We start from the raw sequence: 144,179 nt of genomic DNA, 5'->3' as shown, positions 1-144,179 counted from the left end.
CGAAAAATCGTTCATCTGCGGAAATTTAGTGTAAATCCATGGAGCTTTTGGGTCTCCAACACTTAGAACCCCAAATGACATAGGGAGGCTATCAACGGTGGACATTACGAGCCCCGGGACGGTCGAAGCTCCAAACGAATAAGTATACGTACTGAACTTAACTGCTGTCTCAGTTCGTAATATAATATCTAATTGACCTATTATGTCGAAGAAGGCGGTTTGAGATATCACCTTCCCAGCCAGAGCATTGTCCGGTTGTTTTATCGCAGATTCTTCATTATTCCCAGTCTTTTCGGATGTTCCACTGTTCATGTTTTTTTTTTTTAACATTATCTTCGCTCTTTCCGCGAACTTCACGATCTTCTGAGACGACATCGCCAATAGGAGCGACCTGTGCCATACCGACTTACAGTTATCGTCTACCTTGAACACTGCGGACACTTATGGAAAAAATTACAAATTATTATGACTTTAGCCTTACGGCTTTTACACTCCTCTCCAGAGGAAAATTCACTTATCCCAGATATCTCAGATATCAAAAGGATTAAGCTCTGTTGGAGCCCTTTCCAGGTTTTCGGGCTCGTGGTGGTGGTCGGGTCCGGGTCGCTCCTCGCCTCCCTGCTGTAGGTTGGATTCCTGCTCACCAGCGATAGCTGGGGTGACCAGGTCATAGCTCATCCACGCGTAATATGGTAGATTATCGTACATTACTGATGCTAAATTATTAGAAGCGATTGGGTGGAACCTAGTCGCAACTGAGTTGTTAGGTAATACATACATAAGCTGAAACTTGTCCAACTGCACCAATATTAGACTGCTGTTGCAATGCGTTACGCAGAGCAGCCATATTGACGTGGCAATATGTAATAGCGAAGCCAGTACGGCGAAGTCAGTGGACATCGCTTCCGTGTAGAATGTTGTAGCCACCTCAGAGAGAAATCCCGCCCGGTTTGAGCTTCCTTGCGCCTGTATTAAAATGGGCGCATGTCCGATTGGTTCAAGTATGACGCATGGGGCTTGGGTGACCAGGTCATAGCTCATCCACGCGTAATATGGTAGATTATCATACATTACTGATGCTAAATTATTTGAAGCGATTGGGTGGAACCTAGTCGCAACTGAGTTGTTAGGTAATACATAAGCTGAAACTTGTCCAACTGGACCAATATTAAACTGCTGTTGCAATGCGTTACGCAGAGCAGCCATATTGACGTGGCAATATGTAATAGCGAAGCCAGTACGGCGAAGTCAGTGGACATCGCTTCCGTGTAGAATGTTGTAGCCACCTCAGCGAGAAATCCCGCCTGGTTTGAGCTTCCTTGCGCCTGTTTTAAAATGGGCGCATGTCCGATTGGTTCAAGTATGACGCATGGGGCTTGGGTGACCAGGTCATAGCTCATCCACGCGTAATATGGTAGATTATCGTACATTACTGATGCTGAATTATTTGAAGCGATTGGGTGGAACCTAGTCGCAACTGAGTTGTTAGGTAATACATACATAAGCTGAAACTTGTCCAACTGCACCAATATTAGACTGCTGTTGCAATGCGTTACGCAGAGCAGCCATATTGACGTCGCAATATGTAATTAGAGCCTCTGTTCTTTCAAGAATGGACCTGTCCCCGCAGACGGTGGCAGTAGCCCGCGTTTTCCCTGAATCTCGTATATCTATTCGCTCTACCAAATTTTGGTTGTAGGTGTAAAACTCTGAATTTGTGTTGAGAATTAAATCTGTTGGGTAACCAAGCCGATCAGGGCTAGGCGTGCGTACAGTCCAGACGGTACTTGGAGGAATCCTCAATACCGAACAAGCGGCGTTCAACCGGTTAATGAGCAGTGCCCACCCCGCATCGAAATACTCCTCAATAGTCGAAAAATCGTTCATCTGCGGAAATTTGGTGTAAATCCATGGAGCTTTTGGGTCTCCAACACTTAGAACCCCAAATGACATAGGGAGGCTATCAACGGTTGACATTACGAGCCCCGGGACGGTCGAAGCTCCAAACGAATAAGTATACGTACTGAACTTAACTGCTGTCTCAGTTCGTAATATAATATCTAATTGACCTATTATGTCGAAGAAGGCGGTTTGCGATATCACCTTCCCAGCCAGAGCATTGTCCGGTTGTTTTATCGCAGATTCTTCATTATTCCCAGTCTTTTCGGATGTTCCACTGTTCATGTTTTTTTTTCAACATTATCTTCGCTCTTTCCGCGAACTTCACGATCCTCTGAGACGACAACGCCAATAGGAGCGACCTGTGCCATACCGACTTACAGTTATCGTCTACCTTGAACACTGCGGACACTTATGGAAAAAATTACAAATTATTATGACTTTAGCCTTGCGGCTTTTACACTCCTCTCCAGAGGAAAATTCACTTATCCCAGATATCTCAGATATCAAAAGGATTAAGCTCTGTTGGAGCCCTTTCCAGGTTTTCGGGCTCGTGGTGGTGGTCGCTCCTCGCCTCCATGCTGTAGGTTGGATTCCTGCTCACCAGCGATAGCTGGGGTGACCAGGTCATAGCTCATCCACGCGTAATATGGTAGATTATCGTACATTACTGATGCTGAATTATTTGAAGCGATTGGGTGGAACCTAGTCGCAACTGAGTTGTTAGGTAATACATACATAAGCTGAAACTTGTCCAACTGCACCAATATTAGACTGCTGTTGCAATGCGTTACGCAGAGCAGCCATATTGACGTCGCAATATGTAATTAGAGCCTCTGTTCTTTCAAGAATGGACCTGTCCCCGCAGACGGTGGCAGTAGCCCGCGTTTTCCCTGAATCTCGTATATCTATTCGCTCTACCAAATTTTGTATGTAGGTGTAAAACTCTGAATTTGTGTTGAGAATTAAATCTGTTGGGTAACCAAGCCGATCAGGGCTAGGCGTGCGAACAGTCCAGACGGTACTTGGAGGAATCCTCAATACCGAACAAGCGGCGTTCAAACGGTTAATGAGCAGTGCCCACCCCGCATCGAAATACTCCTCAATAGTCGAAAAATCGTTCATCTGCGGAAATTTGGTGTAAATCCATGGAGCTTTTGGGTCTCCAACACTTAGAACCCCAAATGACATAGGGAGGCTATCAACGGTGGACATTACGAGCCCTGGGACGGTCGAAGCACGGCCTTCTAAACCCCCGGGCCCGGTCATTGCCAAGAGCGGCAACACTGGAGCGGGGTATACGTCTAGTCAGTTCTAGTGGTAAATAGTTCCCGCGTTTTGATATCACCGTCTTAGTTTAGTGTTGATTCTGGTACTAAATGTGAAAAATAAGTGGATTATTGCGATTGTTCGAGTGTTGTGAACAGTGAAAGTGTTTGTGATATTGGTGTTAGTGAATTTTCCTTGGAATAACAAACTACACTCGTCTTTGGTAAGTATCTAACCTATAAATTCAACTCAATTAGAGAATAGAGATCATCTGCTTCGGAAAATGGTCAAAACGTGTTGTATTCCATCGTGTAGAAGTAATTATCCGTCTACAAAAAATGAAGGATATTTCAGTTGTTTCAGTTTTCCGAAAGATGAACAGCGTAAGCAATTATGGATGAGGGCCATACCGCGAAATTTCATTCCAACAAATAATAGTTTTGTTTGCGAGAAACATTTCGATTCCGACGATATTATTAAATTCGATAAACATTTACAATCAGATGGAACCGTTAAACTACTTTCTTTGAAATACCCGAAATTGAAAGAAGGAGCTATCCCAAAAATTTTTCCAAATTTACCCTCATACCTTACAAAACCGAATCTAAAAAAAAGGACCGATCCTCAGAGTAGAAGGGAAGCAATTTTCACTAGAAATGATAATGAAGTAGAAGCTTTTTTGAGTTCCGATTTCATCACAGATTTTAAAGACTTCCTGGAAAATTATTCGGCTAAAATTGATACGTCTGGTTGGGAAATTAAAAAACGCGATAACGCAATTTATTTTTATATTTTAAATTATGAAAAATCATTATCGGTTGAATGTTCTATGCAGATTAATGATAGTCTTCAGATCAAAATATTTCATAAAAATGTTCTAATTTCCGCCAATGACCTGAAATGGATACTTCCTTCTGATCTGATTCTGAGCAGATGGTCTCAAGTAACTAATTTGCTCTCTCGTTATAAAAATGTGCCTAATGAGAATACGAGTAAATCTACCTCCGATTTATTGAGAGATTCCTTGACTTCATTAGAAGCATTTTTGTCGGATAAGAACAATGAAAATTTTGACCAACTCAGGCAGCTGGAAATTGTTACAGATCAATTGAGGCAGATAAGTCGAAATAAAATTAGGTACTCATCAAGTACCATAATAATGTCTTTCATTTTATATTCGCAGTCAGCCTCTTGTTATGAATTATTGAGGAAGTTCTTCATTCTTCCTAACAAGAGGTATTTAAGATCAATTTCATCATCTTTGGAAATTTCTGCAAATTCTGACAAGGGTAATAAAAACTATCTCTCAAATGTATCCCGCGAACTGCCCACTCTAGATCGTGTAGTAGTCCTTTTGATCGACGAAATTTATATAAATTCCCGTCTTGATTATCGATCGAAAAATATTATCGGTACCGCGGTTAATTCGTCGCAACCCAAAGATTTGGCTAAAACGGTTCTTTCCTACATGATCAGTTCGGCTTTTGGTCATACAAAAGAAATCGTAAAATTATTACCGGTCAATAACGTGAAAGGTACGGAAATGGTAGATATAACAAAAAATATCGTTTCTTTCATTCAAAATTGCGGTTTCGAAGTTTTGGCAATAATAACAGATAACCATTCCATCAATAGAGTAATGTTCAAAAATTTTTCAAATTCTTTCTCAATTCCGAATCCGAACGATGAGCAAAAAAAAATTTTTTTAACATTCGATCCCGTGCACATATTTAAAAACGTTTGGAAAAATTGGTTAAATTTAAAAAATTTAGATAAAACATTCGTATTTTGTGATTGGGATGATTTGGAAACAATTCGGTACGCGAAATTTCAAAATTTGACCGACCTATATGAAAAAGAAAAAAACCTTTTAATAAAACAAGCATTCAAACTCAATCACAAGTCTCTTTACCCTTCGGTATTCGAGAGACAGAAAGTTATATTGGCCGATAACATTTTTCACCACTCAACAATTTCTTCCCTGAAGGCCAATTCAATGAATGATACAGCGCAGTTCGTGGAAATAATTAGGAACTGGTGGGATATATTTAATACGAACTCATATTTTAAAGGTATAATGAAAAGAAACCATTATTCAACTCCTTTCGAGAAAAATAAATTAGAAAATGATGTGAAATTGAATTTTTTGAATAAATTTCTTATTTGGCTAGAAAAATGGCATAAACTTTCGGGATATAATGGAAAACTAACAAATGAAACTTATAGCGCCATACGACAATCGACAAAAGTTCTCATAGATATAATTGAGTATTCATTCTTAACTTATGAGGAATTAAAATTCATCTTACCGGCGAAATTTAGTACGGATAACTTGGAAAAAAGATTCGGTTTGTATAGATCTTTATCGGGATGTAATTATAATGTATCATTCGATGATATTTTAAGCGCAGAAAAAAAAATTAGAATAAAAAAAATTTTCAAAAGAGCAGATAAAAATTATTCCTTGAAGGAAATCAAAGATAAATTCAACTCCGCGGATTTCGATATGTTGGAAAATTATTCATTTACGGGTAGACATAGTGAAATTTCTGATTTTATGTTCATTCTAGAAACAGATTATCTCCAAACTTGCGAAATAGACAACTCCGCTAAAATTTATGTATCGGGTTATGCCGCGCATTCCATTTCCCGTAAACTTTCATGCGATGAATGCATTTCATTAGTAAGGGCCGAAAAGGGAACCAAAATAAATAATGAATACTTCGATGCTCTACAGAGAAACGGTTTGTCAATTGCCACTGACCCTGTAAGTTTTATTTTTGTTCACATGTGCGCTATTTTAGAATATATTTTGAACGACAGCGAAACTTTTTCCAAATTTTTGAAGAGTTCCGAACAGAAATCAATTTTATGTCAACTGACTATTCATAGCATTGAATTGGATTTCTATTATTCAGAATTCACAGAAACTTGTGGTTGTGGTTTGAATTCAAACTTCATTTTAAATTCGCTCTGTTCTATTTTTTCAAACATACTTCTCAATAATTACGTGAAGAATACGAATAATGAGAATCGCGCCGAAAAAGTGGAAAAAAAGCGGAAACATACGGGAGATAGTAGTCGTGGAAGTAATTTTAATGTGCTTCCAAAGAACCGAAAATTGGAAACTTTAAGTTGAGGGGTCAAAATTTTCATTCCTTATCCACTTGGTTTTGTTATGTAAATAGAAAATTTTATATTACGTTATTCTTTTGAGAATTCCAATTCATTTTTTTTATTTATGTGGAGAATTCCAGTTTTTTTTGTTATTTATATGGAGAATTTTAATTTGTTTTGTTATTTATATAGAGAATTTTATTTGAGTTATTTCATTTTGAGAATTATATTTGAGTTCACATTTATTGGCGAGAGATGGCCCTACACCTCCCCGTGGTTCTTGCTGGACAATAAATTGAATGAAACATCAACCAATTGGGTTTGATTTCAATTTTGTTTTTCATTTATATTCAATTTATTGACTGAGTAGGGCATACTTCCACCTTTTTTCCAGATTTCCATCGGAAAACCCATTTAATAACTTTAGGAAATTAAATGATACGTTCGAAATATCGTATCTCTCAACGCTAAGCATCGTAAGCACTATACCTCCCAACGATCGTCTTTTGCGGCGTTGCCGCTTGAGGCGCCCGGCCATGTCTTTAGAAGGCCGTGGTCGAAGCTCCAAACGAATAAGTATACGTACTGAACTTAACTGCTGTCTCAGTTCGTAATATAATATCTAATTGACCTATTATGTCGAAGAAGGCGGTTTGAGATATCACCTTCCCAGCCAGAGCATTGTCCGGTTGTTTTATCGCAGATTCTTCATTATTCCCAGTCTTTTCGGATGTTCCACTGTTCATGTTTTTTTTTTCAACATTATCTTCGCTCTTTCCGCGAACTTCACGATCCTCTGAGACGACAACGCCAATAGGAGCGACCTGTGCCATACCGACTTACAGTTATCGTCTACCTTGAACACTGCGGACACTTATGGAAAAAATTACAAATTATTATGACTTTAGCCTTGCGGCTTTTACACTCCTCTCCAGAGGAAAATTCACTTATCCCAGATATCTCAGATATCAAAAGGATTAAGCTCTGTTGGAGCCCTTTCCAGGTTTTCGGGCTCGTGGTGGTGGTCGGGTCCGGGTCGCTCCTCGCCTCCCTGCTGTAGGTTGGATTCCTGCTCACCAGCAATAGCTGGGGTGACCAGGTCATAGCTCATTCACGCGTAATATGGTAGATTATCGTACATTACTGATGCTAAATTATTAGAAGCGATTGGGTGGAACCTAGTCGCACCTGAGTTGTTAGGTAATACATAAGCTGAAACTTGTCCAACTGGACCAATATTAGACTGCTGTTGCAATGCGTTACGCAGAGCAGCCATATTGACGTCGCAATATGTAATTAGAGCCTCTGTTCTTTCAAGAATGGACCTGTCCCCGCAGACGGTGGCAGTAGCCCGCGTTTTCCCTGAATCTCGTATATCTATTCGCTCTACCAAATTTTGGTTGTAGGTGTAAAACTCTGAATTTGTGTTGAGAATTAAATCTGTTGGGTAACCAAGCCGATCAGGGCTAGGCGTGCGTACAGTCCAGACGGTACATGGAGGAATCCTCAATACCGAACAAGCGGCGTTCAAACGGTTAATGAGCAGTGCCCACCCCGCATCGAAATACTCCTCAATAGTCGAAAAATCGTTCATCTGCGGAAATTTAGTGTAAATCCATGGAGCTTTTGGGTCTCCAACACTTAGAACCCCAAATGACATAGGGAGGCTATCAACGGTGGACATTACGAGCCCCGGGACGGTCGAAGCTCCAAACGAATAAGTATACGTACTGAACTTAACTGCTGTCTCAGTTCGTAATATAATATCTAATTGACCTATTATGTCGAAGAAGGCGGTTTGAGATATCACCTTCCCAGCCAGAGCATTGTCCGGTTGTTTTATCGCAGATTCTTCATTATTCCCAGTCTTTTCGGATGTTCCACTGTTCATGTTTTTTTTTTTTAACATTATCTTCGCTCTTTCCGCGAACTTCACGATCCTCTGAGACGACATCGCCAATAGGAGCGACCTGTGCCATACCGACTTATAGTTATCGTCTACCTTGAACACTGCGGACACTTATGGAAAAAATTACAAATTATTATGACTTTAGCCTTACGGCTTTTACACTCCTCTCCAGAGGAAAATTCACTTATCCCAGATATCTCAGATATCAAAAGGATTAAGCTCTGTTGGAGCCCTTTCCAGGTTTTCGGGCTCGTGGTGGTGGTCGGGTCCGGGTCGCTCCTCGCCTCCCTGCTGTAGGTTGGATTCCTGCTCACCAGCGATAGCTGGGGTGACCAGGTCATAGCTCATCTACGCGTAATATGGTAGATTATCGTACATTACTGATGCTAAATTATTTGAAGCGATTGGGTGGAACCTAGTCGCAACTGAGTTGTTAGGTAATACATACATAAGCTGAAACTTGTCCAACTGCACCAATATTAGACTGCTGTTGCAATGCGTTACGCAGAGCAGCCATATTGACGTCGCAATATGTAATTAGAGCCTCTGTTCTTTCAAGAATGGACCTGTCCCCGCAGACGGTGGCAGTAGCCCGCGTTTTCCCTGAATCTCGTATATCTATTCGCTCTACCAAATTTTGTATGTAGGTGTAAAACTCTGAATTTGTGTTGAGAATTAAATCTGTTGGGTAACCAAGCCGATCAGGGCTAGGCGTGCGAACAGTCCAGACGGTACTTGGAGGAATCCTCAATACCGAACAAGCGGCGTTCAAACGGTTAATGAGCAGTGCCCACCCCGCATCGAAATACTCCTCAATAGTCGAAAAATCGTTCATCTGCGGAAATTTGGTGTAAATCCATGGAGCTTTTGGGTCTCCAACACTTAGAACCCCAAATGACATAGGGAGGCTATCAACGGTGGACATTACGAGCCCTGGGACGGTCGAAGCTCCAAACGAATAAGTATACGTACTGAACTTAACTGCTGTCTCAGTTCGTAATATAATATCTAATTGACCTATTATGTCGAAGAAGGCGGTTTGCGATATCACCTTCCCAGCCAGAGCATTGTCCGGTTGTTTTATCGCAGATTCTTCATTATTCCCAGTCTTTTCGGATGTTCCACTGTTCATGTTTTTTTTTCAACATTATCTTCGCTCTTTCCGCGAACTTCACGATCCTCTGAGACGACAACGCCAATAGGAGCGACCTGTGCCATACCGACTTACAGTTATCGTCTACCTTGAACACTGCGGACACTTATGGAAAAAATTACAAATTATTATGACTTTAGCCTTGCGGCTTTTACGCTCCTCTCCAGAGGAAAATTCACTTATCCCAGATATCTCAGATATCAAAAGGATTAAGCTCTGTTGGAGCCCTTTCCAGGTTTTCGGGCTCGTGGTGGTGGTCGCTCCTCGCCTCCCTGCTGTAGGTTGGATTCCTGCTCACCAGCGATAGCTGGGGTGACCAGGTCATAGCTCATCCACGCGTAATATGGTAGATTATCGTACATTACTGATGCTGAATTATTTGAAGCGATTGGGTGGAACCTAGTCGCAACTGAGTTGTTAGGTAATACATAAGCTGAAACTTGTCCAACTGGACCAATATTAAACTGCTGTTGCAATGCGTTACGCAGAGCAGCCATATTGACGTCGCAATATGTAATTAGAGCCTCTGTTCTTTCAAGAATGGACCTGTCCCCGCAGACGGTGGCAGTAGCCCGCGTTTTCCCTGAATCTCGTATATCTATTCGCTCTACCAAATTTTGTATGTAGGTGTAAAACTCTGAATTTGTGTTGAGATTTAAATCTGTTGGGTAACCAAGCCGATCAGGGCTAGGCGTGCGTACAGTCCAGACGGTACTTGGAGGAATCCTCAATACCGAACAAGCGGCGTTCAAACGGTTAATGAGCAGTGCCCACCCCGCATCGAAATACTCCTCAATAGTCGAAAAATCGTTCATCTGCGGAAATTTAGTGTAAATCCATGGAGCTTTTGGGTCTCCAACACTTAGAACCCCAAATGACATAGGGAGGCTATCAACGGTGGACATTACGAGCCCCGGGACGGTCGAAGCTCCAAACGAATAAGTATACGTACTGAACTTAACTGCTGTCTCAGTTCGTAATATAATATCTAATTGACCTATTATGTCGAAGAAGGCGGTTTGAGATATCACCTTCCCAGCCAGAGCATTGTCCGGTTGTTTTATCGCAGATTCTTCATTATTCCCAGTCTTTTCGGATGTTCCACTGTTCATGTTTTTTTTTCAACATTATCTTCGCTCTTTCCGCGAACTTCACGATCCTCTGAGACGACAACGCCAATAGGAGCGACCTGTGCCATACCGACTTACAGTTATCGTCTACCTTGAACACTGCGGACACTTATGGAAAAAATTACAAATTATTATGACTTTAGCCTTGCGGCTTTTACACTCCTCTCCAGAGGAAAATTCACTTATCCCAGATATCTCAGATATCAAAAGGATTAAGCTCTGTTGGAGCCCTTTCCAGGTTTTCGGGCTCGTGGTGGTGGTCGGGTCCGGGTCGCTCCTCGCCTCCCTGCTGTAGGTTGGATTCCTGCTCACCAGCGATAGCTGGGGTGACCAGGTCATAGCTCATCCACGCGTAATATGGTAGATTATCGTACATTACTGATGCTAAATTATTTGAAGCGATTGGGTGGAACCTAGTCGCAACTGAGTTGTTAGGTAATACATAAGCTGAAACTTGTCCAACTGGACCAATATTAAACTGCTGTTGCAATGCGTTACGCAGAGCAGCCATATTGACGTCGCAATATGTAATTAGAGCCTCTGTTCTTTCAAGAATGGACCTGTCCCCGCAGACGGTGGCAGTAGCCCGCGTTTTCCCTGAATCTCGTATATCTATTCGCTCTACCAAATTTTGTATGTAGGTGTAAAACTCTGAATTTGTGTTGAGAATTAAATCTGTTGGGTAACCAAGCCGATCAGGGCTAGGCGTGCGTACAGTCCAGACGGTACTTGGAGGAATCCTCAATACCGAACAAGCGGCGTTCAACCGGTTAATGAGCAGTGCCCACCCCGCATCGAAATACTCCTCAATAGTCGAAAAATCGTTCATCTGCGGAAATTTGGTGTAAATCCATGGAGCTTTTGGGTCTCCAACACTTAGAACCCCAAATGACATAGGGAGGCTATCAACGGTGACATTACGAGCCCCGGGACGGTCGAAGCTCCAAACGAATAAGTATACGTACTGAACTTAACTGCTGTCTCAGTTCGTAATATAATATCTAATTGACCTATTATGTCGAAGAAGGCGGTTTGAGATATCACCTTCCCAGCCAGAGCATTGTCCGGTTGTTTTATCGCAGATTCTTCATTATTCCCAGTCTTTTCGGATGTTCCACTGTTCATGTTTTTTTTTTCAACATTATCTTCGCTCTTTCCGCGAACTTCACGATCCTCTGAGACGACAACGCCAATAGGAGCGACCTGTGCCATACCGACTTACAGTTATCGTCTACCTTGAACACTGCGGACACTTATGGAAAAAATTACAAATTATTATGACTTTAGCCTTGCGGCTTTTACACTCCTCTCCAGAGGAAAATTCACTTATCCCAGATATCTCAGATATCAAAAGGATTAAGCTCTGTTGGAGCCCTTTCCAGGTTTTCGGGCTCGTGGTGGTGGTCGCTCCTTGCCTCCCTGCTGTAGGTTGGATTCCTGCTCACCAGCGATAGCTGGGGTGACCAGGTCATAGCTCATCCACGCGTAATATGGTAGATTATCGTACATTACTGATGCTGAATTATTTGAAGCGATTGGGTGGAACCTAGTCGCAACTGAGTTGTTAGGTAATACATACATAAGCTGAAACTTGTCCAACTGCACCAATATTAGACTGCTGTTGCAATGCGTTACGCAGAGCAGCCATATTGACGTCGCAATATGTAATTAGAGCCTCTGTTCTTTCAAGAATGGACCTGTCCCCGCAGACGGTGGCAGTAGCCCGCGTTTTCCCTGAATCTCGTATATCTATTCGCTCTACCAAATTTTGTATGTAGGTGTAAAACTCTGAATTTGTGTTGAGAATTAAATCTGTTGGGTAACCAAGCCGATCAGGGCTAGGCGTGCGAACAGTCCAGACGGTACTTGGAGGAATCCTCAATACCGAACAAGCGGCGTTCAAACGGTTAATGAGCAGTGCCCACCCCGCATCGAAATACTCCTCAATAGTCGAAAAATCGTTCATCTGCGGAAATTTGGTGTAAATCCATGGAGCTTTTGGGTCTCCAACACTTAGAACCCCAAATGACATAGGGAGGCTATCAACGGTGGACATTACGAGCCCTGGGACGGTCGAAGCTCCAAACGAATAAGTATACGTACTGAACTTAACTGCTGTCTCAGTTCGTAATATAATATCTAATTGACCTATTATGTCGAAGAAGGCGGTTTGAGATATCACCTTCCCAGCCAGAGCATTGTCCGGTTGTTTTATCGCAGATTCTTCATTATTCCCAGTCTTTTCGGATGTTCCACTGTTCATGTTTTTTTTTTCAACATTATCTTCGCTCTTTCCGCGAACTTCACGATCCTCTGAGACGACAACGCCAATAGGAGCGACCTGTGCCATACCGACTTACAGTTATCGTCTACCTTGAACACTGCGGACACTTATGGAAAAAATTACAAATTATTATGACTTTAGCCTTGCGGCTTTTACACTCCTCTCCAGAGGAAAATTCACTTATCCCAGATATCTCAGATATCAAAAGGATTAAGCTCTGTTGGAGCCCTTTCCAGGTTTTCGGGCTCGTGGTGGTGGTCGGGTCCGGGTCGCTCCTCGCCTCCCTGCTGTAGGTTGGATTCCTGCTCACCAGCAATAGCTGGGGTGACCAGGTCATAGCTCATCCACGCGTAATATGGTAGATTATCGTACATTACTGATGCTAAATTATTAGAAGCGATTGGGTGGAACCTAGTCGCACCTGAGTTGTTAGGTAATACATAAGCTGAAACTTGTCCAACTGGACCAATATTAGACTGCTGTTGCAATGCGTTACGCAGAGCAGCCATATTGACGTCGCAATATGTAATTAGAGCCTCTGTTCTTTCAAGAATGGACCTGTCCCCGCAGACGGTGGCAGTAGCCCGCGTTTTCCCTGAATCTCGTATATCTATTCGCTCTACCAAATTTTGTATGTAGGTGTAAAACTCTGAATTTGTGTTGAGAATTAAATCTGTTGGGTAACCAAGCCGATCAGGGCTAGGCGTGCGAACAGTCCAGACGGTACTTGGAGGAATCCTCAATACCGAACAAGCGGCGTTCAAACGGTTAATGAGCAGTGCCCACCCCGCATCGAAATACTCCTCAATAGTCGAAAAATCGTTCATCTGCGGAAATTTGGTGTAAATCCATGGAGCTTTTGGGTCTCCAACACTTAGAACCCCAAATGACATAGGGAGGCTATCAACGGTGGACATTACGAGCCCCGGGACGGTCGAAGCTCCAAACGAATAAGTATACGTACTGAACTTAACTGCTGTCTCAGTTCGTAATATAATATCTAATTGACCTATTATGTCGAAGAAGGCGGTTTGAGATATCACCTTCCCAGCCAGAGCATTGTCCGGTTGTTTTATCGCAGATTCTTCATTATTCCCAGTCTTTTCGGATGTTCCACTGTTCATGTTTTTTTTTTCAACATTATCTTCGCTCTTTCCGCGAACTTCACGATCCTCTGAGACGACAACGCCAATAGGAGCGACCTGTGCCATACCGACTTACAGTTATCGTCTACCTTGAACACTGCGGACACTTATGGAAAAAATTACAAATTATTATGACTTTAGCCTTGCGGCTTTTACACTCCTCTCCAGAGGAAAATTCACTTATCCCAGATATCTCAGATATCAAAAGGATTAAGCTCTGTTGGAGCCCTTTCCAGGTTTTCGGGCTCGTGGTGGTGGTCGGGTCCGGGTCGCTCCTCGCCTCCCTGCTGTAGGTTGGATTCCTGCTCACCAGCGATAGCTGGGGTGACCAGGTCATAGCTCATCCACGCGTAATATGGTAGATTATCGTACATTACTGATGCTAAATTATTAGAAGCGATTGGGTGGAACCTAGTCGCAACTGAGTTGTTAGGTAATACATACATAAGCTGAAACTTGTCCAACTGCACCAATATTAGACTGCTGTTGCAATGCGTTACGCAGAGCAGCCATATTGACGTGGCAATATGTAATAGCGAAGCCAGTACGGCGAAGTCAGTGGACATCGCTTCCGTGTAGAATGTTGTAGCCACCTCAGCGAGAAATCCCGCCCGGTTTGAGCTTCCTTGCGCCTGTTTTAAAATGGGCGCATGTCCGATTGGTTCAAGTATGACGCATGGGGCTTGGGTGACCAGGTCATAGCTCATCCACGCGTAATATGGTAGATTATCATACATTACTGATGCTAAATTATTTGAAGCGATTGGGTGGAACCTAGTCGCAACTGAGTTGTTAGGTAATACATAAGCTGAAACTTGTCCAACTGGACCAATATTAAACTGCTGTTGCAATGCGTTACGCAGAGCAGCCATATTGACGTGGCAATATGTAATAGCGAAGCCAGTACGGCGAAGTCAGTGGACATCGCTTCCGTGTAGAATGTTGTAGCCACCTCAGCGAGAAATCCCGCCTGGTTTGAGCTTCCTTGCGCCTGTTTTAAAATGGGCGCATGTCCGATTGGTTCAAGTATGACGCATGGGGCTTGGGTGACCAGGTCATAGCTCATCCACGCGTAATATGGTAGATTATCGTACATTACTGATGCTGAATTATTTGAAGCGATTGGGTGGAACCTAGTCGCAACTGAGTTGTTAGGTAATACATACATAAGCTGAAACTTGTCCAACTGCACCAATATTAGACTGCTGTTGCAATGCGTTACGCAGAGCAGCCATATTGACGTCGCAATATGTAATTAGAGCCTCTGTTCTTTCAAGAATGGACCTGTCCCCGCAGACGGTGGCAGTAGCCCGCGTTTTCCCTGAATCTCGTATATCTATTCGCTCTACCAAATTTTGGTTGTAGGTGTAAAACTCTGAATTTGTGTTGAGAATTAAATCTGTTGGGTAACCAAGCCGATCAGGGCTAGGCGTGCGTACAGTCCAGACGGTACTTGGAGGAATCCTCAATACCGAACAAGCGGCGTTCAACCGGTTAATGAGCAGTGCCCACCCCGCATCGAAATACTCCTCAATAGTCGAAAAATCGTTCATCTGCGGAAATTTAGTGTAAATCCATGGAGCTTTTGGGTCTCCAACACTTAGAACCCCAAATGACATAGGGAGGCTATCAACGGTGGACATTACGAGCCCCGGGACGGTCGAAGCTCCAAACGAATAAGTATACGTACTGAACTTAACTGCTGTCTCAGTTCGTAATATAATATCTAATTGACCTATTATGTCGAAGAAGGCGGTTTGAGATATCACCTTCCCAGCCAGAGCATTGTCCGGTTGTTTTATCGCAGATTCTTCATTATTCCCAGTCTTTTCGGATATTCCACTGTTCATGTTTTTTTTTCAACATTATCTTCGCTCTTTCCGCGAACTTCACGATCCTCTGAGACGACAACGCCAATAGGAGCGACCTGTGCCATACCGACTTACAGTTATCGTCTACCTTGAACACTGCGGACACTTATGGAAAAAATTACAAATTATTATGACTTTAGCCTTGCGGCTTTTACACTCCTCTCCAGAGGAAAATTCACTTATCCCAGATATCTCAGATATCAAAAGGATTAAGCTCTGTTGGAGCCCTTTCCAGGTTTTCGGGCTCGTGGTGGTGGTCGCTCCTCGCCTCCCTGCTGTAGGTTGGATTCCTGCTCACCAGCGATAGCTGGGGTGACCAGGTCATAGCTCATCCACGCGTAATATGGTAGATTATCGTACATTACTGATGCTGAATTATTTGAAGCGATTGGGTGGAACCTAGTCGCAACTGAGTTGTTAGGTAATACATACATAAGCTGAAACTTGTCCAACTGCACCAATATTAGACTGCTGTTGCAATGCGTTACGCAGAGCAGCCATATTGACGTCGCAATATGTAATTAGAGCCTCTGTTCTTTCAAGAATGGACCTGTCCCCGCAGACGGTGGCAGTAGCCCGCGTTTTCCCTGAATCTCGTATATCTATTCGCTCTACCAAATTTTGTATGTAGGTGTAAAACTCTGAATTTGTGTTGAGAATTAAATCTGTTGGGTAACCAAGCCGATCAGGGCTAGGCGTGCGAACAGTCCAGACGGTACTTGGAGGAATCCTCAATACCGAACAAGCGGCGTTCAAACGGTTAATGAGCAGTGCCCACCCCGCATCGAAATACTCCTCAATAGTCGAAAAATCGTTCATCTGCGGAAATTTAGTGTAAATCCATGGAGCTTTTGGGTCTCCAACACTTAGAACCCCAAATGACATAGGGAGGCTATCAACGGTGGACATTACGAGCCCCGGGACGGTCGAAGCTCCAAACGAATAAGTATACGTACTGAACTTAACTGCTGTCTCAGTTCGTAATATAATATCTAATTGACCTATTATGTCGAAGAAGGCGGTTTGAGATATCACCTTCCCAGCCAGAGCATTGTCCGGTTGTTTTATCGCAGATTCTTCATTATTCCCAGTCTTTTCGGATGTTCCACTGTTCATGTTTTTTTTTTCAACATTATCTTCGCTCTTTCCGCGAACTTCACGATCCTCTGAGACGACAACGCCAATAGGAGCGACCTGTGCCATACCGACTTACAGTTATCGTCTACCTTGAACACTGCGGACACTTATGGAAAAAATTACAAATTATTATGACTTTAGCCTTGCGGCTTTTACACTCCTCTCCAGAGGAAAATTCACTTATCCCAGATATCTCAGATATCAAAAGGATTAAGCTCTGTTGGAGCCCTTTCCAGGTTTTCGGGCTCGTGGTGGTGGTCGGGTCCGGGTCGCTCCTCGCCTCCCTGCTGTAGGTTGGATTCCTGCTCACCAGCAATAGCTGGGGTGACCAGGTCATAGCTCATCCACGCGTAATATGGTAGATTATCGTACATTACTGATGCTAAATTATTAGAAGCGATTGGGTGGAACCTAGTCGCACCTGAGTTGTTAGGTAATACATAAGCTGAAACTTGTCCAACTGGACCAATATTAGACTGCTGTTGCAATGCGTTACGCAGAGCAGCCATATTGACGTCGCAATATGTAATTAGAGCCTCTGTTCTTTCAAGAATGGACCTGTCCCCGCAGACGGTGGCAGTAGCCCGCGTTTTCCCTGAATCTCGTATATCTATTCGCTCTACCAAATTTTGTATGTAGGTGTAAAACTCTGAATTTGTGTTGAGAATTAAATCTGTTGGGTAACCAAGCCGATCAGGGCTAGGCGTGCGAACAGTCCAGACGGTACTTGGAGGAATCCTCAATACCGAACAAGCGGCGTTCAAACGGTTAATGAGCAGTGCCCACCCCGCATCGAAATACTCCTCAATAGTCGAAAAATCGTTCATCTGCGGAAATTTGGTGTAAATCCATGGAGCTTTTGGGTCTCCAACACTTAGAACCCCAAATGACATAGGGAGGCTATCAACGGTGGACATTACGAGCCCCGGGACGGTCGAAGCTCCAAACGAATAAGTATACGTACTGAACTTAACTGCTGTCTCAGTTCGTAATATAATATCTAATTGACCTATTATGTCGAAGAAGGCGGTTTGAGATATCACCTTCCCAGCCAGAGCATTGTCCGGTTGTTTTATCGCAGATTCTTCATTATTCCCAGTCTTTTCGGATGTTCCACTGTTCATGTTTTTTTTTTCAACATTATCTTCGCTCTTTCCGCGAACTTCACGATCCTCTGAGACGACAACGCCAATAGGAGCGACCTGTGCCATACCGACTTACAGTTATCGTCTACCTTGAACACTGCGGACACTTATGGAAAAAATTACAAATTATTATGACTTTAGCCTTGCGGCTTTTACACTCCTCTCCAGAGGAAAATTCACTTATCCCAGATATCTCAGATATCAAAAGGATTAAGCTCTGTTGGAGCCCTTTCCAGGTTTTCGGGCTCGTGGTGGTGGTCGGGTCCGGGTCGCTCCTCGCCTCCCTGCTGTAGGTTGGATTCCTGCTCACCAGCAATAGCTGGGGTGACCAGGTCATAGCTCATCCACGCGTAATATGGTAGATTATCGTACATTACTGATGCTAAATTATTAGAAGCGATTGGGTGGAACCTAGTCGCACCTGAGTTGTTAGGTAATACATAAGCTGAAACTTGTCCAACTGGACCAATATTAGACTGCTGTTGCAATGCGTTACGCAGAGCAGCCATATTGACGTCGCAATATGTAATTAGAGCCTCTGTTCTTTCAAGAATGGACCTGTCCCCGCAGACGGTGGCAGTAGCCCGCGTTTTCCCTGAATCTCGTATATCTATTCGCTCTACCAAATTTTGGTTGTAGGTGTAAAACTCTGAATTTGTGTTGAGAATTAAATCTGTTGGGTAACCAAGCCGATCAGGGCTAGGCGTGCGTACAGTCCAGACGGTACATGGAGGAATCCTCAATACCGAACAAGCGGCGTTCAAACGGTTAATGAGCAGTGCCCACCCCGCATCGAAATACTCCTCAATAGTCGAAAAATCGTTCATCTGCGGAAATTTAGTGTAAATCCATGGAGCTTTTGGGTCTCCAACACTTAGAACCCCAAATGACATAGGGAGGCTTTCAACGGTGGACATTACGAGCCCCGGGACGGTCGAAGCTCCAAACGAATAAGTATACGTACTGAACTTAACTGCTGTCTCAGTTCGTAATATAATATCTAATTGACCTATTATGTCGAAGAAGGCGGTTTGAGATATCACCTTCCCAGCCAGAGCATTGTCCGGTTGTTTTATCGCAGATTCTTCATTATTCCCAGTTTTTTCGGATGTTCCACTGTTCATGTTTTTTTTTTTTAACATTATCTTCGCTCTTTCCGCGAACTTCACGATCCTCTGAGACGACATCGCCAATAGGAGCGACCTGTGCCATACCGACTTACAGTTATCGTCTACCTTGAACACTGCGGACACTTATGGAAAAAATTACAAATTATTATGACTTTAGCCTTACGGCTTTTACACTCCTCTCCAGAGGAAAATTCACTTATCCCAGATATCTCAGATATCAAAAGGATTAAGCTCTGTTGGAGCCCTTTCCAGGTTTTCGGGCTCGTGGTGGTGGTCGGGTCCGGGTCGCTCCTCGCCTCCCTGCTGTAGGTTGGATTCCTGCTCACCAGCAATAGCTGGGGTGACCAGGTCATAGCTCATCCACGCGTAATATGGTAGATTATCATACATTACTGATGCTAAATTATTTGAAGCGATTGGGTGGAACCTAGTCGCAACTGAGTTGTTAGGTAATACATAAGCTGAAACTTGTCCAACTGGACCAATATTAAACTGCTGTTGCAATGCGTTACGCAGAGCAGCCATATTGACGTGGCAATATGTAATAGCGAAGCCAGTACGGCGAAGTCAGTGGACATCGCTTCCGTGTAGAATGTTGTAGCCACCTCAGCGAGAAATCCCGCCTGGTTTGAGCTTCCTTGCGCCTGTTTTAAAATGGGCGCATGTCCGATTGGTTCAAGTATGACGCATGGGGCTTGGGTGACCAGGTCATAGCTCATCCACGCGTAATATGGTAGATTATCGTACATTACTGATGCTGAATTATTTGAAGCGATTGGGTGGAACCTAGTCGCAACTGAGTTGTTAGGTAATACATACATAAGCTGAAACTTGTCCAACTGCACCAATATTAGACTGCTGTTGCAATGCGTTACGCAGAGCAGCCATATTGACGTCGCAATATGTAATTAGAGCCTCTGTTCTTTCAAGAATGGACCTGTCCCCGCAGACGGTGGCAGTAGCCCGCGTTTTCCCTGAATCTCGTATATCTATTCGCTCTACCAAATTTTGGTTGTAGGTGTAAAACTCTGAATTTGTGTTGAGAATTAAATCTGTTGGGTAACCAAGCCGATCAGGGCTAGGCGTGCGTACAGTCCAGACGGTACTTGGAGGAATCCTCAATACCGAACAAGCGGCGTTCAACCGGTTAATGAGCAGTGCCCACCCCGCATCGAAATACTCCTCAATAGTCGAAAAATCGTTCATCTGCGGAAATTTGGTGTAAATCCATGGAGCTTTTGGGTCTCCAACACTTAGAACCCCAAATGACATAGGGAGGCTATCAACGGTGGACATTACGAGCCCCGGGACGGTCGAAGCTCCAAACGAATAAGTATACGTACTGAACTTAACTGCTGTCTCAGTTCGTAATATAATATCTAATTGACCTATTATGTCGAAGAAGGCGGTTTGCGATATCACCTTCCCAGCCAGAGCATTGTCCGGTTGTTTTATCGCAGATTCTTCATTATTCCCAGTCTTTTCGGATGTTCCACTGTTCATGTTTTTTTTTCAACATTATCTTCGCTCTTTCCGCGAACTTCACGATCCTCTGAGACGACAACGCCAATAGGAGCGACCTGTGCCATACCGACTTACAGTTATCGTCTACCTTGAACACTGCGGACACTTATGGAAAAAATTACAAATTATTATGACTTTAGCCTTGCGGCTTTTACACTCCTCTCCAGAGGAAAATTCACTTATCCCAGATATCTCAGATATCAAAAGGATTAAGCTCTGTTGGAGCCCTTTCCAGGTTTTCGGGCTCGTGGTGGTGGTCGCTCCTCGCCTCCCTGCTGTAGGTTGGATTCCTGCTCACCAGCGATAGCTGGGGTGACCAGGTCATAGTTCATCCACGCGTAATATGGTAGATTATCGTACATTACTGATGCTGAATTATTTGAAGCGATTGGGTGGAACCTAGTCGCAACTGAGTTGTTAGGTAATACATACATAAGCTGAAACTTGTCCAACTGCACCAATATTAGACTGCTGTTGCAATGCGTTACGCAGAGCAGCCATATTGACGTCGCAATATGTAATTAGAGCCTCTGTTCTTTCAAGAATGGACCTGTCCCCGCAGACGGTGGCAGTAGCCCGCGTTTTCCCTGAATCTCGTATATCTATTCGCTCTACCAAATTTTGTATGTAGGTGTAAAACTCTGAATTTGTGTTGAGAATTAAATCTGTTGGGTAACCAAGCCGATCAGGGCTAGGCGTGCGAACAGTCCAGACGGTACTTGGAGGAATCCTCAATACCGAACAAGCGGCGTTCAAACGGTTAATGAGCAGTGCCCACCCCGCATCGAAATACTCCTCAATAGTCGAAAAATCGTTCATCTGCGGAAATTTGGTGTAAATCCATGGAGCTTTTGGGTCTCCAACACTTAGAACCCCAAATGACATAGGGAGGCTATCAACGGTGGACATTACGAGCCCCGGGACGGTCGAAGCTCCAAACGAATAAGTATACGTACTGAACTTAACTGCTGTCTCAGTTCGTAATATAATATCTAATTGACCTATTATGTCGAAGAAGGCGGTTTGAGATATCACCTTCCCAGCCAGAGCATTGTCCGGTTGTTTTATCGCAGATTCTTCATTATTCCCAGTCTTTTCGGATGTTCCACTGTTCATGTTTTTTTTTTCAACATTATCTTCGCTCTTTCCGCGAACTTCACGATCCTCTGAGACGACAACGCCAATAGGAGCGACCTGTGCCATACCGACTTACAGTTATCGTCTACCTTGAACACTGCGGACACTTATGGAAAAAATTACAAATTATTATGACTTTAGCCTTGCGGCTTTTACACTCCTCTCCAGAGGAAAATTCACTTATCCCAGATATCTCAGATATCAAAAGGATTAAGCTCTGTTGGAGCCCTTTCCAGGTTTTCGGGCTCGTGGTGGTGGTCGGGTCCGGGTCGCTCCTCGCCTCCCTGCTGTAGGTTGGATTCCTGCTCACCAGCAATAGCTGGGGTGACCAGGTCATAGCTCATCCACGCGTAATATGGTAGATTATCGTACATTACTGATGCTAAATTATTAGAAGCGATTGGGTGGAACCTAGTCGCACCTGAGTTGTTAGGTAATACATAAGCTGAAACTTGTCCAACTGGACCAATATTAGACTGCTGTTGCAATGCGTTACGCAGAGCAGCCATATTGACGTCGCAATATGTAATTAGAGCCTCTGTTCTTTCAAGAATGGACCTGTCCCCGCAGACGGTGGCAGTAGCCCGCGTTTTCCCTGAATCTCGTATATCTATTCGCTCTACCAAATTTTGGTTGTAGGTGTAAAACTCTGAATTTGTGTTGAGAATTAAATCTGTTGGGTAACCAAGCCGATCAGGGCTAGGCGTGCGTACAGTCCAGACGGTACATGGAGGAATCCTCAATACCGAACAAGCGGCGTTCAAACGGTTAATGAGCAGTGCCCACCCCGCATCGAAATACTCCTCAATAGTCGAAAAATCGTTCATCTGCGGAAATTTAGTGTAAATCCATGGAGCTTTTGGGTCTCCAACACTTAGAACCCCAAATGACATAGGGAGGCTATCAACGGTGGACATTACGAGCCCCGGGACGGTCGAAGCTCCAAACGAATAAGTATACGTACTGAACTTAACTGCTGTCTCAGTTCGTAATATAATATCTAATTGACCTATTATGTCGAAGAAGGCGGTTTGAGATATCACCTTCCCAGCCAGAGCATTGTCCGGTTGTTTTATCGCAGATTCTTCATTATTCCCAGTTTTTTCGGATGTTCCACTGTTCATGTTTTTTTTTTTTAACATTATCTTCGCTCTTTCCGCGAACTTCACGATCCTCTGAGACGACATCGCCAATAGGAGCGACCTGTGCCATACCGACTTACAGTTATCGTCTACCTTGAACACTGCGGACACTTATGGAAAAAATTACAAATTATTATGACTTTAGCCTTACGGCTTTTACACTCCTCTCCAGAGGAAAATTCACTTATCCCAGATATCTCAGATATCAAAAGGATTAAGCTCTGTTGGAGCCCTTTCCAGGTTTTCGGGCTCGTGGTGGTGGTCGGGTCCGGGTCGCTCCTCGCCTCCCTGCTGTAGGTTGGATTCCTGCTCACCAGCGATAGCTGGGGTGACCAGGTCATAGCTCATCCACGCGTAATATGGTAGATTATCGTACATTACTGATGCTGAATTATTTGAAGCGATTGGGTGGAACCTAGTCGCAACTGAGTTGTTAGGTAATACATACATAAGCTGAAACTTGTCCAACTGCACCAATATTAGACTGCTGTTGCAATGCGTTACGCAGAGCAGCCATATTGACGTCGCAATATGTAATTAGAGCCTCTGTTCTTTCAAGAATGGACCTGTCCCCGCAGACGGTGGCAGTAGCCCGCGTTTTCCCTGAATCTCGTATATCTATTCGCTCTACCAAATTTTGGTTGTAGGTGTAAAACTCTGAATTTGTGTTGAGAATTAAATCTGTTGGGTAACCAAGCCGATCAGGGCTAGGCGTGCGTACAGTCCAGACGGTACTTGGAGGAATCCTCAATACCGAACAAGCGGCGTTCAAACGGTTAATGAGCAGTGCCCACCCCGCATCGAAATACTCCTCAATAGTCGAAAAATCGTTCATCTGCGGAAATTTAGTGTAAATCCATGGAGCTTTTGGGTCTCCAACACTTAGAACCCCAAATGACATAGGGAGGCTATCAACGGTGGACATTACGAGCCCCGGGACGGTCGAAGCTCCAAACGAATAAGTATACGTACTGAACTTAACTGCTGTCTCAGTTCGTAATATAATATCTAATTGACCTATTATGTCGAAGAAGGCGGTTTGAGATATCACCTTCCCAGCCAGAGCATTGTCCGGTTGTTTTATCGCAGATTCTTCATTATTCCCAGTCTTTTCGGATGTTCCACTGTTCATGTTTTTTTTTTCAACATTATCTTCGCTCTTTCCGCGAACTTCACGATCCTCTGAGACGACAACGCCAATAGGAGCGACCTGTGCCATACCGACTTACAGTTATCGTCTACCTTGAACACTGCGGACACTTATGGAAAAAATTACAAATTATTATGACTTTAGCCTTGCGGCTTTTACACTCCTCTCCAGAGGAAAATTCACTTATCCCAGATATCTCAGATATCAAAAGGATTAAGCTCTGTTGGAGCCCTTTCCAGGTTTTCGGGCTCGTGGTGGTGGTCGGGTCCGGGTCGCTCCTCGCCTCCCTGCTGTAGGTTGGATTCCTGCTCACCAGCAATAGCTGGGGTGACCAGGTCATAGCTCATCCACGCGTAATATGGTAGATTATCGTACATTACTGATGCTAAATTATTAGAAGCGATTGGGTGGAACCTAGTCGCACCTGAGTTGTTAGGTAATACATAAGCTGAAACTTGTCCAACTGGACCAATATTAGACTGCTGTTGCAATGCGTTACGCAGAGCAGCCATATTGACGTCGCAATATGTAATTAGAGCCTCTGTTCTTTCAAGAATGGACCTGTCCCCGCAGACGGTGGCAGTAGCCCGCGTTTTCCCTGAATCTCGTATATCTATTCGCTCTACCAAATTTTGGTTGTAGGTGTAAAACTCTGAATTTGTGTTGAGAATTAAATCTGTTGGGTAACCAAGCCGATCAGGGCTAGGCGTGCGTACAGTCCAGACGGTACATGGAGGAATCCTCAATACCGAACAAGCGGCGTTCAAACGGTTAATGAGCAGTGCCCACCCCGCATCGAAATACTCCTCAATAGTCGAAAAATCGTTCATCTGCGGAAATTTAGTGTAAATCCATGGAGCTTTTGGGTCTCCAACACTTAGAACCCCAAATGACATAGGGAGGCTATCAACGGTGGACATTACGAGCCCCGGGACGGTCGAAGCTCCAAACGAATAAGTATACGTACTGAACTTAACTGCTGTCTCAGTTCGTAATATAATATCTAATTGACCTATTATGTCGAAGAAGGCGGTTTGAGATATCACCTTCCCAGCCAGAGCATTGTCCGGTTGTTTTATCGCAGATTCTTCATTATTCCCAGTTTTTTCGGATGTTCCACTGTTCATGTTTTTTTTTTTTAACATTATCTTCGCTCTTTCCGCGAACTTCACGATCCTCTGAGACGACATCGCCAATAGGAGCGACCTGTGCCATACCGACTTACAGTTATCGTCTACCTTGAACACTGCGGACACTTATGGAAAAAATTACAAATTATTATGACTTTAGCCTTACGGCTTTTACACTCCTCTCCAGAGGAAAATTCACTTATCCCAGATATCTCAGATATCAAAAGGATTAAGCTCTGTTGGAGCCCTTTCCAGGTTTTCGGGCTCGTGGTGGTGGTCGGGTCCGGGTCGCTCCTCGCCTCCCTGCTGTAGGTTGGATTCCTGCTCACCAGCGATAGCTGGGGTGACCAGGTCATAGCTCATCCACGCGTAATATGGTAGATTATCGTACATTACTGATGCTGAATTATTAGAAGCGATTGGGTGGAACCTAGTCGCAACTGAGTTGTTAGGTAATACATACATAAGCTGAAACTTGTCCAACTGCACCAATAGTAGACTGCTGTTGCAATGCGTTACGCAGAGCAGCCATATTGACGTGGCAATATGTAATAGCGAAGCCAGTACGGCGAAGTCAGTGGACATCGCTTCCGTGTAGAATGTTGTAGCCACCTCAGCGAGAAATCCCGCCCGGTTTGAGCTTCCTTGCGCCTGTTTTAAAATGGGCGCATGTCCGATTGGTTCAAGTATGACGCATGGGGCTTGGGTGACCAGGTCATAGCTCATCCACGCGTAATATGGTAGATTATCGTACATTACTGATGCTGAATTATTTGAAGCGATTGGGTGGAACCTAGTCGCAACTGAGTTGTTAGGTAATACATAAGCTGAAACTTGTCCAACTGGACCAATATTAGACTGCTGTTGCAATGCGTTACGCAGAGCAGCCATATTGACGTCGCAATATGTAATTAGAGCCTCTGTTCTTTCAAGAATGGACCTGTCCCCGCAGACGGTGGCAGTAGCCCGCGTTTTCCCTGAATCTCGTATATCTATTCGCTCTACCAAATTTTGTATGTAGGTGTAAAACTCTGAATTTGTGTTGAGATTTAAATCTGTTGGGTAACCAAGCCGATCAGGGCTAGGCGTGCGTACAGTCCAGACGGTACTTGGAGGAATCCTCAATACCGAACAAGCGGCGTTCAAACGGTTAATGAGCAGTGCCCACCCCGCATCGAAATACTCCTCAATAGTCGAAAAATCGTTCATCTGCGGAAATTTAGTGTAAATCCATGGAGCTTTTGGGTCTCCAACACTTAGAACCCCAAATGACATAGGGAGGCTATCAACGGTGGACATTACGAGCCCCGGGACGGTCGAAGCTCCAAACGAATAAGTATACGTACTGAACTTAACTGCTGTCTCAGTTCGTAATATAATATCTAATTGACCTATTATGTCGAAGAAGGCGGTTTGCGATATCACCTTCCCAGCCAGAGCATTGTCCGGTTGTTTTATCGCAGATTCTTCATTATTCCCAGTCTTTTCGGATGTTCCACTGTTCATGTTTTTTTTTCAACATTATCTTCGCTCTTTCCGCGAACTTCACGATCCTCTGAGACGACAACGCCAATAGGAGCGACCTGTGCCATACCGACTTACAGTTATCGTCTACCTTGAACACTGCGGACACTTATGGAAAAAATTACAAATTATTATGACTTTAGCCTTGCGGCTTTTACACTCCTCTCCAGAGGAAAATTCACTTATCCCAGATATCTCAGATATCAAAAGGATTAAGCTCTGTTGGAGCCCTTTCCAGGTTTTCGGGCTCGTGGTGGTGGTCGGGTCCGGGTCGCTCCTCGCCTCCCTGCTGTAGGTTGGATTCCTGCTCACCAGCGATAGCTGGGGTGACCAGGTCATAGCTCATCCACGCGTAATATGGTAGATTATCGTACATTACTGATGCTGAATTATTTGAAGCGATTGGGTGGAACCTAGTCGCAACTGAGTTGTTAGGTAATACATAAGCTGAAACTTGTCCAACTGGACCAATATTAAACTGCTGTTGCAATGCGTTACGCAGAGCAGCCATATTGACGTCGCAATATGTAATTAGAGCCTCTGTTCTTTCAAGAATGGACCTGTCCCCGCAGACGGTGGCAGTAGCCCGCGTTTTCCCTGAATCTCGTATATCTATTCGCTCTACCAAATTTTGTATGTAGGTGTAAAACTCTGAATTTGTGTTGAGAATTAAATCTGTTGGGTAACCAAGCCGATCAGGGCTAGGCGTGCGTACAGTCCAGACGGTACTTGGAGGAATCCTCAATACCGAACAAGCGGCGTTCAAACGGTTAATGAGCAGTGCCCACCCCGCATCGAAATACTCCTCAATAGTCGAAAAATCGTTCATCTGCGGAAATTTAGTGTAAATCCATGGAGCTTTTGGGTCTCCAACACTTAGAACCCCAAATGACATAGGGAGGCTATCAACGGTGGACATTACGAGCCCCGGGACGGTCGAAGCTCCAAACGAATAAGTATACGTACTTAACTTAACTGCTGTCTCAGTTCGTAATATAATATCTAATTGACCTATTATGTCGAAGAAGGCGGTTTGCGATATCACCTTCCCAGCCAGAGCATTGTCCGGTTGTTTTATCGCAGATTCTTCATTATTCCCAGTCTTTTCGGATGTTCCACAGTTCATGTTTTTTTTTAACATTATCTTCGCTCTTTCCGCGAACTTCACGATCCTCTGAGACGACAACGCCAATAGGAGCGACCTGTGCCATACCGACTTACAGTTATCGTCTACCTTGAACACTGCGGACACTTATGGAAAAAATTACAAATTATTATGACTTTAGCCTTGCGGCTTTTACACTCCTCTCCAGAGGAAAATTCACTTATCCCAGATATCTCAGATATCAAAAGGATTAAGCTCTGTTGGAACCCTTTCCAGGTTTTCGGGCTCGTGGTGGTGGTCGCTCCTCGCCTCCCTGCTGTAGGTTGGATTCCTGCTCACCAGCGATAGCTGGGGTGACCAGGTCATAGCTCATCCACGCGTAATATGGTAGATTATCGTACATTACTGATGCTAAATTATTTGAAGCGATTGGGTGGAACCTAGTCGCAACTGAGTTGTTAGGTAATACATACATAAGCTGAAACTTGTCCAACTGCACCAATATTAGACTGCTGTTGCAATGCGTTACGCAGAGCAGCCATATTGACGTCGCAATATGTAATTAGAGCCTCTGTTCTTTCAAGAATGGACCTGTCCCCGCAGACGGTGGCAGTAGCCCGCGTTTTCCCTGAATCTCGTATATCTATTCGCTCTACCAAATTTTGGTTGTAGGTGTAAAACTCTGAATTTGTGTTGAGAATTAAATCTGTTGGGTAACCAAGCCGATCAGGGCTAGGCGTGCGTACAGTCCAGACGGTACTTGGAGGAATCCTCAATACCGAACAAGCGGCGTTCAAACGGTTAATGAGCAGTGCCCACCCCGCATCGAAATACTCCTCAATAGTCGAAAAATCGTTCATCTGCGGAAATTTGGTGTAAATCCATGGAGCTTTTGGGTCTCCAACACTTAGAACCCCAAATGACATAGGGAGGCTATCAACGGTGGACATTACGAGCCCTGGGACGGTCGAAGCTCCAAACGAATAAGTATACGTACTGAACTTAACTGCTGTCTCAGTTCGTAATATAATATCTAATTGACCTATTATGTCGAAGAAGGCGGTTTGAGATATCACCTTCCCAGCCAGAGCATTGTCCGGTTGTTTTATCGCAGATTCTTCATTATTCCCAGTCTTTTCGGATGTTCCACTGTTCATGTTTTTTTTTTCAACATTATCTTCGCTCTTTCCGCGAACTTCACGATCCTCTGAGACGACAACGCCAATAGGAGCGACCTGTGCCATACCGACTTACAGTTATCGTCTACCTTGAACACTGCGGACACTTATGGAAAAAATTACAAATTATTATGACTTTAGCCTTGCGGCTTTTACACTCCTCTCCAGAGGAAAATTCACTTATCCCAGATATCTCAGATATCAAAAGGATTAAGCTCTGTTGGAGCCCTTTCCAGGTTTTCGGGCTCGTGGTGGTGGTCGGGTCCGGGTCGCTCCTCGCCTCCCTGCTGTAGGTTGGATTCCTGCTCACCAGCAATAGCTGGGGTGACCAGGTCATAGCTCATCCACGCGTAATATGGTAGATTATCGTACATTACTGATGCTAAATTATTAGAAGCGATTGGGTGGAACCTAGTCGCACCTGAGTTGTTAGGTAATACATAAGCTGAAACTTGTCCAACTGGACCAATATTAGACTGCTGTTGCAATGCGTTACGCAGAGCAGCCATATTGACGTCGCAATATGTAATTAGAGCCTCTGTTCTTTCAAGAATGGACCTGTCCCCGCAGACGGTGGCAGTAGCCCGCGTTTTCCCTGAATCTCGTATATCTATTCGCTCTACCAAATTTTGTATGTAGGTGTAAAACTCTGAATTTGTGTTGAGAATTAAATCTGTTGGGTAACCAAGCCGATCAGGGCTAGGCGTGCGAACAGTCCAGACGGTACTTGGAGGAATCCTCAATACCGAACAAGCGGCGTTCAAACGGTTAATGAGCAGTGCCCACCCCGCATCGAAATACTCCTCAATAGTCGAAAAATCGTTCATCTGCGGAAATTTGGTGTAAATCCATGGAGCTTTTGGGTCTCCAACACTTAGAACCCCAAATGACATAGGGAGGCTATCAACGGTGGACATTACGAGCCCCGGGACGGTCGAAGCTCCAAACGAATAAGTATACGTACTGAACTTAACTGCTGTCTCAGTTCGTAATATAATATCTAATTGACCTATTATGTCGAAGAAGGCGGTTTGAGATATCACCTTCCCAGCCAGAGCATTGTCCGGTTGTTTTATCGCAGATTCTTCATTATTCCCAGTCTTTTCGGATATTCCACTGTTCATGTTTTTTTTTCAACATTATCTTCGCTCTTTCCGCGAACTTCACGATCCTCTGAGACGACAACGCCAATAGGAGCGACCTGTGCCATACCGACTTACAGTTATCGTCTACCTTGAACACTGCGGACACTTATGGAAAAAATTACAAATTATTATGACTTTAGCCTTGCGGCTTTTACACTCCTCTCCAGAGGAAAATTCACTTATCCCAGATATCTCAGATATCAAAAGGATTAAGCTCTGTTGGAGCCCTTTCCAGGTTTTCGGGCTCGTGGTGGTGGTCGGGTCCGGGTCGCTCCTCGCCTCCCTGCTGTAGGTTGGATTCCTGCTCACCAGCGATAGCTGGGGTGACCAGGTCATAGCTCATCCACGCGTAATATGGTAGATTATCGTACATTACTGATGCTAAATTATTAGAAGCGATTGGGTGGAACCTAGTCGCAACTGAGTTGTTAGGTAATACATACATAAGCTGAAACTTGTCCAACTGCACCAATATTAGACTGCTGTTGCAATGCGTTACGCAGAGCAGCCATATTGACGTGGCAATATGTAATAGCGAAGCCAGTACGGCGAAGTCAGTGGACATCGCTTCCGTGTAGAATGTTGTAGCCACCTCAGCGAGAAATCCCGCCTGGTTTGAGCTTCCTTGCGCCTGTTTTAAAATGGGCGCATGTCCGATTGGTTCAAGTATGACGCATGGGGCTTGGGTGACCAGGTCATAGCTCATCCACGCGTAATATGGTAGATTATCGTACATTACTGATGCTGAATTATTTGAAGCGATTGGGTGGAACCTAGTCGCAACTGAGTTGTTAGGTAATACATACATAAGCTGAAACTTGTCCAACTGCACCAATATTAGACTGCTGTTGCAATGCGTTACGCAGAGCAGCCATATTGACGTCGCAATATGTAATTAGAGCCTCTGTTCTTTCAAGAATGGACCTGTCCCCGCAGACGGTGGCAGTAGCCCGCGTTTTCCCTGAATCTCGTATATCTATTCGCTCTACCAAATTTTGGTTGTAGGTGTAAAACTCTGAATTTGTGTTGAGAATTAAATCTGTTGGGTAACCAAGCCGATCAGGGCTAGGCGTGCGTACAGTCCAGACGGTACTTGGAGGAATCCTCAATACCGAACAAGCGGCGTTCAACCGGTTAATGAGCAGTGCCCACCCCGCATCGAAATACTCCTCAATAGTCGAAAAATCGTTCATCTGCGGAAATTTAGTGTAAATCCATGGAGCTTTTGGGTCTCCAACACTTAGAACCCCAAATGACATAGGGAGGCTATCAACGGTGGACATTACGAGCCCCGGGACGGTCGAAGCTCCAAACGAATAAGTATACGTACTGAACTTAACTGCTGTCTCAGTTCGTAATATAATATCTAATTGACCTATTATGTCGAAGAAGGCGGTTTGAGATATCACCTTCCCAGCCAGAGCATTGTCCGGTTGTTTTATCGCAGATTCTTCATTATTCCCAGTCTTTTCGGATATTCCACTGTTCATGTTTTTTTTTCAACATTATCTTCGCTCTTTCCGCGAACTTCACGATCCTCTGAGACGACAACGCCAATAGGAGCGACCTGTGCCATACCGACTTACAGTTATCGTCTACCTTGAACACTGCGGACACTTATGGAAAAAATTACAAATTATTATGACTTTAGCCTTGCGGCTTTTACACTCCTCTCCAGAGGAAAATTCACTTATCCCAGATATCTCAGATATCAAAAGGATTAAGCTCTGTTGGAGCCCTTTCCAGGTTTTCGGGCTCGTGGTGGTGGTCGCTCCTCGCCTCCCTGCTGTAGGTTGGATTCCTGCTCACCAGCGATAGCTGGGGTGACCAGGTCATAGCTCATCCACGCGTAATATGGTAGATTATCGTACATTACTGATGCTGAATTATTTGAAGCGATTGGGTGGAACCTAGTCGCAACTGAGTTGTTAGGTAATACATACATAAGCTGAAACTTGTCCAACTGCACCAATATTAGACTGCTGTTGCAATGCGTTACGCAGAGCAGCCATATTGACGTCGCAATATGTAATTAGAGCCTCTGTTCTTTCAAGAATGGACCTGTCCCCGCAGACGGTGGCAGTAGCCCGCGTTTTCCCTGAATCTCGTATATCTATTCGCTCTACCAAATTTTGTATGTAGGTGTAAAACTCTGAATTTGTGTTGAGAATTAAATCTGTTGGGTAACCAAGCCGATCAGGGCTAGGCGTGCGAACAGTCCAGACGGTACTTGGAGGAATCCTCAATACCGAACAAGCGGCGTTCAAACGGTTAATGAGCAGTGCCCACCCCGCATCGAAATACTCCTCAATAGTCGAAAAATCGTTCATCTGCGGAAATTTGGTGTAAATCCATGGAGCTTTTGGGTCTCCAACACTTAGAACCCCAAATGACATAGGGAGGCTATCAACGGTGGACATTACGAGCCCCGGGACGGTCGAAGCTCCAAACGAATAAGTATACGTACTGAACTTAACTGCTGTCTCAGTTCGTAATATAATATCTAATTGACCTATTATGTCGAAGAAGGCGGTTTGAGATATCACCTTCCCAGCCAGAGCATTGTCCGGTTGTTTTATCGCAGATTCTTCATTATTCCCAGTCTTTTCGGATGTTCCACTGTTCATGTTTTTTTTTTCAACATTATCTTCGCTCTTTCCGCGAACTTCACGATCCTCTGAGACGACAACGCCAATAGGAGCGACCTGTGCCATACCGACTTACAGTTATCGTCTACCTTGAACACTGCGGACACTTATGGAAAAAATTACAAATTATTATGACTTTAGCCTTGCGGCTTTTACACTCCTCTCCAGAGGAAAATTCACTTATCCCAGATATCTCAGATATCAAAAGGATTAAGCTCTGTTGGAGCCCTTTCCAGGTTTTCGGGCTCGTGGTGGTGGTCGGGTCCGGGTCGCTCCTCGCCTCCCTGCTGTAGGTTGGATTCCTGCTCACCAGCAATAGCTGGGGTGACCAGGTCATAGCTCATCCACGCGTAATATGGTAGATTATCGTACATTACTGATGCTAAATTATTAGAAGCGATTGGGTGGAACCTAGTCGCACCTGAGTTGTTAGGTAATACATAAGCTGAAACTTGTCCAACTGGACCAATATTAGACTGCTGTTGCAATGCGTTACGCAGAGCAGCCATATTGACGTCGCAATATGTAATTAGAGCCTCTGTTCTTTCAAGAATGGACCTGTCCCCGCAGACGGTGGCAGTAGCCCGCGTTTTCCCTGAATCTCGTATATCTATTCGCTCTACCAAATTTTGTATGTAGGTGTAAAACTCTGAATTTGTGTTGAGAATTAAATCTGTTGGGTAACCAAGCCGATCAGGGCTAGGCGTGCGAACAGTCCAGACGGTACTTGGAGGAATCCTCAATACCGAACAAGCGGCGTTCAAACGGTTAATGAGCAGTGCCCACCCCGAATCGAAATACTCCTCAATAGTCGAAAAATCGTTCATCTGCGGAAATTTGGTGTAAATCCATGGAGCTTTTGGGTCTCCAACACTTAGAACCCCAAATGACATAGGGAGGCTATCAACGGTGGACATTACGAGCCCCGGGACGGTCGAAGCTCCAAACGAATAAGTATACGTACTGAACTTAACTGCTGTCTCAGTTCGTAATATAATATCTAATTGACCTATTATGTCGAAGAAGGCGGTTTGAGATATCACCTTCCCAGCCAGAGCATTGTCCGGTTGTTTTATCGCAGATTCTTCATTATTCCCAGTTTTTTCGGATGTTCCACTGTTCATGTTTTTTTTTTTTTAACATTATCTTCGCTCTTTCCGCGAACTTCACGATCCTCTGAGACGACATCGCCAATAGGAGCGACCTGTGCCATACCGACTTACAGTTATCGTCTACCTTGAACACTGCGGACACTTATGGAAAAAATTACAAATTATTATGACTTTAGCCTTACGGCTTTTACACTCCTCTCCAGAGGAAAATTCACTTATCCCAGATATCTCAGATATCAAAAGGATTAAGCTCTGTTGGAGCCCTTTCCAGGTTTTCGGGCTCGTGGTGGTGGTCGGGTCCGGGTCGCTCCTCGCCTCCCTGCTGTAGGTTGGATTCCTGCTCACCAGCAATAGCTGGGGTGACCAGGTCATAGCTCATCCACGCGTAATATGGTAGATTATCATACATTACTGATGCTAAATTATTTGAAGCGATTGGGTGGAACCTAGTCGCAACTGAGTTGTTAGGTAATACATAAGCTGAAACTTGTCCAACTGGACCAATATTAAACTGCTGTTGCAATGCGTTACGCAGAGCAGCCATATTGACGTGGCAATATGTAATAGCGAAGCCAGTACGGCGAAGTCAGTGGACATCGCTTCCGTGTAGAATGTTGTAGCCACCTCAGCGAGAAATCCCGCCTGGTTTGAGCTTCCTTGCGCCTGTTTTAAAATGGGCGCATGTCCGATTGGTTCAAGTATGACGCATGGGGCTTGGGTGACCAGGTCATAGCTCATCCACGCGTAATATGGTAGATTATCGTACATTACTGATGCTGAATTATTTGAAGCGATTGGGTGGAACCTAGTCGCAACTGAGTTGTTAGGTAATACATACATAAGCTGAAACTTGTCCAACTGCACCAATATTAGACTGCTGTTGCAATGCGTTACGCAGAGCAGCCATATTGACGTCGCAATATGTAATTAGAGCCTCTGTTCTTTCAAGAATGGACCTGTCCCCGCAGACGGTGGCAGTAGCCCGCGTTTTCCCTGAATCTCGTATATCTATTCGCTCTACCAAATTTTGGTTGTAGGTGTAAAACTCTGAATTTGTGTTGAGAATTAAATCTGTTGGGTAACCAAGCCGATCAGGGCTAGGCGTGCGTACAGTCCAGACGGTACTTGGAGGAATCCTCAATACCGAACAAGCGGCGTTCAACCGGTTAATGAGCAGTGCCCACCCCGCATCGAAATACTCCTCAATAGTCGAAAAATCGTTCATCTGCGGAAATTTGGTGTAAATCCATGGAGCTTTTGGGTCTCCAACACTTAGAACCCCAAATGACATAGGGAGGCTATCAACGGTGGACATTACGAGCCCCGGGACGGTCGAAGCTCCAAACGAATAAGTATACGTACTGAACTTAACTGCTGTCTCAGTTCGTAATATAATATCTAATTGACCTATTATGTCGAAGAAGGCGGTTTGCGATATCACCTTCCCAGCCAGAGCATTGTCCGGTTGTTTTATCGCAGATTCTTCATTATTCCCAGTCTTTTCGGATGTTCCACTGTTCATGTTTTTTTTTCAACATTATCTTCGCTCTTTCCGCGAACTTCACGATCCTCTGAGACGACAACGCCAATAGGAGCGACCTGTGCCATACCGACTTACAGTTATCGTCTACCTTGAACACTGCGGACACTTATGGAAAAAATTACAAATTATTATGACTTTAGCCTTGCGGCTTTTACACTCCTCTCCAGAGGAAAATTCACTTATCCCAGATATCTCAGATATCAAAAGGATTAAGCTCTGTTGGAGCCCTTTCCAGGTTTTCGGGCTCGTGGTGGTGGTCGCTCCTCGCCTCCCTGCTGTAGGTTGGATTCCTGCTCACCAGCGATAGCTGGGGTGACCAGGTCATAGCTCATCCACGCGTAATATGGTAGATTATCGTACATTACTGATGCTGAATTATTTGAAGCGATTGGGTGGAACCTAGTCGCAACTGAGTTGTTAGGTAATACATACATAAGCTGAAACTTGTCCAACTGCACCAATATTAGACTGCTGTTGCAATGCGTTACGCAGAGCAGCCATATTGACGTCGCAATATGTAATTAGAGCCTCTGTTCTTTCAAGAATGGACCTGTCCCCGCAGACGGTGGCAGTAGCCCGCGTTTTCCCTGAATCTCGTATATCTATTCGCTCTACCAAATTTTGTATGTAGGTGTAAAACTCTGAATTTGTGTTGAGAATTAAATCTGTTGGGTAACCAAGCCGATCAGGGCTAGGCGTGCGAACAGTCCAGACGGTACTTGGAGGAATCCTCAATACCGAACAAGCGGCGTTCAAACGGTTAATGAGCAGTGCCCACCCCGCATCGAAATACTCCTCAATAGTCGAAAAATCGTTCATCTGCGGAAATTTGGTGTAAATCCATGGAGCTTTTGGGTCTCCAACACTTAGAACCCCAAATGACATAGGGAGGCTATCAACGGTGGACATTACGAGCCCCGGGACGGTCGAAGCTCCAAACGAATAAGTATACGTACTGAACTTAACTGCTGTCTCAGTTCGTAATATAATATCTAATTGACCTATTATGTCGAAGAAGGCGGTTTGAGATATCACCTTCCCAGCCAGAGCATTGTCCGGTTGTTTTATCGCAGATTCTTCATTATTCCCAGTCTTTTCGGATGTTCCACTGTTCATGTTTTTTTTTTCAACATTATCTTCGCTCTTTCCGCGAACTTCACGATCCTCTGAGACGACAACGCCAATAGGAGCGACCTGTGCCATACCGACTTACAGTTATCGTCTACCTTGAACACTGCGGACACTTATGGAAAAAATTACAAATTATTATGACTTTAGCCTTGCGGCTTTTACACTCCTCTCCAGAGGAAAATTCACTTATCCCAGATATCTCAGATATCAAAAGGATTAAGCTCTGTTGGAGCCCTTTCCAGGTTTTCGGGCTCGTGGTGGTGGTCGGGTCCGGGTCGCTCCTCGCCTCCCTGCTGTAGGTTGGATTCCTGCTCACCAGCAATAGCTGGGGTGACCAGGTCATAGCTCATCCACGCGTAATATGGTAGATTATCGTACATTACTGATGCTAAATTATTAGAAGCGATTGGGTGGAACCTAGTCGCACCTGAGTTGTTAGGTAATACATAAGCTGAAACTTGTCCAACTGGACCAATATTAGACTGCTGTTGCAATGCGTTACGCAGAGCAGCCATATTGACGTCGCAATATGTAATTAGAGCCTCTGTTCTTTCAAGAATGGACCTGTCCCCGCAGACGGTGGCAGTAGCCCGCGTTTTCCCTGAATCTCGTATATCTATTCGCTCTACCAAATTTTGTATGTAGGTGTAAAACTCTGAATTTGTGTTGAGAATTAAATCTGTTGGGTAACCAAGCCGATCAGGGCTAGGCGTGCGAACAGTCCAGACGGTACTTGGAGGAATCCTCAATACCGAACAAGCGGCGTTCAAACGGTTAATGAGCAGTGCCCACCCCGCATCGAAATACTCCTCAATAGTCGAAAAATCGTTCATCTGCGGAAATTTGGTGTAAATCCATGGAGCTTTTGGGTCTCCAACACTTAGAACCCCAAATGACATAGGGAGGCTATCAACGGTGGACATTACGAGCCCCGGGACGGTCGAAGCTCCAAACGAATAAGTATACGTACTGAACTTAACTGCTGTCTCAGTTCGTAATATAATATCTAATTGACCTATTATGTCGAAGAAGGCGGTTTGAGATATCACCTTCCCAGCCAGAGCATTGTCCGGTTGTTTTATCGCAGATTCTTCATTATTCCCAGTCTTTTCGGATGTTCCACTGTTCATGTTTTTTTTTTCAACATTATCTTCGCTCTTTCCGCGAACTTCACGATCCTCTGAGACGACAACGCCAATAGGAGCGACCTGTGCCATACCGACTTACAGTTATCGTCTACCTTGAACACTGCGGACACTTATGGAAAAAATTACAAATTATTATGACTTTAGCCTTGCGGCTTTTACACTCCTCTCCAGAGGAAAATTCACTTATCCCAGATATCTCAGATATCAAAAGGATTAAGCTCTGTTGGAGCCCTTTCCAGGTTTTCGGGCTCGTGGTGGTGGTCGGGTCCGGGTCGCTCCTCGCCTCCCTGCTGTAGGTTGGATTCCTGCTCACCAGCAATAGCTGGGGTGACCAGGTCATAGCTCATCCACGCGTAATATGGTAGATTATCGTACATTACTGATGCTAAATTATTAGAAGCGATTGGGTGGAACCTAGTCGCACCTGAGTTGTTAGGTAATACATAAGCTGAAACTTGTCCAACTGGACCAATATTAGACTGCTGTTGCAATGCGTTACGCAGAGCAGCCATATTGACGTCGCAATATGTAATTAGAGCCTCTGTTCTTTCAAGAATGGACCTGTCCCCGCAGACGGTGGCAGTAGCCCGCGTTTTCCCTGAATCTCGTATATCTATTCGCTCTACCAAATTTTGTATGTAGGTGTAAAACTCTGAATTTGTGTTGAGAATTAAATCTGTTGGGTAACCAAGCCGATCAGGGCTAGGCGTGCGAACAGTCCAGACGGTACTTGGAGGAATCCTCAATACCGAACAAGCGGCGTTCAAACGGTTAATGAGCAGTGCCCACCCCGCATCGAAATACTCCTCAATAGTCGAAAAATCGTTCATCTGCGGAAATTTGGTGTAAATCCATGGAGCTTTTGGGTCTCCAACACTTAGAACCCCAAATGACATAGGGAGGCTATCAACGGTGGACATTACGAGCCCCGGGACGGTCGAAGCTCCAAACGAATAAGTATACGTACTGAACTTAACTGCTGTCTCAGTTCGTAATATAATATCTAATTGACCTATTATGTCGAAGAAGGCGGTTTGAGATATCACCTTCCCAGCCAGAGCATTGTCCGGTTGTTTTATCGCAGATTCTTCATTATTCCCAGTCTTTTCGGATGTTCCACTGTTCATGTTTTTTTTTTCAACATTATCTTCGCTCTTTCCGCGAACTTCACGATCCTCTGAGACGACAACGCCAATAGGAGCGACCTGTGCCATACCGACTTACAGTTATCGTCTACCTTGAACACTGCGGACACTTATGGAAAAAATTACAAATTATTATGACTTTAGCCTTGCGGCTTTTACACTCCTCTCCAGAGGAAAATTCACTTATCCCAGATATCTCAGATATCAAAAGGATTAAGCTCTGTTGGAGCCCTTTCCAGGTTTTCGGGCTCGTGGTGGTGGTCGGGTCCGGGTCGCTCCTCGCCTCCCTGCTGTAGGTTGGATTCCTGCTCACCAGCGATAGCTGGGGTGACCAGGTCATAGCTCATCCACGCGTAATATGGTAGATTATCGTACATTACTGATGCTAAATTATTAGAAGCGATTGGGTGGAACCTAGTCGCAACTGAGTTGTTAGGTAATACATACATAAGCTGAAACTTGTCCAACTGCACCAATATTAGACTGCTGTTGCAATGCGTTACGCAGAGCAGCCATATTGACGTGGCAATATGTAATAGCGAAGCCAGTACGGCGAAGTCAGTGGACATCGCTTCCGTGTAGAATGTTGTAGCCACCTCAGCGAGAAATCCCGCCCGGTTTGAGCTTCCTTGCGCCTGTTTTAAAATGGGCGCATGTCCGATTGGTTCAAGTATGACGCATGGGGCTTGGGTGACCAGGTCATAGCTCATCCACGCGTAATATGGTAGATTATCATACATTACTGATGCTAAATTATTTGAAGCGATTGGGTGGAACCTAGTCGCAACTGAGTTGTTAGGTAATACATAAGCTGAAACTTGTCCAACTGGACCAGTATTAAACTGCTGTTGCAATGCGTTACGCAGAGCAGCCATATTGACGTGGCAATATGTAATAGCGAAGCCAGTACGGCGAAGTCAGTGGACATCGCTTCCGTGTAGAATGTTGTAGCCACCTCAGCGAGAAATCCCGCCTGGTTTGAGCTTCCTTGCGCCTGTTTTAAAATGGGCGCATGTCCGATTGGTTCAAGTATGACGCATGGGGCTTGGGTGACCAGGTCATAGCTCATCCACGCGTAATATGGTAGATTATCGTACATTACTGATGCTGAATTATTAGAAGCGATTGGGTGGAACCTAGTCGCAACTGAGTTGTTAGGTAATACATACATAAGCTGAAACTTGTCCAACTGCACCAATATTAGACTGCTGTTGCAATGCGTTACGCAGAGCAGCCATATTGACGTCGCAATATGTAATTAGAGCCTCTGTTCTTTCAAGAATGGACCTGTCCCCGCAGACGGTGGCAGTAGCCCGCGTTTTCCCTGAATCTCGTATATCTATTCGCTCTACCAAATTTTGGTTGTAGGTGTAAAACTCTGAATTTGTGTTGAGAATTAAATCTGTTGGGTAACCAAGCCGATCAGGGCTAGGCGTGCGTACAGTCCAGACGGTACTTGGAGGAATCCTCAATACCGAACAAGCGGCGTTCAACCGGTTAATGAGCAGTGCCCACCCCGCATCGAAATACTCCTCAATAGTCGAAAAATCGTTCATCTGCGGAAATTTAGTGTAAATCCATGGAGCTTTTGGGTCTCCAACACTTAGAACCCCAAATGACATAGGGAGGCTATCAACGGTGGACATTACGAGCCCCGGGACGGTCGAAGCTCCAAACGAATAAGTATACGTACTGAACTTAACTGCTGTCTCAGTTCGTAATATAATATCTAATTGACCTATTATGTCGAAGAAGGCGGTTTGAGATATCACCTTCCCAGCCAGAGCATTGTCCGGTTGTTTTATCGCAGATTCTTCATTATTCCCAGTCTTTTCGGATATTCCACTGTTCATGTTTTTTTTTTCAACATTATCTTCGCTCTTTCCGCGAACTTCACGATCCTCTGAGACGACAACGCCAATAGGAGCGACCTGTGCCATACCGACTTACAGTTATCGTCTACCTTGAACACTGCGGACACTTATGGAAAAAATTACAAATTATTATGACTTTAGCCTTGCGGCTTTTACACTCCTCTCCAGAGGAAAATTCACTTATCCCAGATATCTCAGATATCAAAAGGATTAAGCTCTGTTGGAGCCCTTTCCAGGTTTTCGGGCTCGTGGTGGTGGTCGGGTCCGGGTCGCTCCTCGCCTCCCTGCTGTAGGTTGGATTCCTGCTCACCAGCAATAGCTGGGGTGACCAGGTCATAGCTCATCCACGCGTAATATGGTAGATTATCGTACATTACTGATGCTAAATTATTAGAAGCGATTGGGTGGAACCTAGTCGCACCTGAGTTGTTAGGTAATACATAAGCTGAAACTTGTCCAACTGGACCAATATTAGACTGCTGTTGCAATGCGTTACGCAGAGCAGCCATATTGACGTCGCAATATGTAATTAGAGCCTCTGTTCTTTCAAGAATGGACCTGTCCCCGCAGACGGTGGCAGTAGCCCGCGTTTTCCCTGAATCTCGTATATCTATTCGCTCTACCAAATTTTGTATGTAGGTGTAAAACTCTGAATTTGTGTTGAGAATTAAATCTGTTGGGTAACCAAGCCGATCAGGGCTAGGCGTGCGAACAGTCCAGACGGTACTTGGAGGAATCCTCAATACCGAACAAGCGGCGTTCAAACGGTTAATGAGCAGTGCCCACCCCGCATCGAAATACTCCTCAATAGTCGAAAAATCGTTCATCTGCGGAAATTTGGTGTAAATCCATGGAGCTTTTGGGTCTCCAACACTTAGAACCCCAAATGACATAGGGAGGCTATCAACGGTGGACATTACGAGCCCCGGGACGGTCGAAGCTCCAAACGAATAAGTATACGTACTGAACTTAACTGCTGTCTCAGTTCGTAATATAATATCTAATTGACCTATTATGTCGAAGAAGGCGGTTTGAGATATCACCTTCCCAGCCAGAGCATTGTCCGGTTGTTTTATCGCAGATTCTTCATTATTCCCAGTCTTTTCGGATGTTCCACTGTTCATGTTTTTTTTTTCAACATTATCTTCGCTCTTTCCGCGAACTTCACGATCCTCTGAGACGACAACGCCAATAGGAGCGACCTGTGCCATACCGACTTACAGTTATCGTCTACCTTGAACACTGCGGACACTTATGGAAAAAATTACAAATTATTATGACTTTAGCCTTGCGGCTTTTACACTCCTCTCCAGAGGAAAATTCACTTATCCCAGATATCTCAGATATCAAAAGGATTAAGCTCTGTTGGAGCCCTTTCCAGGTTTTCGGGCTCGTGGTGGTGGTCGGGTCCGGGTCGCTCCTCGCCTCCCTGCTGTAGGTTGGATTCCTGCTCACCAGCAATAGCTGGGGTGACCAGGTCATAGCTCATCCACGCGTAATATGGTAGATTATCGTACATTACTGATGCTAAATTATTAGAAGCGATTGGGTGGAACCTAGTCGCACCTGAGTTGTTAGGTAATACATAAGCTGAAACTTGTCCAACTGGACCAATATTAGACTGCTGTTGCAATGCGTTACGCAGAGCAGCCATATTGACGTCGCAATATGTAATTAGAGCCTCTGTTCTTTCAAGAATGGACCTGTCCCCGCAGACGGTGGCAGTAGCCCGCGTTTTCCCTGAATCTCGTATATCTATTCGCTCTACCAAATTTTGGTTGTAGGTGTAAAACTCTGAATTTGTGTTGAGAATTAAATCTGTTGGGTAACCAAGCCGATCAGGGCTAGGCGTGCGTACAGTCCAGACGGTACATGGAGGAATCCTCAATACCGAACAAGCGGCGTTCAAACGGTTAATGAGCAGTGCCCACCCCGCATCGAAATACTCCTCAATAGTCGAAAAATCGTTCATCTGCGGAAATTTAGTGTAAATCCATGGAGCTTTTGGGTCTCCAACACTTAGAACCCCAAATGACATAGGGAGGCTATCAACGGTGGACATTACGAGCCCCGGGACGGTCGAAGCTCCAAACGAATAAGTATACGTACTGAACTTAACTGCTGTCTCAGTTCGTAATATAATATCTAATTGACCTATTATGTCGAAGAAGGCGGTTTGAGATATCACCTTCCCAGCCAGAGCATTGTCCGGTTGTTTTATCGCAGATTCTTCATTATTCCCAGTTTTTTCGGATGTTCCACTGTTCATGTTTTTTTTTTTTAACATTATCTTCGCTCTTTCCGCGAACTTCACGATCCTCTGAGACGACATCGCCAATAGGAGCGACCTGTGCCATACCGACTTACAGTTATCGTCTACCTTGAACACTGCGGACACTTATGGAAAAAATTACAAATTATTATGACTTTAGCCTTACGGCTTTTACACTCCTCTCCAGAGGAAAATTCACTTATCCCAGATATCTCAGATATCAAAAGGATTAAGCTCTGTTGGAGCCCTTTCCAGGTTTTCGGGCTCGTGGTGGTGGTCGGGTCCGGGTCGCTCCTCGCCTCCCTGCTGTAGGTTGGATTCCTGCTCACCAGCAATAGCTGGGGTGACCAGGTCATAGCTCATCCACGCGTAATATGGTAGATTATCATACATTACTGATGCTAAATTATTTGAAGCGATTGGGTGGAACCTAGTCGCAACTGAGTTGTTAGGTAATACATAAGCTGAAACTTGTCCAACTGGACCAATATTAAACTGCTGTTGCAATGCGTTACGCAGAGCAGCCATATTGACGTGGCAATATGTAATAGCGAAGCCAGTACGGCGAAGTCAGTGGACATCGCTTCCGTGTAGAATGTTGTAGCCACCTCAGCGAGAAATCCCGCCTGGTTTGAGCTTCCTTGCGCCTGTTTTAAAATGGGCGCATGTCCGATTGGTTCAAGTATGACGCATGGGGCTTGGGTGACCAGGTCATAGCTCATCCACGCGTAATATGGTAGATTATCGTACATTACTGATGCTGAATTATTTGAAGCGATTGGGTGGAACCTAGTCGCAACTGAGTTGTTAGGTAATACATACATAAGCTGAAACTTGTCCAACTGCACCAATATTAGACTGCTGTTGCAATGCGTTACGCAGAGCAGCCATATTGACGTCGCAATATGTAATTAGAGCCTCTGTTCTTTCAAGAATGGACCTGTCCCCGCAGACGGTGGCAGTAGCCCGCGTTTTCCCTGAATCTCGTATATCTATTCGCTCTACCAAATTTTGGTTGTAGGTGTAAAACTCTGAATTTGTGTTGAGAATTAAATCTGTTGGGTAACCAAGCCGATCAGGGCTAGGCGTGCGAACAGTCCAGACGGTACTTGGAGGAATCCTCAATACCGAACAAGCGGCGTTCAAACGGTTAATGAGCAGTGCCCACCCCGCATCGAAATACTCCTCAATAGTCGAAAAATCGTTCATCTGCGGAAATTTGGTGTAAATCCATGGAGCTTTTGGGTCTCCAACACTTAGAACCCCAAATGACATAGGGAGGCTATCAACGGTGGACATTACGAGCCCCGGGACGGTCGAAGCTCCAAACGAATAAGTATACGTACTGAACTTAACTGCTGTCTCAGTTCGTAATATAATATCTAATTGACCTATTATGTCGAAGAAGGCGGTTTGAGATATCACCTTCCCAGCCAGAGCATTGTCCGGTTGTTTTATCGCAGATTCTTCATTATTCCCAGTCTTTTCGGATGTTCCACTGTTCATGTTTTTTTTTTCAACATTATCTTCGCTCTTTCCGCGAACTTCACGATCCTCTGAGACGACAACGCCAATAGGAGCGACCTGTGCCATACCGACTTACAGTTATCGTCTACCTTGAACACTGCGGACACTTATGGAAAAAATTACAAATTATTATGACTTTAGCCTTGCGGCTTTTACACTCCTCTCCAGAGGAAAATTCACTTATCCCAGATATCTCAGATATCAAAAGGATTAAGCTCTGTTGGAGCCCTTTCCAGGTTTTCGGGCTCGTGGTGGTGGTCGGGTCCGGGTCGCTCCTCGCCTCCCTGCTGTAGGTTGGATTCCTGCTCACCAGCAATAGCTGGGGTGACCAGGTCATAGCTCATCCACGCGTAATATGGTAGATTATCGTACATTACTGATGCTAAATTATTAGAAGCGATTGGGTGGAACCTAGTCGCACCTGAGTTGTTAGGTAATACATAAGCTGAAACTTGTCCAACTGGACCAATATTAGACTGCTGTTGCAATGCGTTACGCAGAGCAGCCATATTGACGTCGCAATATGTAATTAGAGCCTCTGTTCTTTCAAGAATGGACCTGTCCCCGCAGACGGTGGCAGTAGCCCGCGTTTTCCCTGAATCTCGTATATCTATTCGCTCTACCAAATTTTGTATGTAGGTGTAAAACTCTGAATTTGTGTTGAGAATTAAATCTGTTGGGTAACCAAGCCGATCAGGGCTAGGCGTGCGAACAGTCCAGACGGTACTTGGAGGAATCCTCAATACCGAACAAGCGGCGTTCAAACGGTTAATGAGCAGTGCCCACCCCGCATCGAAATACTCCTCAATAGTCGAAAAATCGTTCATCTGCGGAAATTTGGTGTAAATCCATGGAGCTTTTGGGTCTCCAACACTTAGAACCCCAAATGACATAGGGAGGCTATCAACGGTGGACATTACGAGCCCCGGGACGGTCGAAGCTCCAAACGAATAAGTATACGTACTGAACTTAACTGCTGTCTCAGTTCGTAATATAATATCTAATTGACCTATTATGTCGAAGAAGGCGGTTTGCGATATCACCTTCCCAGCCAGAGCATTGTCCGGTTGTTTTATCGCAGATTCTTCATTATTCCCAGTCTTTTCGGATGTTCCACTGTTCATGTTTTTTTTTCAACATTATCTTCGCTCTTTCCGCGAACTTCACGATCCTCTGAGACGACAACGCCAATAGGAGCGACCTGTGCCATACCGACTTACAGTTATCGTCTACCTTGAACACTGCGGACACTTATGGAAAAAATTACAAATTATTATGACTTTAGCCTTGCGGCTTTTACACTCCTCTCCAGAGGAAAATTCACTTATCCCAGATATCTCAGATATCAAAAGGATTAAGCTCTGTTGGAGCCCTTTCCAGGTTTTCGGGCTCGTGGTGGTGGTCGGGTCCGGGTCGCTCCTCGCCTCCCTGCTGTAGGTTGGATTCCTGCTCACCAGCGATAGCTGGGGTGACCAGGTCATAGCTCATCCACGCGTAATATGGTAGATTATCGTACATTACTGATGCTGAATTATTTGAAGCGATTGGGTGGAACCTAGTCGCACCTGAGTTGTTAGGTAATACATAAGCTGAAACTTGTCCAACTGCACCAATATTAGACTGCTGTTGCAATGCGTTACGCAGAGCAGCCATATTGACGTCGCAATATGTAATTAGAGCCTCTGTTCTTTCAAGAATGGACCTGTCCCCGCAGACGGTGGCAGTAGCCCGCGTTTTCCCTGAATCTCGTATATCTATTCGCTCTACCAAATTTTGTATGTAGGTGTAAAACTCTGAATTTGTGTTGAGATTTAAATCTGTTGGGTAACCAAGCCGATCAGGGCTAGGCGTGCGTACAGTCCAGACGGTACTTGGAGGAATCCTCAATACCGAACAAGCGGCGTTCAAACGGTTAATGAGCAGTGCCCACCCCGCATCGAAATACTCCTCAATAGTCGAAAAATCGTTCATCTGCGGAAATTTAGTGTAAATCCATGGAGCTTTTGGGTCTCCAACACTTAGAACCCCAAATGACATAGGGAGGCTATCAACGGTGGACATTACGAGCCCCGGGACGGTCGAAGCTCCAAACGAATAAGTATACGTACTGAACTTAACTGCTGTCTCAGTTCGTAATATAATATCTAATTGACCTATTATGTCGAAGAAGGCGGTTTGCAATATCACCTTCCCAGCCAGAGCATTGTCCGGTTGTTTTATCGCAGATTCTTCATTATTCCCAGTCTTTTCGGATGTTCCACTGTTCATGTTTTTTTTTCAACATTATCTTCGCTCTTTCCGCGAACTTCACGATCCTCTGAGACGACAACGCCAATAGGAGCGACCTGTGCCATACCGACTTACAGTTATCGTCTACCTTGAACACTGCGGACACTTATGAAAAAATTACAAATTATTATGACTTTAGCCTTGCGGCTTTTACACTCCTCTCCAGAGGAAAATTCACTTATCCCAGATATCTCAGATATCAAAAGGATTAAGCTCTGTTGGAACCCTTTCCAGGTTTTCGGGCTCGTGGTGGTGGTCGGGTCCGGGTCGCTCCTCGCCTCCCTGCTGTAGGTTGGATTCCTGCTCACCAGCAATAGCTGGGGTGACCAGGTCATAGCTCATCCACGCGTAATATGGTAGATTATCGTACATTACTGATGCTGAATTATTTGAAGCGATTGGGTGGAACCTAGTCGCAACTGAGTTGTTAGGTAATACATACATAAGCTGAAACTTGTCCAACTGCACCAATATTAGACTGCTGTTGCAATGCGTTACGCAGAGCAGCCATATTGACGTCGCAATATGTAATTAGAGCCTCTGTTCTTTCAAGAATGGACCTGTCCCCGCAGACGGTGGCAGTAGCCCGCGTTTTCCCTGAATCTCGTATATCTATTCGCTCTACCAAATTTTGGTTGTAGGTGTAAAACTCTGAATTTGTGTTGAGAATTAAATCTGTTGGGTAACCAAGCCGATCAGGGCTAGGCGTGCGTACAGTCCAGACGGTACTTGGAGGAATCCTCAATACCGAACAAGCGGCGTTCAACCGGTTAATGAGCAGTGCCCACCCCGCATCGAAATACTCCTCAATAGTCGAAAAATCGTTCATCTGCGGAAATTTGGTGTAAATCCATGGAGCTTTTGGGTCTCCAACACTTAGAACCCCAAATGACATAGGGAGGCTATCAACGGTGACATTACGAGCCCCGGGACGGTCGAAGCTCCAAACGAATAAGTATACGTACTGAACTTAACTGCTGTCTCAGTTCGTAATATAATATCTAATTGACCTATTATGTCGAAGAAGGCGGTTTGAGATATCACCTTCCCAGCCAGAGCATTGTCCGGTTGTTTTATCGCAGATTCTTCATTATTCCCAGTCTTTTCGGATGTTCCACTGTTCATGTTTTTTTTTTCAACATTATCTTCGCTCTTTCCGCGAACTTCACGATCCTCTGAGACGACAACGCCAATAGGAGCGACCTGTGCCATACCGACTTACAGTTATCGTCTACCTTGAACACTGCGGACACTTATGAAAAAATTACAAATTATTATGACTTTAGCCTTGCGGCTTTTACGCTCCTCTCCAGAGGAAAATTCACTTATCCCAGATATCTCAGATATCAAAAGGATTAAGCTCTGTTGGAGCCCTTTCCAGGTTTTCGGGCTCGTGGTGGTGGTCGCTCCTCGCCTCCCTGCTGTAGGTTGGATTCCTGCTCACCAGCGATAGCTGGGGTGACCAGGTCATAGCTCATCCACGCGTAATATGGTAGATTATCGTACATTACTGATGCTGAATTATTTGAAGCGATTGGGTGGAACCTAGTCGCACCTGAGTTGTTAGGTAATACATAAGCTGAAACTTGTCCAACTGGACCAATATTAGACTGCTGTTGCAATGCGTTACGCAGAGCAGCCATATTGACGTCGCAATATGTAATTAGAGCCTCTGTTCTTTCAAGAATGGACCTGTCCCCGCAGACGGTGGCAGTAGCCCGCGTTTTCCCTGAATCTCGTATATCTATTCGCTCTACCAAATTTTGTATGTAGGTGTAAAACTCTGAATTTGTGTTGAGATTTAAATCTGTTGGGTAACCAAGCCGATCAGGGCTAGGCGTGCGTACAGTCCAGACGGTACTTGGAGGAATCCTCAATACCGAACAAGCGGCGTTCAAACGGTTAATGAGCAGTGCCCACCCCGCATCGAAATACTCCTCAATAGTCGAAAAATCGTTCATCTGCGGAAATTTAGTGTAAATCCATGGAGCTTTTGGGTCTCCAACACTTAGAACCCCAAATGACATAGGGAGGCTATCAACGGTGGACATTACGAGCCCCGGGACGGTCGAAGCTCCAAACGAATAAGTATACGTACTGAACTTAACTGCTGTCTCAGTTCGTAATATAATATCTAATTGACCTATTATGTCGAAGAAGGCGGTTTGCGATATCACCTTCCCAGCCAGAGCATTGTCCGGTTGTTTTATCGCAGATTCTTCATTATTCCCAGTCTTTTCGGATGTTCCACTGTTCATGTTTTTTTTTCAACATTATCTTCGCTCTTTCCGCGAACTTCACGATCCTCTGAGACGACAACGCCAATAGGAGCGACCTGTGCCATACCGACTTACAGTTATCGTCTACCTTGAACACTGCGGACACTTATGGAAAAAATTACAAATTATTATGACTTTAGCCTTGCGGCTTTTACACTCCTCTCCAGAGGAAAATTCACTTATCCCAGATATCTCAGATATCAAAAGGATTAAGCTCTGTTGGAACCCTTTCCAGGTTTTCGGGCTCGTGGTGGTGGTCGGGTCCGGGTCGCTCCTCGCCTCCCTGCTGTAGGTTGGATTCCTGCTCACCAGCAATAGCTGGGGTGACCAGGTCATAGCTCATCCACGCGTAATATGGTAGATTATCGTACATTACTGATGCTGAATTATTTGAAGCGATTGGGTGGAACCTAGTCGCAACTGAGTTGTTAGGTAATACATACATAAGCTGAAACTTGTCCAACTGCACCAATATTAGACTGCTGTTGCAATGCGTTACGCAGAGCAGCCATATTGACGTCGCAATATGTAATTAGAGCCTCTGTTCTTTCAAGAATGGACCTGTCCCCGCAGACGGTGGCAGTAGCCCGCGTTTTCCCTGAATCTCGTATATCTATTCGCTCTACCAAATTTTGGTTGTAGGTGTAAAACTCTGAATTTGTGTTGAGAATTAAATCTGTTGGGTAACCAAGCCGATCAGGGCTAGGCGTGCGTACAGTCCAGACGGTACTTGGAGGAATCCTCAATACCGAACAAGCGGCGTTCAACCGGTTAATGAGCAGTGCCCACCCCGCATCGAAATACTCCTCAATAGTCGAAAAATCGTTCATCTGCGGAAATTTGGTGTAAATCCATGGAGCTTTTGGGTCTCCAACACTTAGAACCCCAAATGACATAGGGAGGCTATCAACGGTGACATTACGAGCCCCGGGACGGTCGAAGCTCCAAACGAATAAGTATACGTACTGAACTTAACTGCTGTCTCAGTTCGTAATATAATATCTAATTGACCTATTATGTCGAAGAAGGCGGTTTGAGATATCACCTTCCCAGCCAGAGCATTGTCCGGTTGTTTTATCGCAGATTCTTCATTATTCCCAGTCTTTTCGGATGTTCCACTGTTCATGTTTTTTTTTTCAACATTATCTTCGCTCTTTCCGCGAACTTCACGATCCTCTGAGACGACAACGCCAATAGGAGCGACCTGTGCCATACCGACTTACAGTTATCGTCTACCTTGAACACTGCGGACACTTATGAAAAAATTACAAATTATTATGACTTTAGCCTTGCGGCTTTTACGCTCCTCTCCAGAGGAAAATTCACTTATCCCAGATATCTCAGATATCAAAAGGATTAAGCTCTGTTGGAGCCCTTTCCAGGTTTTCGGGCTCGTGGTGGTGGTCGCTCCTCGCCTCCCTGCTGTAGGTTGGATTCCTGCTCACCAGCGATAGCTGGGGTGACCAGGTCATAGCTCATCCACGCGTAATATGGTAGATTATCGTACATTACTGATGCTGAATTATTTGAAGCGATTGGGTGGAACCTAGTCGCACCTGAGTTGTTAGGTAATACATAAGCTGAAACTTGTCCAACTGGACCAATATTAGACTGCTGTTGCAATGCGTTACGCAGAGCAGCCATATTGACGTCGCAATATGTAATTAGAGCCTCTGTTCTTTCAAGAATGGACCTGTCCCCGCAGACGGTGGCAGTAGCCCGCGTTTTCCCTGAATCTCGTATATCTATTCGCTCTACCAAATTTTGTATGTAGGTGTAAAACTCTGAATTTGTGTTGAGATTTAAATATGTTGGGTAACCAAGCCGATCAGGGCTAGGCGTGCGTACAGTCCAGACGGTACTTGGAGGAATCCTCAATACCGAACAAGCGGCGTTCAAACGGTTAATGAGCAGTGCCCACCCCGCATCGAAATACTCCTCAATAGTCGAAAAATCGTTCATCTGCGGGAATTTAGTGTAAATCCATGGAGCTTTTGGGTCTCCAACACTTAGAACCCCAAATGACATAGGGAGGCTATCAACGGTGGACATTACGAGCCCCGGGACGGTCGAAGCTCCAAACGAATAAGTATACGTACTGAACTTAACTGCTGTCTCAGTTCGTAATATAATATCTAATTGACCTATTATGTCGAAGAAGGCGGTTTGCGATATCACCTTCCCAGCCAGAGCATTGTCCGGTTGTTTTATCGCAGATTCTTCATTATTCCCAGTCTTTTCGGATGTTCCACTGTTCATGTTTTTTTTTCAACATTATCTTCGCTCTTTCCGCGAACTTCACGATCCTCTGAGACGACAACGCCAATAGGAGCGACCTGTGCCATACCGACTTACAGTTATCGTCTACCTTGAACACTGCGGACACTTATGGAAAAAATTACAAATTATTATGACTTTAGCCTTGCGGCTTTTACACTCCTCTCCAGAGGAAAATTCACTTATCCCAGATATCTCAGATATCAAAAGGATTAAGCTCTGTTGGAGCCCTTTCCAGGTTTTCGGGCTCGTGGTGGTGGTCGGGTCCGGGTCGCTCCTCGCCTCCCTGCTGTAGGTTGGATTCCTGCTCACCAGCGATAGCTGGGGTGACCAGGTCATAGCTCATCCACGCGTAATATGGTAGATTATCGTACATTACTGATGCTGAATTATTTGAAGCGATTGGGTGGAACCTAGTCGCAACTGAGTTGTTAGGTAATACATAAGCTGAAACTTGTCCAACTGGACCAATATTAAACTGCTGTTGCAATGCGTTACGCAGAGCAGCCATATTGACGTCGCAATATGTAATTAGAGCCTCTGTTCTTTCAAGAATGGACCTGTCCCCGCAGACGGTGGCAGTAGCCCGCGTTTTCCCTGAATCTCGTATATCTATTCGCTCTACCAAATTTTGTATGTAGGTGTAAAACTCTGAATTTGTGTTGAGATTTAAATCTGTTGGGTAACCAAGCCGATCAGGGCTAGGCGTGCGTACAGTCCAGACGGTACTTGGAGGAATCCTCAATACCGAACAAGCGGCGTTCAAACGGTTAATGAGCAGTGCCCACCCCGCATCGAAATACTCCTCAATAGTCGAAAAATCGTTCATCTGCGGAAATTTAGTGTAAATCCATGGAGCTTTTGGGTCTCCAACACTTAGAACCCCAAATGACATAGGGAGGCTATCAACGGTGGACATTACGAGCCCCGGGACGGTCGAAGCTCCAAACGAATAAGTATACGTACTGAACTTAACTGCTGTCTCAGTTCGTAATATAATATCTAATTGACCTATTATGTCGAAGAAGGCGGTTTGCGATATCACCTTCCCAGCCAGAGCATTGTCCGGTTGTTTTATCGCAGATTCTTCATTATTCCCAGTCTTTTCGGATGTTCCACTGTTCATGTTTTTTTTTCAACATTATCTTCGCTCTTTCCGCGAACTTCACGATCCTCTGAGACGACAACGCCAATAGGAGCGACCTGTGCCATACCGACTTACAGTTATCGTCTACCTTGAACACTGCGGACACTTATGGAAAAAATTACAAATTATTATGACTTTAGCCTTGCGGCTTTTACACTCCTCTCCAGAGGAAAATTCACTTATCCCAGATATCTCAGATATCAAAAGGATTAAGCTCTGTTGGAGCCCTTTCCAGGTTTTCGGGCTCGTGGTGGTGGTCGGGTCCGGGTCGCTCCTCGCCTCCCTGCTGTAGGTTGGATTCCTGCTCACCAGCGATAGCTGGGGTGACCAGGTCATAGCTCATCCACGCGTAATATGGTAGATTATCGTACATTACTGATGCTGAATTATTTGAAGCGATTGGGTGGAACCTAGTCGCAACTGAGTTGTTAGGTAATACATAAGCTGAAACTTGTCCAACTGGACCAATATTAAACTGCTGTTGCAATGCGTTACGCAGAGCAGCCATATTGACGTCGCAATATGTAATTAGAGCCTCTGTTCTTTCAAGAATGGACCTGTCCCCGCAGACGGTGGCAGTAGCCCGCGTTTTCCCTGAATCTCGTATATCTATTCGCTCTACCAAATTTTGTATGTAGGTGTAAAACTCTGAATTTGTGTTGAGAATTAAATCTGTTGGGTAACCAAGCCGATCAGGGCTAGGCGTGCGTACAGTCCAGACGGTACTTGGAGGAATCCTCAATACCGAACAAGCGGCGTTCAAACGGTTAATGAGCAGTGCCCACCCCGCATCGAAATACTCCTCAATAGTCGAAAAATCGTTCATCTGCGGAAATTTAGTGTAAATCCATGGAGCTTTTGGGTCTCCAACACTTAGAACCCCAAATGACATAGGGAGGCTATCAACGGTGGACATTACGAGCCCCGGGACGGTCGAAGCTCCAAACGAATAAGTATACGTACTTAACTTAACTGCTGTCTCAGTTCGTAATATAATATCTAATTGACCTATTATGTCGAAGAAGGCGGTTTGCGATATCACCTTCCCAGCCAGAGCATTGTCCGGTTGTTTTATCGCAGATTCTTCATTATTCCCAGTCTTTTCGGATGTTCCACAGTTCATGTTTTTTTTTCAACATTATCTTCGCTCTTTCCGCGAACTTCACGATCCTCTGAGACGACAACGCCAATAGGAGCGACCTGTGCCATACCGACTTACAGTTATCGTCTACCTTGAACACTGCGGACACTTATGGAAAAAATTACAAATTATTATGACTTTAGCCTTGCGGCTTTTACACTCCTCTCCAGAGGAAAATTCACTTATCCCAGATATCTCAGATATCAAAAGGATTAAGCTCTGTTGGAGCCCTTTCCAGGTTTTCGGGCTCGTGGTGGTGGTCGGGTCCGGGTCGCTCCTCGCCTCCCTGCTGTAGGTTGGATTCCTGCTCACCAGCGATAGCTGGGGTGACCAGGTCATAGCTCATCCACGCGTAATATGGTAGATTATCGTACATTACTGATGCTGAATTATTTGAAGCGATTGGGTGGAACCTAGTCGCAACTGAGTTGTTAGGTAATACATAAGCTGAAACTTGTCCAACTGGACCAATATTAAACTGCTGTTGCAATGCGTTACGCAGAGCAGCCATATTGACGTCGCAATATGTAATTAGAGCCTCTGTTCTTTCAAGAATGGACCTGTCCCCGCAGACGGTGGCAGTAGCCCGCGTTTTCCCTGAATCTCGTATATCTATTCGCTCTACCAAATTTTGTATGTAGGTGTAAAACTCTGAATTTGTGTTGAGAATTAAATCTGTTGGGTAACCAAGCCGATCAGGGCTAGGCGTGCGTACAGTCCAGACGGTACTTGGAGGAATCCTCAATACCGAACAAGCGGCGTTCAAACGGTTAATGAGCAGTGCCCACCCCGCATCGAAATACTCCTCAATAGTCGAAAAATCGTTCATCTGCGGAAATTTAGTGTAAATCCATGGAGCTTTTGGGTCTCCAACACTTAGAACCCCAAATGACATAGGGAGGCTATCAACGGTGGACATTACGAGCCCCGGGACGGTCGAAGCTCCAAACGAATAAGTATACGTACTTAACTTAACTGCTGTCTCAGTTCGTAATATAATATCTAATTGACCTATTATGTCGAAGAAGGCGGTTTGCGATATCACCTTCCCAGCCAGAGCATTGTCCGGTTGTTTTATCGCAGATTCTTCATTATTCCCAGTCTTTTCGGATGTTCCACAGTTCATGTTTTTTTTTCAACATTATCTTCGCTCTTTCCGCGAACTTCACGATCCTCTGAGACGACAACGCCAATAGGAGCGACCTGTGCCATACCGACTTACAGTTATCGTCTACCTTGAACACTGCGGACACTTATGGAAAAAATTACAAATTATTATGACTTTAGCCTTGCGGCTTTTACACTCCTCTCCAGAGGAAAATTCACTTATCCCAGATATCTCAGATATCAAAAGGATTAAGCTCTGTTGGAACCCTTTCCAGGTTTTCGGGCTCGTGGTGGTGGTCGCTCCTCGCCTCCCTGCTGTAGGTTGGATTCCTGCTCACCAGCGATAGCTGGGGTGACCAGGTCATAGCTCATCCACGCGTAATATGGTAGATTATCGTACATTACTGATGCTAAATTATTTGAAGCGATTGGGTGGAACCTAGTCGCAACTGAGTTGTTAGGTAATACATACATAAGCTGAAACTTGTCCACCTGCACCAATATTAGACTGCTGTTGCAATGCGTTACGCAGAGCAGCCATATTGACGTCGCAATATGTAATTAGAGCCTCTGTTCTTTCAAGAATGGACCTGTCCCCGCAGACGGTGGCAGTAGCCCGCGTTTTCCCTGAATCTCGTATATCTATTCGCTCTACCAAATTTTGGTTGTAGGTGTAAAACTCTGAATTTGTGTTGAGAATTAAATCTGTTGGGTAACCAAGCCGATCAGGGCTAGGCGTGCGTACAGTCCAGACGGTACTTGGAGGAATCCTCAATACCGAACAAGCGGCGTTCAACCGGTTAATGAGCAGTGCCCACCCCGCATCGAAATACTCCTCAATAGTCGAAAAATCGTTCATCTGCGGAAATTTGGTGTAAATCCATGGAGCTTTTGGGTCTCCAACACTTAGAACCCCACATGACATAGGGAGGCTATCAACGGTGGACATTACGAGCCCCGGGACGGTCGAAGCTCCAAACGAATAAGTATACGTACTGAACTTAACTGCTGTCTCAGTTCGTAATATAATATCTAATTGACCTATTATGTCGAAGAAGGCGGTTTGCAATATCACCTTCCCAGCCAGAGCATTGTCCGGTTGTTTTATCGCAGATTCTTCATTATTCCCAGTCTTTTCGGATGTTCCACTGTTCATGTTTTTTTTTCAACATTATCTTCGCTCTTTCCGCGAACTTCACGATCCTCTGAGACGACAACGCCAATAGGAGCGACCTGTGCCATACCGACTTACAGTTATCGTCTACCTTGAACACTGCGGACACTTATGAAAAAATTACAAATTATTATGACTTTAGCCTTGCGGCTTTTACACTCCTCTCCAGAGGAAAACTCACTTATCCCAGATATCTCAGATATCAAAAGGATTAAGCTCTGTTGGAACCCTTTCCAGGTTTTCGGGCTCGTGGTGGTGGTCGGGTCCGGGTCGCTCCTCGCCTCCCTGCTGTAGGTTGGATTCCTGCTCACCAGCAATAGCTGGGGTGACCAGGTCATAGCTCATCCACGCGTAATATGGTAGATTATCGTACATTACTGATGCTGAATTATTTGAAGCGATTGGGTGGAACCTAGTCGCAACTGAGTTGTTAGGTAATACATACATAAGCTGAAACTTGTCCAACTGCACCAATATTAGACTGCTGTTGCAATGCGTTACGCAGAGCAGCCATATTGACGTCGCAATATGTAATTAGAGCCTCTGTTCTTTCAAGAATGGACCTGTCCCCGCAGACGGTGGCAGTAGCCCGCGTTTTCCCTGAATCTCGTATATCTATTCGCTCTACCAAATTTTGGTTGTAGGTGTAAAACTCTGAATTTGTGTTGAGAATTAAATCTGTTGGGTAACCAAGCCGATCAGGGCTAGGCGTGCGTACAGTCCAGACGGTACTTGGAGGAATCCTCAATACCGAACAAGCGGCGTTCAACCGGTTAATGAGCAGTGCCCACCCCGCATCGAAATACTCCTCAATAGTCGAAAAATCGTTCATCTGCGGAAATTTGGTGTAAATCCATGGAGCTTTTGGGTCTCCAACACTTAGAACCCCAAATGACATAGGGAGGCTATCAACGGTGACATTACGAGCCCCGGGACGGTCGAAGCTCCAAACGAATAAGTATACGTACTGAACTTAACTGCTGTCTCAGTTCGTAATATAATATCTAATTGACCTATTATGTCGAAGAAGGCGGTTTGAGATATCACCTTCCCAGCCAGAGCATTGTCCGGTTGTTTTATCGCAGATTCTTCATTATTCCCAGTCTTTTCGGATGTTCCACTGTTCATGTTTTTTTTTTCAACATTATCTTCGCTCTTTCCGCGAACTTCACGATCCTCTGAGACGACAACGCCAATAGGAGCGACCTGTGCCATACCGACTTACAGTTATCGTCTACCTTGAACACTGCGGACACTTATGAAAAAATTACAAATTATTATGACTTTAGCCTTGCGGCTTTTACGCTCCTCTCCAGAGGAAAATTCACTTATCCCAGATATCTCAGATATCAAAAGGATTAAGCTCTGTTGGAGCCCTTTCCAGGTTTTCGGGCTCGTGGTGGTGGTCGCTCCTCGCCTCCCTGCTGTAGGTTGGATTCCTGCTCACCAGCGATAGCTGGGGTGACCAGGTCATAGCTCATCCACGCGTAATATGGTAGATTATCGTACATTACTGATGCTGAATTATTTGAAGCGATTGGGTGGAACCTAGTCGCACCTGAGTTGTTAGGTAATACATAAGCTGAAACTTGTCCAACTGGACCAATATTAGACTGCTGTTGCAATGCGTTACGCAGAGCAGCCATATTGACGTCGCAATATGTAATTAGAGCCTCTGTTCTTTCAAGAATGGACCTGTCCCCGCAGACGGTGGCAGTAGCCCGCGTTTTCCCTGAATCTCGTATATCTATTCGCTCTACCAAATTTTGTATGTAGGTGTAAAACTCTGAATTTGTGTTGAGATTTAAATCTGTTGGGTAACCAAGCCGATCAGGGCTAGGCGTGCGTACAGTCCAGACGGTACTTGGAGGAATCCTCAATACCGAACAAGCGGCGTTCAAACGGTTAATGAGCAGTGCCCACCCCGCATCGAAATACTCCTCAATAGTCGAAAAATCGTTCATCTGCGGAAATTTAGTGTAAATCCATGGAGCTTTTGGGTCTCCAACACTTAGAACCCCAAATGACATAGGGAGGCTATCAACGGTGGACATTACGAGCCCCGGGACGGTCGAAGCTCCAAACGAATAAGTATACGTACTGAACTTAACTGCTGTCTCAGTTCGTAATATAATATCTAATTGACCTATTATGTCGAAGAAGGCGGTTTGCGATATCACCTTCCCAGCCAGAGCATTGTCCGGTTGTTTTATCGCAGATTCTTCATTATTCCCAGTCTTTTCGGATGTTCCACTGTTCATGTTTTTTTTTCAACATTATCTTCGCTCTTTCCGCGAACTTCACGATCCTCTGAGACGACAACGCCAATAGGAGCGACCTGTGCCATACCGACTTACAGTTATCGTCTACCTTGAACACTGCGGACACTTATGGAAAAAATTACAAATTATTATGACTTTAGCCTTGCGGCTTTTACACTCCTCTCCAGAGGAAAATTCACTTATCCCAGATATCTCAGATATCAAAAGGATTAAGCTCTGTTGGAGCCCTTTCCAGGTTTTCGGGCTCGTGGTGGTGGTCGGGTCCGGGTCGCTCCTCGCCTCCCTGCTGTAGGTTGGATTCCTGCTCACCAGCGATAGCTGGGGTGACCAGGTCATAGCTCATCCACGCGTAATATGGTAGATTATCGTACATTACTGATGCTGAATTATTTGAAGCGATTGGGTGGAACCTAGTCGCAACTGAGTTGTTAGGTAATACATAAGCTGAAACTTGTCCAACTGGACCAATATTAAACTGCTGTTGCAATGCGTTACGCAGAGCAGCCATATTGACGTCGCAATATGTAATTAGAGCCTCTGTTCTTTCAAGAATGGACCTGTCCCCGCAGACGGTGGCAGTAGCCCGCGTTTTCCCTGAATCTCGTATATCTATTCGCTCTACCAAATTTTGTATGTAGGTGTAAAACTCTGAATTTGTGTTGAGATTTAAATCTGTTGGGTAACCAAGCCGATCAGGGCTAGGCGTGCGTACAGTCCAGACGGTACTTGGAGGAATCCTCAATACCGAACAAGCGGCGTTCAAACGGTTAATGAGCAGTGCCCACCCCGCATCGAAATACTCCTCAATAGTCGAAAAATCGTTCATCTGCGGAAATTTAGTGTAAATCCATGGAGCTTTTGGGTCTCCAACACTTAGAACCCCAAATGACATAGGGAGGCTATCAACGGTGGACATTACGAGCCCCGGGACGGTCGAAGCTCCAAACGAATAAGTATACGTACTGAACTTAACTGCTGTCTCAGTTCGTAATATAATATCTAATTGACCTATTATGTCGAAGAGGGCGGTTTGCGATATCACCTTCCCAGCCAGAGCATTGTCCGGTTGTTTTATCGCAGATTCTTCATTATTCCCAGTCTTTTCGGATGTTCCACTGTTCATGTTTTTTTTTCAACATTATCTTGGCTCTTTCCGCGAACTTCGCGATCCTCTGAGACGACAACGCCAATAGGAGCGACCTGTGCCATACCGACTTACAGTTATCGTCTACCTTGAACACTGCGGACACTTATGGAAAAAATTACAAATTATTATGACTTTAGCCTTGCGGCTTTTACACTCCTCTCCAGAGGAAAATTCACTTATCCCAGATATCTCAGATATCAAAAGGATTAAGCTCTGTTGGAGCCCTTTCCAGGTTTTCGGGCTCGTGGTGGTGGTCGGGTCCGGGTCGCTCCTCGCCTCCCTGCTGTAGGTTGGATTCCTGCTCACCAGCGATAGCTGGGGTGACCAGGTCATAGCTCATCCACGCGTAATATGGTAGATTATCGTACATTACTGATGCTGAATTATTTGAAGCGATTGGGTGGAACCTAGTCGCAACTGAGTTGTTAGGTAATACATAAGCTGAAACTTGTCCAACTGGACCAATATTAAACTGCTGTTGCAATGCGTTACGCAGAGCAGCCATATTGACGTCGCAATATGTAATTAGAGCCTCTGTTCTTTCAAGAATGGACCTGTCCCCGCAGACGGTGGCAGTAGCCCGCGTTTTCCCTGAATCTCGTATATCTATTCGCTCTACCAAATTTTGTATGTAGGTGTAAAACTCTGAATTTGTGTTGAGAATTAAATCTGTTGGGTAACCAAGCCGATCAGGGCTAGGCGTGCGTACAGTCCAGACGGTACTTGGAGGAATCCTCAATACCGAACAAGCGGCGTTCAAACGGTTAATGAGCAGTGCCCACCCCGCATCGAAATACTCCTCAATAGTCGAAAAATCGTTCATCTGCGGAAATTTAGTGTAAATCCATGGAGCTTTTGGGTCTCCAACACTTAGAACCCCAAATGACATAGGGAGGCTATCAACGGTGGACATTACGAGCCCCGGGACGGTCGAAGCTCCAAACGAATAAGTATACGTACTGAACTTAACTGCTGTCTCAGTTCGTAATATAATATCTAATTGACCTATTATGTCGAAGAAGGCGGTTTGCGATATCACCTTCCCAGCCAGAGCATTGTCCGGTTGTTTTATCGCAGATTCTTCATTATTCCCAGTCTTTTCGGATGTTCCACTGTTCATGTTTTTTTTTCAACATTATCTTCGCTCTTTCCGCGAACTTCACGATCCTCTGAGACGACAACGCCAATAGGAGCGACCTGTGCCATACCGACTTACAGTTATCGTCTACCTTGAACACTGCGGACACTTATGGAAAAAATTACAAATTATTATGACTTTAGCCTTGCGGCTTTTACACTCCTCTCCAGAGGAAAATTCACTTATCCCAGATATCTCAGATATCAAAAGGATTAAGCTCTGTTGGAGCCCTTTCCAGGTTTTCGGGCTCGTGGTGGTGGTCGGGTCCGGGTCGCTCCTCGCCTCCCTGCTGTAGGTTGGATTCCTGCTCACCAGCGATAGCTGGGGTGACCAGGTCATAGCTCATCCACGCGTAATATGGTAGATTATCGTACATTACTGATGCTGAATTATTTGAAGCGATTGGGTGGAACCTAGTCGCAACTGAGTTGTTAGGTAATACATAAGCTGAAACTTGTCCAACTGGACCAATATTAAACTGCTGTTGCAATGCGTTACGCAGAGCAGCCATATTGACGTCGCAATATGTAATTAGAGCCTCTGTTCTTTCAAGAATGGACCTGTCCCCGCAGACGGTGGCAGTAGCCCGCGTTTTCCCTGAATCTCGTATATCTATTCGCTCTACCAAATTTTGTATGTAGGTGTAAAACTCTGAATTTGTGTTGAGAATTAAATCTGTTGGGTAACCAAGCCGATCAGGGCTAGGCGTGCGTACAGTCCAGACGGTACTTGGAGGAATCCTCAATACCGAACAAGCGGCGTTCAAACGGTTAATGAGCAGTGCCCACCCCGCATCGAAATACTCCTCAATAGTCGAAAAATCGTTCATCTGCGGAAATTTAGTGTAAATCCATGGAGCTTTTGGGTCTCCAACACTTAGAACCCCAAATGACATAGGGAGGCTATCAACGGTGGACATTACGAGCCCCGGGACGGTCGAAGCTCCAAACGAATAAGTATACGTACTTAACTTAACTGCTGTCTCAGTTCGTAATATAATATCTAATTGACCTATTATGTCGAAGAAGGCGGTTTGCGATATCACCTTCCCAGCCAGAGCATTGTCCGGTTGTTTTATCGCAGATTCTTCATTATTCCCAGTCTTTTCGGATGTTCCACAGTTCATGTTTTTTTTTCAACATTATCTTCGCTCTTTCCGCGAACTTCACGATCCTCTGAGACGACAACGCCAATAGGAGCGACCTGTGCCATACCGACTTACAGTTATCGTCTACCTTGAACACTGCGGACACTTATGGAAAAAATTACAAATTATTATGACTTTAGCCTTGCGGCTTTTACACTCCTCTCCAGAGGAAAATTCACTTATCCCAGATATCTCAGATATCAAAAGGATTAAGCTCTGTTGGAGCCCTTTCCAGGTTTTCGGGCTCGTGGTGGTGGTCGGGTCCGGGTCGCTCCTCGCCTCCCTGCTGTAGGTTGGATTCCTGCTCACCAGCGATAGCTGGGGTGACCAGGTCATAGCTCATCCACGCGTAATATGGTAGATTATCGTACATTACTGATGCTGAATTATTTGAAGCGATTGGGTGGAACCTAGTCGCAACTGAGTTGTTAGGTAATACATAAGCTGAAACTTGTCCAACTGGACCAATATTAAACTGCTGTTGCAATGCGTTACGCAGAGCAGCCATATTGACGTCGCAATATGTAATTAGAGCCTCTGTTCTTTCAAGAATGGACCTGTCCCCGCAGACGGTGGCAGTAGCCCGCGTTTTCCCTGAATCTCGTATATCTATTCGCTCTACCAAATTTTGTATGTAGGTGTAAAACTCTGAATTTGTGTTGAGAATTAAATCTGTTGGGTAACCAAGCCGATCAGGGCTAGGCGTGCGTACAGTCCAGACGGTACTTGGAGGAATCCTCAATACCGAACAAGCGGCGTTCAAACGGTTAATGAGCAGTGCCCACCCCGCATCGAAATACTCCTCAATAGTCGAAAAATCGTTCATCTGCGGAAATTTAGTGTAAATCCATGGAGCTTTTGGGTCTCCAACACTTAGAACCCCAAATGACATAGGGAGGCTATCAACGGTGGACATTACGAGCCCCGGGACGGTCGAAGCTCCAAACGAATAAGTATACGTACTGAACTTAACTGCTGTCTCAGTTCGTAATATAATATCTAATTGACCTATTATGTCGAAGAAGGCGGTTTGCGATATCACCTTCCCAGCCAGAGCATTGTCCGGTTGTTTTATCGCAGATTCTTCATTATTCCCAGTCTTTTCGGATGTTCCACTGTTCATGTTTTTTTTTCAACATTATCTTCGCTCTTTCCGCGAACTTCACGATCCTCTGAGACGACAACGCCAATAGGAGCGACCTGTGCCATACCGACTTACAGTTATCGTCTACCTTGAACACTGCGGACACTTATGGAAAAAATTACAAATTATTATGACTTTAGCCTTGCGGCTTTTACGCTCCTCTCCAGAGGAAAATTCACTTATCCCAGATATCTCAGATATCAAAAGGATTAAGCTCTGTTGGAGCCCTTTCCAGGTTTTCGGGCTCGTGGTGGTGGTCGCTCCTCGCCTCCCTGCTGTAGGTTGGATTCCTGCTCACCAGCGATAGCTGGGGTGACCAGGTCATAGCTCATCCACGCGTAATATGGTAGATTATCGTACATTACTGATGCTGAATTATTTGAAGCGATTGGGTGGAACCTAGTCGCAACTGAGTTGTTAGGTAATACATAAGCTGAAACTTGTCCAACTGGACCAATATTAAACTGCTGTTGCAATGCGTTACGCAGAGCAGCCATATTGACGTCGCAATATGTAATTAGAGCCTCTGTTCTTTCAAGAATGGACCTGTCCCCGCAGACGGTGGCAGTAGCCCGCGTTTTCCCTGAATCTCGTATATCTATTCGCTCTACCAAATTTTGTATGTAGGTGTAAAACTCTGAATTTGTGTTGAGAATTAAATCTGTTGGGTAACCAAGCCGATCAGGGCTAGGCGTGCGTACAGTCCAGACGGTACTTGGAGGAATCCTCAATACCGAACAAGCGGCGTTCAAACGGTTAATGAGCAGTGCCCACCCCGCATCGAAATACTCCTCAATAGTCGAAAAATCGTTCATCTGCGGAAATTTAGTGTAAATCCATGGAGCTTTTGGGTCTCCAACACTTAGAACCCCAAATGACATAGGGAGGCTATCAACGGTGGACATTACGAGCCCCGGGACGGTCGAAGCTCCAAACGAATAAGTATACGTACTTAACTTAACTGCTGTCTCAGTTCGTAATATAATATCTAATTGACCTATTATGTCGAAGAAGGCGGTTTGCGATATCACCTTCCCAGCCAGAGCATTGTCCGGTTGTTTTATCGCAGATTCTTCATTATTCCCAGTCTTTTCGGATGTTCCACAGTTCATGTTTTTTTTTCAACATTATCTTCGCTCTTTCCGCGAACTTCACGATCCTCTGAGACGACAACGCCAATAGGAGCGACCTGTGCCATACCGACTTACAGTTATCGTCTACCTTGAACACTGCGGACACTTATGGAAAAAATTACAAATTATTATGACTTTAGCCTTGCGGCTTTTACACTCCTCTCCAGAGGAAAATTCACTTATCCCAGATATCTCAGATATCAAAAGGATTAAGCTCTGTTGGAGCCCTTTCCAGGTTTTCGGGCTCGTGGTGGTGGTCGCTCCTCGCCTCCCTGCTGTAGGTTGGATTCCTGCTCACCAGCGATAGCTGGGGTGACCAGGTCATAGCTCATCCACGCGTAATATGGTAGATTATCGTACATTACTGATGCTAAATTATTTGAAGCGATTGGGTGGAACCTAGTCGCAACTGAGTTGTTAGGTAATACATACATAAGCTGAAACTTGTCCAACTGCACCAATATTAGACTGCTGTTGCAATGCGTTACGCAGAGCAGCCATATTGACGTCGCAATATGTAATTAGAGCCTCTGTTCTTTCAAGAATGGACCTGTCCCCGCAGACGGTGGCAGTAGCCCGCGTTTTCCCTGAATCTCGTATATCTATTCGCTCTACCAAATTTTGGTTGTAGGTGTAAAACTCTGAATTTGTGTTGAGAATTAAATCTGTTGGGTAACCAAGCCGATCAGGGCTAGGCGTGCGTACAGTCCAGACGGTACTTGGAGGAATCCTCAATACCGAACAAGCGGCGTTCAACCGGTTAATGAGCAGTGCCCACCCCGCATCGAAATACTCCTCAATAGTCGAAAAATCGTTCATCTGCGGAAATTTGGTGTAAATCCATGGAGCTTTTGGGTCTCCAACACTTAGAACCCCACATGACATAGGGAGGCTATCAACGGTGGACATTACGAGCCCCGGGACGGTCGAAGCTCCAAACGAATAAGTATACGTACTGAACTTAACTGCTGTCTCAGTTCGTAATATAATATCTAATTGACCTATTATGTCGAAGAAGGCGGTTTGCAATATCACCTTCCCAGCCAGAGCATTGTCCGGTTGTTTTATCGCAGATTCTTCATTATTCCCAGTCTTTTCGGATGTTCCACTGTTCATGTTTTTTTTTTCAACATTATCTTCGCTCTTTCCGCGAACTTCACGATCCTCTGAGACGACAACGCCAATAGGAGCGACCTGTGCCATACCGACTTACAGTTATCGTCTACCTTGAACACTGCGGACACTTATGAAAAAATTACAAATTATTATGACTTTAGCCTTGCGGCTTTTACACTCCTCTCCAGAGGAAAATTCACTTATCCCAGATATCTCAGATATCAAAAGGATTAAGCTCTGTTGGAACCCTTTCCAGGTTTTCGGGCTCGTGGTGGTGGTCGGGTCCGGGTCGCTCCTCGCCTCCCTGCTGTAGGTTGGATTCCTGCTCACCAGCGATAGCTGGGGTGACCAGGTCATAGCTCATCCACGCGTAATATGGTAGATTATCGTACATTACTGATGCTAAATTATTTGAAGCGATTGGGTGGAACCTAGTCGCAACTGAGTTGTTAGGTAATACATACATAAGCTGAAACTTGTCCAACTGCACCAATATTAGACTGCTGTTGCAATGCGTTACGCAGAGCAGCCATATTGACGTCGCAATATGTAATTAGAGCCTCTGTTCTTTCAAGAATGGACCTGTCCCCGCAGACGGTGGCAGTAGCCCGCGTTTTCCCTGAATCTCGTATATCTATTCGCTCTACCAAATTTTGGTTGTAGGTGTAAAACTCTGAATTTGTGTTGAGAATTAAATCTGTTGGGTAACCAAGCCGATCAGGGCTAGGCGTGCGTACAGTCCAGACGGTACTTGGAGGAATCCTCAATACCGAACAAGCGGCGTTCAACCGGTTAATGAGCAGTGCCCACCCCGCATCGAAATACTCCTCAATAGTCGAAAAATCGTTCATCTGCGGAAATTTGGTGTAAATCCATGGAGCTTTTGGGTCTCCAACACTTAGAACCCCAAATGACATAGGGAGGCTATCAACGGTGGACATTACGAGCCCCGGGACGGTCGAAGCTCCAAACGAATAAGTATACGTACTGAACTTAACTGCTGTCTCAGTTCGTAATATAATATCTAATTGACCTATTATGTCGAAGAAGGCGGTTTGCGATATCACCTTCCCAGCCAGAGCATTGTCCGGTTGTTTTATCGCAGATTCTTCATTATTCCCAGTCTTTTCGGATGTTCCACTGTTCATATTTTTTTTTAACATTATCTTCGCTCTTTCCGCGAACTTCACGATCCTCTGAGACGACATCGCCAATAGGAGCGACATGTGCCATACCGACTTACAGTTATCGTCTACCTTGAACACTGCGGACACTTATGGAAAAAATTACAAATTATTATGACTTTAGCCTTGCGGCTTTTACGCTCCTCTCCAGAGGAAAATTCACTTATCCCAGATATCAAAAGGATTAAGCTCTGTTGGAGCCCTTTTTTTATTTTCCCTAATGTGTTTGTACCATTCGGAGCTTTCAATTTTCATGAGGATGCAGGAATACGCCCAATCAAGGTTATAACGTGTACTCCATTCTTTTTACAGCGACTTCAATTGTAACAGCCTCTAACCATGTTCTTTTGAGCAGCAGGTAGATCGTTCTTAAAGAAGTTCAATTTTTCAGTTTCTTGTTTTTCCTTTGTGATCTTCTGATAACAGAAACTAGCTTTTTATTTCTATTTCCGAAGTAAATGTCTTGTTTATTTATTATTCTAGAAACCATGCTTTCTTTCTCCTGCATCCTTAATCTATATTTGAAACTAGTGCAAGCAGTATATTCGTTTGAATTATCATTGAGGCGGTTTTTGCTTTGAACTATACTTATTCTCCAATTTCATTTTCAATGTAATTTTCCGAATCCTCAACGGTTGTTACATATTCCATTACATCTATCTCTCTGTTCATAACTTGAGCCGAAATTGTTTTTTTCTGTAAGAACAACAGCCGTTCTCTCCAAATAAGGCATATTGTCCCTGTATAGTCCGATTTGGGATAATATAATGTGAGCATGTAATTTCTGTATACTTCAGTCGGGGATGAGATGGATCGTCATATGACGATATAATTCTTGATTAAAACAAAAAGGTTTGTAATGATATCGAATTATGTGGTATTAGGAATCTTTTTTTTTTTCGGAGATGGAGGATTTGAGAAATTGGTATTGGGACTTTGTATATATTTATAAATGGCAGTAAATGCTTTTTCAAACCTGTCGTTCTTTCTCGATGTCTCTTGACAGTTTCTTCAATTTCGGCAGTGAACCTGATATGAGTTATGAAGCTCCTAGATGGCCTCCATGAGTCACTTTTCTTCCCTTTCTGCTTGTGGTTTAGATTCAGCAATAATGTAATTCCCATAAAGGGAATTATTTTCTTTGGCCAGCCAGAAAAAAGAATATACATAATATGGTGATGATCAAAAGCCATTTAAGAGTAAAAATGCTCAACAAATTAATTGGTCCATTTTGTTAACATTCAGTTAATGTCAACAACTTTTGCGGTGAAAGTTTCAAATTTTACACAGTAATGGTAGGTATTGGCTTCGTTCTTCATCACTTCTAACCAACTTTTAACGCATACGAGGAGTTTTATTCGAATAATAGATTTTTGAAATGCTTGCTTTCCGAGTATCCTAGTTTTGAAATCATCCTAGTAAACCAGCACTAAAATTAATTCACAGGCGAAACCATCTCAAGTTACCAGCGTCCCTGAAGTTTTGGTTCCTGCAAACCCCACATTTCTTCCTGTTCACTCGACATACCCCAGTTTAGCAGGACTCAAAATGTTAGGTCGACAGTATGTTTCCAGTTCTCTAACAAAAGTGTAGCGCAAAAGCAGAACGCTTTGTTATTCATTCAGTTTCTGTAATGATCACATTTTAATCTAGCTTCATCAACAAAATAATGTTTCCCTATAACAGGAATTCATTATAGAGAATACCAAAGTTTTGGTTTTTGCAAACGCCAAACTTTTTTTACGGAATCGAAATATTGGGTCGACAGTATCTTTCAAGTTTCTGTTAGTCTATGATCATATCTTATGAAGAAGGACGGAACTGCTAAGGATGAAGGACGTCAAAAACTATTTTTCATTACAAGTGAAGGAAAAGTGGTTACTTCTTCTTTTAAATTGCCGTAAGATTATCAGAAACAGTTTACTCTAGCATCTAGTCTGTATCTCGACCACTAGATGCTTGCGGTTCAATTATAGAATTTTGAGATAAGACATCTAACGCATTCGTTTGTTCTAGAAGATATTACAGAGTTCTAGTGCTGATCCGAAGAAAACTTCCGGGCATGTTATATATATATTTGTGAGTTGTCCCAATAGAGGGTGCCACTCAATACACTTACCTCAAAAGAATTGTTTCGGATGGCATATATACGCTCCTAAAGCTGCACATCGCATACTTACCTGGCGTAGGGGTTACCGTGATCAATAAGTGACTTTTCGTGACCGTGAGAAAGTGACTAGTGACATAAAAGGGACCTTCAACACCTCCAAAATGGGGACACCGTAGTCTCCAGGTGAAGTTACCAAGCGGAAAAAAATACGATTAATGGATACAGAGAATCCAATCTACACCCACCCAGGAACCATTAACAAAACGTCGCCCATGGACACTGAATCAACAACCATAAAACTGAAAAACAGATTTGAAAACTTACATGAAGTGCGAGAAGAACAGGAACAAACAATAACGACAACTAAAAAAACAAAAATACCACCAATTGTGGTCCACGGTGTTTTTGATTCGCACATTGGAACAGTGAAGGTGATCCGAAGGGTACTGGAAGACGCAAAAGTCCTTATAAAATATACTAAAGATACATCGACCGTATTAGTTGAATCAGAAGAAGACTTCAACAAAGTGAAAAAATACTTCACCCTTGAGGGAGTTAAGTTTCATACCTATACGAAGAAAACGGAAAAAACACATGCGTTTGTTTTGCACGGATTGAGCTCTGATGTAGACATTGACGAGCTCAAACAGGAGATTGCTGAGCTGAACATAAATGTTAAAAACATCTACAAAATGAAGGGCACAAGATATCCATCATACCTGGTAATAACAGATAACAAGGTCACATTGAGAAACCTCCAGAAAGACGTGAAGACATTATACTTCACTGTAATTTCCTGGTCAAGGCACTATTCCTCAAGGAGAATGATCCAGTGCAGGAGGTGTCAAAAATGGGGGCACGCCACCTCCAACTGCTATGGATCAACAAATTGTCTGAAATGCGCCGGAGAGCATCTAACTATGGACTGCAAAAAAGATAAAACGCAAGCGCCAAAATGCGTAAATTGCGAAGGGAGCCATCCGGCGAATAGTACCGAATGTCAGGAATACATCCGGATCATAGAAAAAAAAAATAATAAAAATAATAACCGGCGGAACCAAGAGCCACCTAAAAAGCATACTGCTGCCCCGATTCCAGAAAAAAACTACTGGGAGGAGAGGAAGAAGACAAGAGAGGCAGAGGAAACTCAACAAAAACACCAAATCCCCGAACAACAGGTTGGTTTAGGCATATTTAACGATATTAAAAAAGAATTTGACACACTAAAACAACATATCGATGTCAGACTTTTTTTCAAAAAACTGAAAGCCTTCAATCAGCAACTAGCAACCTGCAAAAACGAAGCGGAAAAATTCTACGCTTTTTTCAACTATATCGATGAGTCATAATGATTCCCTACCCAACAAAAATTAATCTAGCTACCTGGAACGCTGACGGTATTCGAAACAAAAAACTTGAAATTTCCTATTTCCTGAAAAAACATTCCATCCAAATATTTCTCATTAACGAAACAAAATTAAAACCTTCCGACAATTTTCAAATAGAGGGCTTCCACGTAGTTAGAAAGGATCGCTTATATAACAAAGGTGGGGGCGTAGCAATTCTTGTGAGTCATGCAGTGCCATTTAAAATTTTACCTGAAACGCAATGCTCCATAGAAAACGTCGGGATAGAAATTGCAAACGGTCCAAAAATTATGTCGATCTATAATAAACCTTCCAATAAATTCAGAGAAAGTTGCCTAGAGAACCTACTCTCAACTAACAACACCCTAATTGCTGGGGACTTCAACGCCCGCTTTAATAGTCATGCTAACAATGCCAACGGCCGAACCCTCCTGAAATTTTTGGAAAAGAATGACGAATGTGCCCTTCACCAGTCGTCTAGTCCTACTCACTTTCCCTACTATAACACCACCCCTACAACAATAGATCTCTTGCTAGCTAAATCCTACCCCAACATTAGTGACCTTCAGTCTTTACCCGAACTTCCCTCAAACCACAATGTAGTAATATTCAACATACGAGGAAACTTCAGAGACAAAACGACGAAGAAAATCTACGATTATTCGACCACAGATTGGAAAGAATATCGTAGAATTCTGAACAATAAAATCGTCATTAATAACCACATAGATTCAGTTGAAGTCTTAGAGCAGGAATTATCAAAATTCTCGGAAACTCTCATTTACGCAAGGAACAGAACGACTAAAATCAAATCAATACATCCCTATACAGAATCACTACCTGCTGAAATAATAAATTTGATTAAATCTAGAAACAGAATACGTAAGCACTGGCAAAATTTTCGTGATCCTCAAGATAAAATAAATTCCGACATTCTTAATGCAAAAATCAAAAATGAAATAAAAATTTTTAAAAATCAAAAATGGGAGAATACTTTGAAAAACTTGAAACCAGCAGACGGTTCCTTGTGGAAAATGACGAAGCTCCTGAGAAAAACCCCTAATGACATTCCTACTCTTACCCATAATTCAACTGACTATGTTACAGACGAACAAAAAGCTGAATTACTGGCCAGCACCTTTGAAAAAATTCATGACATAGGTCAGACGGACAGTGATTCAGATCGTACAATCATGTCAACAGTCTCTGAATTCCTGAGTCTAACATCTGATAGAAATGAAACCAATAAATACCTCACTAACCCCACGGAAATAAAAAATCTGATCAGAACACTCCGTCCCAACAAAGCCCCGGGACTAGACGAAATCGACAACAAATTGATCAAGAACTTATCAAAAAAATCCATCGTGCAGTTGACATATATCATTAACTCTATGATCCAACTTAACCATTGGCCTAATTCTTGGAAAACAGCACTAATCATACCAATTGCTAAAAACGGCAAGGAAAAACACCTTTCAACCAACTATAGACCGATCAGTTTGTTGTCGACCGTGAGCAAATTAACAGAGAAGGTTGTATTAAGAATCCTAACCCAAACTTTGAAAAAATCATCATTTGATGACCCATTTCAATTCGGATTCAAAGAGAAACACAGCTCTACCCACCAACTTACTAGAATAATAACAGATACAATCAAAGCTTTCAATAAAAATCAAACAACTGCAATGCTACTGCTCGACATTGAAAAAGCATTCGACAGAGTTTGGATACAAGGCTTGCTTTATAAAATGATTAAATTGAAACTACCATCTTTTATAATAAAATTAATCAGTTCATACCTTACAAACAGAAAATTCATGGTAAAACTTAATAGCTCCTTCTCTGAACAAAAAACAATTAAAGCGGGCGTACCACAAGGATCGGTACTCGGACCTAAACTTTTCAATATTTATATTCATGATATTCCTAACTTTCCCAACACAAAAAAAGCCTTATTTGCGGACGATACTGCGATATATGCTCATTCTTTTAGCGCCACTGTAGCAACTAAACTACTCCAATATTACGTGAACATCCTCATGAATTATTACAAAACCTGGAAAATTCATGTAAATGAAAAAAAAACGGAAATGATAATATTCAGCCGAAAAATAAATGACACGAAAATACCATTCCCACTCAAAATAAACAACGAACCAGTCATCCAAAAGCACTCAGTAAAATACCTGGGAATGGAGCTAGACTCTAGGCTGAATTTCAAAAAACATATAGAAAAAAGAATGGGAAAAGCATATGCCGCAAAAAAAATCCTTCATCCCCTGTTGCGTAAAAACAGTAATTTAAATTTTCAAAACAAAAAACTTATATATACAACCCTTATCCGACCATTAATAACATACGCCGCACCAGCGTGGTGCCACTTGAAACCTCGACCCATGAGCCCGCTACAAACATTTCAAAACAAAATACTCAGACAAATTTTGAATAAAAATATTCTCACAAGAATCTCTGAGCTGCATGACTCATCAGAAATCGAAATGGTTAAAGATCATATCAATAATATATCTTCGAAGTTCTATGAAAAATCTCGTTATGTAAGCGATCCTGTCAATAAAATCACCTCAACACGGTATAATAATAAGAACCCAAACGACAAGCATGTGCTCCCTTATGAGCATCTTGTCATATACAATGAGGTATTTGTACCTTACAATCAGGATCGATCTTAAATGTCCTAAGATGAATCAAACTATCTGAATTCCTTCAGATACTGAATAAGGATATCCTTATTAACCCAATCGAACATATAAGAGTTTTTCGCATACAAAAACTTCCTAACAGATTTCATGCCATAGCATGAAATGTATTAGGAAAGGATTGCCTCATGGCAATTCTAACTATTGATTCACTAAAGCAGGTTTTTTTTTTTTTTATTTTCCTGCCAACTTCAATTCAAATGATTTAAAAATATGACTAACTAGAAAGCAATCCTGTGTAATATCTTTTTACAAGGCTACCAGCCACAATTCTCAGAAAAATAGGTGAACATTTATTTGTAGGAACTATACATTGTATATTATAATAGAGAACTGCATTGTAAATAATTTTTTCTGTAAATATGTTAATAAAGATTTTGTGTATGTATGTATGTATGTGATCAATAAGGCGGTTCCCCCGGAGTGAGGCCCTTTCATTGCACTACGATCGGGCTGACCTCTGCGATTATCCCTAATGCGGATAACTCGGGCGCGTAATTTTTGGTAGTCGGGACTGCGTACGCGCTGTCCCGGATAAATCAATCAACTTAACTGTAACTTTGATTTGGTTCGCTCTCACAACTGTTCAAGATTGGATCCAAGTAGATCTCTACATGAGTAGTTTTAGTAGAGTTTAATGTGACGGAATGCCATACAATCTGGCGTATGGTAAAAGAGCTCACGAAAAAAACCTCTGTAAAAAACCCAACAGTTTGCTTTACTCATTGCTTGATGTTGAACATTGTCGTGGGCAAACAACCAAAACCCACTAAATCCCATTTTTTTGGTGAAATGACATTTTATCACCCGTCCATGAAGGTGTAGCTCAACTTTTCTAAGACCTTTAACTTCAACTCCAAAACCATCTTTCCGAGCAATCTATAACCTTCATAATTTACATCAAGTACACAATAGTCAACAGTAAAAATCTATCAAGTCCACTTAGGGGAATTCTCAGAAATCAAATGAATTTTACAATTTACATTCTATTCAGTTATATATTTTTTAGGTAATGTTAGATGATCGAAATACTCAAAAATCTGTTGCATTCTCGAATAACAAAATAAAAATTTTAAATGATGATCAAATGTGATTTAAACCAATACATATTATTGACGAGTAGAATACGTATCAGTTCTTGAAGTGGTCAGTGAGAGTCGGCAATCTCAAGTTCCCGATACTTATCACATCCAATGCCTCAAGAAAATGCTGAATTTTCTTGAATTGAATAAATTATGTGGATTACAAGATTACAAATGGTAGTAGGATTCATAAAAAAAGGCAAAAAAATATTTTAATATCACTCGCAAATACAATCTGAAATGTAAGAATGAATATTTATCAGTCAATGCGAATTCTCAATTGTTACACATCTTCGTAGTATGTATTTGCAGTACTGAAATGACTTCAAACTTTGGTACAAGGCTCTAAGCCTTGGAAAGCAGGATAACAGTGTTTTTTTAGATATTAATCTTGGTTATGTTAGAATGATAGTGCATATGCCTATATAAGTAGGTGTTGAATTGTTCATGAGATTTTATCAATTTCCTATAGACACAAAAAATAAGGAAAAAATGGAACTGGTTGTTCACTTCCGAAGAATGTCTTATCTTGGAGAGGATGGAACTCTGGTAAGATGGTTTCAGGTTTAGACTCAAATCTTCATTGGGGCATTTGAAACTTTTCAATTCACTTCCAAAAAATGTCTTATCTTGCAGTGCAAAGGATTAATTGAGGAATTCACGGTGCGAAAAGTGGCAGAAATTGCTGCACATCACCTCGACATTGGGGACATCGAGAAATATCTCCTACTTCTCTGGCCGTTGCAAGATAGCCATTGCAATATACAATGTGTCCACATGGAACAACTGCTTGTGTTGCACGCTCTGAGTAACACCTACCTGTAAGACAAAATTTCCAATCAATAAAATATGTCAAAGTTCATAGAAAAACACACCAAGTCATATCTGAAAGAAATAATAAATTTGTAATAAAATTTTATATATAACTGATTAATTTGAAAGGATTGTTTGTGATGTTTTCAACATTTTTGAACAACTTGACGAAAACACATGATAGTACTTCAAATCTGTAACTTAACAAATGAAAATGACCATTCATCATAATATTATTTCAAGAAATAATCAGAATATAGAAGCACTACGAAAAATCGTGATATGCTGAACGATCCACATATGATTAAAATGTTATATAGTTTTTGGTGAAATTGATCTCAACATAAGATTGCCAAAAATATACTCATTTCATACAAAATTTTATACTTCACTTGCAAACGGATGAGCTTGAAGCTTATTTTGGTCACTGTGTTCTTATTAAGAAAAATCATTAGTACGCATTATTTTCGACATCAACAAAGGTTTTCTCACTTTGAAAAACCAAAGTAAAGTATTTATAGATTCAACTAGAATATATAAATGAATATCTGAATTAACTTTTATGATGCTTGTGAGAATATGTTTCATGAATCAAATTCTGTAATGATTTTTTATGTTAATATTTTATATTGAAAAATAGTAATGTTGTAGAACTTTAGGTATATTACATTTCTGCTATTTATATGAGATGCCGATATATGTTTTTAGATAGATAGAAGTCATAATTTACCTACTCCTCAACATAGTTACAATCGAATCAATATTTAGCAAAGTCCACATTTTTATCTTAATAGATAGGAATATATAATTACCCAGCATTTCTACCAGTAGCACTAGGGCTGCATTCGCTTCATCCATGGCTGGAATATTGGGTACCTCAGAGCTCTGGATCATTCCCTCACAGTCAGGAACTTCCTCAACTGAAATGAAGCAAATTAAAGTCTAGTTCAAGTCTTTTTGAGATGAACTTTTTTTTTGTTGACCTCCATCTTGACACACTTGGCAGATTTGGGTCAAACAATCGATTCATGCCAATGACTGTGTGGGTGGTTACACTCAGAAACTGACGCAAATTGCCGTCCTGCCCAAAACGATGCTGAGCATCATCTGAAAAGTAATTTGAGTTGTGTTTAGCATTAATTTAAATTGGTTGGATAATTTCTATCAAGTAGGTAACTGTACTGATCACATGTTACACTTCAATTTACTTTTTACGTTCATTGAGCTCCAAATAACGGCGCCTCTGTCGTCTTCTCAGCTGGTGACCACTTAGTACCCTCAGTAAATCAGAGCACTTGTAATGCTCGAATTTCTGGAGGAATTGGACGAACACCCAGAATTCGGGTGTGCGCGACCAATTATTTTTAATAATTGTCCGTGCAGCTCAATGGCGTTGTTAGTTCTATTACTAAAACCAAACACAGAGATGTTTGTGTTCCGCCACTGTCTATGCATGTACCTTGATAACCCATCATTATTAATTATCTCACAAACGAGGTCTATTCCTTCAGAAATTCTTTCTGAGGGCAAGAGTGGGAGGGACATGACCATTCTGACGGCAACTGCGTCAGCAATATGCATTTGGCGTGCTGAAAAATAATTATAAAAAAAAAGCCCATATTGTTTCATACAAATTTGACATTTAATTACCTTTCATGAAAACATTTTTGGCGAAGTGAAACCAGCATCCACGCAATGAAATTCCACTAAAAACTTCCAAACCTGCTTGTCTCAGGGCCATCTCGTAGTCACATAGGACAGAGGAGACAACGGAGGTACCAAATAGTTGCCTATTGAACTGCAGTACCCCTATGTAGGTCTGCCTGGTCCGGTTGGGCATGAGGCAAAACACCACTGGATATGCCTCCAAGGAAAAAAAATAAGAAATGCCAAACGTAACAAGAATAGAGGGATTATACTCACTGTGTGATCCATCATCCAGTGCACTATGAATAGATGATGTGCTCCACCTGCTCTAGGGACGATTTTGAAAGTGCCGTCCATGTGCAGGTGTAAATTATCCCGATCAGTTGCCTCATTCAAGATGCCACTGGAAACGTAGAAGAGGCACCCATCTCTAAACCCAGCAAAGAATGTTCTCTGTTGAGGCCCCAATTCAACAGAGTACTTGCGATAACTAAAAAATAATCGAGAATGAAATATGCACTTTTTTTTTAGAAAGCAGATCAAGTGAATAAAAAAATGTGTAAAGAATATTGACTTACGGTGGATTTTCTAAATGTATAGCTGCATCTTCCAACGATGCTGGGATAGGCGGTTGAAACTTTCTTCGTTACCGTTGCATCATAGCTTTCACTGAGCTGAACCCATTGGGTAGTCTCAATGAAGCCTCATTATGCCTCACCTCCTCCTCCATATATATTTGCAGCAGAGTAAGACTTCCACTCCTACTCCGGAATGCCAAAATTTGCTTTAATTTATTTAATCTTGTAGCATAACAAGATCCGGAACATGGTTATGCTCTGCTCCAAAACCATATATTGTTGTTGAAGTATTGAAATTGTTAGCAATAGATTTGAAACATTCGAAGATACTTGGATTCAATCAAAATGTAGGTGAACATGTTCAATGACCAAATACTCTTTAATATATAGAAGGTAGGTATATATAGGAATTTATTAGTAGAACGATAGTAAAAATACATATCAGCATCTATGTACACATTAGGTATCCAGTACTAACTTCAGAACTTCTACTCCTTCTTGATCCTCAACTTTGTACATGACTTCATTCAATAGGATGAATTTTTCAGAAATTGTTATTATCGAATTATAAGTAATATAATACAATTACCCAGGAAAAGTTACCTCAAAATTAAAGGCTAACCCTCCTGCATAATTATTCTGGCAGAGAACAATGAATCTTCGCATCCTAAATAGGTTTTTTCCCCTGCCTGCTTGTCTTTCAGGAAAATAAAATTGCCTGGACAAACGTTGTAAACGTAGTAAATATCTTTGGGTATTAGATTTGTTCCATCTGGAAATATTCATTATATATGTAGTTGGAATTTGATATGAATATTTGGAAAAGGCAGAAAATTTTCATTGCGGACCCGTACATTTCAAAATGGAGTATATGTACCATTTTCTTGTTATGAGCATCATAACAACAACTTAAAAACACAACGATAACAAACGCACGAAAATTCAACGTAGAAAAATTTCTAAACGAGAGTTTCGAATAGACTGGAGCGGAAAGCCTAGCGCTAAAATGTTTAAAAATGGATAACATTTAAAAGAAGGATTCCTATTCGTTGCTGATTCAGCTCCACAATTGGGTGATCAGAGTGGCTATCCGTTGCAATGCAGCTACGTTGGGACTACTTGAAATGAAATTCATGATTCGTAATCGTACTTTGTTCAGTGAAAAACCTTGCTTTCCTTTTACAAGTTCTTTGTACAACATGAGAATCCATCAAGAACAGCAGTGTTCGGAAGTCTATTTTTGATCGGGATGTACGATGGTTGACGATGTACTTTCTTTTTTGTGGGCCCGTTCATTCATTTGGCAACGTCACATTTATTTATTTAATAAGCTAGCGTGCAAATATACGTCAGTTGAAGTAAATCGTATTTGAATCGACCAATAAGAATGTCTCTTTTTAAATGTTCCACCGACAAACGGGAATCAAGCACAGAACTCTAATGCAAACCGCTCTCAGGAATATCGAAAAGTGGTGCGAGGAGAAGGGGCTGAATGTCAATCCCTCGAAGACGTCACTGATTCCGTTCACAAGAAAAAGGAATATCGACTTCAGAAGGCTGGTCCTGAATGGCCAGTCTCTGAAGTTTTCCAATGAGTTCAATTATCTACATAGGTGTCATCCAGGACAGCCAACTCAACTGGAGAAAACACATAGGATAAGACACATTTGCAACATGCTCAAAAAAATTGAATCCATTTCGTAGGTACTTAAAAATAAAAAAACTGATAATAAATCTTTATTCATCTGTTGATACATACATTGATGTATAGGATAAGTCGAGAAAGAATAATCGATGTATATTCCTTATCTATAGATTCAAACAAAATAAAATCATAAGCTAACAATAAAAGTAATTCTGAAAACAATTTCATGCTACAACACAAACTCCATAACTGCACAAAACATAAAGTTTGTGCACAATCCAGTATATGCAAACAGCACAACTTCAAAGGTATGCATAAATTGATAAGGTGTCCGATTTACTCAATTGCCTCCCTGTTGTCAAATTTCACCAAAAAAAATTTCTAGACAATCTTGATCAAAACGCCTAGTTCTAATTTGATTTATGCCTTCGTCCTTCAGAATATCCTATAAGATCTTTATTCCCTTGATGGTAATCTGAAAGCAATCTATCATTTTGAATGTGCCTGTTACGTTTTATCTTTGTGTATTTTTGGTCGGGAACGCTTTCATCGTCTTCAGGCTGTTCACCATATAAGAACTGTTCTTGTTCTATAGAGCCTATTTATGGTCGTCTACTCCAAGAAGTGAGCATTTCCTGCTGCTGCTGCATCCAACTGCCCATTGGCACTATTTGTTGACAAAGCTTCAAATATTAATATGCAACTATTAATTCTGAATGCATGAACCAATTTTTCTAATGACACTCTACTCTACCTGAAACTACTCAGACCTTGGACAGAATATTTTTTAACTTTCATTCTCTGGAAAGTTGTTGGATATATATGGGCATCTGTTAGTTTTACAAACATTTTTAGATCCTGTTCTTTGTCCTTATGGTATAATTTTCAATATATTTCCAATTTGCTACCTCACCATCTAATTTTACTTCATAATTCAAAAGCACTAATGCATTTGATTAGATGAGGTGTGGAGTATCGAAAATATACATACAATTTATGTTAGGCACCTGAAACATACAAAATTATTCAGATTAATTCCCAATTGCTTTGAAAACAAAAGAAAGTTAGAGCCCATATCTGAAATGACAGCTCTCTGCTTTCAACATTTTTCCCATGCAGTCAAACACAATGATTTTTTAATCTGCTGCATTGCATTATGAAGTTATGAAGAAAACCGAGTGGTTGGTTTCAATTATCTTGGATTCCTCTTGCCATTAACATCAATGCATTTTTGGCTGAAACTTATGTATGTTTTTTATCATCCTTAAATATATTTTGATGAAACAACTGATTTAATCTTTTGTAGAAACACGCAATAAATTTTTTTTGAAATTTACCTAAATCGTGAAATATTGTATCATCTTTTTGATCATATTGATAATTGCCCTTCAGGGATACCTTGTCCATTTTGAGTATACAAATCCTGTCTTCTATACTCTGCAGTCTCAATTTCAGGCTTCTAAAAATAAAATAATTCAAGCCCGGAGTTTTCTCTCATCTTCCTGACACTTTTTTTTATTGTATTAATATTACAAGCAATCAGAATATTCTATTATTTAAGTTCATTTGTTGGCGTTAGAGCAGGCTGCTCTCAATTATCGTGATGAGGACCTGTCGAAAATTTCTGTCCTCTGCTGCCGCGAAATTGCTCCTTGTGATGAAAGTCGTTGAAATTTTCGTTCGAAATGAGAAAAGGCTGCTCGTAACAATGAAAAGAAAAATCGTTTTCTTACATTTTTTCTGAAGTTGCACGTCTTTTTTGGTAAATTGACCAGTCTTTTATTTCCCCTACAATTTTTCAAACTTATCACACACCAACCAATTACGGTTGCAAAATAATGATATTATCACCTCGTGACTAGGTATCACACTCAAAACAAACGGAGAATTGATGCGCCCATGCGGAACCCTAACCTGTGCAGCTCTCACTTCAACACGTTTTTCCTAAGATTCACATATTTTTCCATATAAAGAACAAATGATAATTGAGCACTAATGCTGTTCCCAGCAATTCGCCAAGCAATTTGCTGTATTGCGATTTACTGTTTGTCATCCTTCAAGAGATCCGTCAATGTTAAAATGCTAGAGGTGTCTACCTGTACGTTGAAATCACGGGTTTGTTGGGGTACAATGTACAATCACTTCCTCCACCAGGTCTTCACTCATTTCAGTTCCTGAGTTCACAAGATGCAACAATGCCGTGGCAGCTTGTATATCCTCTTCAGATCGAACTTCTGCACAACAGGAATCACTAACAGTCTTTTTTTTCTACCCTAGAATTGTATCTCTATTCCGACTGGACAAACCGGCTTCAGGATAAACAGTTTCATGAGAAGATGAGCAAGAAGCTGATAAATCATAAACTACTGAAGTGCTTGGTTAAGTTCTTTGGAAGAAACTGAAGTGGTTGGTAGGTTCCTTGAAGGAACTGCAGTTTGATTCAATTTTGACCTTTTCTTTTCATCTAAAAGTATAGAAGTATATATTCTCTAATGAATTATCCACTGTTATTTACCCATATGAAAAAATCATCTTCTGGAAAATGTAGAGAACAGATTTTCATGTATCCCGTGACTCGTTTACCAATCTTCAATTATAAAATCCAGGCCTTCCTACTATCAACGAGTTCCCTACCAAATACTGTTTCCAAGTAAACTTTGCTTTTATTTTCCTTCGGAAACAGGTGAAAACTCATGGCAGTATTTCTTCCTTGACCATGAGTTACATTGAGGGACACAACAATAGTCATTATACGTGAGGACGCCATTTGATAACAGAAAAGATTATCATCTTCGAATAAAGTTAAATATAATTCGAAATGAGCCGAAGGAGTGTTCAATTTCTGACAAAAGACAGCACAAAACTCCGCAAATAAGCTAAAGGTGAGTATATTTACTTTCACAGTCCACGTTTATAACGGGAAAATACTAGACTACTTCTACTAGTTCACATTTCAATCACCAGAGGGAGCATCGCTTATCAGAAGTTCCGAATGAAAAGAATCACGAAATTCAGACATAAATTGCCTCGTTCCAGAATCGCATTTTTTCCATCTTTTCCATGTGTTACGTCAATACCGTCCAATCAGAGCGTAGATCTACGTCTATCTACGAATCAGAGCAAAGTCTGCTCGCTCTCTTTCCTCCGAGATGTAATTCTGGAACTCTACTATTATTGGCGATTCAAGTTCATCTTCAGGCCACCTGGTGGCGAAAATTCAAAACTCCAGAAGTAGGTTGAAGAAGTTGTTAAGCTTGGTTTTCAGATCGTCCATTTATAAAACAAACAGTAAACATTTGATTTGGGGAATTCAGTGATTTATATTGTTTTGGTTTATATATTTGTATATTAAGATGGATGATAAATTAGTCAAAATGTCGAAATCTAAAGTGTTTTGTTGCGTTTGTGTCCTTCCATTTCTTTCCCAAACATAATAATTCACATTATTGAATTGAATTGTATTGCTTTCAAATCACTACCTGTACTACCACACTCCTAATCTTTTCAAAGAATTAATTCAAATCTCCAGGATAGGTACAAATATGTATAAACACATATACATACATAATTCTTTAATTAATGAAAAAACATAACATATACATACTTAATTTTTTAATTTAAAATGTCACAGAAACTTAACTATTCGAACAAATGTAATGTTTTCCAAGGTTCGCTTCTGCATATTATTAGGCCCATCTTCAGTACTGACAACCCCGTCTTCTTTTCGAAAATTTCTGGAGCCAATGGTTCATATTTTATACCATGTCTGGTATAAACATTCAAAAATTTCTTGGGATAGAAATATGTGGATAGAAATATGTTCCACATTTCTCTTCCCAATAATTTTTTCGAATAGGTATACAGATCATAGCATAGAGAACCAGTGACTTGAAATTTTGTTTCTTGCTTCCAGAGAGCCTTATTGGATTCAGTTGTCATACATACATTTAAAGAATTGAACATAGCCAATTCATTGTATGTGATAATACACTGAGGGCATTTGAAATTCATTTGTGGGCCAAATTTATAGAAATTCTTCAGAAGATCAGAATTTTCTGCATTTCTAATTCTTCATTCTGAAAATACATCATAGTTTCAAAGGTTCAAATGAGATTATAGTTATATTCTTGTGAGATGCAATGCTGGATGAAGGCATCTTATTTATAACAAATTTCCATATATCTTCTTCATCCTGTGATGATAGTTGATGTGCATGGGACGCTTTGTCTTTTAAGTGATTCGTTTCCAGTGGAAGAGCTTGATATTTGGATTTCGTCTCTTTTTTTCTTTTTCCACCAGCATTTTAGGTCGGTGCTTGAAATTTTCTCAAAATTGAGAAGGTCAGTCCTGAAACAAAAAACACAAGGAACAGCAGAAAAACTAGCAATTATATTGTGTATATATGATTGTCAAATTGCAAGTCCTGATTCAGACATCAAATACTTTGAATTTATACAACTTGGTGCACTATAATAGAATTGCTGAAATATGTTTGCACCTCCCTCCTAAACCGGCCTTACAAGAACAGGTAAATGCTGATATTATGGCCGATTCTTCATTGATTACAATTTTCCCCTTAATCTCGTGAGGATCAAACCAAAAATTCCAATGACTCTGCTGCTCTTTCCCGAATTTCCACACATCATAATATGCCCGGCATTCAGGACTGCTTCTCCTAAAATGTTTATTGTTTGGTCGATGAATATTTCATTCATAAATTTGCATTTACTCACTTTCTAATAAATTTCTGCTACTACGAATGGATCCTAAATATCTAAAATACTCCTTGAGGCTTACGAATACACCATTTTCATTATTAGCCATCATTCTTGCGTACAAAAATAACGAAACTACACAAATTTCCTTCTGTTTACACTGATTCGACCTACTTGTGTAGATGTCACAAAACGAATGTCACAGATTACAGAGTAGAATAGATCTGACACTCACGTTCTACGATGCAAAATACAGTTTATCCCGCCCTCAGCGCCCCCATGCGGCTGCCACCCAACTAACCGGGAGAAATGTCGGTATAACTGGAAACTGCAATCGCATGGCGCGAAATTTAAATTAGCCCATTCACTGGTATTTTAGACGTCGATAGTATAATATGGATTATTAGGGCGAATTTTAAGGAGAAATAAAACTTGTCATGAAAAATATACATATATTGATATACCCAGCACAGGAAAAAAAAATATGGAAATACATAAGCTATAATTATGGCAATGAATATATGAGCAGAGGTAAAATGTCAATAGGGTCACATATCTTCGTAAGACAATAATTATAATAAACAGTAATAATATTGTTCATAGGAAATGAGGTTGAAATTATTATATGTTCAGAAATCTTCAACATTATCCAAAAAGGACACAATGTTTGTTGGGAGTCACAATAGAAATCAAAAACAGCATGCCAAAGCTTAGAATGCATGAATAATTTGGAAAAGAAAAAATTAGTTGCCCAAAGACCTATGTGGATTTTATATTTTCCTGCAGGAAAGATTTCAAAGTCTCTAAACAACGACTCCCTGTTTTATCTTCCTCACAGTTAGATCACCAGGAATGCACCAACATGAAATCATTAATAACTAAAGTTTTGAATGATGAAATAAAGTGTTCAACATTTGGGTTAGTATTCCTTACTCCATATGCTCTAATGTACCCAAAAAAGTTTACTAAACAATCTTGATTGAAAGCCCCAGTGAGAATATATTTAAAGTGATAATCATTGAACAGTTTTTGAGTAAGGTAAAGGAATGCGTTCAATGTTGTCACTATATTCTTCAAAGTGGGTACCACAATGGATCTTTTCTTTCGAGGGCAATAAAATGAAATACTGTTGAAAATTTGTATCGCCTGCTCCCAACAAACATTGTGTTCTGTTGAATACTAACCGTCTTCTTTAAGAGTTTCGCAGTGGATGTCCAAGCTCTGGATACATTCAACGAATCAAATAACTCATCCAAGAATAGTATAAAGTCAGCAGTGTCGATAGCCTCTCTGTGAAGCTGAACCGGATGCTTGATTTCTAAAAAGGAAAATAGTAAATTTTTGTATTATTATGTTTGAAAAAAATACTTACCCCATTGAGAAATGAGCTCATCATTGACCCCACGGAGTGGCTTAATAACCGACTACACAGTTTGATTTTCATTTCCATTAACGCAATTTTTAAAGGGTTTGGTTGGATTGGTTTAAGTATAAACGATTAATGTCATAATTACGTGGTTCTTTGAATCAAATATTTCTTTGATTTGATTTCCTGATAAAACTGTCGAGTTCAATAAATGAGTATTTTTAATTTACTCTCGTATAAGATCTCGTTTGTAAACAAGAATTTGCATTAAAACATATTGACATTGACAGTGTTGGCGTTCACAAATCCAATATGTCAGAATACTGTAATCTGTGGAGAATATTTTCGTATGCAGTGCCACATAGCGACTGATTGCAGAACTAAAAACCGTATTTGGGGTGGGGGTAAGGAAGTGTCAAGCCCCTGACGAATGTTTATAGAGGGCGCAACCTACCATTGAATCGCCAATTGTCAAAAACAAAACAAAAACTGAAACGACAAATACAGATACTTGACTCAAAAATATCACCGTGATTTTAAAATCACATCGAGCAGTCTGAAACTGTGTGTAGCATGAAATGAAAAAAAAAAAAAAAGACTCTTGGTCTGATTCATTTTGTAGATCACTTTTTCCTCAAGGATTTCAATTTTCCCTCTCTTAATTGCGTTTTTCTCTCATAAGAATCGATTCTGCATCATATTGCAATTGAATTAGTTTACAGCAAGGAATGGTGTGTAAAGTCACTATATTTTCAGAAAACGAGCTCATTTTCATTGCCCTAGGAAAAAGAGAATTATATTCTATGGTTAAATGTCAACATCACAAATGTCATATGTCACAGGATTTATTTTGATTAGTTTGACGTTTGACCCATCTTGAAATTTTGGCTCATTGCTCATTATTATAATCATACCAATTTAATATGCCAGGAATGAACAACATCGGCCAAGAAGAAATTAATCCAACCATAGGGAGATTGCCACTTATCGATGAGAAGGGTTTAATACAACCAGAACGTCAAAGAGAGATCACCCAAACTGATCACTTGAACAAAAAGCTTCTCACTGCTTTTCTTGGTCGAATTAATGAAACTCCTTCTCTGAATGATCCTAAAGATATGAACTGCAACAATGATAGTAATGAATTTGAACTCTAATTCTTATAGTGATTACATTTCCTAACATCTGTTTGTGACAAATATAACCTCAAAATAAATTATTGGCGGGATAAGTTCCCTTTGAGTATCGATAGCTTGTCCTCATTAAAAGGATTTATCACACTTTTAAAACGAATCAGCTCACTTTCACAACTTGAAGAAATCATGGATTTATTCGATAATTCGGATGAAAATGAAATATTTGATGATGGAGAAAAATTGGAGCTATCAAATGATGCAGTAGAAAAAAACCAAGAAGAAAATGATAATGATGATGCACAGGAAGAAGAAAAGAAAGTAGTTAAACCTAAAAGGGTTACTAAAAATCCCAGAGTAGTACTTAATGCAGAACTTTTGAAAGGTCCCAAGGGATTAGGAAATCTTGAAAGATGTTTTGAACGAGTACAATTTAAAGGAAAAGGCTATGAAGAGCAAGATTTGAATGTGTTGTTGAAAACATACGAATATTGGTGCCATCGACTCTTTCCTAAGTTTCCTTTCAAAGATTGTATTGATAAAATTGAGAAATTAGGTTCCAAAGGACCAATACAGGTATACTTGCTGATCTTTATATATTAGCTTTCTCCAGAAAACGAAGACCTGGTTGTATGGTCCATTATTAAGCCGATTTCAATGTTGATCCCAGTTCAACCTTACAAAATTGAGTGGAACTGTCAAAATTAATCTGGGATCGACTTAATACGCAACTTAAAGCTGAACCGTGCAACCAGGCCTAAGTGTACCCTTCAAAATATGCAGCATACAATATTAAATTATTTAACTCATCCTATTTTTTATCAGTGTCTAGTTTGATTATGGATTTCCATCATGTATCAGCCATATGAATTCATACCCTTTGTTACCCCCTTATATTTTTAGAGTAAGGCATGGAAAGTTCCCTATGCGTTGATTTAGTGGAGAGAATTCAAACTACTTCTGCACCATATACTTATTACACCAAGTAAAACATTGAAACAAATATGTTGTCTCAAATAATTGAATCCTTTTCAAAATAGTTTTTTTCACTAGACCCCATGGCAGGCACAGTATCTTAAGGTAGCAGTGCAACGCAACCTCTCTTGAAACTTACAATCTAGAAACAATTGTATACTTTCACACTTTGGAATATAATAATGTGCTTTCATTATATTTTGGCCCATTTATTGTACTTCCTCCATTTTTGTACCTTGTTAGTCATTGTTTCCATTGTATTTTTAATGGCTGCATTAATTAGCTCATTTGCTTGAGGGAAATTCTATACTACTATATGACATGGCAGCAAAAATTTTTGTTGTGGCTCCATAACAGCTATTTTGGTTTATTCATTTGATTGGTTTATTCCTACCGTCTTGTTTTGTTCTATTGTAAATAGAATATGATATTTTGGAATCAATAATCCTGAAAAATAGAAAACAGCCTACAAATTTTGAATTTATTATTTTAATGTTGCATAAGATCATAAGCAGACGAATTCTGAAAAGTTCATAATTTTTTTTCAGACTTATTTGAAAAAGGCAAGGTCTGGATTGGAAGATGAAGAGTTCGAAACACCTGATGTATTGCCAGATTTCAAATCGGATGAAGAGAATGAACCTGGGTCATCAAATGCCTTTCAGTTTTCCAGTCAAACTTCTATAGCTGATATACCGATTGAGCTCACTGAAGAGCAACTAGAGACTATCAGAAGAAATAGGGAAAAAGCAGAAAAATTAAGACAAGAAAGACTTCGACGAATACAGGAAAAAGCATCAGTAAATTTACCCGAGAAGCATCAGATAAATCAAGCCTCCACATCTGCTACCACAATATCAAGTATTGAAGTTAATGGGGAAAATTGTCTTAGCAATGATCAATTTGGAAGCAACGCTAACGATGATAAATTTGATGCAGAAGACTGTCATAACATTAAATTACAGGGTGGTCAAGTGGCAGATAATCCTGAAGAGAAAAATGTGGACAGTGATAGTGATGGTGAAATACAATGTTTGAAAAAACAGTCTAAAAAGATTTTTGATGAGGATGAGGAAGAAGAAATAATAACTGATACTGAACGAGTAAATGAAGGGGACCAATCATCAAATTTAGCCAAAAGTGATGATGAAATGGAAGTAGATCAGTAAATATTTTCATCATCAAACATTCCGAACAAATTGATTATCATCTATGGGTACGGTGAAGTTTTATTTTTTTCAGTGGTACAAAGTTGTAATATGTTTGTCATAAAAAGAGATATTCTGAATAAATATTTATTGTTTTTTATATTTCATTAATCTTCAAATGTTTAATATTCTCCAAACATAATGTCTCAGTATGGATTCAATTTTATCTTATGGTTCCCCTTGTACATCTAGTGAAGTTCAATAACGCCTAGAAAAATATGGGTCTGTTCTCCAAATCCTTCTATGTTTTTTTTCATCTTTTTACCCAAATTTGATTCTGCTTATCAGTTAGTACTTCAAGTATCAAGGGTGAACTTTTTTATCAAGGAAGATCACTTCCGAAAGAAATGTATCTGAATTCAAAATGAATTAATCATTCATTCATCTTCAAATGTTTAATAGTTTCCAAACATAATGTCTCAGTATGGATTCAATTTTATCTCATGGTTCCTCTTGTACCTCCAGTCAAGTTGCCTAGAAATATATGGGTCTGTTCTTGAAAGCACGAGCTTTCTCAGCCTTTTGCAACAAATCGCCTGAAATCACAATTCTCTCCAAGCTTTCAATCATTTTCAGGAATTAATAAATTTGAGACATATCCGACAAATCTGTTACCCTCTGTAATTAATATCCCTTAATGCATAATTAACTAAGATATAAAATGCAAAACACACATGAACAGATACATTTCAAATAAAAGATAAAACATTTTATTATAACAACCTACATCTATCTTATCAAGATATGTTCACTCAAATTCACACTGGACTTCAATATATTTGTATAGGCATCGCATTTCAATTCAAGATTTTCGTACTCTCCCATATATCCAGCAACGTAAGCTGTAGCAAAATCCAACTTTCCGTCAAATACATTTGCCCCCATTGCCAGATATATAGTAATATAGTAAGAATGGTATCACGAATTATTTTATCAGTCATGCTGCCTGAGGTGATGAACTCTGAGGTTTTCAAGGGCGCCACAAGATTCATCTCCTTTGCAGTTAGCATTAGGGGAATGGGAGGACACGAAATTATTCAGGATAAGGGATTTGAAGGATGATGTGGAAGGAGGAACAAGTTGGATTAAAATTTTTCACTCCAACTCTCTATTGATTGAAAGAGCTTGTTGCCATGTGTTTGAAGCCCATAGATTGCAATTTAATTGGAGGCCATTGAATTTAATATAGGAATTAAGGATTTCCAAGTACATATCTATATAGGGCGATTTTGAATTAAAAATTCAGCTTTTAGCTCCTTCATTGCTGGGTGGTATAGGTATGAATGAGCATTCATAAACATCACCAAAGAGTTAATCGAAAAACAGTAATACGCTGTATCATTTACAGCTGGTCAGAAGTTTCAGGCAAGTCTTTGCTAATTTCAGCCCTGTCAACAACTGTACTTCTGAACACTAGGGTGCAGTTTTTTACCTTTATTTTTTTTTATTTTGGCAGATAGTACATGTTCATCAGTGAGCTCTGAATATTGGCTGAACGGCCCCTGATCTTAATATTTCATATAGAAATCAATATATGACAAGCTGGCCACTTTCTACTCACAACCTTGCTTGAAATTGAAAACCATATCTTTAGATAATATAGATAGGAGTAATCATATAAATGAATAATTTCGCTGCCAACAATGATATCTTTTTTTGTACGTTTTTTCCAATGCACTGTTCACACTTACGAACACATACTACAATTTCCTTCAATATCCTAACCAAGTTGGTTGAAGAAGAGGTGCCTTGACAAAAAAAAATGAATTGGTTGTGGTCATTTTCTGTGGACACCTTTTAGCATGAAAACCAGACCGTGATCAGCAAAGGCCGCTTGTCTATTTCCATTTCCGAAATCCACCAGGTTGTGACTGAGCCTGGGGCCCTGGGGCTCAGAGATATGAGATATTTAATCGAACATAAGGATACAAGTTTTGTAAGATTTCAGTTGTCCAACTGCTCTCTGCAAATGAAAAAAGAGGTTCCTTCAATCCACATTGAAAATCTAAATTAGATTAAAGGCTGGTTAAAGTCTTGCGTGATAGCTAACTGAAAACTTTGGACCAAAATTTGTACGTATCTCTTTCGACATTGCTTCAACGTTGCCAATGCGAATATTTCATCGTCTGATGTGAATCTACGCCGTTAGGTTCCAACGGTTGATTTTTAATTTGGCATTTCGAAAATTTGAAGTGGTTTTGTCGAGGAAATTGATATTATAAAAAAAATTCTCTGATGGGTTTTTGAATTTTTTTAAACATTTCTTCTGTCATCTTAACTTTTCTCCGGCTTGCTTTGTAGGATGTTCTTCTTTTCCTTCCTTGAAAAAAAAAACGTTTTTTTGAATCAATAATCAAAATCCCCTCACCTTAATTTGGTTCTCCAACCTAACATAGCTTATATAAATAAAGAGTCACTGTGTTGTGATGAGCACACCTGTCTGACGTGGTTTCCAAATTTTTTTGAGGTCATGAGGTGAAATCATCTCTCCACTTTATCTAAAATCAAAGCAGTTGTGAGATGGCTTCTTCAATTTTTCGATAAAAATCTGAGCGCACTACTGAATGTTGTATGGCTTATTCGTTGAGTTACTGACTTATTTTTGAGAAATGATTTGAGAGCAGATCTTCCTCGGTCAGTTTTGGAGCTAACTTAAAAAAATATCCTTCTGTTGTTCAACAAATTAATGAATATATGGCTTGATTCAATAATGCTTGTAATGAACTCGTACTTTTTAACCATGCCCTCTGGTAGTTCTATCTTACATGTACTTTATATCTTTAACCTTTAAGTAGTAGCGTACTTTTTTTTTACGCTAATACTCGTGTGGTGTACTTTGTACACCGTTGCATATAACGGTTGTGATATATTTCGATTGGAGTTTTTTTTTGGTGGTCTGGAATTAACATATCAAAACACAATGGTAATTTATGTACATATTAATGAATATATTGATATTAATTATAAATAAGAAAGGGAACTAATATTCAACTGAGGAAAATTATTGAACCTCGAAATAACAAATCGGGAGGGAATAAGTGAAAACTCGTTATAACAAGTAATTCGTAAAACTGAGGTTTATTATATTGAGGTGAGATTGGTGTAAAATTTGTTATATCAAGGTTTTATTCACCTCAACATTATGTACTCATCTTGTTTCAGCGAATACTTAAAAATTAAAACACAGTTTTCTATCTTACTTTTGAATTAATTGGAGATAAACAACTTCTAAGCCATTCATCTCAAAACTAGGCTGAATGGACTTGGTTCACTTCAGCTCTGAACCCCTCAAATTTTCATACTAATTTCATATCACTGATTCATGAAAGCTCAGTCTTCCTTTCAGTTCCGTTTTTTCTTGGCTTTAGAAATAATTTCTTACACATTGAAGACAATTGCTCTCATTAGCGTTCGACTATGCGAATAACGAATTTTCTAGAAATGTTGGAAGCCAGATGATGAGCTTGAATGTCACATGAAGAACCGACCCTTAATGATTGATAATGGTGATTCTAAAAAATTGTCCTACGTTTTCTCGCGTAAAAACAATGTCTTCGCAAAGGCCTATACAAGAAGTCCCCTGTTCTTCTTTGAAAGGTCGATGGATTTTGGCGGTAATTATTTCTGAAGAATGGTAAGAATACAAGTTGTCTTCCATGATCATCTCTTGAAGAAACCCTCGAGGCGTCAATTTCAATTTTCGCTTGACCAGCCTTGGCATTCACCGTCTGTTGTAAATCGAATGAATCGGGACTTCCCATGTCCATATCATCATACCGAAGGTCACGAAGTTCTTCATGCGCTGATTCGTTGATTGATGCTTCGCAAAGCGTGAAGAGAACCTGCGAAAATAATATATAACTAGAATATTGTTCAACCGATTACATTGCTTCGCTCAAATATTGTAATTAACGCCTATTCTCCATGCATTTACCTGCAGTTTGCAGTTTATTATTTAAAGAATCAACAGCATTAAGTGTCCTTGATGGGTAGAAAATGTATTTGTCTTGGATTTTTCATGATGACGTTTCAAAAAAGCGTAATGTAGGTTCTAATATTCACGACTCACGTTCTTGATACAAACAAATTTCGTTCTGGAAAATTAATCTTGAGGTCGGAGGGCCACGAAGCCCCCTTTAAAATCAACATTTTGGTTATCAGCTATCCAGGCCGCAGTTCATTGATTAATTAACGGGATTTCCGATTTCTTTTCCGCCTCTTTCGAAATTTAACCATTTTCGAGTTAAATGACTCAACAGTTTTTTTTTTCGTTAGCCTCTTCTGAAAATTCAATTTTGGTGTTATTGGAACACGTTTAATATAATTTAGGAATGCGACTCTCAAAGTTTTGAATCTCGAGCCTGTTGCCATCCATGTATAATTTGTCCTAAACAATCTTCTGATTTTTCCGATCTCCGACATTTGAAATTTTTTGTAGCTCTGAATATCACTTAAGTCAGCACTACCTTAGCTCGACGATATAAAATGATTTCCGAGAAGGAAAAATAAATTTTCTCTGAAATCTTCGTTTCTCAGAAAAGTTGCACTATTTAGCTATTGAAGTTCTTTGAAAGATTCATACTTTTGCTATTTAAAAATAACCATAAGATTACACGAATCAGAATAGCTAGGTATTATCATACCTTACATTTACACATGAGCTCAGTATAAAGATGCCTACAGATTACTCTGAAGTGACGTGGGACCACGTCTTAATGCGCATGATTCAAAAATCTAACGAAGGACTTCCGCGCAAAATCCCATGTTAGATTTTTGAATCATGCGCATTATGACGTGGGCCCACATCACGTCAGAGTAATCTGTAGGCACCTTAACGATTACAACAAAAACAGTTTTTTAAAATTTTTAGACTATTTGGTAATCAAGTAGTCATGAAAATGAAAAAATACAGAATGCCTAGGCTTATGATACCTTTTGCGAATCTGCAATAACTAAGCGAGTTCTTAAGATGATGGCTACCAGGAGCGTCCTACATTTTTTACATTGTAGCTGAAACTTGAAAGAAATTTAATTCAGTATTTCAGTTGTCGACTTTTTACGCTAGTTTTATGAATTTAAGTCTTTGATTCCGGACTATCTGATGTGAAATCAAATAAAAACTATCGAAATACCTATCCATTTGTAGAAATGCCACTAGAAAAACTAATCGCACTAGAAAATTGTCTGAAAATACAAAAACCATAAATATCTCGGAATCCATGTAATTTTTACTGAGGCTGAATTTTGGGATAAGGGAGACCACGAGAGTGTCTATATATAGCTACAGGCTTATCGATTGTTTTACGGACACCCTGTATACTAAGATTCACAAATTTTCAGGAGAAAATACCATTCGGTTCTTGAGATATGTCTCATGAACAATTTTCGTGGAAAACTTTCATTGATTCGTCTCAATGGGTTTTTCGTTCCCTCAAATGTTGCTGCTTGAGTGAAAATTATTATTTTTGTAGTCTGGTGAAGTATACGATGACTATGAATTTAAATTTTTGGATTACTCGAACAATCGATATGTAGGTTTAAAATTGGAGAAGTAGGTATATTTTCCGAGTTACCTATTACGAAATTTTGCTCTTTTTCCTATCGGCACTTTGCAACTATTCAATCACATTAATTTCAATTGAGAAATACTGAAATACTGAAAATAAGAAATTGGAGAATCGTATAACTCCTCAACCGTAAGTAAGATTTGTCTGAACGCGCAAAAATGCAACTATTTTAAATCTCGTGTTATTCGAACTATTCAGTATAAAATTTAAAATAGTAAGAGATTGTGATCGATCTTATGTGTAATCAGAAGAAAAAAAAGATATATTATTAGCTAGTCAGGTTTTGGAGACAATATTTGGTACTTACAGCAAACCCTATTATCACCCACATATCTCAAGATTGACATTCATACATCAAGGACATTTGTTGCAATATCTTGTGGAATCGCATTCGCATGTGACATATATAAGAAGTAAATGAAAATAAAACGTAATTCACACATTTATTTTTACATAATTTCTCCGAACAATAACGGATTCTTCATGAAGAGAAAGTCTTCTATACAGGAATGTTTTGGAAACGGTTTGTACTTCTTTTTCATTTCAATATTGACCGCCAAACTGATGATCGAACAGATCAAATATTCAACTTAATGTTATTGACTTACTACTTGGTCATGTGGTAAGGTGTCGTAAAGAGGTGATGACATATTTTTTTGGAATCTTTAAGCGGCTTTGAATGATGGTTACTCATTGTATAATTTTTTTAGATATCATTTTATTTACGCGACTATGTTCGAACGTTCTCGCGTTTTATTTTTTTGAGCGAATAAAATGTGTCTGAAAGTGAAACAGGTATCCAATACAATGTGTTATTCACAATCACACTCATTAAGAACCCGTATCACAGTTTTTTTCATACAAAAATGTTGCTCTTAAAGCGGTTGTCGTTTTTTTCGAAAATTACATACCGAAATATCGGGAAGTGTTTCTAATGGTTTCCGATTGTTTTACGACCTCATTCGTGAAATTTGGTGCAGTTGTAGAGCATGATCACAGAGGAAGCTGAAGAAGCAACACCCAAAATTGTACATGCTAACTCCAGTAGATGAAATTTGTACAGATTGTCCGCCAAAAAAAGACTTTATATCTTATATGCGAATCTACCGAAAAATTGTCAAGTAAAATTTGTTTTGCATAAATAAGTCTTCAATGATTCGCTAATACAATAGGACTAACTCATTTGTGTACAGAGTGGCAATGGCAATACAAGTGGTGTAACTACATACTACAAATAAATAAGCCCAGAAATAAGCATTGTTGAGTTCGTTCACAGCATTTAGGGGAAGTGGTAGAATTGGGAACACTTAATTTCAAACGCTAAATAATATAAGAAAAATAAAAATGTTAACATTCATTGGAAAATAAACTTTGCTTATTAGTGTAATAATCGAAAAAAAAAATGAAAAAAATCAACGTTTTTCAAAAAAATATTGTAGTTCCTGATAACCCGGTACCCTTTGGGGTACTTGTAAACAGTTTTCGGGGGAAATAATAATGATTTGGTTTAATCAGAAACGGCACATATCACACCAGTATCGACTGCTTATTTCGCCTGCAGTACGTTTTTCATGTGCCCAGAGTTTACAAGTGGCGCACATGATCAAGCCTCCATCGGTGAGGCTACATACTTTTTGTACTTTTGTAGCAGAGTGAAATTCCTCTTCTTCATTTTCTGTGTGCAACCTGCGTTGAATTCCGCAGTCCTTTGACTTTTGTCGTGTGTTTTTTGTATCCTATTTCATATTGGTAGTAGGTTCTTCATCTTCAACTTTCTCCTTTTTAAAATTTTTACCTTCTTTGTTTTTCTTCAAGTTAGGTTTTTATTGGTGAATTTGGTGATAATAATAATAACTTGAATTCATTTTTTTTATTGTTCGACGAAAGTTGTTTACGGTACAAAGTATTTAGTTGCAGCTCGGTTTAATGTGAGCTTTTTGTTTCTTACATCTTCTAACGCACAGCGGAGATATATAAAAATTGTGACGTTAAAATTAAAAGCACAACAGTAATTGGGAACGAAGGAGGTAATTAGGAACGTTCGCCATTACCCGTCTGACGACGTTTTTAATTACCCCAAGTAATCAATAGAATTAAAAATTGCCGGAATTCACTATTGAATTTTCTTTCAACTTCTAATCAAGTAGGTTTTGAAAAAATATAGTACCAGTATGAAATTAACAAAATATGCCACCTCTTTACTTCAAAATAAGATAGTTACATATATTATGACCCACGAAAAAATTATGATTAAAATGCGATAACAATTCTTCGACTCAACGTGACAGCAAAAAATGATATCATGGATAATACTTCTTGTGTGTAAGAAACAGCGAAAGTTCTGAAAACTAGACTAAAAAAAAACAAGGCATTTTTAAAATCATCAAAATAACAAAAAACCTAGCTTTATGACTGTGAAATATTTATGGTTGGATTCGGGATTCAAAGAGCTCAACTTATGCCATGTTATATGGATCATCCCGTTTGAAGAAAAAGGGAAAATCATGCATTTTCAGAATGAGGGAACACTGCTTCTATTATTTATCTGTTTATAATAAGAGCTCATAGTTGAATATTCCTAATTTTTTTGGGCAAAAAAATAGCTAGAAAGATAACCTACTCACAATATTTCGAATATTGGACCATTTTTGCTGAAGTCTGAGACCCATGAAACTATTTTATATTTGATTCCGTCATTTCGTCTTCTTAAGCTTTATGCAAATGTCGAATTGAATATAGGGTGTACCATTTAAAAAAGGTAACTTTGTATTGCCACTCTGTACACAATGGAGTTAGTCGTTTTGCATTAGCGAATTATTGAATTGATATTCATGCAGGACAAATTTTACTTGAACATTTTTTCGGTTGCTCCTATAGATAATCCACTTTTGAATGATAATAATAGTACATTATTTAACGGGATTATGATGGCTATTAAGTCTCATTAATTATGCAGGGTGCCCCTGGATGAATTATTGGTTTTAATTGCAAGAGAGCCTTTATTTGATTGGCTTGATTGATATTTTACTGTGTATTTTGTTAAATGTACCTTATTAATATATCTCCATTTATTCAATGATAACACACAAAAAATTCATTACTTTTTCAAGTACCAAAAGTCTTACATAAATAAATTCATTCATTAAAATATCCGAATTTTCATGAAAAGCAAGATTCATGTCAGTCTTCTAGAAAGGATAAGTTACTTAATTTTCACCAACAATCCACCTAATATAAGTATCACTTCGAGTTGCAAAGTTAAAGATAAGTGAGCTGAGGAGAATTGATAATAAAAAAAAACTCAAATAAATGTTTGGTGTGGCGTCTACGATAACCGTTCGATTCACCTCCACGAAACAAAAACGAAACAAGATATGAGGTACAAATAATAAGGAGCAACTCTTTTAAAGTAATTAACCGAAGTCAATAAAGAAATTCTGCATATCCTCGAAAGTGTTGAGGAGTAGGTGGGCACAACTTCTAAGTAATTTGTTAATGAAAAACAAAATATTCGCCAACAAATTATAATTGATATTTTATACAATAGAGTGAGATATACCAATGAAGTCAGTTGAAAAAATGAAACAGGTACCCCAAACGCAAAAATCATGAATTTATTTATCCATTGATATATTAAATTGAAGTAAGTAAAAAATTTCTATCGTACAATTAGAATAAGGGGTTATGGGAATGGATGAAAAATTTTTTTCTGATCTTCTCTTTTATTCCATCAGTCGACGTTTCGGTCCAGGTATGGACGATATATATATATTGGGAGTTAAATTACTTTGAGTAAAAAATTTCTTCTAATCCATGGATTCAAATAAAATTTTTGTTGCTATAAGTTACGATTTTATAGTAGTGAAATCTCACGCTGAGACAAGAACTATTCATATGCATAAACACTATATCTCATGCACACACTATCTTGAAAAGTTCATTTTCATGCACTATAGGTTTTTGCTCTATAGGCACAGGTATATCTACTTGGTTCACGAGGAGGCTATCAACATATGCGTCAAAATTAAAAGTTTCTGCACAATTAAGTAAATCGGGTAAGATAACCAGAAACTTCTGTTGACATGAGCTTTTGGACAGCATATTTCACTTTCATTCTCTGGAAGGGTGTTGGATAACAATGGGTATCTGTCAGTTTTATGGCGATTTTCAGTTCTTTTTCTTTCTCCATATGATATAACTCTTCGATATGTTTTCAAATCTCTTCCTTACCATCCAATTCTTCCTCATATTTTAAAAATTAACTCCTCATGCATTGTATAATATGAAGAGTATCGAAAATGTAAACTATCTTCCTACCGTGCTTTTGACATCTAACTACTCAGAAAAAGCTTCTAAGGTCGAGCCACAGTAAGTTTCAATATTGTGTCCATTTTTTCAAAGTTATTCCTTTTTGAATGCAAGGAAATCTACGCCTTCATACTCATATGCACCTTTCCTCTATATTTCTAGTTTTAATCTGGCTTTTATTGAGATTTTCTTCTGCGTCGGTGGATGGACTTGGGAATGAGGTCAGTAAAAATCCGTTGCAAAAAAATCCACTTCCACCTAGTAAATAAAAATCGTTTACCATGTTCAAGCATAGTACATAAAGTTGAATTATTGAAAATCTGGCTATCATGAAGGGATCCTGGCTTATCTCCAATCTGGCGTCACAAACAATCTGCACGTTAATTGAAAAGGGAAACCCTTTTCGACACCTGAAGGTCTCAGCTGTATGTGCCCCTTGTGAATTAATTTTCACATGGGTGCAATCTATATCTTCTAACACCCTTGGAATACCTACCAGCAATTTCATAGAATTCTGAGCAACTTGCTGGTACTCTTGGAAAGTAGCCATTTCAAAGTGCTGGCTAGCTAGGCTTGCAATATCTTAGAGCGGTAAGCAATTGAGTTCTTGTATCAATTTCTTTGGAACGCCTGGTTTCAGGTTCAATCAGGTGATATTCAGTGAGGCTCATTGAGCCTGAATCTGGATCTAAACTCATCGTCATAATAATTGTTTTCCATGAGTCCTTTCTGGCCGGTATATTTCTGGTAGTATTCGTTTCTGCATCAGACAGAGACGAAAAGCTAGACATGCTCGACTAACTGAACATAATAGCGAGTAAAATTAATTTTCAACAAGTTTCACCTACAAAATCTTATAAATTATGACTTGCATCTAAGAATTGAATATTTAATTAGACAAAACTGGGTCATTAAATTTTTAACGATAAAACGTCAAAATAATCCTCCATAAGAAGCGAAAACCGAAAAGCAGATGCTCTTCCGTGGAACGTTCTCCATTTAGTTGTCCTGACGATGGCAAATTGGCTAGTTCAATTCAGATCGTAACACTTTTTTTGATTTCTAATACATCTCAATCAATTTTTATTATTGTATTCATTGCCTCCCTGTTTCGGAGTGATTTTTCTTCATCATTGCAAATGATGAAACACATGTAAATGCTCGAGGTACCAACAGAAGACAAGGCATATGAGAAACCAGGTGTGCCTCTAGTGAAGTAAAGTAATTTAATTTCATAGGACTCATGCCCACAGCAGTACCTTTATATTTCGGCACATCTTTGGCAGAAATAAAAACTTCAGTCACTGCATTCACCCACTTATTTACTCATTGTCCCTCACTCTTTCTAACATCTAAGATGAAGAATGGACCTGAATTATGGTATGGAATAAATATACAATCCTTTCTTAGATGAAATGCAACATTCTGAACACACAGTTTTCATGAACAACCAAGAAATCATAAAAAAAATAAACATTCGATCTTAGAACATAAATACATGGAATGGACATTGACGTGCTATGAATATATTTGTTGTGGTACATTCGATGCTTCTCTGTCTAGCGCGACACTAAAGCAGTGGCGTAAAATAAATAAATTTATATAGCTCCTACCTTTTTGTACGGAAAATTGACGTGATAATGACGTCAGATTCAACTATCTCAATTGTGATTGGCGAAACTAAGCAACTATCTCACTCCAGTCTTTGGACTACAACAAATGTTTATTTTCCATTCCACGTATCTATGTTCCAAGCATTCGATAGCAACTATCCAGGAATACTATCCAAAATCAGATTGCAAAAATTCCTTCATTAGTCTTGTCATCTAAGGAAGGGGTAAAGGGTGTAATTATTTTTTATTTTTGAAAATGTCGAATATCTTGAAAACCAAGGAAGCTAGATATAAAACGCCCTAAAGTGCGCAGATATCATAACTCGTAATATCCATTCATTACGCCACACTCTATATATCGTATACAGTAAACCAACTTAGTGTTCACAATTCTCGCAAGTTGCAAAATAATTTCTTTTGCTCAAGTTTGCTAACGTCCCTCTAGGCCTAGGGGGATACCTAGATGGAGTTGGGAGTCCGGCGGAGCTTAGTGTTTCTAATAGGGAATACTCCTTCTGTCGAAAATGATGTATTTTTTATGAAATATCTTTGAAACGTCACATTTTGAAATAACTGTTTCAACCGTTTCCAAGAAAAATTATTTTAAGCACTTAAAAATGGAAAATAAAAATGGGTATTTAAAGTTCAAAGCGTTTTGTGAGAATTGTGCAAGCTGGCAACATCAACTGAAATATGCCTTGATAATAAAGGACAACGAATGCATTATCTTGATGAGATAGACAAAGATGGCTATGAAGTCTGCGACGATCGAGGAAGGTCGTAAAATTTTATGGGATTGCAGTTGAAGCTCGCCAGTAAGTACGCGCCTGTAGATCAACAGCTGTTATTTTATAAACAAGCTGATCGGACATTGTTCTTTTCATTGTCTTGTATGCGCTGTTGCCAAATCTTAAACTCCGCACAAAGCGATTTAAATTTCAAACCCCATATTTGAAGGATGATTTTGAATAGTTTCTGAGGTGAATTTGAAAAAATCATGAATAATTAAACTAATACTTATTCAGTTCGAACTTGCATATGCAGTGATAACCCAAATTGAGAAGAATTCCCCATTCTGTGACATCCTGTCCTACATCACTTCAAATGGTCAAGTGTTTCGTTCAGGAGTCAGATTCGGTGAAGTATTTGGCTGTGACCATCTCAAAGAAGATGGACAAATTTGTTTCATTATTTTTGTTGGACTGTAAGACTTTAAGACAATTGGTAGTTTGTTTACCGCAAATTGTGTCATAGATATGCAATAGTTTCTCTAACAAGGTTTTTCTTATGGGTAATCACCTTCGAGAATAGTCTGATTATTCTTTTCTTGCTAATTTTCCTTCAATGATGGATTAAAGGAATCTAATTGTTATTTGTGTTGGATTTTTGCAGCTTATAGGAATGAACACTATTTTTATTATTTGTTTTATGATGCTATTGGGCCAAATTCCTTATTTCTGGACGATAATGTGCCACCCTGTCGTGCGAGAATTAACGAAGAAGATCTGTATGGTATTCCGCATCTAGCACTCCACCTTTTTAGTTATTCTTTATTGAGGTTTTCCAAGCTTTCGATCCCTAAAGAGGGGCCATAAGTAAAGACTGAACTTTATGTTTCCAATTTTTTGAGTGAACTGATTTTGTACCTACTACAATTACTAACGGCCGTTTTAAATAACCTACCGAAGATAGTTATCTATTCTATGGTTTGCATTTCACAATTATGGTTTGACGTTGTCTATCTCAAGGCAAAGATAGATACATACTCGGCTCAGACCACGGAACACTAGTATAAGACCTCACGTCATTAGTTCATTTCTAGCATTTAAGCTATTGGAGTGTGTTAAAGTTGAAACTAGAAAGTATAAATACTAGTGTAGATATTTGAAGATTATGTATGATTATGTATAGAAGGTTAATCGGGTGTGTATGAAATCCTTTCTTGTCCTTGAATGAATTCCTCAACCGTACCTTCAAATAAATATCGTTAACAACATAACGATATTCATTTTTCATAAAAATCAAGTTCTGAAGCCAATGTTTTTTTCAGCCTAAATCGAAACCAATGACTAAAGAAGAGGTAGAATTATTACCAGCAGTGCTACTAATGCTACCAACAAAAAATTGAAAGAGGAGAAGATTGACCTAATCTTTCAACTCTTCGGTTTAAATTTTCCCACGTTGCGCCCTCAAATATGGATGTGAATTAAATCTAATAATTCACTCACAGCACCTTTGCTCAATCGAAATCTATATGTGAACTCGTAATCATTCAAAATAACCATGTAATCAACTCGTGCTTTATAAACTTTTTGTATTATGATGACTGCTCGAACTCGACAGATCAAAAAACACTACTGAAGGTACTTTTTCCAATCGATGATTTACTTCAAATTTCTTTGAAACGCAGGTAAGCGCATAGATAATGAAGGTTCATATCTCTGGTTGTCCATCTGACGGGATAGATCGCTGGGACCAGTAAGAATCGTTGTCTGCAAAAGGAATATTGAAACGCAAACAAGCACGGGACAGGATTGGTCTATCCCTAGTACCTATCTATCCACCGTTTTGATGGATAGATCGGTTATTGAAAATGGCCGTATAAATAAATAACTTTTCACCTTAAACAGTCGAACTTATGAAAAATGGGGAAAACAATGAATTAGATGACGTCGCCTTGGACGTGAATGAGTCTAAAATACACTCAGTATAAATTTCGAGTAAAACACATTTGAGCTTTTTTCGCTCTAGAAAATCATCAACGCCTAGCTCACAACTAGAACTATAGAATTCAAGTCTCAGCTTGTCAAATGTGGGTTACTCACTACTTTCAACTACTATTGAATATTTCAAATCAGCCCTGTAGAAAACAGGTCCAAGCTGCCTAGGTTCTATTCATTTAAAATTGTTGCTTAGATCATACTTAGATCTTTAGGCAATTTTGTTAGAACTCAACAAATAAGCTACATATCGATTGAATGTCTTCACTAATACAAAATTTGAGCGTTTTTGAAGTTGTCTACAGTTTTAACTCAGAAAACCTAAAATTGTGGATAAGACCCATTCACGTCCAAGGCGACGATGAGTGAGTAAATATTTAGATTTCTCATGTTTGAGAAATTAGTAAAAACATAGATCAGTTTCAAAATGTCTGAACTTCTATGTATTAATCAATCAAAGTAAAATGCTGCTGTTAAAGCGACACCATTGAAACTATCCTCCCTTTAAATGTACTAGAAAATCATGAACTAAGATAACTCCTATGGAAACGCCAAAAATAAAATTCTCAATTATGGACAAGACATTTATTGATCAATTTAAAAAAATAGGAAATTTAATAATACAGTTCTCATAGCCGTGAAGGGAATTCACTATCACTTTCCGTATCCGTGACCACCGCCGTACCCGAATCCCCCGCCTCCTCCGTATCCACCACCGCCACCTCCTCCTCCGCCTCCTCCACCACCGCCGCCTCCGCCAAATCCACCACCATAACCTCCGCCGAATCCTCCACCAAAACCTTGTCCTCCTCCGTGATGTCCACCGCCACTCGGGTAGTATCCACCCTGGTGTCCACCGCCGCTAGGGTAATATCCTCCACCTCCAATTTTCTTCACTTTTATAATGGCAATAGCAGCACCGCTTCCACCGTATCCTGAATGCCCACCTCCACAGCATCCGCCGCCACCTTTGTAGTGATGTGGGGCTGAGTTGACTACCAAAATGATAGCAGCCAGTACGTAGAGAATCTATAAATGAAAAATCATGTTTCATATTGGCCAGAAATAAACAGGTATTTTGGTCTCAGTTTTGGGGACGGTAGTGCTTATCGATTCACGTTGATATGCAAATTTGACAGTCCAAGCCGTGATTTTGCTCTTCTTATTTTTATTGAATTTTGTACAATAGACCGAGAGCGTTTAAACTTTTGTTTGAAGTATATTGAATGAATAATAATCAATTGAAATGAAACGAAATAGACTTCAATTTTTTTTAATTTATACAAGTCGAGAGCGGTTCAAAGTCTGTTCCAGTGTACCGACCACGATACTCAAAATTGTGTTTTTTCATGTTACTCCAATAACACCGCTTACGTCCAATTTTATAATCAAATTTAAAGTCGATACAAGGTGATGTATGTTTTATTTCTATGAGTTGAATCTTTTGTAACTAGATATTAAGCTCCGTGTGTAGCTTCGATATTAATCTTCTGACCGAATAGATGTTATTCAGTCATATTCAAAACATGCTCATTTTCTATGTTGATTTCAACTAACAGTGGGAGTGATTCATTATATAATCTTCCATTTATCCCCAAAGCAGAAAAAGCAAATTTTTATTTTTCCAGTCTTCCAAACATTTAAACTTTTACTATATGTTTGAAACCAAGATACATCTGTGGCTTCAGTTCACCACTGCGTCGGAGAGAACAGTTCTCATAAAACCTTAATTTCCCCAATTTTACAGTCGGTCTGTTTCCAGAAAAAAAATGGGTGAATATATTGAAGAAATATCGATGTATTACGCACCGTATACAGGGAGAGGCAATCAGAAAAATTTCAAAATATATGTCATTGAAATCCTTATAACTCAAATATATCGAAATATATTTTTTTCGAATTTTAACATATTGCATTTTGTCTGTATTCACTTACTAAAATTGTGATTTCAGAAGTACTCTCTTGTGAACATTCGACGTCATTTTTACAATCCGGCAACACCCAAAAAGTCAATCATAGACTTATAATACATGGACTCACTGTCAAGTGACTTTTCAGTAGCATTACATGCATTAAAGAGAGAAGAGCTTATGCGTTCTAATGGAATAAGAAAGAGATGAACTGATTCCGTGTGGGCAATGTCAAAATCATATGATGGATATAAACAAATATGTGACGCAGACGTTGCCCACAAGGTGTTCATAGGTTGAGTATTTTTCACATTATATTTATTCTTGAATAAAACTCGCATAATTTTTATATTTTCCACTTCGAAGGAGAATGTTAAGGAATTCCTGTTTGCCTTCTCGGAAGCTTGTTGAACATTTATTATGGAAAATTTTTACAATTTTCGCAGACTTTGCCCACAAGGTGTTGATACGTTGATTATTATTCTCATTACATCTATACTTGAATAAAACTCACATATTTTTTGACATAATTCATTTCGAAGGAATGCTATGGAATTCTTGTGTGTCTTCTCGGAAGCTTGTTGATAATTTATTAAAGAATTATTTTCGCATACCTAAATTTGTGTTCTATAACCTTTTGACAGCTGGCCCACAAACTCTCAATCTTATTCAACCTACCTCTCTCTCTCTTACAGGCGAAGTCCATGTTATTATAAGTCTATGGAGTCAATAATGGTCATGAAAGTTTCCTGATCAAGATAGACAAAATAAATATGAAGTTTTGTGCTAACATTTGACAAAAAAAACAAACACTGACACAAAATGTCATAGGTTTTAAGAAGGTATAGACACAGATTACAGAAACAATTTTATGTAATCTGTGGATATCTTGTTGATCGGTTCCACTGTAGTCGAATCAACAAAAATTACTAGACTTTAGTAAAGGCATTCTACGTCACAAGCTTTCACATATTCGAATTTTTATTATGTTTCGAAGGGTGTATTTGTGAAAATTCTGAATTTTGAAGCGAATCTTTCACGTGTTGGATAACTAATGGAAAAGGGTTTCCATAAATAATCTGAAATTCGATTTTGGAGTTTTAGGAAACTTGCCCATTGCAAGGGATAGAAAGAGCCGCACCTAAAAATTTCTTCGTCAGAAACTTTTTTCTTTCATATTATAATATTCGCAAAATCAATTAATCAATTTTTGATAGCATGATTCATTTTGAAAAAATGAAGTCTCCTATAATTTCTTGCTGTCCAAAAGTAATGGTTTTTGAGAAATTTTTTTTTTATCTACAGGTACGTAGCGTGAGTCGTATAGGCAGGAGTTATTCCGAACTTCAATTTATGTAGTAGGCCGAAATCATATTGACATGCACATGACTAATATCGATTGAAAACAAATCGATCATGTTCAACCAGGCAAGAATTATATTCTTGAAGTTTCATTATACGCCTCTTTATGTCGATATACGGAAGATTAACTCATATTGGAATTTAGATAATCGAATAATAAAATTTTCATTGAATGAAACGGAAACTTTATTAATGATGAAATTTATAATAATAGTATAAACAAATCATCACGGTATATCAAACATTTTTCTCAGAAGCTATACAGGTGTTTCCAAATTAGTCGTGAACCTTGGAGGAGGTGTAAGCAAACCACACCAAATGAGAGCATTTGGTGTGGTTTGAGCCATATTTATTGATATCCAAAAATCAAGATATTTGAGTACTTGTGTTTTTAAAAAAGTTTCTCAGCTTACTTCATTTTTCGTCAATGTTTTCTACGTTGACTAAGTTTGATTATATATTTAGATTATTTTCATCAGAAAAAGATATGATACGTATGAAAAAAGCAAAACTATCCTGTATTAGATGTTGAAAAAGAGTATAATTCGAAAGTTGGTTTATAAAAAAATCTACTGAAACGAAACCTGTTGCAGGCAAATTGATATTAGAAATTGATTTTTCTTTTCTTCATATACCAAGTTTTAAATCATACTAATTCGTTTTCAACATCCTAATACGGGATAGTTTTGCTTTTTTCATACGTATCATATCTTTTTCTGATGAAAATAATCAAACTTAGTCAACGTAGAAAACATTGACGAAAAATGAAGTAAGGTGAGAAATTTGCTGAAATACACAAGAACTCAAATATCTCGGAAACTATTGATTTTTGGTTATCAATGAATATGGCTCAAATGACACCAAATGAGTGATACTAACACTTTCTCCAAGGTTCACGTCTAATTTGGAAACATCCTGTATACTTAGGTAGTCATTCATACTTCAATGATTTATTCGTGCTTGCCAAAAAGGAAACGGTTTCTATACCTAGTTTTCCAAAAGTCATGTAATTTTTTTTTGTCGATGCAAAGGATTTTTTTCCTCATAATGAATGAGTGAAAGTAACTATTCTTATTTAGAACTCTAATTATTGTAACTGCAAATATCAAAAGATTCTGAAGATTCTCGTTATTGTTTCAACACTTCATTTTGTTGGCAACGAATGAAATGAGTTTCATCGAAATATTTTGAAAAACAATTCAAAACATTTCACTATTCCCGAATATATTGAAACAGATCAGAATTTAAGGCAAGAATTGAAAAACATACATTTATCCATTTTGTAGAAAAATGATTCTGGGTTTTATTGAATATTATTAAAGAATAATTCTTCTATTGAGTTTTTTTGGAAGGAGAAAAGAAGGACAGTTTCAATTCGATTGGAAACAGGTATTAGGGCTTATAAAATAAATTTAATAGGTAGCAGGTAGCGTCCTGGAGAGCACTCAGAAAGTTACCGCTTGGATTATTTGTTAAGGAAAAGGTGATACCTAGTTGAATAAGTAATACGGTAATTTCTGATGATGAACTAACAAACATTTTTTTCCAGATCCCAAAGGAGCAACAATATTCTGTTTTGTCCGACATTAAATCTTCACCAATATAATAGCGTTTTCGAAGTTTGCACATAAATGACTGAAAACAAAGCTCAAGCGTTTGTATCTGTATGTTTGAACGCGTCCTCTAATGCTCTTTGATATCTTTCGTTTTTTGCAATACTTATCCCATTACAGAAAGGGCTACAAACCTAATTCAGAACTACATTGTCAATTGAATAGATAAATATGTTGGAACTATAAAACATTATGATGCACTGATTTGGAAAAAAATTTCATAGATTGTTTACGAGAATAATAATTATACCTCGGACTGGAAAAAAATAACAACAAATAGGCAGAAGTTTGCAAAGATCACGAGAACAAGATTTGCCAGAAAAGGATACCTCACTAAGATGATTATATCACTTAGTTTACCTCGTCTTCAGCAACAACAGTGTGGTGTGCGTTGTCTATATTTTTGCAGAAAAAAAAATGCCATTGGCTTTTCCAAAATCAAATTCACTCTTACAATTCCTATTCAATTGAGAAAAAAAATAGTCTGTATGTTTGTTCTCTAGGATGCAATACATTTCAGTGAAAAATTGAAAATCGTTTGTTGGAAAAAATACTAGATTAGAACATCGAAACTTTATTCGATCAAAAAGCTTTTCAAATCACAAGAATTGTTGAAAATGGCTGCCACCAGCCAAGATACAAGAGTTCAGTCTTTTCATAGATTGCCGAACTCTTTCAAAAACTTATTTTGTTGCACCCAGAAATTTAGAAAACATGTAATGCCGTGTAACATGAAAACGAATCATTTCCGACCCACAGGACCTTGCCGGCTTCAAATAACTGAGAGTTTAATATCCTGAATTTGTTCGAAATGTTAAATGGAATATCTGTATAGAATGACTTGGACGCTATCCTGCAGAAATTCAGAATAATGGAAATGTTCAGCATAACTGCAGAACTGAGTGATAAGTTTGAAACATTTTATGCAAGAGATTTCGAAAATCCATGATGACTTTTGTAACTATAAGTAGAATTTTTTCATGATTTTTGAATTAAAAACTACTGAATAAAGCCTGAAAAGAATTTGCAGGCTTTGAATAGCCCCACAAGAAAAAGTTACACTCACCTGGATAATATATCCAGAAATCTCCATGTTGATTGAGGTGTAAATAAAATTTGCGTTCAACTAACTTTAAAGACGACTGATCACCCACCACATTTCACGAAGAGTCTGCGAAGAAATCGTGTTAGATCTGATTTTATTCTTGTTTTATATTCCATCTAGCACAGTCAAGGCCAAAAATAATGGTCCCATCTTTGCTTTTTTCATGCATAACTTCTGTTTGAATTTTGAATTATGAATAGGGTTATTCCAGGTGAAGTCATCTTTCAGATCCGTAATACGAAAGCGCGCGTAGAATATAATGAATGAATGACTTGTGGTTCGTCGAGAAATGAGAAATATTACGTGTTTACTATTTTCACTATTGTATTCGAGAGAAATGTCAATATTATTTTTATTACATAATTAAGAATATAAAGTATATTGTTTTAAAGTTATCGCTACTCTCAATGTTTTTTCATCATTTTCGCAATAATAGTGATGGGCAATATGCACATAGTACTTCGGAAGAAGTCAAAATCAGTAGCAAAATGCATGAAATAAATAAAATACTGAAACGTCACTTATCTGAAGCACAAACGAATAAGCTGATAAAAAATTATTACGATGATATGGTATGGTCTTGAACTAAAGGGTTGGTCTATTCATTTTATCACAGAATGTCGTGAACTCATCAGATGAGTATAACTTTATATAATTATTCAATTTCATTTTGACTTTTAAAGACGACAACCAATAGTAACAAGGGTGAGTTGAAGTTTATCCATTCAGTGAAATGAAATAATATGAGCATAAGGTCATCTCGCTCTTGTTGCTATGGATTGAATAATGCCCTAGCAAAAATTAATCGAAGAGATACCTTTCATGCCAATTCATAAATCAGATAATCCTTTGGAAAGTTTTATTTGTTTAAATGTATTACATCCAACAGGCATATGCCCAATTACAGGTGTAAGTTATATAAAAAAAATACTATGCTTTGAATCCTGATTAAAATGGAATCAAATTTTATATTTATATAACACTTCAGTCATAAATGTCTATCCATTGAAAGAAAAAAACACTATGCGCTTCGATTTCAATATCCAAAGGAAGTTTTTAACTTAAGCTCATTTAGAAATTAATGCAAATAGTTGACGTTCATCTGTTTGTTTTTGTGTTATTTCATTTCACTTGCGAATAAATTTTTTTTAAATTCACTGATATGATAAACGTCAACTCACCCATTTTGTAATAGGTTGAATAATGTCGTTTTTAACGTCAAAATGGTATTAAATAACATAATAATTATAACCCTAGCAACGAATATAGATAACGTTTTCACTCAATTTCTTGTTGAATATTTGAATAGTACATTTGAATGAAAAAGGTTCGAATTATTATTATTATATATTATTCCATAATATTTCTGGAAAAAATAAAAAACATTCAGTTGTAGATCAAATTCTTTACGTAACTCGTAGGTAAGTCTGAAACGAGTTTTTGAGTGAACGAATAGAATTGGAGTTTCGAAAGAGTGTAAAAAGACGTTCTTTTCTCTGTATTAGTGTATACCAAGCGGAATGTTTGCTTTCTGAAAATTATACTCATATTTTTAGGAGTTGAGGTGTTACAAATGATATAATTTCTCCCTAACCATTGTAGTACCGGTAACGTAGAGAGGAGTGTTATGACGTTGAATATCTCCGAAAGGAATGGATTCAATAAAAAAAATTGAATATGCTGAACTTTTAATGCAGTTTAAAAATGTGTCGGATTGAATATGAGAGATAAGCTACCTAAAAATTTTCATGTCAAGTTGTAAATTCAATAGTGCACTTTTTAAGACTGACACACATTGTTATTCGAGCAAGTCCAGCATAGTCCGCCCCCTTTTTTTAGATGGATCACCCTGTATGAGCAGGACTTTCGAATCACTCTGCATGCAAGTTATGTACTGAGGCCCGTATTAATAGTCAGGCATCTAAAGTTGTGAGAACGTCTCAAGTAGTGTCTTGAGACACCAGTCTTATTAATAAATTTGACTTGAGACTCTGTCAAGATGACGTCTCAATCTGCGATCTCACTTGAGTAGGCGCTTATTAATAAATGTGACTGATGTCCTTGAACGATGTGAAGATAGATTTTGGAAACGTAAAATTTTGAGTATGGTCGGACCCTGACTCAAGATGTGAACTGACAGTAATTTCTCTTTTGTGCTTCCAAAAATCGGTATCATCGAAGTAAAATATCCATGGAAGATCAACTACTACGATGAAATCGACCACTTCGACGAACGAGAATGTGCTGTGACATGTCAGATCGAAAAATCCACTTTGTTACACTCCACTGTGAGCCACACTGACGAAAAAATATCGGGCAAAAATTAAAAAAAAAATATTTCTCTTTTCGTTTTGAAATTTCAAGTCTATCTCAAGACTATTACTCAAGACATTCATAAGTTGAGTTTCAAGACTAACTTGAGATAGTATCAAACAGATAACGACTAAATATGAGTTTATTAATAAGCCATCATATTGACATGATGTGACTATTTTGAGAAGGTATCAATTGAGGTAAGAATTGAGACCCGTTATGAGATCTGACTATTAATACGGGCCTTAAAAGCGTATTTAAATTCAAAAGTTGTCATGTCTCAGTGTTTCTTCCAGAAGTGGTTTCCATAATGTACCTACAATATGACCCTTTCATCCAATATCCCCAACAAGTAGTCAATAATAATTGTCTGATCGAATTATAATTCCAACTCGTTAATAATAGAATTAATTATGGGATTTCATAGAAACCTTGAACCCAAGTCATAAAAAGGTACTTTTTGACGTTTTTATATTTGGGAATAACAATGAGTATAATTACTGCATATTCCGCAGAGTATCGTCCCAGGCATCTAAATATATGATTTGATTCGGGATTGGAATTAATTTACCTCCCGAAGAACAGGTTTCACAGGTATGTAACTTCACTTCAAGGCTGTTTCGACCATGAAGTAGCACTAAATGGGCAGAAATAGTAGATTTTATTCATATTTATGTTTTATTGCTCTTCACCTGAGGGTATCATGAGATAATCAGTACTGAGGATGTTGAGACAGAAGATGAATATAATATATTCGACTTTCCCGAAGGAAATACGTGCATGTTTACAGCCCTTCAAATACGAATTTTTTAACGTCAAAGAAGGTACTAGCTTCGTACCGAAATTTGTCGCTGACAAAAATGCTTATACCAATGAAACAGACCATCGGAAGTACCACCATCTCATGACAATAATTCTCTTTTCCATACTTTTTCTACCCTATCTTTGAGTCGGGTGTGAATTGAAATAACAGATGATCGATTTCCCCTCGTTGAACATTTTGTTGGCACAATAATTTTTGGGTATAATCAGATTGCCAATTCATCATGGATAAGTTGCCGATAAATTGTCAATTGATCGCGTTATCATTGCAGAATAATATTGACACTTTCGGGAGTGTGGAAAGTTCCCCAGCTTGATATTGCTATTTCATTTCATTGCTGTATCCCGTTACCGGGAATAAATCTACAAAAAGAAGAAGAAAAACAAATTGCGAACAGACTTGTAATTTGGATAGTCACCAACCAGATCTGGCCGCCGCTGAATCCTTCTCGAGTCTCCATTATAACTGTGTACCAAAGACCTCCACTTGTGATCTGTCCAACGCTAGTTGTTCCCAGTTATGATTGGCGTTAACTGATTTTAGGGAATGATGTAGTATATCCTTAAACCGCTTATACTGGCCTCCTAGTTTTCGGGCTCCCTCTGTGAATTCGCCATACAGGGCTATTTTGGGTAGTCTTGTGTCTTGCATCCTCAGAATGTGGCCGCTCCATCTGAGTCGGTCCCTCGTTACTTGAGTCTCAATTGTTGTACAATTCGCCCGTTGCAAGACTTCTGGATTCGAAACTTTGTGGAACCATCTGATGTGCATTATCTGTCTTAGATGACGTTGTTGCGTTTGTTCAAGCTGTTTAATTTGTCGCCTGTAGGGCGTCCAGCTTTCGCCTCCATTAAGAAGCGTTGGGAGGACCACTGCTTCGTAAACAGCTGTATTCGTCTTCAGATTGAGGTTGTGATTTTGAAACGCTCTGTCATTTAACTTCAAGAATGCCCGTGATGCCGAATTGATACGGTTTTGTATTTCCGTGTCTAGGTTAGTTTATGAAGCTTCCCAAGTATTTGAACTGCTCAACCTGTTCTAGAGTTTCATTCTCCAGGCTGATATCTGTTTGAAGGCTATTTATGTATCAAGGGAGTTATGAGGATGTTAATTACATCGAGCAACAGATTTCAATCCTGAGGGCCGTTCAGGGGGATTGTTAAGTTGTCCGAGGCTGTTAACCTCCAATAACTCACGTGAGATAATTAATTTTATTTCAAACTGCAATATGAATACCAAAGCTGTATTCTAGGTTTGACCTGTGTTTTCAAAATTATCTGTAAGTAACAATAGGGAGTTCATGTCTTTGCCTATAGTCGCGCTGGCGATCACGGTGAACGAAATTTTGATGCAAACTAGTTGAAGTTGGCTGAGGGCTGAGTGAACTGTCTTCCTGGTGACAGATTATAAGATTATTCTTATTTTCAATTTTTCATAAGAGATATTGCATCATGGTGAAATGTTGAAACGTGCGGGGTTGTAAGAGTGGTTTGGCTTCGGAAAGAAGAGATAAAATTTCATAGTGCATTTTTGAGAGAAAATTGGAAAAAACTTATCTCAAGAATTGACTCTCGAATCAATTTGTGTGTCGAGAGAGCACTTTTACCATGAAGATTAATTATCAGCGAAACCGAAATTGTCATTCCTCTTGAGAAGTGGACCCTTCTGAATAAAAATATCAAACCATTAAAACTGTATAGTTTAGAAGTGGGCATTTCTGAAGGGATTTGTTGGCATAACGTAATGTATGGTCTATAATAACGGTTCTCAGCTGAGTATTGAAAACAGTACTCTCAACAGTGATAAATCTGAGATTGCTACCTTTTGTTTTGTGTATGTGTTCTACTCATGCTCACTCAATGTATATAATTTTGATATTACATTAAACCAATTACGATTATTAACTATTATATCTATATCCTGTTTTCAATGAACAATTATAAACATACGTAGGTATCTTTTTTTTGATCAATGATTCATTTTGAATTCCAGTAATTTCGTCATTTCGTCGTTGAAACCCGAAAAATTTGTAACTCCATTTTAGCTGATTTCGCAGGAGAGGCAAAAAACTTTTTATTATTACCCGTACTCCCTTAATATTTACTTTGTTTTCACAGCAAAGCAGCACTATTTTTCCAATAATTCTTATGTTATCCACTGATGTGATGTGGATATATGCACTGACGCCGTGCTAGTGTAAGGGAGGTACACATATTTCTTTTAAACAATTTCAAGCACGGAGATACACATTATTCAATTTTGCGCGGGAAAAATATTTAACTGTTCGATGGAACTAAACAAATTTTTGAGCATGTAGATGTTGAAATTCGCTAAGGTATGGCATCAAAATCTCTTTTTTGATTAAATTGGGAGTAACACATTTTTCGGGTTTTAACGACGATTTGTTATAAATGAATAAAGCTGATAATTTTGTCCCCATTATGATTCGAATATGATTTCATTGCATATAAATCAGAAAATTTATTCAAGATTTGAAGAAACGTATTTGAAAAATCATCAGAAAAAAACTACGATGACACATAACCTGAAATAAAATGAAGACTGTTCATTTAAAATTGACGCTTAAATCCCCACCTCTTATCGATTAACCTAGCAATCGCATCGACTCCTATTTACTGTTTTTAGAGACACATCTTTAGTACGCCGATCGTTCTCCTTCTCTCTTATGGAGAGTAGAGAGAAGGAGAACGATCGCTGCTTTGAGACCACAGATTTTTTGTCCCCTAAAATATGTACCAATAGTAGTAGTTCATGTTTTTGCCAACAGTCGCGCTGGCCATCGTGAGAGTGCGAAATTTTGTTTACACAAATCAAATTGTAGTTGGCTCGTTGGCTGAGTGAACTGTTTCCCTGGTGACAGATGATAGGAATATTATTATTGTCGATTTTTGATAAGAGAACAACATATGACCATGGTGAAATGTTGAAGCGTGCGCTAGTATAAGAGTGTTTTGGCATCGGAAAGAAAAGGAGAAGAGATAAAATTTCCGAGAGCATTTTTGAGAGAAAATTGGAAAAAACCTTATCTCAAGAATCAACTCCCAATCAATTTGTGTGTCAAGAGCACTTTTGCGATGAAGATATCAAAAAGATGATGGATTCATTATAAACGAAATCGAAATTGTCATCCCTCGTGAGAAGTTGACTCTTCTGAATAAGAATATTTAACCAATAAAACTACATGGTTCAGAAGTAAATATTCTTGAAGAATTTTGTTGGCATAACATAATATATGGTTTATATCGGTTCTCAGCTGAGTATTGGCAAAAGAATCTACTCTAATACCTAAGTGATAAATCTGAGACTGCTACCTTTTGTTGTCTTGATGTGTACTGCTCCTCACTACGGATTTATATAATTTTGAAGATTAGTAAACCAACTAACATAGCTGCTTTCAATAAACAATGATAAACAAAAGTAGGTACAATTTTTTTGATCAGTGATTTCTTTTGAATTTCATTGATTTCGACTTGCATTTTATTGCATATAATTCAGAGAACTCATATTCAATATAGATTTGAAGAAAGGTATTTGAAAAATCATCAGAAAAACCACGATGACACATAACCTTAAATAAAATGAAGGCTGTTCATTTCAAATTGACGCTTGAATCCCCACTCCTTATCGATACCCGTTGTAATCGCAGCGACACCTATTTTCCCCGTTTTTGGAGACACATTTTTAGTACGGCGATCGTTCTCCTTCTCTCTACTCTCCATATTCTCTCTCCTCCATATAATCCAGGCACATTTTAAAAGAAAGAATCATAGAAATATCAGACGGGAAGTCCAACTCTCGAGCTGAAATTCTCCATCTTAGCGCAGCAGTCATTGAACTTGAGTTCAGTGGCAGCAGTACTTCCAAATCGTAACGGCAGAAATCTACTTCTCTTTGGCATAGGCCGCAGAAAGTGAGCCATTTTTGAAATCAATTCGTTCGAATCGAAATTCTGAACTCCAGTAGACTTTGCGGTGTCCGTGAAGTTGGCACCCACTTTTCCGAAAATAAAAAAAAGTTATTTTTGCATTCATTAGTTACTATTTGTACCCCAAAGATACTGGTTGAAAAACACCCCAATCCGCTGGGTGCTAACTTCACAGGCACCCACCGTTCGATTTTTCGCGAAAGTCCATCGTTAGTAACTATTTGTAACGCCAAAATTTTCTTTAGTAACGTTACCAATAGTCGGAAAAAGACACCTCCAAAATACGAAGTTAGCACCTACTCTTTCGAGAATGATGATAATTTTTTTTGGATTCGTTCGTAACTCGGTAGTAACTATTTTTTACTCGAAAAATTTTTCTTGTACTTAACCTATGATGAGAGACAACCCCAAAATGCGAAGTTAGCACCCACATTTTCGAAAATGAAGATAATGTTTTTTGCATTCGAAAATGAAGATTTTTGTCGAAAAATGTATAGTTGGAACTCCATTGTTAGTAACGATTTGATTTGTAACACAATTTTTTTTTTAACCTAACCTATAATGTGAAAAGAGCACGCACAAAGTAAGAATTCAGCACACACATTTTCGAAAATTCTACATATTTTTGCTATGCGAAGTTAGCTCCGAGTTTGTTGAAAATAAAGATAATTTTTTTGCATTCGTTAGTAACTATGTATTTGACAAACTTAAATTCTCGTTTGTATCTCAAAAATAAATAAAATTCAGTTGAGTCCATCGTAACTATTTGAATCACAAAAATGTTTGCTCGTAGTCTAATATAGAATATAATGGGGGATAATACCATCCCGAAAATGCGAAGATCTACCCAATCAGTAATGGAAAAATTGTACCCTGAAATAGTGAAGAGTGTGATTAAGAACCAATATGTTTAATTGAAAACAGATATTATGACTTTAGCCTTGCGGTTTTCACACTCCTCTCCAGAGGAAAATTCACTTATCCCAGATATCTCAGATATCAAAAGGATTAAGCTCTGTTGGAGCCCTTTCCAGGTTTTCGGGCTCGTGGTGGTTGTCGGGGTCCGGGTCGCTCCTCGGCTCCCTGCTGTAGGTTAGATTCCTGCTCCACCCGCACTTCCTGTCGGAGCAGACGGTGTTCCTCTGCATTTCCCATGTACTTGCGTACAGTTTTCACCGTTCCGAGCAGTACCACCTTCTGCAGGAATCTATAGATATTTTCGTCCAACTGAAGTTCCCTCAAGTTCTCTAGTAGTTTCTTCGGTATCAGGCCTGTAGATGAAATGACAATAGGGATGATCTTGATATCTTTCAGCTTCCACTGTCTTCCGGTTTGTTCCTCGGGATCTCTGTATTTTGAGATTTTTTCTATGTGCCTATCTAGAAGATTGTTATCATTTGGAATTGCCACGTCGATGAATAGTGCTCTGTCTTCATCCTTATTGAGCAATATGAGGTCTGGTCTATTGTGGGTTATTTTCCGGTCTGTGAGAACTGTGCGATCCCAGTAGAGCTTGTGATGTTCATTTTCCAACACAGTATTCGGATGGTAATTGTAATAAGGAACCTTTTTCGAAGTTAGAAGTTGGTGTTTTAGTGCCAATTCTTGGTGAAGAATCGTGGCAACAGCATCATGTCTATTTTTATACTCCGTGCCCGCGAAATTCTGACATCCCCCGGTGATGTACTGGATAGTTTCATGTGTTGCACAGCCAGAACGGCAGCTATCGTCCGCCACTGAGGCATCCTTGGCGATATATTTCATGTAATGTCTTGTTGGAATCACCTGATCCTGGATGGCGATTATTATTATTGTTATTATTATTATTGATCAAATGTCGTGTCTAAACCCCACCACATAATACCCCACAAATCACCAAAATACGTCCATGAATACACCTAGATCTATAAACATCTGAATGTGCAGACATTCACTTTCACACTTCAGTTTCCCCACATGTGAAACCTCTACTAACGGACACCTCTATTGAACTGACACATGGTATCTACCCAAGGGAGGTTTCACTGTATAACTTACTCTTGAATTTATAACTTACAGAATATAACACATGTAAGGGAATTATCTTTTTGGTTCATTTGAATAAAACCTTTATTATTGAAACAGAATACACACAAATTTGCGTTGTTTTTAATTCACCTGAATCTTACAAAAACCTACATGATGTTATAACTCTTCTATTTCAAAAAGGTTAATCCAGAATTATGCTTCGGGAGTATGGACCAGCATGCCTCTATGCGTTGATTATGAGTACTGCTCCCATATAGAAAAGGTGGTTTCATTGAAAGTTTGATGCAGAGCTTTTTGAATTCCTTCAACTGATCTATTTTCTGTCACGAAATCACTCCTCACAGTTTTAGGACAATCCCCAACAATCTTTAAAGCATTCCAGTAATAACCAGCAACAACCTGAAATTGAAAATACAATCATCTTATCTATGTGGCACATGTTGCACTTTTTTTTATGTACGAAGCAGACAAGGTTACTGAAAAATTGCTCAAATGACCTTCCCACTTGTATGCTCATTTCTGAATGAATCAAAGAATTCATTCAGTCGCAATTAGCCCTGAAAAGATTATAAGTCTGTTCGCACCTCCTTTTTTTTTGCTTTTTCCCTTTTTTCGTCTTTTTGTAGATTCATTCCCGGCAACGGGATATAGCAATGAATGAAAAATGAACCTTCAAGTGTGGTAATCCAACCTTCCTTACATCTGGGAGCCTTTGATTCTAATCCCGTTTCAGGGTGCAAAAACTGCCATTTTTTGACCCTCTGTAAAATGGCATACCAAAATTGGACATGTCTACTTTTTCTACTAACACATCGCCTCAACTCCTTACCCCCAAATCGAGAGTTACACACAGAATTCAAAGAGTCGAAGAGTTGATCAATATCGCCTATGAATTCTGCTGTATGAACTGCCGAAGAAGGGAAATCAGGATTGGTTGACATCATCTTCAATGCTGCCGCAACTGTGTGGCTCATAGTTTTAGCAGCACACAAATGCGAGTGTTGCAGAGTCAAATAATCTGAATCAATTTTAGGCATGGTTCGAAATCTTCTACTATTGTCCAATTTATGACCTTGAATAATATGCTCCCATTTGGCAATTTTGTTGTCTTCAAATTTGATATTGTAAGACTGTAAGGCATTACGTGTGTTTTTCAATAAATGTGGAGGATCATGTAACACAACAACTTTTTGATCATTTACAATGAAGTAAGGTCCTAGTTGATTAGTATGGCATTCATCGATCAACTGTTTAATGGCAGCTGCGTTGGTAGTGCCTTGATCACAAACTGTACAAATCACCCGAAGACCAATTTCCTGCAGAGCAACTATGACTTCTTTAATAAGAATTTTGAGATGAGTTGTCTTCATCTGATCTTTAGTAAAATAGTAGGCTATTGGCTGTTTCCAAGACTTATGAAGTCCGGAAATCATAAAAACTAAAGCATGATTTGCGATTTCTTTGAATCGTCCAAGATTTGAACCTAAATCTACATGTCCTACTACTTAAGGCATGGTCATAATGTAAGTCGTGAGATAAAGACATTTCATGGAACATTAAACAAGAAAATTTATCGAGAGTTTTTAATTTTAAAAACTTGAGAGCTAATTTATTAAAAATCTGTTTATTGATGCCAGTATCAAAATAAAAGGAACTTGAAACGGTATTTAACGTTTATTTACTTGGCAATCGTAAAAATCTGGACAAAAATCTGTATGAACGCGCACCTCGTTTATATAAAGCTAATGCTAATGTCTTCGGATGTCCAACGCTCCCCATGTTTTTTTTTGTTTAGCATTTTTGAACTGAGAAGATATAAATTGAACCCCAATACTATAAATTGATTGCTCGAGTTGTAAAAAAAAAATTGAAGAACTGATCTTCTCAGCTAATTTTAATTTGTGTGGACTTTTCAATGTTTTTTTCTTCAATCTAGACAGCTGCTCTTTTTGGTTTTTAGTAATATCATACAAATATTTTTCTCTATGTGATAACTGATTCATACGCTTGATATTAATATTATTTAAAATGCCTGACCTTTTTTTCACAAAAAAGGAAACAGTCACTGTACTGGGTGAATTTGAGTTTATGTCTGACGAACTAGTACTTGGCAAACTATTGTTATTTAAATTTGGAAAATCTTCTCCAAGCACTAGATGATTTTGAACCTCCAACTTCAAAATCATTATTATTATTATTATTGTCGATAATTAATTTATCCTGATCAGAATGCAGTGAAAAATTTGGAAAATCTGGTAGAGCTAAAGGTAGAAGTCTAGTCTGTATTGTGAAAATTTTTTACACTGAAATGGTCCTCACATATTCTATTATTCTTATTAAAAATACAATTAGAGTGAACTGATTTGATTGCATTCTCCCATTCTGAAATTCTACTTGGAGGAGATCGAAAAAGGTGCTTGTTAGCTTTAGACCCGAGTGATTTTTGTTAGCACAATTTGGGATGCAACATAAAAATTGAAATTTTACTGATGCCATACTAATCGATTATGACAATAGGTTTACAGAATTAATACTTACCTTAAACTATAATTACCTTTCACGTAAACCTAATGGATGATTGAAGTTGTATCTTGTATCAAGCCCCTATCCACTTCTAGACTCCACGATTGCACTGAAAAATTCATATTTGAATTAAAATGTAACAAAGAATGTATGCCTCTACTCAAAGAAAAATGTTTGCCTTTATAATCCAATAATGAATGAATAAAACTTGTTGATATAACTGATGCAGAAATTATGTATTCACTGCAGAGAACAAACCCACGTATGATGCATTTAAAACACAAGTGTTGAATTTATTAAAAAAAAATTACAAAACTATGACGGCAACATGACTTATCACTGCTGAAAATACAACTAAAAGCGCGTAAAAATTTAGGTTATGTTATGTTATGCCGAAACGAAAACATATCCTTTTCTACTATATAGCTATTTCAAACAATTAGTTCTATCTACTGCCCACCGAGGCGCCACCAGCAACGTTTTAAACGACCAATGAGAGTTGTCTGTCTTTCCTTTCTTTGTCAATGGGCAAAGATATCTATAATCTATAATCTTTGTCAATGGGTTTAGGGTAGGTGGGGAAGTTCGCTTGGAAGTATTCTATATCCGGTGTAGTGTCGTTCGCGTCCGAGCTGACCAGCGACGAGAACGCGCTCATCGGATTGAAATTTTTCAGGTCCGGCTTTTGGTACAAATGGCTGAAATCGACGTCCGACAACTTGGCCGTCTTCTCCGACTTCAGGTTGGAGAACAGCGAGAACGTTCTTGGGAAGCTTGCCGCCGCCCTCTAGGGAAGGCACCTTTTTCGGGCTACCCTTGTGCTTGCTATTTTTCGACTCTGCACCGACAATTTTCCCAATCGAAATTTCATGCAGAACCGAAATTAACCATGCGAAAAAAAAAAACATTCTGGGGGGAAAACGAAAAGGAGAGTTGGGAGAAAATGAAAATAAATCAATAATTAAAAGAAACTCAAATTCAAAAACTGTCTAAAATAATACAATTGACGTATGGTGCAAGTTGCAAAGACTACTACTAGTACAGATGTTCCATGGGGTGATCAATACCATTGTACCATAGAGTAATCTCTGATCAATACTACCAAAAACTAGACGAAAATTAAAATGGCTAAGAATTTGCTGCCCTTATAAGAAAGTTATAAAGTTTTTCAAAAGAACTGGCTGGAGATCATGTTAGAAAAGAATGTTTCATACTAAAGTCAACTTTCATCGAGGTACATTACGATATATAAATTCTTGGAGGACGAGTTATTTATCTCATGCATATTTTAGTTATTTCCAGATAGTTTGTGCTCAATTAGAAAGAATTAATCAAAACCGCAGTTGCAAAGACTACCTGTCTTGTATAAATTCAATCTACAAAAAGATATACAGTCAAAACCGGTTATAACGACATTGAAGGGACTGCAAAATATGGACGCTATATCCGGTAGTCGTTATAAGCAGTATTTCTTTATTTGAACCGATATTTTCTATATGGATGATTTTCCGAATAGAAGAACAAAAGTCAAAACGAATATTTATTTTGAAAAACAAACAATATACATTCATAATCATTTTTCAAAATAATCGTTAATTTTGGTTTGTTTATTTTTTAGCTTAGTCTCGAAAGCATTTCAAGTTTCATTTCCTTTAAGAGTCCTTGATTAATATCAGAATTGAACTGGTTATTGAAAGCAATAAATAATAACTGTTGCAGGATCGGACTACTTATTGGCACATTGTTGGTCCTTTGGTGTTTAAACCACGTTCCCTCGATCGTTCAAGTTGCAGTGAATTGTTTTCAAATAAGGCTTTAATTTTATCCTCAATCTTTCAAATCGTTGATATTGTAGAGTGTGAGACGACACATTTCTCAGCCATATTCCCATTCTGCCCACCATTTTCTAATCTCCATATAATGTGTGATTTTTCTTCAATATTATAAAAGCTTCTCTCTTTTGCGACATGTCGCGATTTATAAACCTTAGGTCAAAATCAATTCAACGAAATCTACGATGGCTCTCGTGATGCGCACTAAATCAGTCCGATCTTGTCGCAAAACATCAACTGACCTGCATAGAGCAGTAGAGCATGCGTGGTGTTGACTGTGGAGATGGAGTGAAGTGGTACCTATTATTCATTAGAATAAGGTGCAAAATTATGATGGATTTAATAAAAAAGTATGATGGTTGGTCGTTATAGCCGATGAATTTCGAGGAACTCTGATGACTTTCCGTCATAAACGGTATATTTCATAAGTATTTATAGAGGGATTCGGTCGGGATCCTTGCATATAGACGTCATAACCGATTCGTCGTTGTTAACGGTGTCGTTATATTCGGTTTTGACTGTAAGTATCAATACAACAGAACTACTCCAGAAAATGGAAATCTTACCTGCTTTCAAAACTTTGACGTTAGGTGACGTCTGGACATTCCCTGCAGAATTCGACGCTGTACACTGTATCAGTCCAGAGTCGCCCAGTAGTAGTCCCATTATTTTGAGGTTATGTGTACGGAAAAAAACCAAAATTAACATATTTCCGAGGAAGAAAGGGTTTCCACTTACCCATTGACCATCTGATAGTAATCGCTAGGAAGGAGGGATTGGCCATTTCTCAACCACTCAATTTTAGGCACTGGTTTTCCGTATACACTACAGTTTAACTGGATGTCTTTCTTCTCGAACTCTATTATATCGTCAGGTTTAACTAAAAATCGTGGAGGCACCTAGAAGCATACAACCATGAGAGTAAGATGCAGTTAGGAGGAATAGTTCTGTGAAGGTTCTGTTGATTGCTTACACAAATCTTGGAGGAATACCACAATACTACTCGAAGGGAGAGGATCTCAGAATTGCTCGTAATATATTCAGCGTGTTCGAGAACCTATATTTACTCACCAAACTTTCGGATATTTAACACTGTTTACCAGAAAATCAAATTTTTAATTTTTCCATTTTTCAACTTTCGAGTTAGGTGGAATTCAGCAGAAAAATCATAGTAGATTTAAACGTGATACATACTCTTAAAGAGTAACCTTTCTAGTGATGAAACTCGACATTCCATCCATCCCGGAGCAACCGTTGGATCTTGAGGACTGAACCCAACTTCTTGGCAATTTTTCGAAAGTCAACTTTCGAGTAGTTTTTCTTCCAAGAAAATTATCGCAGTTCTAAATGTGATAAATTTTCTGAAAGAACAAGTCTCCTAGTAATAAATCTGAGAATTTCATCCATTGCGGTCTCACCGTTCGGTCTTGAGGAAGTTTGAACTGACCCCATCTTTTTGGGAATTTTTCGATGGTCAACTTGCGAGTAGTTTTTCTTCTAGGAAAATCATCGCAGATCTAAATGTGATACATATTATAAAAGACAAACCCTTCTTGTAATAAATCTGAGAATTTCATCCACTTGGGCACAACCGGTCGGTCTTGAAGAATTCTCAAGTGAAATTTGCAGTTTTTGGATGTCATTACCAGGATGACAATCTAAACAAAGGGAGGATAGGCTTTCGAAATTGCTCTCAAAACATTCAGCTAGTTCGAAAACCTATATTTTCATACCAAAATTTCAAATATCTGGCCCTGTTTAGGAGAAAATAATTTTTTTTTGTTTTTCCACTTTTCATTTTCGAGTCGACTTCCAAGAGCTCTCTGCAGTGAAATTCTCTATTGAATCATTAACTGTTTGGTTTTCTAAATTCTTCTAAACAAATTCTATGCACTCCATATCCTGAGACAGTAATAGAACATCCTGATTCTCAGACAGAGTAGCAAATACGTCATTTTAGGGAGGGTCGAACCCCTTGCTCATGTTTTACCCAAAAAAATCGAGATTTTTCGAAATAGAGTTTTTGTGCTAGGGTCGAAGCCTTGGCAATGCTGATTATAAAACCGGAAATCCCAATTCCATCAGAGAAACATAACAGGAGATATCGCAGATTGAAAATGGCAATTTCCAGGATGAAAACCTTAACGAAGAGAGATAGGCTTTCGACATTGCTCGCAACTTATGGTAGTTACTTGATAGTAACTATGTATTTGTAAAACTAAAATTCTCGTTTGTATGTCGTCCATCGTAACTATTTGAACCACAAAAATGCTTGCTCGCACTCTAACATAGATATAATGGGGGAAAATGCCATCCCGAAAATGCGTAGATCTACCCAATCAGTAATGGAAAAATTGAACCCTGAAATAGTGAAAAGTGTGACCAATATGTTTGAAAATTCTACATTTCGCTATTGCTTCCGATACTACCCTGTTACTACATGTTCGACACACAAAATTTTTCATTAGTAACCTATTATACAATTTTCATCCGCAATTTCACCGAGCACTCGAAGAAATATCAGGTTGGAGGAAAAATCGAATAAACGTCGTTATACCCCAGCCTTTCACTGTTCCATCAATTTTAGTTTTGTACGAGTTAGATTTCATGAGCCTATGAGTGGCTTTCGAAGATTCATCAGAAAATGATGACCTTTCACACATTCATGAATATAAATCGAATAATATTGTAATAGAAAGTATATTTTCAAAATAAATTTACATGATATAATAGAGTAAGATCCCAGAGCGACCAGACATAACTTATTTTCACACAGATGAAACTTAAGGATCTCAGAAGAGTCTCCTGTGCTTTGAATACCTGCGAACTTGTGGAGCTTGACTAGTGACACCTGGGCAGATACCAGGTGGCAAAGATGACTAAAAATAAGTGTTACTTCACTTATTTTCACATGGCTGATTTTTATATATGTTTTAAAGAATACCATTCTGAAGTTATATTTATAAATGCCAGACACTTCGCATGGGCCAAAATTCTTGCCAGACGCTTTGAAGATGCACAAAAAATAAATGAACTTAACTTATTTTCACATGGATGATTTTTGTATATGTTTCAAAGAATATTATTTTGAAGTTATATCATAAGCGCCAGACACTTCCCATGGGCCAAAACTTCTGCCAGACGCTTTGGAGATGCACAAAAAATTAATGAACTTTACTTATTTTCACATGCCTGATATTGAAATATGCCATTGAAGTAACTATAAAAAAGTTATATTTCATCAGTCAGACAAATAGTAGTGACCAAACATCCCTAAACATGAAAATTATTCAGCCGGGAGTGTGAGCGCCATAGTATAAAATATTCAAAAAATACTTACCTCTTTCGATTCAATATTTTCAAATCTCTATTCGATAAGATGAACTTCAACAATATGCTAGCAATGTAATTAGCTCTGAGAAATTGTTGAAATAACTAAGTTTCGCATGGTGGTAAAATGCTAGCATCAAAATTTTTTACATTTTTCGGATTGAATTATTCGTTAATATCAGATACGCTGTGATTATTTAAAAATAACTGGAGCCGGGCAGCATTAACATCAATTATACCAGGAACACTATAAATTTCGCAGATTAATTTTTGTATATTGTTGAAAATACCTATTTGTATTGTCCTATTGGTAAACAACTCTGGATCTCCAAACTGCAAAAAAGCTTGCTGATACTCATATTTTTTCATCAATATATTAAATGGTCTTTGTTAACCTTTTTTGAAAAATGCGGGATTAAAGTCGCATCCATGCATGGAATTTTGGCAAACTTCTACACAAAGATGGTCCCAAGTGCTCGTAAACCTTTGTTAAATTTATACATCCTTGATTATTCCCGGTGCCTGCGTACTACCATACATTCGAATCTTCATTTTTCCAATTATGCATGTGTCCTAACATAATTATTGCAATATCGGTACCAGAACATCTTATAACAAAATTTGCTTCAGCGTCTATATTACAAATATGAATAACAATTTTAGTGTCAGCTTCTTGAAGTGGATGGAGTGGAGGGATTCACCTATACTTCAATGGCATATTTTATAATATCAGACATGTGAAAATATGTAAAGTTGATTTATTTTTTGTGCATATTCAAAGCGTCTGGCAAGAATTTTGGCCCATGGGAAGTGTCTGGCACTTATAATATAACTTCAGAATGGTATTCTTTGAAACATATATAAAAATCAGCCATGTGAAAATAAGTTAAGTAACACTTATTTTTAGTCGCCTTTGCCACCTGGTATATGCCCAGGTGTCACTAGGCAAGCTCTACAAGTTCGCAGGTATTCAAAGCACATGAGAATCTACCGAGATCCTAAAGTTTCATCTATGTGAAAATAAGTTATGTCTGGTCGCTCTGGGATCTTGGACTATAATATCCAGTTGTTCAAATTCTATACAATGGTAGGTGGACTTCGAGTACTACTGTTTCTGGTACAATCTTCATTTTTTAAGACATATCTTTGTATAACTTCAGGGCTCCATTATTTCTCCGACATATAGCGATGTAGTGTCCCAAATTTGTCCTAGTATTTGATTTCTGATAACATACAAAACCCCGTAATATGAACTACTGTTCAGGAAAATTCAAAGGCAAATATAAGTGCCGAATTCATTCTCCACTATTATTGCTTTAGAACACATTCTGCAATTAAACTGTTCTTGCTGTGATTCCAGAAGCCTGTTTTCCAGGTTTTTAGACTCAATCAGCTGAATGGTTTTATATATCCGTGTGAACGTTTCATCGTGAGACCATTCTATTCATCCTTGTCCAATTTTTTGAAGAGCAGAGTGTATGACATTATCTTGGCAGTCCACTTGAAAGATTTCGCTGTTTCGCCAGCTTTTGTTTTTGGCAGAGTTCACTGAGGAACACAGCTCTTTTTTATTATAAACAGATGAATTTTTCATTTCCTTTCCCAATAATTGTTTCAATGCAATCTGTGGAATTTTTGATTTTTTTTGCCACATACCCACAAAAATAAGCAAATGCTTCTTCCACTTTTACAAATTCTGAAAGATTTCAGATTCTTCAAATTCTCCCTCAATTTCTAGATCGAAAGTGAACTTTTTTTTTCTTCCTTTCAGGGCTCCAGTCTTAAGAAGAGATTTCATCATGTCCCCGCCTGAATATGTTACTTCCCCTGGGTGATTTGATGAGGGAGTGCAGGGCATCAGGATGAATATTTGTCCAACCTGAATTGACCCGGGATGGATATTGCAACCTGCACCTGCCTGGCAATCCGGAAGAAATGCTGAAAGTTACAATTATTGCCAATAAGCATTTCAATAAAAATTAAAATCACCTCCAGTCCCCAGAATAATTTTGGTTCAGCTTTGAATTCATAAAGTATTTGAAGCCTAATTCAGATAGTTATCTGCACAAATCTGAAGTGCAGGATATTGTGTCTTGAAATCCCTCATGGGTTGATTTCAATATAAAAAAGTGAAACTATCCAGTTCCTGTAAATTGATTTATGAAACTTATTAACATCATTTGATATCAGGATATGAGTTATTTTGTTTTACGTTCATTCATTTGTATTGAACAAATAATGTTGCTTGTAGTAGAAGCTGAAAACATTGTAGGCTAATGCTTGGAGACCAGGACCTGCAAATGGTTAAAACATTATGACTAAAGCATGATCTCCATTACTTTTTTCCATTTTCTGTGGAGTGTAATGCCCCAAATCGATATATTCAATGAATTCCATAAGGTTTCTGTCAATTTTTTTAGTTTTGGAGACCTCGTACTCCTCCACGAGCCATCATCCGTGTCGCTCTCAAACTTTCATATACTTGGAGGAGGTGAATTGAGAGTCTTAAAACCACTATATGAGTGATAAACTATGATATACTTGGTTTTTTCTTTCAACATTTCAAAAACTTCTCTTTGAAATCTGAAAGAGCCATCAAATGTTCTGATATATCTGAAGAAAAGAACAACCTTGAAGCTTGGACTTGGTAATGGCAAAATTTTATTTTCCCTAATGTGTTTGTTCCATTCGGAGCTTTCAATTTTCATGAGGATGCAGGAATACGCCCAATCAAGGTTATAACGTGTACTCCATTCTTTTTACAGCGACTTCAATTGTAACAGCCTCTAACCATGTTCTTTTGAGCAGCAGGTAGATCGTTCTTAAAGAAGTTCAATTTTTCAGTTTCTTGTTTTTCCTTTGTGATCTTCTGATAACAGAAACTAGCTTTTTATTTCTATTTCCCAAGTAAATGTCATGTTTATTTATTATTCTAGAAACCATGCTTTTTTTGTCCTGCATCCCTAATCTATATTTGAAACTTGTGCAAGCCGTACATTCGTTTGAATTATCATTGAGGCAGTTTTTGCTTCGAACTATACTTCTTTTTCCAGTGTTTCATTTTCAATGTAATTTTCCGAATCCTCAACGGTTGTTACGCTTTCCATTACATCTATCTCTCTGTTCATAACTTGAGCCGAAATTGTTTTTTTCTGTAAGAACAACAGCCGTTCTCTCCAAATAAGGCATATTGTCCCTGTATAGTCCTATTTTGGATAATATAATGTGAGTATGTTATTTATGTATACTTCGGTCGGAGATAAGATGGATCGTCATATGACGATATAATTCTTGATTAAAACAAAAAGGTTTGTAATGATATCGAATTATGTGGTATTAGGAATCTTTCTTTTTTTTTGGAGATGGAGGATTTGAGAAATTGGTATGGGGACTTTGTATATAATTATAAATGGCTGTAAATGCTTTTTTCTACAAGCGTGCGCGTTCAACCTTTTTCCCGCACGCATTCCAAGTTGCAAAGAGTCACTTTCCCAAAACGTGCGGGAAAAACGCCTGCTATTTCTTTCCCGCACGCAAATGCGTGCGGGAATGGATTAGCAGGGGTTTTTCCCGCACGCAAATCTTATAGAGTAAATTAAATTCTATCATGTTTCTATGCATAGAACGTCAACGATGAGAAACCCATAGTAATGACATGCAGAATTACGTCTGTCATTATATATGAATTAATCAAATGAGATATGATCTGTTTCGTGAAATGGATATATTTATATATTTCAAGCGCTTGTAGAAAAAATATTGTTCCTAACTCTTGCGTAAAGTGTCTTGCCCGCACTCAACTGCTTACCCGAACTCTGCTTCGCATCGTTCGGGCAACGGCAGTTTCGTGCGGGCAAGGATCACTTTCCGCACTTGATAGGAAAATAACTATTTCAAACCTGTCGTTTTTTCTCGATGTCTCTTGACAGTTTCTTCAATTTCGGCAGTGAACCTGATATGAGGTATGAAGCTCCTAGATGGCCTCCATGAGTCACTTTTCTTCCTTTTCTGCTTGTGGTTTAAATTCAGCAATAATGTAATTCCCATGAAGGGGATTATGTTCTTTGGCCAGCCAGAAAATAGAATATAATATGGTGATCATCAAAAGCCATTTAAGAGTAAAAATGCTCAAAAAATAAATTGGTCTATTTTGTTAACATTCAGTTAATTTCAACAACTGTTGCGGTGAAAGTTTCAGATTTCACACAGTAATGATAGGTATTGGCTTCGTTCTTCATCACTTCTAACCAACTTTTAACGCATACGAGGTGTTTTATTCGAATGATAGATTTTTGAAATGCTTGCTTTCCGAGTATCCTATAATAGTTTTGAAATCATCCTAGTAGCACTAAAATTAATTCACAGGCGTTACCAGCGTCCCTAAAGTTTTGGTTCCTGCAAACCCCCATATTTCTTCCTGTTCACACGACATACTCCAGTTTAGCAGGACTGAAAATGTTAGGTCGACAGTATGTTTCCAGTTTCTCTAACAAAAGTGTAGCGCAAAAGCAGAACGCTTTGTTATTCATTCTTTAAACTCAACAGTTCCTGTAATGATCACATTTCAATCTAGCTTCATCAACAAAATATTGTTTCCCTATAACAGGAATCCATTATAGATAATACCAAAGTTTTGGTTTCTGCAAACCCTAAACTTTTTTTCCGGAATCGAAATATTGGGTCGACAGTATCTTTCAAGTTTCTGTTACGAAAGTGGTTCTCATGCAACAAGATTTCAATTTACAGGCAATTTCAGCAAAGAATTATTTTGAGTGCTGTCACAAATTGAATTGGGAATGAATACTATACTAAATAAACACTATTTATTGTATAAAGACCACATGTGGTCTTGACAATGACGGAACTGCTAAGGATGAAGGATGTCAAAAACTATTTTTCATTACAAGTGAAGGAAAAGTGCTTACTTCTTCTTTTGAACTGCCGTAAGATTATCAGAACAATTCACTCTAGCATTTAGTCTGTATCCCGACCACTAGATGCTGGCAGTTCAATTATAGAATTTGGAGATAAGACATCTAACGCATTCGTTCGTTCTAGAAGATATTACAGAGTTCTAGTGCTGATCCGAAGAAAACTTCAGGGCATTTTATATATATTTGTGAGTTGTTCCAATAGAGGGTGCCACTCAATACACTTACCTCAAAAGAATTGTTTCGGATGGCATATATACGCTCCTAAAGCTGCACAACGCATACTTACCTGGCGTAGGGGTTACCGTGATCAATAAGGCGGTTCCCCCGGAGTGAGGCCCTTTCATTGCACTACGATCGGGCTGACCTCTGCGATTATCCCTAATGCGGATAACTCGGGCGCGTAATTTTTGGTAGTCGGGACTGCGTACGCGCTGTCCCGGATAAATCAATCAACTTAAGCGGAGCTTAGATTTGGTTCCCACCTGTTCAGGACCGGTTTCAAGTAGGTTCGCTCGATTTCCTGGAACCAGATTATCATATACATATATGGTAGTAGGATTCATAAAAAAAAGGCAAAAAATATTTTAATTTCACTCGCAAATACAATCTGAAATGTAAGAATGAATATTTATCAGTTAATGCAAATTCTCAATTGTTACACATCTTCGTAGTATTTGCAGTACTGAAATGACTTCAAACTTTGGTACAAGGCTCTAAGCCTTGGAAAGCAGTATTATACATAGCAGGATAACAGTTTTTTGTAGATATTAATCTTGGTTATGTTAGAATGATATTGCATATGCCTATATAGGTAGGTGTTGAATTGTTCATGAGATTTTATCAATTTCCTAGGGACACAAAAAATAAGGAAAAAATGGAACTGGTTGTTCACTTCCGAAGAATGTCTTATCTTGAAGGGGTGGAACTCTGGTAAGATAATTTCAGGTTTAGACTCTCTCAACTTTTCATTTGGCCATTTGAAACTTTTTCAATTCACTTCCAAAGAATGTCTTATCTTGCAGTGCAACGGATTAATTGAGGAATTCACGGTGCGAAAAGTGGCAGAAATTGCTGCACATCACCTCGACATTGGGGACATCGAGAAATATCTCCTACTTCTCTGGCCTTTGCAAGACAGCCATTGCAATAAACAATGTGTCCACATGGAACAACTGCTTGTGTTGCACGCTCTGAATAGCACCTACCTGTAAGTCAAAATTTCCAATCAATATAATATGTCAAAGTTCATAGAAAAACACATCAAGTCATATATGAATGAAATAATAAATTTGTAATAAAATTTTATCGATAACTGATTAATTTGAAAGTATTGTTTGTGATGTTTTCAACATTTTTGAACAACCTGACGAAAACACATGATGAGTACTTCAAATCTGTAACTTAACAAATGAAAATGACCATTCATCATAATATCATTTCAAGAAATAAACAGAATATAGGAGCACTACGAAAAATCCTGATATGCTGAACGATCCACATATGTTTAAAATGTTATATAGTTTTTGGTGAAATTGATCTCAACACAAGATTGCCAAAAATATACTCAATTCATACAAAAATTTGTACTTCATTTGCAAACGGATGAGCTTGAAGCTTATTTTGGTCACTGTGTTCTTATTAAGAAAAATCATTAGTACTCATTATTTTCGATATCAACAAGGGTTTTCTCACTTTGCATAACCAAAGTAAAGTATTTATAGATTCAAATAGAATATATAAATGCATATCTGAATTAACTTTTATGATGCTTATGAGAATATGTTTCATGAATCAAATTCTGTAATGGTTTTTTATGTTAATATTTTATATTGAAAAATAGTAATGTTGTAGAACTGTAGGTATATTACATTTCTGCTATTTATCTGAGATGCCGATATATGTTTTTAGATAGATAGAAGTCATAATTTTCCTACTCCTCAACATAGTTACAATCGAATCAATATTTAGCAAAGTCCACATTTTTATCTTGATCGATAGGAATATATAATTACCCAGCATTTCTACCAGTAGCACTCTGAACTGAAATGAAGCAAGTTCAAGTCAAGTTCAATTCTTTTTGAGATGGAGTTTTTTTTTTTTTGTTGACCTCCATCTTGACTTTCTTGGCAGATTTGGGTCAAACAGCCGATTCATGCCAATGACTGTGTGGGTGGTTACACTCAGAAACTGACGCAAATTGCCGTCCTGCCCAAAACGATGCTGAGCATCATCTGTAAAGTAATTTGAGTTGTGTTTAGCATTAATTTAAATTGATTGAATAATTTCTATCAAGTAGGTAACTGTAGTAATAGATATAAATAATATAATACAGTTATTACCCGGGCAAAATTACCTCAAAATTAAAGGCTTACCCTCCTGCATACTTATTCAGGCAGAGCAGTATGAATCTTGTCTTTCAGGAAAATAAAATTGCCTGGGCAAACGTAGTATACACCTTTGGGTATTTCGATTTGTTCCATCTGGAAATATTCATTATATATGTAGGTAGAAATATTGGAATTTGATATGAATATTTGGAAAAAGCAGAAAATTTTTATTGCGGACCCGTACATTTCAAAATGGACTATATGTACCTCAACTGAAATGAAGCAAGTTCAAGTCTTTTTGAGATGAAGTTTTTTTTTTTTTTTTGTTGACCTCGATCTTGACTTACTTGGAGAATGGGTCAAACAGATTTATGCCAATGGCTGTGTGGCTGGTTATACTCAGGAACTAACGCAAATTGCCATCCTGCCCGAAACGATGCTGAGCATCATCTGAAAAGTAATTTGAGTTGTGTTCAGCATTAATTTAAATTGGTTGAATAATTTTTATCAAGTAGGTAACTGTACTGATCCACAGGTTACACTTGAATTTACTTACTGATACGTTGATTGAGCTCCAAATAACGGCGCCTCTCCCGTCTTCTCAGCTGGAGAACCCTCAGTAAATCAGAGCATTTGTAATGATCGAATTTCTAGAGGAATTGGAGAAACACCCAGAAATTCGGGTGTGCGCGACCAATTATTTTCAATAATTGTCCATGCAGAGACTCAATGGCGTTGTTAGTTCTATTACTAATAACCAAACACAGAGATGTTTGTGTTCCGCCACTGTTTCTGCATGTACCTTGATAATCCATCATTATTAATTCTCTCACAAACGAGGTCTATTCCTTCAGAAATCCTTTCTGAGGGCAAGAGTGTGAGGGCCATGGCCATTCTGAAGGCAACGGCGTCAGCCTTTGGCGTGCTGAAAAATAATTATAAAAAAAGCCCATATTGTTTCATACAAATTTGACATTGAATTACCTTTCATGAAAACATTTTTGGCGAAGTGAAACCAGCAGCCTCGCAATGAAATTCCACTAAAAACTTCAAAAACTGCTTGTCTCAGGGCTAGCTCGTAGTCACATATGGGACAGAGGAGACAACGGAGGTACCAAATAGTTGCCTAGTGAACTGCAGTACCCCTATGTAGGTCTGCCCGATCCGGTTGGGCATGAGGCAAAACACCACTGGATATGCCTCCAAGGAAAAAAAATAAGAATTGCCAAACGTAACAATAATGCTGGGATTATACTCACTGTGTGATCCTTCATCCAGTGCACTATGAATGGCTGATGTGTTCCACCTGCTTTAGGGACGATTTAGAAAATGCCGTCCATGTGCAGGTGTAAATTATACCGCCTCATTCAAGATGCCACTGGAAACGAAGAAGAGGCACCCATCTCTAAACCCAGCAGAGAATGTTCTCTGTTGAGGCCCCAATTCAACGGAGTACCTGCCATAACTAAAACATAATCGAGAATCAAATATGCAGTCCACTTTTTTTTCTAGAAAGCAGATCAAGTGAATAAAAAAATGTGTAAAGAATATTGACTTACGTTGGATTTTCTAAACGTATAGCTGCATCTTCCAACGATGCTGGGGTAGGCGTTTCAACCCTTCTTCGTTCCCGTTGCATCATTGCTTTTACTGAGTTAAACCCATTGGGTAGCCCCAGTGCTGCCTCGTTATGCCTCACCTCCTCCTCCATAAATATTTGCAGCAGAGTAAGGTCCTACTCCGGAATGCCAAAATCTGCTTTAATTTAAAATCTTGTAGCATAACAAGATTCGGAACATGGTTATGCTCTGCTCCAAAACCATGTATTGTTGTTGAAGTATTAAAATTGTTAGCCATAGATTTGAAACCTTCGAAGATACTTGGATTCAATCAAAATGTAGGTGAACATGTCAAGAGTGAGATTCAATGACAAAATACTATTTAATATATAGAAGGTAGGTATATATAGAAATCTGTTAGTAGAACGATAGTAAAAATACATATCAGCATCTATGTACACATTAGGTTTTATTTTTCTTCTAACCCCCTTTGTTTGTGGGTGTAGATTATTGTTGGTTGTAGCCTGTGAACAAACAAATGCTGCGGTGTTATTGACTTCGGAGTTGTTTCCGGCATAGTGAACTAGCTAATAAAAATTTGACGGTAAATAGGTACGGTTAACGCATCCACCATTTGTCAAGGGCAGAACAAAGGCGGTTTACGGAACGGTAAATTTAATGTAAGGAAGAAAAGAAAATACATAATACGGTGTTGATCAGTCGACCTTAACTTTCTTCCTGATGGTCGGAGACGGTGTGGGCGCTGCTGGAGCGGCCGATCTGAGCCGCAGGTCCGGCAGCCAGGCTTCTTCCCGGTTTCTCAACGGTGGGCAGGAACGGTAGTCCGTGGAGGAACGGTGGGGTGCTTGGTCGGTCTCAGACGGTGTGGCGGTCGGTGCAATGTCCTCTGCGGTAGACGATGGTACTGCGGTAGCACTGAAGTACGGCCAAGCCTTTGGGGTGTTCCTCTCACTCGGTTGGGTGCCCTGACGCAGCAATCGCGGGACTATTGTCCCATAAGGCCGCAGCCGGAGCGGAATTTGGCCCTGCTTCCCTGGCATCTCTCCCTGGTGTGGCCTTCACCACCACACCTCCAGAAACTTCGGGGTTCCAGCCCCAGGAATACCTGGATCCCATTGGTGCCAACGGTTCTGGTGGCTGGCTTCACGGTATTGGTACCGGCATCGGTGGTCTGGGGCACTCAAAATCCCTCCACAAGCTCATGCCTGGCGACGATTCCCTGGACGGTGGAGACGGTAAATTAGGGGTGTTGACGGTGACGGAGACGTCGTGGAGACGGTCGTGGATTGAAACTATAGCGGTCTTCCCAAACTGTAACGTCGCATCTTGTAAATGCATACAGTTAATCTGACAGTAATTTACGGTTCATTAGTACCCTGTTCGCTTTGAACGGTACTACTATACGGTTAGTAACGGTATTTATATTTCAGACACCCTCTCTTCAAGAGAGGGCTTCAGATCTTTAATAAGAACATGTCGGAAAACCTTACCACCGCCATCCTTGATGTTATACACTACCGGAATATTTCGGGGCCAATTTGGCAAGCATAGGTGAAGAAACCTCCTTTTCGTGGCGGGGCAAAATCTGCCACGTCACAGCTGCTGCGTCCATCTGGTTATTGGCACTATTTGTTGACAAAGCTTCAAATATTAATATGCAACTATTAATTCTAAATAAATGAACCAAATTGTCTTATAACACTCTACCTGCAACTACTGTTTAACTCAGCACTTGGACAGCATATTTAACTTTCATTCTCTGGAAAGTTGTTGGATTGTATATGGGCATCTGTTAGTTTTACAAACATTTTCAGGTCCTGTTCTTTTTCCTTATGGTATAATTCGTTGATATATTTCCAATTTGTTACCTCACCATCTAATTTTACTTTATATTTCAAGAGCACTTCCTTATGCATTTGATTAGATGAGGTGAGGAGTATCGAAAATATACATACAACAATTTCTATTAGGCACATGAAACATACAAAATTATTCAGATTAATTCCCAATTGCTTTGAAAACAAAAGAAATTTAGAGCCCATATCTGAAATGACAGCTCTAACATAAGGCCCTGCTTTCAACATTTTTCCCATGCAGTCAAACATAATGATTTTTGAATCTGCTGCATTGCAGTTTGAAGTTATGAAAAAAGACCGAGTAGTTGTTTTCAATTATCTTGGATTCCTCTTGCCATTAACACCAATGCGGTTTTGGCTGGAACCTATGTTTTTTATCATGCCTAAATGTATTTTGATGAAACTACTGATTTAAAATTTTGTAGAAACACGCAATAATTTTTTTTTCGAATTTACCTGAATCGTGAATTATTTTATCCTCTTTTTGATCATATTGATAATTGCCCTTCTGGGATACCTCGTCCATTTTGAGTATACAAATCCTCTCTTCTATACTCTGCAGTCTCAATTTCAGGCTTCTAAAAATAAAATAATTCAAGCCCTGCGTTTTCTGTCATCTTCCTGACACTGAAAGGAAAAAATGATTCTGAACGATTTCCTATAGGTTTTTGTTCCAGAATAGTATAGTCCTAGAGCACGTTGTTTGAACTCTTGTCTTCGTCCCTGTAATTTTCGGTCTTTCAGGTCGCAGACAGTCTTTGCTGGATTTCCCAAAAAAATCTGAAAGATGAACACTACAAGTTTTCCTGAACTCATCCTTCGTTATTTGGTTTTTCTGGTAACCTATCGTCTGGAAACACATCTCAAATTCCAACTTCTCCATATTTAATTTCCTGATTATTTTCGACTTTCTTTGAAAACTGTTCTTGTACCTTCACCAAAGTCCAAAATTTATGTTTCCTAGGTTTGCATGAAGGCATATCTGAAGCAGTTTGCGTCTCAGAATCTGTAATTTTCATTTCCTCTTTAAGCTCAATTTTGTTTGTGTCCCAACCTAAGTGGTGCTGGGTCTGAGGAAGATATTTAGAGGGAGAGCTGCCTCATTCCGTCATTTGCGAATTGAAACATAAAACACCTTTAAGAATGATCACTACAAATTTTATTATTTCGTGTGGTCTTGGGTCGTCCAGGTAAAGGGTCTTGTTCAATCGAAGGTCAGAGAAAGATTCCGGAGCTACATTGAGAAGTGCAATACTAAAAAAAAAATCATGTAATAATGCAAAATATTATTCAAATTGACATTCCATATTGCTGGCGCAGTTTTGTGCAGAACAATCCGTATCAGTGAACTACCTAACATGATGCCAGATCCGGATTTTTGTTGAGGGGCTGAGAAATTTATTCTTGCCCGATGGAATCATGCAGAAGTAGAGTCACAACCACTCATTGCATGGGAAAAGAGCACATGCTCTTTCTTTCTCTTTCAAGAGTGTTGCCAACGACATGGTCGGCGACACTTTTCTCCGCCTCAGTTTCTGGAGGGTAGAGAAGCTGAGGTGCTTTGCCTCTTCCTGGTTTGAGAAAAAGCACATTGGGAGAATTTCTAACACCAAAAGGTTAACATCTTCCTCAACAATTGCGACACTTCTGTGAAAAGAAGCGAAAGCAAAACCGCAGAGCAAAAGCAAGCGCTCACCACTTTTAATACTTACCTGGTGACCGCTGCTTCTCACTCCCAAGTGAGACCCCCCCTTGGGCTTGCCTCTGATGTCACGTTTTGGAAACTATGTTATCAAACGCTCTCTTACGTGGAATTAGGTTTTTGTTGATTACTTATTATTATTTAATTCAACACCCATTTCTGGACTATTAATATTAGAACGCTGGTTGCTTGTTGTGCATCTTCATTTTCTCTAGTGAAATAAAACTACACACGTTAGTACGAGTTTCAATACTTACATTTCCATTTTCTTCGGCAGAGTAAAAAAACTCAATTTCGGAAAGTTCTTATAAGGAAAGATTATAAATAATTTTTCCTACAGGTCTTCACCATGCAGTTACTTTCCGTTCGACATACAAGTAAAAAAAACGAAGAACAACGAAACACAACAACACATGAACAACAGATAAACATAAGAACAACAACAAAATATAATAATTGGTAATAATAACGAGCGAAATAAGCGGCGAGCGATACGAGAAACGGGAATCAAAATAAAAGTAACAACATGGCCATGCATGATTACACAACAAGATTATCGGTAAAATTGTATTAATATCTGGATGGCCATATGAAAGATTTGAATCAAAAGTTCATATTTGCAGTAAGATATCCTCACTAGTTCACATCATGAAGAAAAAGCTCATTTCTACATACGGAAAAAAAAAGTGAATTCAATATATGATGAATGACTATTTTGTCAGAGGTATCTGTATTCCCTTTTAAAATCGCTCTCCATCGTATGTGGTCCCTTAATTCATGAGATGCTTACTGGATAAAGCAACTTTCGTGGATGAACAGTATGAAATTGATTTTCACTTAAATGTGCATCGCACATGGATTAGTTTTTAGTCAAGTCATTGCTTTCAGGTCCTGAAAACTCCATCCACTCAAGTGGAAATAAAAATTATTGAATGTCCATTCCATTCCATTTTCTTCGGTAGACTAAAGAAACAGAAGAAACTTAATTTCGGAAAGTCCTTCTTATTTCTCCTACAAGTCTTCATCACGCAGTAACTTCCGCGCAGATATTTCAAGTTAGTAAAACAAAGAACAAGAAAACAACACGTCAACAACGAAATAACACAGGAACAACAACAAAATGGAATAATAGGTGATAATAACGAGAGAAATGAGCGCCGATTGATACGAGAAACTAGAATCGAAACAAAAATAACAAAATGCCACGTGAATTCCACCGATCTTTCAAAAGTTCATAGTTCCAAAGGAGAGGTTAGTTAACCGTTGATAGTTCACATCAGAGACTGCACTTCTGAACAAAATTAAAGTTTTAAATTCAGCAAATTATAGTTGTAGACAGTTAGGAGATCGTTTCCATATATTTTCATGTGAAAATAATATGGATAACTTTGAAAAATTATATTCTGATCTAGTTTTATTGAAAAGGAAAAATGACCCCCTTCCAATTAATATGACATATGATTGCTTTCTTCGTAATAAAATTTCCAATATTGAAGTTTTGATCATGCAAACTTTTGCAGAGGTTGCTACAATGATGCCTTCTTTTAGAAAAACAATAATTTTTTTTACTTTCTTCTCTAACGAGCTATCGTTTCGTATTTGTTCACTTTTTTCCCTAATTCAATCAGTATCCCCCTTCCTATTAGGTCTCATTGTACTTACGCAGTCTGTTTTTTTTTTAAAAACAGGGGGATCTTCTCAGTCCGCTGACTGGCTTAAGTGGTTCCGTTTATGTCCCCCTGGCTCTGGTTATGGAACTCGAGCAGCTATGTGAAGCTGGCACCCCCCAAATGCGAATTTTAGAACAACAATTTCAGGGTCGTTTGTCCATCGTAGGTCCATGTTTGTTCGCCTATTTTTTTCATTTGTCCAGGCACCGTTTGAGAGATATGGAAAAAGAAGTTGTTTCGGTGAATTTTCGGCCTACGAAAAACGATGGCATAAGATGCACTTCGGGTGATCGTCCTTGAGTACCATGAAATACCCATAAATTTTATCTTCCCTTTGGTTTTAGTACAGTAATGGAGCTTCTTGATCGATATTTCATCAAACATTATATAGCGCAGACTTCATCTTCTTTTGCCATATTTTCCACCAAGTTTGTACGACCTCTTCACTTATACCAGCCCTTAAATGAACTCACTCAGAATGGTGTTGAGAGTACTAGGCCTTGGCAATGAAAAGAATCTGCGTAGAAATCTGTAACCTGAAAGCAACTTCTCCAATAAGAAAAGGCTAATAGTGTTTCATCTAAGGTCAATCTTCTTCCACGAAGGATCATACGGGATTTTTCGTTTTTCGCAAAGCGAAACGGCCATAAGTCATGTGTTTAATAATATGTCTATGATTATTGCCTATCAATATTTTTTCTTATTAGTGTCAAATTTGAAAACAAACATTAGTCGAAATATTTCGGGTATACTAGGATAATTCATATATTTATGATATGAGGAAATATTAAATTTTTTTATTCGAATGTCTTGCGGACAAACCTTGTGTTTATCCCCAAAAATGCAAGTTTTTTATGCTTCCATCATTTTTCTGAAGATTGTTTCGATTGAACATCTAGATATCTGAAACCGTCGATCATATTCATAGAAAAACAGCTAGATGAATTCACATCAAACTGCTGCTGCATCAAACTGCGTACACTTTCCTTTGATGATTCCCAGTGGCGGCTTGTGATCTTGTTCACAAGGAGGGTGCTTTTAAAATAATAACAAAAATAAGAAATTTTAAAACCATTTTACCGCAAAATTTGATGCTACTTATAATTCTTTTTAAAACATATCTGTTCTTATCTACTTGCTCGTTGTGCATAATATTATGCCGGATGCTGAATCTAATTGAGCAGAGATATTAGTCATACCCAGAAAAGCTAATTCTGTCGAACAATTTACATGCTTGGCAGATAGCTCATGCTTCTTAATTTTTTCATTCGGGAGCTTCACATCTCTAAATCCTGCCTTTGCCCACACGTTGTCACTTCCAGCGGAGTTGAATAATAAGCAAAGAAAGCAAAACAACGCATTCACAGTAACACATCCACATATCCACTTGTTTTTCTCATACACTTGTCTTGAGAATCGTCTTGTGTAAGAAGTTTTTGCAGTTTTATCTGCCTGGGTTAAATGTAAATCGGGAGTCTGTCTACCCAGCAGTTTATTACGGCTTTTATCCGCCAGCGAAAGCCTCGCGGAATCAGTTTTTGAAATATTTTGAACACTATTGTCCGCCATGATTTCAAAACGTAAACAAATACGAACACATGCTAGGTGTTTATTTATGCTAGGTTGTCTATGACTTTTATCGTAGCCCTTTTACCCGTTAAAACCTCGTATCTGACCGACACGAAGAGTTGCGGGTGGAGCATCTATTTCAGACTAAATAACACACTTTTTCATCAGACTCGTTTATTACAAATCATATGTACCTACAATTTTCCATACATAATTTTTTCTCTATTAGAATTATCCATTTCTTCCCTCGTCAAAATATAAAATACCCAAAACAGTAAGCAAAATACGCCTAAGTTGTGTTTTAAATGCTTTTCTTATACCTCTGACCGTAACCCCCAATGATATTTAATATTTCATTTCATCATTTTACATTCACATGCATGTCTATATTATCGAAAATAGCTGCTAGTTCTCAGCTTCCAGCCTTTTACATTTCCATAAGAAGATTCTCTCCTGTAGGTGTCATATCCTCTTTTCCATCCTTTTGGAGATTTTTCTGTTACAGCTTCAACAACCGTCGTTGCAACTATTGACGGACGAACCCGATAATTTCCTCTCCAGCCGCTTCTGTATGACCCGTATATATTTGGTATGTAGTCATTGTTTGAGTGAATAAGTGTTTGGTAGTCGTACTGCTGTGGAATTGAATATGCTCCACCGGTTGAGAAGAACCAGAAAAATATTGTCGTAATTATAATCCCAAGTACCTGCAAATAGAGAAAATTCAATTGTTTATTGCATATAAGATGTTATGAAAAGCAATTAATAGTTATATTATGATAAATCTGCCTGATTTGTCAGGATCTCTTGCAGGTATTTCAATAAAGAAAGTTCCCTCCACATATATTTTGCAAAGCAATTCGGCAACTCGCCATCCTCAGGCATCACAAAACAGAATCAGGGGTTTTGGCAATCAAAAATTGAAAACATTAGCAGAGTTTTAATTGTGAATTTTCTGAAACGAAAAAAGTAAAACGGAAACAGCAATATATCGTACCCTGTAAAGAGTTACATAATACAATAGACTTTTTTCATTGAAATACCTCATCAAACTTAATGTTTTTCAATCAAATGAAAAAAACTTCGAAATCAACTCGGTGTGAATAGACTGTAGTTTCACATGATCCCAATTTATCAGAGAAAATGATGGAACAATTTTTCTAGACGTACCTGTTTCATTTTACATTCACAGCCACCTCCACTGTGTAATCTTCTATTCAATAATTTCGAAACTGAATGGGATATGATGATCTAGTGACTTATATAGGTTTTATATCGTTGATGGTAGCGAAGAAGGCACTATTCCTTTGTCCACTATGGGGAACTTGTTTTGAAATGGGGTCAAGCTATGGTTTCTTCTGTTAGGACGGAGCAAGAAGTAGGTATGCACAAATTCATTACCTACTCAACGAACTCTATATAAGAGGAGCTGAACAAAAGTATCTGAAATAAGCAGCAACTGTCTCATTACTAAAATTAATAGTCTGTGGAAGAAAAACTTTTCTTCTACAAATACAAATACGTATAGACGGAGAGCCAGAGCCAAAAAATCTCTCTGAATTTCTTAAGCCTGATTTTTTCTCAGGTGATTACAATCATAATATACAACAAAATGCTGCGGTCAGTCAAGTGGATGTTAGAACATGTGCCTCTGGTGCGCGATCAAACATGTCGTGATTACCGACATAATAAAATCAATTTCTTAAGGCTGAAACTTTATAAACTTTTGTATTTTGGTATGTAAATCAAAATTATGATAGTCAGTCAACGTCCAATCGGGACACAGCTGGTCAGTCAGCTTTAATGGGAACACTTTCGTTCCCAATGAAGCTGTAAAACTATTACTTTCAATTACCAATTCGCACGTTTGAAGCATATTTCAGATATTCATTTTGTTAATAGAAAATAATACACACATCAGTGAATTTTTGAAGATGAAATTTGTTGCGGTTAGGTGAATTAAAAAAAAGGGCGTGAAAACTCGATTTTCCGGTATTCGCCACAAAAATTAATTACATGTCCAATTGACTGAGCTTATTTGTTTAGGGATTCCTGCGATCTCAATTCGGCCTAAAAAAACTAAAGAACAATAAGAATAACGAACAAACAAGGCATAAATATACCGAAAAACAAACAACAAATAAACGAAAAAAATTAAAAATTTTGGGAATAAACATTTTAAATTTTTCAAACTTAATTTTACACACAAAAAATGTTCATCAACTTTTAATCTAAGTCTTCCTTCTTGAACATAATATGCTCTCCGTTTCTTTCTCCACATCTTCTTAACATATTTCACTCTAATCTGTTTCATTTTTCCTCTCACTTTTTGGATGATACTCTCCCATTTTCTTTTCTTGGCGATGTTCCAATTTCTTTCATTTTTCTTTCTTCTTCGTCCATTATTTTTCAATAGAAATTCGATTTGTTGTTCCCCAAATTGATTGTTTCCGACGTACAAGAATTTTCTTCGTTCAGCACTTCAGCAAATGTTGAATTTTGGTTTTCAACATTCCTCTGTATTTCATTTATTTTCCAATTTTAATAGTTATTTTCCTATCAAGTGCGGAAAGTGATACTTGCACGCACGAAATTGCCGTTGCCCGAACGATGCGAAGCAGAGTTCGGGTAAGCAGTTGAGTGCGGGCAAGACACTTTCCGCAAGAGTTAGGAACAATATTTTTTCTACAAGCGCCAAATATATAAATATATCAATTGCACGATGCAGATCATATCTCATTTGATTAATTCATATAAAATGACAGACGTAATTCTGCATGTCGTTACCATGGGTTACTCATCGTTGACGTTCGGTGCATAGAGACATGATAGAATTTAATTTATTCTATAAGATTTGCGTGCGGGAAAAACCCCTGCTAATCCATTCCCGCACGCATTTGCGTGCGGGAAAGAAATAGCAGGCGTTTTTCCCGCACGTTTTGGAAAAGTGACTCTTTGCAACTTGAAATGCGTGCGGGAAAAAGGTTGAACGCGCACGCTTGTAGAAAAAAGTATTTTTCTCCAATTTCCTACATTTTTTTAAGATTGTTCAACAATTTTTTTGGAATGCTCATCAAATTTCCTATTTATATCTTCCCTCATCTTCAAAAGGAAATACAATATAATAGAATCATTTCAGGTATTGTTTTCTTGTGCTTGAGCTAAAGTGTTTCTTCTGGATTCGCCAATTTGAACGTTGAATTCAAATTTCATTTATATATTATCATTTCCACCAACAGAATCGCAACTTATAAAATCAAAAATCAATTTATTCGATCCCAGAATTGTTTATTCTAAAAATATATCTGACTGACTAGCCATTTTTTTCTTGTTACCATAACATCGTAAATAATAACAAATAACTTTTATATATATATACTTGTTCTGATACTTATTGATCAATAGTGGAAAAAAATGAATAAAATTGAATCATTTCATTTTATATGTAGATAAAATTGGCAGTATCGTTCGTTACAACATGTGAACAAGTCCATTTGAAAACTCAATAGGTAAATATAGAATAGTTAACTGAAAATGTTCTTCATTACCTAAAGAGGATGTAAACTTGCCGAAAATATAGGAAAAAAGTTAACTGAAAATTTTCTTTATTACCTAAAGAGGATGAAAAACTTGCCAAAAAATATTTTCAAACATTCATATTAAATCTTCGAAATTTCTAATGACAGGACACAAATCTCTCCTTGTACTTTGATTTGAAGGAAATATAAATACTTTCTTCCAGCGTCACCTTTTCCATATATATATATATATTGAAAGGATCACCCCAGGTTGAGTGACACCGCAGAAAAACCATTTTGTCTCGTAATATAGAAGTTTCTAATCTACATCATTCTGATCTA

General features: G+C 39.7%; 7 protein-coding genes and 2 non-coding genes across 9 annotated transcripts; 4 read left to right on the top strand and 5 right to left on the bottom strand.

The window, feature by feature from the left end:
• Positions 1 to 72,894: 72,894 nt before the first annotated feature.
• On the top strand, positions 72,895 to 73,060 carry LOC123308831. The gene has a single exon (XR_006537177.1). It is a non-coding gene; the product is annotated as a U1 spliceosomal RNA (small nuclear RNA).
• Positions 73,061 to 75,655: 2,595 nt separating this feature from the next.
• LOC123308666 lies at positions 75,656 to 76,279 on the bottom strand. Its single transcript, XM_044891432.1, has 2 exons — positions 76,072 to 76,279; positions 75,656 to 76,010 (listed from the first exon to the last, which is right to left on the bottom strand). Exons 1-2 carry the CDS (start codon positions 76,259 to 76,261, stop codon positions 75,700 to 75,702), a joined length of 501 nt encoding a protein of 166 aa, XP_044747367.1. The 5' UTR covers positions 76,262 to 76,279; the 3' UTR covers positions 75,656 to 75,699.
• A 5,569-nt stretch (positions 76,280 to 81,848) lies between these two features.
• On the bottom strand, positions 81,849 to 84,874 carry LOC123306876. Its single transcript, XM_044889055.1, has 3 exons — positions 84,805 to 84,874; positions 83,025 to 83,204; positions 81,849 to 82,966 (listed from the first exon to the last, which is right to left on the bottom strand). Exons 1-3 carry the CDS (start codon positions 84,827 to 84,829, stop codon positions 82,854 to 82,856), a joined length of 318 nt encoding a protein of 105 aa, XP_044744990.1. The 5' UTR covers positions 84,830 to 84,874; the 3' UTR covers positions 81,849 to 82,853.
• Positions 84,875 to 85,211: 337 nt separating this feature from the next.
• Positions 85,212 to 85,623, top strand: LOC123306877. The gene has a single exon (XM_044889056.1). The coding sequence runs from the start codon at positions 85,296 to 85,298 to the stop codon at positions 85,527 to 85,529; it is 234 nt and encodes a 77-aa protein (XP_044744991.1). The 5' UTR covers positions 85,212 to 85,295; the 3' UTR covers positions 85,530 to 85,623.
• A 56-nt stretch (positions 85,624 to 85,679) lies between these two features.
• LOC123306872 (TIMELESS-interacting protein) lies at positions 85,680 to 87,788 on the top strand. The gene is made up of 2 exons (XM_044889050.1): positions 85,680 to 86,081; positions 87,029 to 87,788. Exons 1-2 carry the CDS (start codon positions 85,695 to 85,697, stop codon positions 87,647 to 87,649), a joined length of 1,008 nt encoding a protein of 335 aa, XP_044744985.1. The 5' UTR covers positions 85,680 to 85,694; the 3' UTR covers positions 87,650 to 87,788.
• A 2,819-nt stretch (positions 87,789 to 90,607) lies between these two features.
• On the bottom strand, positions 90,608 to 93,845 carry LOC123306874. Its single transcript, XM_044889052.1, has 2 exons — positions 93,563 to 93,845; positions 90,608 to 91,530 (listed from the first exon to the last, which is right to left on the bottom strand). Exons 1-2 carry the CDS (start codon positions 93,584 to 93,586, stop codon positions 91,201 to 91,203), a joined length of 354 nt encoding a protein of 117 aa, XP_044744987.1. The 5' UTR covers positions 93,587 to 93,845; the 3' UTR covers positions 90,608 to 91,200.
• An 8,624-nt stretch (positions 93,846 to 102,469) lies between these two features.
• LOC123306873 (glycine-rich cell wall structural protein-like) lies at positions 102,470 to 108,004 on the bottom strand. Its single transcript, XM_044889051.1, has 2 exons — positions 107,848 to 108,004; positions 102,470 to 102,925 (listed from the first exon to the last, which is right to left on the bottom strand). The coding sequence occupies exons 1-2, from the start codon at positions 107,872 to 107,874 to the stop codon at positions 102,551 to 102,553; spliced, it is 402 nt and encodes a 133-aa protein (XP_044744986.1). The 5' UTR covers positions 107,875 to 108,004; the 3' UTR covers positions 102,470 to 102,550.
• A 21,889-nt stretch (positions 108,005 to 129,893) lies between these two features.
• LOC123308830 lies at positions 129,894 to 130,055 on the top strand. The gene has a single exon (XR_006537176.1). It is a non-coding gene; the product is annotated as a U1 spliceosomal RNA (small nuclear RNA).
• Positions 130,056 to 140,647: 10,592 nt separating this feature from the next.
• LOC123306875 lies at positions 140,648 to 141,763 on the bottom strand. Its single transcript, XM_044889054.1, has 2 exons — positions 141,490 to 141,763; positions 140,648 to 141,026 (listed from the first exon to the last, which is right to left on the bottom strand). The coding sequence occupies exons 1-2, from the start codon at positions 141,496 to 141,498 to the stop codon at positions 140,709 to 140,711; spliced, it is 327 nt and encodes a 108-aa protein (XP_044744989.1). The 5' UTR covers positions 141,499 to 141,763; the 3' UTR covers positions 140,648 to 140,708.
• Positions 141,764 to 144,179: the final 2,416 nt, after the last annotated feature.

The sequence above is a fragment of the Coccinella septempunctata genome, chromosome 2, assembly GCF_907165205.1.
Source record: "Coccinella septempunctata chromosome 2, icCocSept1.1, whole genome shotgun sequence".
Lineage (NCBI taxonomy): Eukaryota > Metazoa > Arthropoda > Insecta > Coleoptera > Coccinellidae > Coccinella > Coccinella septempunctata.
The sequence above is the reverse complement of the archived record's forward strand: the minus strand, read 5'-3'. Positions and strand labels throughout refer to the sequence as shown.

Coding starts and splice junctions, on each gene's coding strand:
- LOC123306874 (XM_044889052.1), bottom strand. CDS start 93,586: ATGTGGGTGATAATAGGGTTTGCT. Junction 91,531..93,562: donor GGGTGATAATAGGGTTTGCT/GTAAGTACCAAA, acceptor TTATTTTCGCAG/GTTCTCTTCACGCTTTGCGA.
- LOC123306873 (XM_044889051.1), bottom strand. CDS start 107,874: ATGGAGATTTCTGGATATATTATCCAG. Junction 102,926..107,847: donor TTTCTGGATATATTATCCAG/GTGAGTGTAACT, acceptor TTTCATTTATAG/ATTCTCTACGTACTGGCTGC.
- LOC123306872 (XM_044889050.1), top strand. CDS start 85,695: ATGGATTTATTCGATAATTCGGATGAAAATGAAATATTTGATGATGGA. Junction 86,082..87,028: donor GTTCCAAAGGACCAATACAG/GTATACTTGCTG, acceptor ATTTTTTTTCAG/ACTTATTTGAAAAAGGCAAG.
- LOC123308666 (XM_044891432.1), bottom strand. CDS start 76,261: ATGCCCAACCGGACCAGGCAGACCTACATAGGGGTACTGCAGTTCAAT. Junction 76,011..76,071: donor CAAAAATGTTTTCATGAAAG/GTAATTAAATGT, acceptor ATTATTTTTCAG/CACGCCAAATGCATATTGCT.
- LOC123306877 (XM_044889056.1), top strand. CDS start 85,296: ATGCCAGGAATGAACAACATCGGCCAAGAAGAAATTAATCCAACCATA.
- LOC123306876 (XM_044889055.1), bottom strand. CDS start 84,829: ATGGTAGGTTGCGCCCTCTATAAAC. Junction 83,205..84,804: donor AGGTTGCGCCCTCTATAAAC/ATTCGTCAGGGG, acceptor GTAATCTGTGAC/ATTCGTTTTGTGACATCTAC. Junction 82,967..83,024: donor TAGCAGAAATTTATTAGAAA/GTGAGTAAATGC, acceptor TAAACATTTTAG/GAGAAGCAGTCCTGAATGCC.